Here is a 144,179-nt window from a genome sequence, read left to right as displayed (position 1 = left end):
CAAGCTTTGATATTAATAAGCAAACATACTAGATAACTAAAAAAAAAATGATAATAAATTAATGTGGGTTAAGTCATTTACGGAAAAATAACAGTAGGCCCCTTCATGTGTGCTGTGAAATTTAAAGTGGTTCTAAAAATAATATCAATTGTACACAAGTTATATTTTTCAACTAGTAATATGAAACATTTAGTTAATTTAAACATATGGTTTGAATTCAATAGACAGCAATAATGGAATAAAAGCATATTAGTAAAAATATCAATATATTGTATTAAATTGTATTATACAAATTTATTTTGTTTTTAATATAATTTTCGTACTCTAATCGGTAACTACCTTATCCCTTTTGTTCGGGCTGCCGATTATAAATATTATAATAAAATAATTTAAAATTCTTGAATTCAACACTTGCCTAGGGCCAAGTTGTATGTACACTAAACTCTGGCCAACCTACAAGAACACACTTGTCAAAGCACTTGGTCAAGCGTCCTCCACCAACTTCACATACAATACTTGAATACTTCGTGCAGCATTTCTACCTAAGTTCGACGCGGAAACCCAGTACTTATATAATTGTTTGTCACTTACTTTATGCATTTGTGTTGAGGAAACTCGCAGTGCAAACATGCAGCTTAATGTATATTAAAATTATTTACATTATATTACCATGTCTAATATCTAATGACTATATATCAAATCAAATGTTCATGATTTAACTTAAGATATTCGTTCTATTATTATTGTGATTTTAAATATATAGTAATTACGATATATTATATACGTACATTGAATATCTACGTGTGTGTATGTATAACATTTAAAAATGATGAGTATATCCGACCTGGGAATGTGTGAATAGTCTTTTAATCGGCAAAGAAAATATATTTACCTAAATGTATAAAAATATTTGAACGTGCAACACAGTAAAGATATTTTTCGAATACATTTTAGATGTATAACCTCTTTTTGTGTAATTACGTAGTATATGTTCAAATTCTGTTTTCCGGGGTTATCAATATAAGTACTTAAAGACCATATTTAAAATTGCTGAGATTCTAGTACTACTAACTATAAACAAGACTTGTTGTTGAACTTAGTGTTCTGTGAATTAATGAAAACACTCTTTTTTTCCAGTATTTTAATACCTAACTCTTTATATGACGTGATACAGCTTTACAACATTCAAAAATCGTATGAGACGAGTGTCAAGACGTCAGTAAGGATAAAATAAAAATAATACACAAAATATAAATGAGATAGAGTAATAGTTCAATATTCATGCAATAATAAAAATAATGGTATAAATGCATAAGCACAATTTGTGGGGGCTTGTGGGCTAAGCCCCCTCAAAATCAATCATAGCCCCCCACCCAAAATGGTGTGTACCTTTTCACCTTTACATAACTCAGGGAACATACACACAGTACATACTTGCAAATTATAATAGCCCCCCTCCCAAAAAAAAAATAATTTAAAAGTCGTCTTTCATTATCTAATTCTGTAGAAGTTTTTACGTTACTACGTTCACAAGCCATATTACGTAATTTTCCATTCATTTGGTCTAATATTCGTGCATGATTTCAGATTACACATCAATAATGCAACGTGATAATATGAACAATTGAAATGAACGATTATAAAAACGAAGAAATAATGGCCAGATTGATTTAATTATAAAATACATTAATGGCGTTCAAAATATAATCAGTAAAAATAAAAATTTTTAAATAAATTCCAGATAGATCTAAATATTTATTATTAAAATTCCCAACGTTTAAATAACAAAATCTCTAATTTAAAAATAAAACTAATACTCAATTTTATATATTACTTATTTATTTTCACCAAAACTTAACTTACGGAAAATATTTCTACACCTGAACTGGAATTTTATGGATATGATTGATATGAAGTATATAGATATGATAGAAACTCATAAACTAAGACTAAGCATAGTTTATATTATTTCAAATTGATCTAATATATTAAGTGTTTTTGACGAATATTTTGATTTTGTAGAATTTGCATGTATACAACAACTATCCCAATCATGATATGTTATAACTGTATGATTACAATTTCCCTTTGGTCAATTGCTCTAATATAGAGTCATGCTTTAATGATAAATTATTTTGTTTTAATTTTGTTAAATATAATCATGTATCTAACTTAAAAAAAAATGTATTCATTAATTATGCGTTATATCTAATTCAATATCCATAAATGTAAAAAAAAAAAAAATACTTTCCTATTATTATTGTTTACCCCCTTCAACCTACAATTAGTGTAAATTAAAATTATTTATTTTCTACTGGTTTAAAATTCAATGATTATGTTTACAATTGGAATTCAAGTAATTATTTTGGTATTATTAATTATCTATAGGTTCTATTAATTGGTTCAATTCTTTAATTCTAATTATAATATTAATGAATAATGATTATATTGAATTTTTGTATTCTTAAATACTGCAATTATTAATAAGTTTGTTCTGAAACAACGTAGACATACATTATGTTATCCTACATAGTTTAGTAAATAATTAAAAACCTTAATCGAACAAAAACAAAATTTTTCATTTAACTTTTAAAACTTTAAATTCACCAGAACCATATTTCATTTTTTTTTCATCTTTGAACAAAATGTAAAAATATTATACATCGTAATTATAAATTACACGTTAACAAAACTCAATTAAAATGAACAAAATATTTTTGGAAATTTTATAATTCACAAAAATATTCATTGCAGATACCTGCAAGTTGCAATTATGTTATAGTTTCTTTAATTAAATCAATTTTTTCTATTGTCTATATAAACCCAATTTATTAATTAGTTATAATATTGACAATTTCATTAAATTTTGTAACTCTTTATTTTGTTTCAACTCTGTAAATATCATTAAAACGGATGTTTTTAATAAATTTTGGTCTATTAACCAAAATCAATAACCTGGTCCTATATATTTTTATTTTTATGTTTACATAATTATTTATATAATTTATTTATTATTTTTTATATCTATAGATCCATTTCTAAAATAATGTCATTATATTTTATTTTATGTAATTGGAATTTATTTCCGTAAATAAATAAATTATTATTATTACATTACAACGTCTATAATAGACTGATAATTGAATATGCGTGAACATTTGTATGAATTATTAATTTTTTTCTAAACTGTATGGAAAGAGAGTTAAACAATTCATGTATAAACATATACACTGAAATACGACTGCGGTTTTTAGCTGAATTTTAAGCATTTTTTTCCAAATCCTGAAGCGTATTTCGAATTAATATCAAAATATTGGATATTTTATACATAGATATCAGCACACTTGTGTAACACGACTTACGACAATGATAATTACATGATTGAATTATAATAATTCATGATCTATGTTATTCTGTGCTTTTTTAAAAAAAAAAAAAGAACACATACCTATTATTGGTAAAATCAATTCATTCATTGCTCCGCTCAGAATCTAAAATAACTTGAAAAATCATATGAGCTTACAAATACACGACTAGCGAATATTATATTGAGTTTTAATTTTGATAATTAATACTGCTCAATTAATTAAAAACAAAAATCAGTTTTTATAACCTACTAATAATAAAGTGCGTACCTATATTATATATATTAGTAAATTAAAACTCGGAAAACTTTCTCTGGTTGTAAAACGAAGTGGAATTTTTTTTTTATGAAATAAAATATATTTGAATAGTTCAGTGGATTGTGAAAATAACTGATTATTTTCGAATAAATTGCCAACAATACGAATGGAGTTCACGTAGTTTTAAGATAGTAAGTATTCGTTTATAGTGTTGGTGCGTTTACTTTAGTTTAATATGAAGAAAAAATGTCTTATCAACCTTAAATGGTATAGTAAATATATTTATATTTATATATATATATATATTAAAATCATTAATAATAATACTCTACTTTGTCAATACGTTTTGTAATTTGTATATAATATATATGTATATATGATATTTGCATATGATTTAAATAGTCTAAAATAATATATATTATTTTCACTCATTAATAAATAATAGCTATACTACGGTAGGTTTAGATATTATATAAATAACAATGGTTTACAATTTTTTCAGATGTAATATTACGTATCTTTCATAACATTTATTTATATAAACAAACAAAACTTATTTGTTAAACTTAAGTTGTTTTAAGGACTTAAAAAGAAAAAACTTACTGAATTATGAGCATACCATTAATGCTTGGCACAACTTAATCAATATTTTAAACAGACCTTATGCAAAAATTTAAATGAAAAAAAAAATAAAATCTATTTTGAATTTATTATATACTATTATCATATGATTATTATTACAATGAATGCTATTGTGCCGTATGATCGAAGTATAATATAATACTGTTGAGCGTATAATACGACGATATCTTATAAATGCATTATGTCGTGTGAGTATCTATTTGAAATACACCTTAAATTAAAAAAAAAAAATAATAGTGGACAGTTATAACAATACTCAGTATATATTTTGCTTCGCAACGAAATGACGTTTTTCTATTGTGATTTTAAATCACATTTTACTACGAAATAAACAAGTCACCATATTGATTACTATTGAAACGATTTCGTATAAAATATAAGACGCATTTAAAATGATAAATAAACGTTGGTTTTATAATACCGCGTTTAAAGTTGTACATCCGACCGATTTCTGGCGCGCGCGTATGCCTATATAGCCATAATATACAAATTAAATATTATAATATATTGTGCATTGATGTCGTTTTTAAAAGAGCCCATATCGTTATATATTGTTACCCGAGGAATTTTCTGCTTTCATATCGTTCACGTCGCGCGCAGCGAACATATTTCATGCATCCACTATAATAATGGATGCTCGGAAAAAATAATATAGCCGAAGAACGGGCGACGTTTATCATTTTTATTTATTTATTTATTTTTTTTTACAAAAGTCGAAAAACCATCGGGACAAATTAGCGTGGGAGAAAAATCACTGAATCGCCGTTGTGGTCAGTGGACGTCTTAGGTATATTATACCTGTGTGCCGTGAACATAATTCCGACAGTGAATGCATACGATATTATTATTATTATTATTATTATTATCTTCCATTAAGATGTACATGGTTATATTATTGTGGTGTTCGTTTATCGGTTTCGGGAGGGGACTGATGTTGTACACACACACACACATATATAATATATACACCCATACGTCGTAGGCCCCATTAGCACTCGTTTTAAAGTAACCCATACCAAACGGCAACATGTAAAATACATATTTTCACGACGTTAATCCCACCAAATGACGCGCGTTGTATATTATATATGCTTTTCGATCGGACTCCGGGACGCAGCTCGTATAATATAAAATATTACGTTAAGGACTCGTTAAGGTATTAGATTTATTTTGTAATATATTATATATTTGTCCGGCAGTAGTGAAGAGAATATCTTGTACTGTGCACGGGAATGTGGAGTTAGTTACATTTAAATATAAGGAAAGGTTGTATTTGGTTTCGAGTTTGACATTGCGATACGTTAACTGCACAATACGCTGAACTACAATAACTACTATATTATTTGGGTTTTAGTTATTGAAATTTGATGTGTTATAGTCGGTTAAACTGGTTATAGCTAGTTACAAATGTAATTGTTAGAGAGTATTGAATAATTTGAAAAATGTGATTGACATTATTGAAACACTGGGCACAGAGTAGAATTATTCTAAAGAATTTTTTTTTTTTGATTGTTGGAAAAAACTTAAATATTGAAAATGTATAAATTAATAATAATAAAAAAAAATCTAAAGGTGATGAATTTACACAGCGTCCACACATATCACTTTATCTTAGAGGCCTCAGACATACGGTGAAATAACTTTACTGAAAATGTTCTTAGACAATTTTAGAATTTGCAAACCCTTTGTTTTTGGAGAAAAAATTATCTTATAGTGGTAAAAAATGCACATATCAATGTTCGTATGTAAACCCAAGATTAACTGTAGATTTTTTTAATTTTATATTATTTTACATTTTTAAAAATTTATAAGTAAGGGACGTGACACAAAAAACAATAAAATAATACAACATTTTTATAAAGTTTCAAAAATGACTATAATTTTTTCTTTTAATATACACTTTTCATACGTTACAATTTTTATATTTTCTATCAGAGAAAACTAAAATATTTCCTTTTTTATGCGGGTATCTGATTAATGTCTATAAACAGTAGAAACATACCTAAGTATAAGTGAATCGTACAAAAAATAAATAAGTAGGTACATCTACAATATATCTGATTTTATTTTGTTACTAAATAATAAGAGGAGGATCAATAAGTTACTTCACTAAAAAAATACTTACCTAATGCAAACTAATATATTTTGATCACTAGGTATATTGGACCTCAACGAAGTTGTTTTATTTTTCGGGGTATGTGCAAAACAAAGTCATAGGTATTCATCCATCGAAATGTATTGTTATTATTTTGTAAGCTGAACAAGTTTTTTTTTTTTTTATTTAAAATAATTACAATCCATACAACAATTTAGTACAATAAGTAATTTAGATAAAGTATTTACATATCGAGAATAACAGATGGGGGAGGGCACTCAGTAGTGCCACCCGACAAGCTGAACAAGTTAAAAATTGAATTAAAAAAATTCAACACGTGACTTTTGAAATTCACTCCTGTAGCATATAATACAATTTTTACGACGATTGCATTGCAGACACATCGTGGCAGAGTCAAAAATAAAATAATGGAAAAATATTTGACTCAAATAAATACATTTAAATTAAATTCTAAATTTCTTTTATTATAATATTAGTGATTTTTAATGCTTAGTACTCTACCTAACAATTCTAATAAAGTAATAACCAAATAAATAATTTATAAAACTCACCTTAAGCCTAAGTATTTTGACTACAGCTTTGGGGGACGATGAAAAAAATCTAATACAAATAAAATTCAAGAATTTCAATGACTAAATTCTCTTCTATTTATTTTCATTTTCCAATCACACTATCCTAATCTCCTAATAAATTATATTTCAACTCTAATACTATCAGGCTATCCTAATCATTGGTTAAAAAGGAAATATAAAGAAATTAAATTCAAAATTTAAAATATAAAACAAAGAAAAATATATATAATTAATAAAGTTACAATGGTCGCTAATGGGCAACTTCTTAACCAATTTTTTTGTGTCTATACATACTCTTATTGTAAGTAAGTTTACTGCGCATGTCTTTTATGACTTTTTTTACGTTTAGGAAAGTTTCAATTTCATGTTATAGTGACAATACATTTTTTATCACCGATTTAAAAAAAAAATGATCTATCTTTCCCAGGATTCGTTTTAAAATAAAATTTAAAAAAAAAGAAAATGAAAGATATGCCTGACAAAAAGCTGCATTAACTTTTAGTGAAGTAGTTTTATTAAAATATAATTCAATTAACTTTTGTCCAAATTATTTTTTCTGTTGATTTTTCTCAAGCTGCATTGTTCTTATTATATATAGTGCAATATAATATGTATAGCCTATTATAAAATAATTATATACTTAAATGTATTTGCTCCGTTTAGGCCATTAACGTTATGTTTCCTTTGAATACGTTTTTACCGAACGAATAGTCCTAAAACAAATTAAATTTAATATTTTTACTATTTGTTTTACTTAAACGTCGACGAATTAAAACAGTCCTGACATCGTTTTAGTTTAATGTTTAATATTTTTGTCACTCTTTATATAGTCTATAAACTCACATAATATTCTAATATTATGGTATTTTCACGAATACGTTATTCATTTAAATAATGACATTACCATATAATATAATATACAATGGTGTACAATACTTACGATTAATTACCTATTAGCTATGTATACATATTAGTTATACGTATATAATATGCAAATCACATTCCATACATTTATTCGTTGTAGCTCTCAGTTAAGTATGCTAATGAAATCAATAGTGAAAATCAAATAAAACATAATGTATTCATTTCGAGATAATTAAAATGTTTTGTATAATGTTATAACATTAAAATACATGTTTTACGTCTGCGTACACTTTATCGTTTCAAAAACAATTTATGGTACTACGTTGAAACCGTTTTGCGGAACATTATAATATATGGTTTTAAATATCATTTCGTATTGATTGTTATAATAATTTAATCACGATTGTTATTGGCACTGATGACCAACGGTGATGCTATATTATTCATCGCAGTCCGTACCGCTCTATACACCATTGATTTTAAACGTACGGAAACACGACCACCGCCCGTGCTTTACCCGTCTTCTTCATATCGTATACCAGTGGTTCTCAATTGGTGGTCAGCGGACCCCCAAGGGTCCGCGTGTTGATGTTAGGGGGTCCTTGGTTGTTTAGTACTAAAGTGATATTTTTATTTTACTTTAGTGGAATTATTAAGCACGTATAGTAGTCATAGTATTTATAATATTTATATTATTACAAAGAGGGGTACTTATGTAAAATTAAAATAAATCTTATAATTTTTTTGTCATTTTTATAATTAAACAAAATCGAAAAGTAATTAATCACAAAAAAGGGGGGTCCCCCCTTCCCATTTTAGTTTTAGCTAGGGGTCCGTGGCTCAATGCTAATTGGGAACCACTGTCGTATACTATTGTAGGTAGGTATAGTAATACGCAATTATAATAAACGTCGCTCATTAAAGGGGCTTAACTTTGAGTTATACCGCTGGCCCCGGGGCCTATAACTGCAGAATGTCTGAACAGGTATCTAAAATGGACTGATGTACTTTAAGTTTGTGTATCCTATATACACACACTATATGTACAGTGTACTCTGAAACTAATACGGTGCTCGATCAAAGGGAAGATACTGTGTATATTAAGTATATATACAAGTATATAGTGCGACCCGAAAATATAAACGTTTTGTTAAATCGAGATGCTTAAATTTGGCACTACTCGTGGAGCAAAACCTTACTCGAATCGGTTGAATCGAATAATCAATGCGATGTTATACGTATTATACAAACACACGATGATATGTAATATTATATGTGGTTATAATAATGTCTACTGTATTATAATTATTTATTGCGTAGTTATACGTTGCAGTTTTTATTGCCACTGCCTGTTTCGCTGTATACCTGCTCATTACATGTCATGAAACTATAATACGATGTTCAAACCGAAACAATTAATACATTTTCCGGAATGAAATTTCGTCAATACGAACCACAATAATCAGCGCTACTGCAATTCCGGAATCGACGTCTTATACCGTCTCCATGACGCCGTGGAGAAATGTGAAAAAAAACTCAGTCACGTATTTCAAACACAGTGAGATTATACAGCAAAATGATTAGGTTAGCATCAGCCATCAGCTATTACCTAACCTCGAGAGAAAAACGGTAGAAATCTCAAGACAGATTTTTCGATATTTCATACTTCAGTAATAGCTATAATTTTGAGATACAACTTTTTCTACACTATTTAATTAATAAACGATAAGGTATAGCATGTATAGGACAGGGGTGGCCAACCCAAATGATCTCGCTGGCCACATATAAAATTATATTAGTATTTTGCCCCTAAAAAAAAAAAATTGGAGTAAAAATGTTAAATAGAATTAATTATTATTATGAAATAAGTTAGGTTGCGTTGTTAATACTACGGATTCTGCTAAAAATATTCTATTGGCACAGAAATACATTTTTTTTGTAAATGTTTGATAAATCTCGCGGGCCGCAAAACTTTACTAAACTGGCCACGGGTTAGCCATCCCCGGTATAGAGAAATATATGTATAGTACTTGTGGTCGTCTCTCAAAAGAGGAGACTTTTATAAAACATAACAATGGAAAAAATTCAAAAAAATGCTAAAAGACAAAAATAATAAATAATACTAAACCTTCGATTCGACGTAGGTATTTATTAGCGATTGCTATTTCGTCGCGCGCGTGAGACATGTATTAAAAAATTCAAATGAAAAAGTGATCACTTTTAAACCAAAATTAAATTGACATTGGTCTAGTACTGGACCAAAAATCTAAACATGACGTATACTCAGGTTTATAATTCCTCTCCGTATATCATATAATATACAATATATTAAACGTTGTTGGTATCTATAGTTCCGATGAGATTTCACAATAACATTATAATAATGGCAAACAAACAGACTCTGTACAAAATTGCTATTACAGAGCGCATAATTTGCCCGTCGAGTCTAAAGTATTACACGTAGTATTACACACATGATATTGTGTCGTGCGATTGGCGCGTTCCACTTCAGAGACTCGCACTCGACGTACGGCGCGATCCATTAATAATCCGCAATAATTTTTCGTTTTTAATCTCCAACGTTGTTTGAAAACGGAATCGCAAATCGGAGATAAATTTTAATTAAAATAACATCGACCGCTAAAGACCTAACGGCGGTGGCGCGTACAGTGTATAGTGTCCAATTATTTGAACTCGCAATCCCGCCGGCCAATCATACTTAACCTGCGATTTACACCAGTGGCAGGTATCGGGTTTTATGCCGAACACCGGGGAGTAATGTTTATTCAATTACAGTAAATATACGTCTGTTGCCAACGTGTGCGTATTAACTTTTCCTTGACAGTCCAAAGGCTTTTGTAAACCCACCTTTACGTCATTATTGTACACATATATATATATAGTGTATAACCGCTTTGACTGCAGCAGTTCTATTTCCACAGTAACCTCTCGGCGGTACCTACCCACACTATGTGTGTGTGTGTGTGTGTGTTTGATTGTGTGCTGTGTACCTATACGTATTTTGCGCAGCAATATAATAATTGATTGTTGACTATAGCTGTTTAATGACGGCTTAATGTCGTATTGATGTTATAACAACACCGATCAAGCCCTAAGCTAAAACGTAGTTGCAAACTCCAGTCATTATGTTATAGACTTTCTCGGTCTTAGTATCTATAATATAGTAGTCAATAATATGACCGGTAAATTTTCTCACGATTTCGATTATTACAGCAAACGCATTCCGATATTTAATAATAATTGTTTAAAAAAAAAAAATGTAAAAGACGTGTGTATTAGTAGATATAATTATGTCCACGAGTGAGGTATACATATTATATATATATATATATGGTTTTTTTTACTTGACTAAAAGTTGTAATCGTGCTGAATTAAAAAATAATAATTACTCCGTAGGTAATAGGTATTGAGTATTGACGTTTAAAAAAATTGTTATATACTTTTATATACTTAGTATATTATTATGAATTATAATATGCATTTTATTATATAGCAAACTAATAACTCATATTGTTTTTATGTAATATTGATGTATCATATTTTAATGTTAAGGAAACAAAATAAAAATAACACATTTGACTATAAGTATAGTTTATTAAGAGATTTTAAATATTATGAAATGTGTTATGTGATTTTGGTTTAGCAACATATAATTAATTCACACCTGATACCTGTAAGATTGAATAGTTTATTATTATATAAAATATTTTAAATAAACAGAATAGATATAATATAAACAATTTCAAAATTTAAATTAACATTAAGATATAATTATTGGTTATTAATTCGAATTCAGATTTATATTAATCAAAATATTCATAGATATTTTTTGTTTAATTATAGTATTGATAGAAAAACCTATGTTTCTCGTAAAATAACTTGTTTTGCTACAGTACGCTCTTTGAATTGCATTAAGTATTTAAAAACATAATCTGTAAACTATCTATAAATAGAAACATAAAAATTCTAAAGATCAGAACTTAAATAAATACATAGAGAAAGAAGATTTTTAGGGTAAAACATGTTCGGTGTATCAACCAGTTAGTAATAAGATCTACTTGTAATACGATGTACGAACAAAATATAATAATAACCAATAGTTATAATGCGTATTTTTTTTTAATAAATTCCGTTTAACGAGTCGCGTCAGCTCATGCGAATGAAAAACCAGAGGCGCGGGAACGATTTTTTTGCTGCGGGGGCAAAATATTTCAAGCTTTTTTCTAGAGGGCATAGGAGCAAAAATAAGGGTGTTTATTTTTTGGTGCTTCATCTCCACCCCCTCCCCAGTTTTTACAGCAACTATGCCAAGGAAATGTGTACATAGGTATAATTATATTTTTTTCTTACAAATATTTATTTAACCAATTCAAATCATGTAGCCATGTAGGTATAAAAATTGTAGGCAAAACAAAATTTATAGTTCTGGAATGAGAAATAATAAACAGTTAAAGTTCATATTATGTTAAAACGTTTTGTACGATGTATCTCAAATAGCACGTCGTTCTGCTCTCGACAAGCACGTGAAATGATAATACCCAACTAATAATAATAACAATGACCATGATCATAATATTATTATTACTGTAATAGCGTGATAAATATCGAGTCGAAACGAAGCGTAACTCCATCAATCAAAAGGTCAGTAAAATAATTAATGTATATACCTATTACCTATATACCTACTACCTATATAGCTTATATTATATTGTATTTAATTTATGACTTATGAGCGTATTCATTCACACACACACGCGCGTGCATACAAACCGTTAGCGGAAGTACGCGTTATTAAATAAAGGTATATTAGGCGTGTAATATTTTGAACTTTTATAATAATAACTATATACGATATATATATATATTATAGTACATAATAATATCTATTATACTTATTATAAGTACATCACATAGGTTGAACAAAAAAAAAAAAAAGAAACGAAAAATCGGTATTTAATTGGACCAGGTACTTGGGCATAACTATACGTCAAACGATCATACCAATATTAAATTATAAACCTCAGGCATGCCCGCAAAGCGTATAATTAAAATCGGTAAGAGATCCATTTTTTCACTTCGTTCGGTACAAATATTATTTTGGTTATCTCTTTTCGACCATGGTCAGCCCCACCAGCGTGATCGTTTCAAGCGTGTGCAGCCGCAACAGACACCGACCAATTATTATATTATTATTTATATAAATTAACGCTTTTCGTTTACACATTTTACGATAAAAACGTGGCGATGACTTTAAAAATATTATAAATACGGCAAAGACGTCGTCGTAATTGTGTCCTGTCTGGGAGCTAGATGAGCCGAGCATCCGGTCGAATCACGGCAGACGCTTTTACCGCGATTTATTGGATAGCCAACAGCGGCGAGGCCGCGTGTCCGCATCTAATAATAATTCATACTCTAATCCCGAGTTATTGCGGTCTGATACTTTCAGATTTAGCCGTAGATTTTTCTTCTGACGAAGTGTATGTCCAAATAAAATGCTTAAAATATCATACGGTTATAATTATAATTACAGCAGTGGACTGAAAAACCACGAATATGTCCCCCCCCCCTAATGGTTTTAAAACTCTTATAATGTAGAAAAAAAAAGATGCCGAGTACTTCTCGGTTACCGTTTGTTTTACGTACCTATACATAGACTAAATAATTACTTTTTACCCCGGAAAATGTTTAGTCGATCTCTTAATTTTGTTCATAATATTTATCTAAACTCAGGATGTACGAGTATGATGGTGGATTATAATAATGGCAAACAACAGTTGTGTACACAAAGAATTAAGGCGAAAACTGCTGTCGGATGCAATTAATTAACTAAATTATGTTATAACTTTTATTTTAAAATGTAATTACCTACTACGATTATTGTTAATCATATATTTTAAAAAATAATTGTGATGTTATAACGATAATTATTAACACGATATTAAATATTATTAACACTCGTAGAACGAGTTGTTTGATAGGTATATAGTTTGTTAGTTATTTTATCAGTTATTTCTGTTGTACTATTATGTATATTACGACTGTATAATAAATATGTTTTCATCGTGTTAAACAAAGTTACATTGTTGTAGTGTGTGCGTGTTTATGTGTAATGTGTTTGTATATGTGTTTATAATAAAATCGTTAAATTGTACCAGGCGAAAAAGTCTTATAGGCATTTTGTTGTATACGTACGGTCAGGGTTAGTCAGTAATTGAATTACAATATTGTAATTTCCAACTTTTAATTAATTACTATTATAAGTTATAAGTGTTGTAATTATAAATTGCATTAATTTGTTCGACTCTCTGGGGTCTGATTATATATATATATATATAATATTTCATTACATTACACATATTTTACTATAGAACACATTGTACCATTCCAATTTTGTAATTAATTTTACAATTTATAGTCTTATAGACTTAAACATTATATTTTATGAATTGCATCTCTGGTTACGATTATAATAACTGATTTATGCCGAATAGATAAATCAGCTTTTTTAAAAAAAAAAAAAAAAAAAAATATTAACTTACCTTATTTTTAGATAGGTAAAGTGGTGTTAGCGTTATTTTCCACTTGATAAACTCGATTTCTATCGACAGTAATAATTTTTACTCGATTTCGAATTTGAACACTAACGCTTACTTAAATTTATCCGAATATTATTTAATATTATTTTAATGACTCGGATACTCTATTCGATTACCGTAAATAGAATCCATATTTTTTTATATATAATATACCAAGAACATCACGCTCGGGATAATTTTTTTCTTTGTAATTGTTATGTGCCCCATAAAAGATTTTGATTTACCGATAAACTGCTTAATATAAATAAATATTTTTATGCGTATAATATAAACACATAACATAATTATAGTTTACCGAACGGTCATATTATGTTAGTTAGTTTTGCGTTTGACGGTTGTCGATGAATAATGTGTCTATGCCACAATAGGTAGTATTGCAAGTGATCTGATTGCATTAAAGCCGTCTCGTTCGATATAATATTTGTTTTCGTAACGACAGAGTTTGAAAAAATAAAAATAAAATAGAAACTCGCTATATTCTGACGAAACCGCAAAGAAATTAAGTCTGTGAAATTAAATTCGTTCAAGCTAAAAGCCGCTTAAATGAATTGAACATAAACTGTTTGTATTTGTTTCAATTTAAATTCGCCGACATTGTTTCCGGTGAATTTTTTAATTTAAAATATTTTACGCTCAATGTACACTGATGTGCAAGGAATGATAACCTATTTTGGATATCGCACGCACCGTAACCGCGTAGTATAACAGTGACTATATCGCTTATTACGGTTTCTAATTTTCTCCGGCAACATATTATATCAATCACCGCCGTTCATTAGTCATTAGCTTTTGATAAAACGTACATAATAAACAATGTCACCGAAACGTCAATAATTTTATTAATTAATTCTTAGCTTCTACTCGAGTAACTCAATGGGTATATAAAACAGCTGTAATAACGGGTAAGTACTGCCGTTATTTACTGTGAATAATAAATTATAATAATTGATCACGAGCAGCATTGGACGTGTCATTAATAATTTATTCAAACATTCGTTTAATCGAGAAGTTTACAACTTTTCCGCGATGACGGTACCTATTGACATATTTATTTATTTTTTAATAGATATTATTAATACCTATACATTTTGTATACAAACGTTTAGTGTACGCGTTTTCGTGCTTCGATCATTTTACACGGACAAACATTTAATTTATATATATATATTATTATTATTATTATAGATACCGCGGTGTCTATTTAATTATTATTGATTACCTGTTTATATATTTTTGTTTTAAACACACACGAAACGGTTAATTTTATTCAAAATTGTACGTTCAATTTGATAATTTCATTTTTGTTTTTATTAGAAAATATACATTCGAATATTACGATGTAGACATCATGCGTATACAGCTGTAATTTAACTATTATGATAATATATATTATATTACAATACTGTGATTATGATATGTTTTACTGGCAAATGATCGTTCAAACAATTTGATTTTGATCACTTCAAATATTATTTGCTTTCAATCATATCATGACGTATAATATATAATAACTATTATAATATATTGATTGCACGTGTTTCCAATTCGGTGTGTATTTGCGAGTAATTAATTAGCAGACACGTCATGACTATATACGGTCTGCGTTTCGTTATTTTCAGAATTTCAACAGACTGTTTTTTATAAGTGTGGTTTTTTTTTGAAAAACCTCTTTAAAATCACGGCTTCAACTATTTGTCGAACACGCGGCTTATTCATTGTAATATTCACACCATTAGTATGGTGTTGCGTTTAGTGGGTCGTCAAAAATATTCTTTGTCGTTTCTCAATATTTTATTTCTTCACTTGAAGTAGGTGGGTACTAAAGAGAGAAACCTTCGCAGTGTTTTTCAGAGCCAGAGATTCTTATCGTGTTCGCGAATAACGCTTGAGATAATAATCACATCCCTGACCCACATAAACAAACTCTTTATGATCACTTATGATCATTGATTTGTAAATTCAAATTGTCAATGTTTGTAATTTATGTATTTCCAGTTCTCGGCAATCGAATAGAAATAAGATAAGTAGACGTATATGCATATATGGTTATCGCATTTTCTCGAGTATCGAAAGATTACTTTGTGTAAAAATGTTTTGTTGACATCAAAGGGAGCGACCAATTTCGAACAGATTTCATATGCATACAATCAGTTAAGACAATTTGTAAAATTACACCGCTTTCCATTCCACATATAGACAACATATTAGGTAACCGCCGCCGATACACAACACAGTACTTCATATAAAAATGCACTCGTATAATATCATCATCTGGAGAAAATAAGTTTAATAGTCCAATAACATTTTAATTAATTGTTCATTAAAATATATCATTCTGTTGTCGTGTGTTATTATTGTTCAAAGAGTTAAAAATAAAATAATAGATGAATCAAAGTATATTGCCATTGTACTTTATATACGATTTTAAGTATCATTATAATATATGCGTATGTATTGTTTTTAAATAAGCATTTGCATTTAAGTTTAAGATACTTTAGTTGGTGTATAATTTTAAATAATGCGTAAGCTTCTAGAATAAAAAAAACAAGTTAAAATTACTTTAATATGTTGATGAAATAAAATTTAAAATCAATTTTGAGTGGAGACTGTATGTCAGCCTAATTACTAAGTATATATTTTTATTATATAAATTTATATTTATCTATTTTTTATTTATATTTTAAGAAATTAATGAGCTCATGTTTATAAGAGTATAAATTGTGTATATTGTTATTTTAGTTATGTATTTTACTTTTAGTAATTTGATAGGTTAAATTAATTTTTATCGAATTTCGAAATTGTACGTATTTTGTCATATCATAATGTATTAGATTAATTTTTGAGTCAATACCAATTTTGAACTCACTATAGAAAGGTGTGAATAGATTTGTGGTAAAAAATTACAATTGCTTAAAATTAATCTAATTAATATTTAATAAAATAAAAATTGTTTGTATAACAAAATTTAAATAATTTAAAAAAAACACATAATTGTAAAATCAATATATTCATAGTTACGCTCAGAATTTAAAAATAGTTATAAAATAAAAATACACACCATTATATAATTTTAATACAAATTACGTTTTTCTCTGAATTTAAAATAAAAAACACAAATTATAACTATTTTCAATCTTTAATTAGTTTTTATTAAGATATCAGTATAAAGTTTAAATGAACCAAACACTTTGTCTACAACACAATTACACTTGAACACATTTTATAATTTAACAATTTAAAAAAAACTTAATTTTGAATAATATATAACAAAAGTATATATATATATATATTATTTGTGTGTGTATCTCTTTCTCCATATAATTTAACATGAGTTTTGAAATCGAATAAAATTTCTTTGCATGGCACAAGTTGAGATCTCATATATCTATTTGTGTTTAAGATAAACATTTTATGTAACTAATTCAAATATAAATACTAATATAAATTTTAATTTTGTATTTCATTTTGCTTACATTATTTATAAAAGCAAGAACAGCTAATAAATTGTGTGGGATTCTGTCAGCGTCAGGTATAAAAACACGAACAGTTATTCCGACTTCCAACTCTGGATATTTTTTATTTAATTGTGTCATCATCCTTTTGGCTTGCGCTTTTATAAACATTTGATTGAAATATTATAATATCTTTTATTTTTGCATTTGTGATATTTTCTTGACGTTTGTTAATTAAAATAAAATTGTGTATTTAATACAATTTTAAAACGGTTGAATAAAATACAAATAATATTTTATGAACTGCAATGAAATAACTAAAATTATAATTTCGTAAAAACGCTAAAAATTATGCACAGAAAATATATTTTTAGCGACATTTCATGAAAAAAAAAATCTTTAGATAATATATAGGTACAAGAGCTCAGAATTTAAATCGATAAAAGTTATTTTTTCGTGTTCACGTGCAACGATCAAAATATTTTTACTGACTTAATTATTCTCTTTGTTCTCAGATTGTTGTATTATTTTTTAAATATATTTTTCCGTACTTAAATTACAAATTTAATTAACTAAAATGCCAATTTATGCTGACCAAATTTTTGCTTTGCGCCTAGACATTGCTATTATTATGTAGCATGCATTGGAGACCTTCCAAAACCATTAATTATTAAATTATTTATAAGAACAATTATTAAGTAATAATATTATAATACCTGATTACAATTTACAATGCATTGTTCTTTTCAGATGGTATACATTATCGAGGGGCAATTTATTTTGTTTCATCTCCGTTACTAGCAGCATAATATCTTCGACGTCCCGGTTAGCTATTTCTCTAGATCCTTGACTTTGGAGATTTGCCGGATAAAAATTGTACGTATAGAATGCAGCTTACTAATTATTAAATTAATAATTTATCAGCCAATGTCAAAATGTAGAATGGCCGGTGCCCCGAATTCGAATAAATGTCCATGCGCGATCTCTTCCGCACGTTTACTCGTTAAATCTCTGAGTAAGACTAATTCCGTAAGATGGTATAGATAGTGTAAAATAAATCGGATTCCATTAATATTTTGAGATTATTACATATCAATTAAGTCTATTTTGACTTTGAGTTGAAAACAGACTATAATATTGGTTTCGAAACTGAGCCTTTTCTAGGAATGGATGACTTTTTTTGGCAATGTGTACACAGATTTAAATAATATGCAATACTATACTAATATATCATTGAGATAACAACATTTTTCAATACGTATAGAAATTAACAATAATCAAATCCCAAAAATAATATATCACGATAATTTCTGGCTTTTTATCAGGTAACTATTGTTATTTTCTATAGGAAATAACGTTGTTTTGATGTATAACATAATTTACTGTAACATATATACCATATTTAATGCGAAGCTGACGTTTGGAGATATTAACAACCCACCAGATGATCGCTACACGGCTACACCGACCTAATGACCTTACGACTTACCTCCATGCACACAGTTATCTCGAGATCAAGATAATGACATAATCCTGGATAAAGTAAACGAGAGTAATCAAACTTAATAACTAAACTAAACCAACTTGAAGTATAATAAATCAAAAAACAATAACTTGAATAACTTAATAACTTTCCGAGATAAACAAAATTTATAATTTTGGAATATGAATTAATGATAAATTATTACTATTTTTACTATGTAATACTATAATATGTTTGATACTACTCTACTCTCTGGATGGCTATGGATTTAGTCGACATAAACGTGTCTACTTAAAGTTAATGAAAAAAAACTGAATCGGAAATCATATCTAAACGCCGTTCTTAATTAATATGATTTGAATCGCAGAGAAATATTTAAAAACAGCACCTCACAACAACACGGATTTAATGAAATAAAAATAATATGTGACTTTGTTCACTTTTTAATCAAAAATAAAAGAAGATGTTTTTCAATCAAAATCCAATGGTGCATTGGTGCTAACACACTGATGCACTGATTAAAGACCAGGTTTAAATTTTCAAAAAGTCAAAGAAGAAAAAGTCACGGTTCTGTTTGGTTAATGTTCTATCGACATGTTTATTTATTTTATATTTCTTTGTAGCATAACGTCATCATCTCAGCGCGACAACAAACGAGCAAGACATGCAGGTACCTCCTAAACCTTGATTGTATAATTTAATAATACTAATGCGTTTATATTATATTTCAATATTTGTAATTTATTATAAATAATTTTAATTTATTGATTTATTAAAGTAGACTATTTACAAATACAAATGCTTTGATAAAATAAGTTCAATGACTTATTGTAGGCAGTGCGCAGTTATTACAATTTATATTTAATTTCAAATTACTAAAATATTATCGTGTTATTTTGTACGATATTTTGGAACATTCTCTCTACCGATAATAAAGATTATTCATCGTCTCTACAGTTTATTATATTTTTATCTATAAAATATGAACATACCAATAGACATTTATATTATCTTGTTATTTGTTAAAAAAAAATAGTTGGTGAACGTTATTGTGTTAGGAAAAAAATTATTATATTGCGTTGTGCATTTTACGATACCTACGAGAAATTCATGTACCCACATTCTAATCGTGAAGATCGAACACTTTATTCAAATGCGTTCCAAAATACACGATAATATACTATTATCAATGCAATAATGCAACTTTCTCATTTTGATCATAAACACAACGCAAACTTATATCAATATTGTTACAACGTGACGTAGGTGCATTACATGTTTCTAGATTAATTATTATTTAGTATAGGCACACTGATATTATGTTTATGTACATATACATACAATGTACGTGGTTAACTTAATGACTATATTATATTATATTTTATGTAGTAGTAAATCATTTTTAGTTGTATTATATTGTACAGATAAACTAATTAAATATTTAACAACTACTCTTGATTCTAAACACAGTGTTTATTTTTTTTTTTTTTATGGTCTGTGCAATATAAACGTTAAAACGTCTGTGTAAATAATTGATCGTTATTACTAGGGCTATGATTTCTATGCAGTAGAAAATTGTACAATATGCAAAAACAATTTTTTTTTTTAAATATTAGTTGTTATTATTACATTAAATATTAGCTTACATTATTACATATTAGTTCAGTGATTCCCTACTTTTTTCATTCTACGCCTCCCTTGTAAATTAACTGAAATCTCATTCCCCCTCCTTAAATTAGTTTAGGCAATTTTTGTTTCGTGCGCGGTACAAATAAATCATACAAAAAACTACATATTAATTATTATACAATATACAACTACATATTTACTTTTATTATTTTCATAATTTTAAAAATGTATTATAAATCAACTTACAAAGTAATAATATTAAGTATAAGAAAAAATTATTGAATATAAAAACAAAAATATTCGTACGAATCAAGCTTTGTATCTATTAATATTAGATTAAATGCAAAAAGATCTATCTACTCTATCGTTATAATTTAGGTATGATTGTTATCAATGTCCGATAATCTGAAAACTAATATAGTGATTTCAATTTTACACATTGTAATTATTTTCGTAATTCCATCATCACTATATTCCCCCCGAGCAGATTCTAAATTCCCTCCTGGGGGGAATTCCCCCCCCACGATTAGGAACCGCTGTATTAGTTATTATTATGTTTTTTTTAAATTTTCTAATGTGAACGACCGGCGATTATAGATTGAAGAACAGATTTATATTGGCTGTAATATGAACATCTTTCTCTTCCGTTTCATATTCATCGTTTATAATGCTACAAATTTTTAGAAGTGTTTTGAATCCCTTATTCTTCTTTAGTATCAAGTGTCTGTTAAGTTTACATAGATAGTATATTTACGATAATTCGACAAATAACCCAATAATTATAGACGTTCATAAAATAAATACCATTTAAATTCAACAAAATTCTCAAAAATGTATATATATATGCAATTATATGCATTATGTTCAAAATATGCAAAAATATGCAAAAAAAAATATTTGTTTTATTTAATCGAGAATAAGCCAAATCGTGGACATATCTGACAACCAATCAATTTAGACTCAAGGAAAAAAAACATGCAAATGCACAAAAATATTAGTCCTAGTTATTATACTATTATATTAGAGTTATTATCATGGAACGCAATAAAAACATCGACAAATAATAAGGTATTAGTGATAGTACTAAGTAAATCTTACAAATTGTACAAAATTAAGTCTTAATATCTTGAAGGTATTTATCAGATAAAATTGCAGAATATCAATAATTTGGTATTAATTAAATATGATGTCAGTGTTTATGTCAAATTTTTATGTATAAGACAATCAAGGCAGTTGGACAATTTATTGTAATTATTAATGCATTGGTTGTCGTAATATATGTTAATTGGGTCGATATAATAAATTGTCACCAACGAAAAGCAAATTTTTGTCATTTATAATGATAATAGCAAAATTGTTAGTACTATAATATAATGAGAAACATCAACGATTTTAAATCTTCTGACATAAGGCGTTAGTAAAAATATACACAGCGGACATAATATTTGATTGTGAAATGGAACGCAATATTATTTAGATTACTGTTTCTTTATTTCTTCAAAATATCATTAAGATGATACAATTTTTGGTTATTTTTCATAATTTCATATATAATACGGTTAGATTCTACAAAATTTATGTACAAAATAGCAGAGAGGATATCATAAAATATTGGTAAAGTTACTTTTTCATTTCACATTAAATTTTCAAATGGAAACTCTTCCAGTACTAATGTTGCCTACCTATTCACAAAAAAAAAAACACGTTCATAGATCACACTACATTGTATATTCTTTACCACACATTTTATTTTGACCTCCACCTTTGTTGCGTTGCGTTGCGTATAATATTATATTATATAGTAGAAAGTGTTTTAAATCCCTTCAGATTTGAATGATAAATCTTTAATAATACTGCTATAAGTTATTATAATATTTTTATTTTTGCTTTTTCAGAACATTTTACATGAACATAAACGATTTATGTCTTTTTAGAAAAAATGTAAATTTTTGCATTTAAATATTCTTTAGTAAAAATGAAACTATTTTTTTTATTGCACTCGGATATTTATTTATTTAATTTTACTAAAGCTGTTTTTATATTTTAATCAAATGGTTTGGTATAAAAAGAGGTACAATATAGTCTCCTACGTCAGTTTATAAATTATCTTTATATTTTTTTTTTCCTAATGCGATTATAATATTGTATTTGTTATATTATTCTTCATTTCGTTTTTAATAACTCAGAATATTTGCCATTGTTTTTTGTTTCTGTTAGAGAGTATACGTCATAATTATTAATAATAATATGATAAACTGACACTATATATTTATGATCGCAATCTGTATTGAAACATTCTCTCATATATGTACACCATGCTTAATTGAGATTTCATGCACACCGCGCACTCGACCATAGAACAACGGTTGTTCAAAACAATAGATATACGTATCATGTTGATAGTGATTTTTAAGTTTTTTTTTTTGTTTTTCGTTTTGACGTCCGTCACCCGGTCAAAGCTCCTGTCGTTGGCCTGCGTCCATTTTACATTTGTTTCCGTTTTGTTCCCCCCGAAAAAACTTATTTTTACGTTCACCCGGTGCGGTGTAAGCCATCGTCAACAGCTGCGTTGTAAACGACTGAGACTGTCAAATAAAAAACAAATCTCGTTAAATCCACTAAACCCGAACTTCACTGCGAGGAGCATTATTTCATAAGCACGTGGCTGAATGTCTTATTCCACGCGGCATACGCACGTTCGCATGTGACACTCACACATGCTCGCGCGAACAAAATAAACAACTATATAGTTAAGCGCTAAAGATAAAATAAACTACAGTCCCCAGTACTTGATGGCCAAAAGCCTAGATCGTTAAAAACGAAATCGACATTTCACATAAGTCTTAAAAAAAACTACAGCATATATTATTATACTAACCGAAAATGTATATCATATAACTACCACAGACGTGATCATATCGTATATTATTGTAATATACGGAACAATAAATGTGTAATACTGCTGCACGGCTGCCTACGGTTAGGTTTGACGTTTAATTATTTCATAAAATTACGTAACAGTGTATTTAAAAAAAAAAAATTCTTCGTTGGTTACGCTAATTATTGGGACACTAGCTGCTGCTATATTATAACGATCGTTGTTCGTTTCATACGAAATCAATAATTAATATAATTAATATTATGGTACTATTTTCGCGCGTTTGTCGGCACATTCGCGTCATTTGTAGGTCACGCAACCCGTTACGGTCAATATTTCTTAAATTATTATCGCGGTGCGCGTTTATCGAATCATTTAGCAAATTTTTTATATTTTTTTTATTTTTTTTAATTAAACACCTATAAGTGCGTTTAGTCTTTAAACGCGCAACGAGAGGTCCGCGGGTTTTAATCATTTCCTTTCCGGGTCTCACGTTTCCGATGACGTTTCTCGATAGTCTGTATATATACCTAAAAAAACTTCTACAAGCGGCATCGGGTCTGAAGCTAAATAATAATAATAATAATAATACAACGCGTGAATTAAATATACGTTTTAGGAGTTGTACCCGCGGTGTATAATGTAATAGAAACGAGCAATTTAATAACATCATCAATGGGTGAAAATATGTAATTACGGTTTATGATACACATCATCGCGATTAAATGCTTCAATAATTTACCATGGATATTCGAGGTTCGAACACTTGTGGATTGTATATCCATGTAATTAAAATAAATTGCGTTTTCCACACAAACGGCGTGTATATTATAGTCATATCATCCGCGATAACGCCGCCGCGATTGCCATTACAATGCGGATGAGTCCAGCAGTATCATAATTCAGTACCTTTTCTAGTAATTTATTGTTAACACCTATATATAGTGTCTATACCAGGATCAGATCCTAAAATCCTTTTAAATTTCCACTCGATGTAGCAAAAATCAATGTAGCCGTCCTTGATTGATAAATAATGATTATAATAATTTGTATAGCAATCGACTTCATTAAAAATTACAATTATTTTTTTTTTTTTAATATTACATGATTATTTTGTGATTCGCCAAGCACGAATAACAGCAAAATAATACTATGTAAAATCGATAAAATTACATAAGAGTTAGTTTTTGGTAGTAAATATATTGTTTATTATTTTTGTTTTCAATTTTGTAACTTCAGCCTCACAAGTCACAAATGCTATCACCGTGAAAAAGTTTTGGTAAATCTTATCGTTTTTATAATTTTTTTTTTTTTTTTTGTTAATTTGTTAAATTCTGCCTTTATAATTTAATTTATTCAGCCATTAAGTCATTCTCTTTTTTCCGTGTTATTATTTTTATTTGATCGTCGCTGTTTTCTGTACACCGTGTAATTAATATAAATTGTTGTAGTGCGGTGTACTATGTACTGGATTTTGTACTTCGTGTGGAATAATTGGGCACAAAATAAGAGGTTATTCAAACGAGTTAAATAATAATTAATAATAATATCTAAAAAATATTACACGGAAAGAATATTTACTATTATTATGAGCGTATTGGAGTATTTTAGTATGGACTGAATTATAAAATTATTCACATTATCGTACTCTAGATCATGAGTCATTGTCTACCTTAGTTACTGTATACATATACATATATATATATATATATTTTTATATAAAACATTAGCTTTAACGACAGGGGCCATTAGCTTCACATAATATATTATTTTACATAATTACACAACAATTAGGTAATGATAAAAAGGAGGCTTATAAATAATATATTTGTTTATGTCATATGTATTTACAGCTATTTCGATGCCCTCGAGGAATAATGATATGACGTATTCTGATTGGCAGACGGGGATTCGATTATTTCGTAGAGACTCTCTGGTGTGTTGTGCTCTTTTCTTTTTTCTTCATATTGGATCTGCATTCCATCATTAAGTGTTTTACCATCAGGGCTACTCCACATGAGGTGCATTCTGTTGGTGATTGATTTTGTGTGAGGTGTCCATGTGTAGGATAGGCGTGGCCGATTCTCGGTCAGCTTATTATTATTTCTATTTTTCTGGGTGTTTTAGGTTATTACCAGGGATTTTTATTTTGTTTTATTTCTTTTGGTTAATTTAAAATTATATACTTTAATTATAATCATAATTACACGTACGTTCCCGACCTATCAAATCATACATTTATATTATACGTTTATACCTAGGTAGTAACCAACGAATTAGCTAGGTTACTGCAGGTTTTTCTGTAACAAAATTCTAATATTCTGATCGATGTACCTATATTGGTTAGTAATAGTGGTTACACTACCTCCTTATATTAATATCACGATAATGAATACCTAATAAGGATATATCTTCTAAGGCTGGGCATTAACGAGTTAAAAAGTTAAAGTTAAGTTACTTTTAACTAAGTTACTTAATGAGTTACTTTTATTTTCTTAAGTAACTTCTAACTTAATGAGTTCTTTTTTTGAAGTAACTTCTAACTTAACGAGAAACCCCAGAATGATTTTTACATATTAATTATTAAGCAATAAATTCTTCGTGTCGTCAACAATTATTATTTGTTCACAACATTTTGTTCGTATTACTTCCTGTGACCTTTCATATAAATAATTTTACACAAAAAAATAAAAGTCACTTATTTTTAACTAAAATAAGTTACTTTTTTCAAATTAACTTTTAACGAGTTAAATAACTAATAAAATTAACTGTTGACTTTAAACTTAACTTACATTTTTCTATATTAATTTAACTCTACGAATTAAAATAATTAGTTAACTTGCCCAGCCTTGTTCATTTTAAGGTATATAATATATTACTTTATATTTTAAAAGGAATTGAACAGAAATTATAAATTTAAAGATTTTTTCTAATTATTTAGAAAATTTTCCAGGAGTAAAGTCATATAATACTGAATATATATAATATATATATATAAAGGTAGACAAGTAGATACCGCTCTAAAGTACATTGGGTGTTGTGTGGGTTAGTATTATGGATATGTTAAATTTGATATATCATTATAAACGAAAAATAATTCTAAGCGGAAACGGTCTATCAACCTAAATTAATAAATATATTTCGTGATATGTTTTTTAATACAGCTAATTAAAGTCGTTTATATTACTTTTAATACCTATTACAGTAGAGTCAACCAACAAGTACTCTATTTCATAGAGTAAATATTATTTTAAAAAATCGGTAAATTTTTATGATCTACAATACAAATTCTGTATAGTAATTGGATAAATTTGTTTTCATTTTATAAAAGTTAGCAATATATTGTGGTGTATTTAAAAAACAAAACTCAATAAAAATATTTATATTTTTCAATGCATTGGAAACAAGTTAGACAATCGTTTATTGTCTTGTGAAAGGATATTGAAGATGATAGCTACATTTATTTTGTAGGTTACAGTTATTTACCAATCTTATGAATTTCTTGTATAATAATATGTTACAAGGTAATTGTAACTTCTGGCTGTAATGCATTAAATTCACTTGATTGAAAATACTATTTTTTATGGAGTTTTTTATTATTAAAGTTGTAAATAAGTATAAAGCGTTTATTCGATAGCAATTGGCAATAGGGATAAAACGCTATTTCATTTTAAATACAGTTTTTTTTTATAAATAAAAATAAAGTGTACACAACTATGCAAGACAGCAGTAGCTATTAAAAAAGAATATGATTAATTTCCCATTAGTAGGCATAAAATCAGTACGTAGATAAGTGCACATTTGAATAATACCTGTAACAATTTTATGACCTCGTGTTTAAAATAATTGACTACTTACTAGATAACATCTCTTTTGATGCCCATATCGATTCAATTGACCTACATATCTACTCTCAACGTGTCAGTAGGGCGAGTGTGATACATGTTTAATAATTAAAAATCGATTCTTAATATATCCTTTCTACCATTAAATCCGTAAATTAGCAGACAGTGATTTTTTTTTTATCAAAGCTATCATAACATTTTAGAATGTAATAACAATTAAAATAAATTGTTTTATATTTATTTTTTGAACTGTTATTTTTTTTTTAAAAAAACCCTATAGTTTACAAAATGTATTCGTTTGTTAATAGTGATAATGCTAATTTTCTAACTTATAATATGCTAATATATCATCACCTAAAAATCTTCAATATTAATAGTACACGATGAATGAATCATAACGATCATTAAATACGAAAACAGTCTATCAGGCATCAACATATTATATGACCAATTACAAAGCGATATGTTTGTTTGATATACCTATTAATGTAATTTATTTTAACTATATTATTATAGTAAGTTGACATAACTTTTTCCAAAAATATTGCATTTATTATATTATTAGTATAATTTTAATTATTACATATATTTAGCATATTATATCAACTGACATAACTTAAAATAATTTAATAACATATTTCCGTGAATATCTTGAAAATTGAAATAGTAAAAATAAATTCAAAGTAACTATAAATAAATAATATTTTAAAATAAACCAATTTTGTTGCATTAATGAAATTCATAATTATACAAAATATATAAAAATTTAAGTTCTAGCGAATAATGTTTTTTTAATAAAAATAAAATAATTAACATATTGTTATTTATCGTTTAAATAAGCGATTTCATCCAAATTTGAACTTAAAATATCTACAAAAAATAATTGCCTTTATAAATAAATATATTGTGTCACTATATTGGCTTCTTTTTGCACGTGTCGCATGCCAAATTAATGTATGTATATATTATATATATATGTATCAGAAATCAGCATACATGCTTATTGTAAATTTAAATTACAGATTGTTTGTTCTAATATTAAGTTTAAAAAAAGATTTTAGGGGTTCAGTATGAAAAATCTATTTTAAATTTTCAAAACTTAGATAAAAAAAAAAGGTTTTATGAATTTTTTACTACAAAATAGCTTGTGATTTTAAGTATCTAAACAGTAATTGGTTTTTGAAATACACTAAAAAAACATCTTTAAAGTACAATCTAAATACAATTGTATATCCAAAACCACTCTCATTTTTGAAAATCGAAGTTTTTTATCAATAACCTATCTTGTAGGTACTCATATATAAAAAAAATACACATCAATGTAAAATCAATACATTCTTCACTCAGCTCAGAATTAAAAAATGTTAGTTATTATAAGCTGAATTGCACGGCATTGCCCTTGAAAAATATCGTGAGTTCAACTTCTTTTGTATGTAACACCAGTATGAAAGCGAAGCCTTTTTGAGTGTAAGTTGTCCGTAATAATGGTTAAAATATTTTAATTATTTGATTCTCTATTAAACGTGAAATCGTTCAATAGAAAATACCGAGAAAATTATATTTAAATCGAATCTATATAATGAGCACGACGTTAAAAGAGTGGCTTTGGCTAAATATAAAATATGAGTCTCAAACACATTTTAACGAATGCAGAAAATTCGAACTTGGAACTACGTCAGAAGTATAAATTAACACACCATTTATCAGAAAATTTAAGTTTCGGTACCCCTAAAATACTCAAATTCCTAAAAGATACTAAACTATAGGTATACACAAATGAAGAATTCTATTAATATACAGTAAAACTTCCGTTAACGGTCCACTCTATGTAACAGTCATATTTTTTGGTCTCGTAAAGTGTTATGGAAAAAATACATCAATAACTCTACATAGCGGGCACTATAAACAACGGTAAAATTATAAGATAAAATAATAGAAAATATATACAAGTACGTGGTTTTTACCCAAATTATTTATGGTCGTTTATTACAGTTATCTAACATCTTATCGAACTTTAAAAAACTGTCTATATTTTTAATTTTAATATACATAAGCAACTACATGTTTATAATATACACAACTTTTAAATTTCAAATTGTACATTCATTACATATGAGCAAATAACATAAGTTATATATACATTTTTAATATGTGCATATTAGCGTGTACCTATGTATTTGGTTTATTTTATGTACTTTATATAGCGGTCATTTAGAAGAATTGCACTTCTATTAATGATCACGTCTGAAAGATGGCCCTAGTCACCGAAGAATTTGTTATTAATAATAAAAAAATACTAATCTAAAATGTATCCAATTATGATAACTATTTTATTTTCAGTAAATAATGTCTACCCTTTATAAACCGAATACTAATCGTTTTTCATGAGCCGACATATCTCCGTGTAAGCCCCTCTTTAAAATGCGAATTTTGCAAAACCCCTTCTCAGCTTACGTCTCCTTTGGCCTTCCTATAAACTACCTACTCGCCAAATTTCAGCTTCATAGGTTATGTAATGTTTAGTCAGTCAGCAAATGACTTTTCGATTTTATGTATATTGATGTGTGTATTTAAAAATAAATAATTCGATTGCTATGCAACTCATATAGAATCGGAAACAGTCTTAAAATAGGTAACACTGTTTTGAATGTTTTGATTAATATTCCGGTATTTCATATAGGACTTATGTTTTGTTTTGTTATTAATTTTAATAATAAAGTTATGATTATTATACGGCGTTATGAGTAGATTATTTAGGTACATAGCTGTCATGGTATCATTTATCGGTACCTGTCTAGAATAATAGTATAATGATAATATATATACCACATAAATCTAGAGACCGAATTGATAGTTATAACTTATAACATAGGTAATTAAATTAATTTATAGGCCTTTTCCTGCTGCCTTACAAAATTTAAAATCTTAATGTAACTTACCTTAATTTTATTTTAACTTTAACTTTATCGATTTTACAATGTAGTTTAACCTGTTTTAATGTCTAAAGTAGTCTAAACTCACTTATTACTATAAAAAAAACTCTGATCTACAATACATCAAGAGAGGGTTTTTGGCAGAAAATTTGTTTTAGTTTGGAATTTGAGAAGTCACAAACTCACAAGCAAAATAATTCGAATTTTCATAAAAATTATTATGGCGACAAAACCTGATCGATTTTATTTTAATTCATGAACATTAATTATCCTATAGAGACTTCAAATCTTCACAAAATATTTATTCATGCATTTTCTACATAATATGATACAATTTTAAAAATTTTATGAGTACTCGTATTTAAATTTCAAACGTTGAACAAATTGAAAATATACTCATAGATAACGATTTATCCACGTGGTATATAGTATTTCATTAAACACTATTTATAAAAAATTGAAATATTCTATAGTAACTTAATTATTTCTCTTATTATATAGTTAATACTTATTAGAATGCATGCATTTTGTCCCGTTTCACTGATTACTGCTACCTCATATTTTATTTTTATGTAACACCATTTGAAACTGACATCAGCACCACTAGTACACACACATATTTATACATAACAAAATAATTGATGATTATGAAATAATAACATGATACATAATTTTAATAAAATAATAGTGTTTACGTTTAAATATTAAATGTGGCAATCCGTGTTATGTTTAAAAATTATACATATAAGATAATACGGAGGTATCGTCGTACTGTTATTTTAAAAAATGTTTAGCGTAAAAACTTATCGTTTAAACACATATATATATATAAATAAAAAATAACATTTATTTGTGTGTGTGTGTGTGTGTGTGTGTGTGTGTGTGTGTGTGTGTGTGTGTGTGTGTGTGTGTGTGTGTGTGTGTGTGTGTAAGCGACTCACAACCAAATCTATTGCGCTCATTCCTGGGGGTGTCCTTATATACAAAAATTATCAAGATTTACCAAATTTACGTAAATTTTTCTCGGTAAATCACCCCAAAAAAATGTACGTAAATTTTACATCTCTAATTAAATCTATTAAAATAGTTGAACAGTAATTATACGTAATTATATTTAAGTATGATATTCTGTATATTTTAATGTGATTCGGAATTTAATATTGTCCAAAAAACGTATCAGCGTAAGTTTCAACCTAATCAACTTCCACATACATCTACGACTAATATAAGTGTACATGCGGAGTTATAACAAATTGTAAAGGTGGTACAAAGTTAAACAAATGTCATAAACAAAATACATATATTTTATATTTAAAAAAATCTCATATCACATAGTTAACAACAATATTTCAACAAGAATTTTACAATTAAATATTAAATGACAACGGTGAATACAATATTATACCATTTCCGTACTTGATAGAAACATTCATTATTTTTACGGACATGGGTGACGCACATGAAAACAATTACTAAAATCACAATACCGAGAACCTAATTATAGACCAATTAGTATAATATCTGTACCTACGTATGTTGTATCGTCGTCGTTGTCGTCGTCGTCGTCATCGTCGTCATCATTGTCAGAAAAACGATAGTTTAAAGACCCTTTGTAAATACTGTATTGTCTTCTTCGTATTGTGATTGTGTTTTCTTTTTACGTTTCGTCGAACATTTCATATTGAAATCAGAACTTTATCCTGAAAGTTATAAGTAGAAAAAAACGACTACGGCTTACTCCACTTTAGCTTGCTCGCAATACTTGAATAATATAATAATATGATATTATAATATTTCTACGCAAATTAATACGATAGGTTTATTATTTCCGTGCGTTGTGGATACACGTCGTAGTGTTTACGCATATTTCGACCGGATAGAATAATAATGACATCCCCTGTTTAACAACAATAATATTGTTTTTTGTGGTTCGCTAATAATTAAAAACATCAATTGATAAAAAGAAATGCATTTCATATTCCATTCGGACCCTAAACACACACAAACCCGTCCATGAGATACAAACAATATTTGATTTGATTTTTTGCATTAAGCGTTTTATACATTTTAACAATTTGATCAATACTCAATTCAAAATAATAACGTAAATATTTTAATATTTAAATTTAATAACATTATTTTCGTTCAAACAATACTGTAGTGTTGAAAACAACGTAACGACAAGTACAGCACATAATAATACAGAATTACTGCAGCTATTCATGAATAAGTCATATATTACTCGTATTTGAGCATTCGATAAGTACAATAATACAAACTAATTTTTATCGTTTCGATTTGGCAATAACAATATAATATAATGCACATAATAATTTCAAACTCAATAGATAATAATATACTCCTACGAACGAGTAGAGATTGCTGAGTTTGCGTTGTTTCTGTGTCGGATGATGTAAATGTACTCTTTTTATGTTTTTATCAAGCTCTCGTTGTACTAAAAACAGTAAAAACTATTATATGATATTGTTAAGAAAATTTAAACTAATATTTTCAATTTTGTCACCATTTTTTTTTTTTGAGATTTCTAAATGATAGAATGATTGAGTATAGTTAAAATAGCAAATAATTATAAAATGAATTTTATTTTTTAGCAATAATTTATAATTCGAATAAAATCAAACATTTCCAAAATATTTCATGTAGCCTAAGTAAAGTTTTTTGAAAATAATATTTAAATATATCTAAATAAAATTTCTGATTTAATTAATTAACAGAGGTCTTTGAATTTTTTTTTTAATCATATAATTATAACTCATCAAATATACATAATAAATTTTATAATTTGTTACAATTAAAAACACAAAATACTGTTTATAATGTATATAACGTGTATAATCTACATTATATTAAGTAAAAATAAAAGTGTAACATAATAGTAAAATAAACATGTATACAATACATAATAATACCAATATTTCTGTTTCTATATATATATATAATGTATATTATGGAGCAATTTAAATGTCAAAATCGGGTTAAAAAATAAACATCCAAACCATATCTTACATGATATATTTTATAGTTAATTTTGTTTATTAAATATGTATAAATATATCGTAAGCGTATAACGAGATTATTTTGCTCAAATGATATACATATGAAATTATGAAATCACGCAGACATAATAAATTCAGTTTATCAGTTATAATAATTATTATTATTATTTATTTTACAGCTTTAAATTAGTTTAATTTATAGATATTTCTAAATCGTAAAAATAGCCTAACATAAAAACTAATGGTAAGGATTGCATACATTTTTATTTCATTTTGAATTTTTTCTTTCCACAAATTCATTAATTGCTAAAATATTTCATTATTTAATGTAATAAATATTAAATGTTGTATATATTTTGTCGATACTTTATTAGCCGTTTACGTATTAGAAAAATTTATTATTTATTTTTATAAGAATATAACTGATAACAATGAGTTATTTCGGTATAAAATGTATTCGTTAAAATGTCAACAAATATCAACATCATAAATTTTATAAAATGTTCAAAATTTAAATTTTGTACGATATCAAGATGATGAAGATAATTTAAATACGTCACATGAAACTAAAGTATAAATTATGTATTTTGAACATGGTGTAATATTATGCTATTTACCATCAATTTAAAACCGGTTTTAATTATACAGCAACACAATTTGATTGCAAAAAAGGTTCGTTAATTTTTTTTTTTAAGTTTTATTTTTATTATCTGTATACCAAACAGCGTTGATGAGTAAAACGATTACGAATATGTAATCGAAATAATAATGTTCAGCGAGAGTCGATTAAGATAAGATTAAGTTAAGGTTGTAAAAATCATTATTACCATAAAATTAAAAAAAATAAAACACAGTTTCTCACAATGATAATGGCAATACTACAAAGTTTCCAATGTAACGAATAAAACATACAATAAATAAAATAAATTATACTTGTAGACTCAACAAACTTGAAAATAATTGATCCATAGCGGCAGTTTAAAACTTAAAATTTAACATGACAAAAATCCCGAATAAATATTTATTGTTTGTTTAGGACGGCATTATAATGCAGGTAGTAATGTTTATTAAATAGGTTTTTAAAAAAAATTGGTACATAATTCCAGTTATCAACATTCTTATTATAATGTACCACGAAAAAACGTTATAATATAATATTATGTATAACGAGTTTACATTTTCATTTATAATGGTATAATACGTAATATTATTTATTACGGACTATATAACCATAGTTTTATTATGGTTTTGCTATCTATAATGATATAATATAGTGTATTATTTTCTTCTCGAATCAATATATTTGCTTTATTGTTTAGTGTACCAATTTTATAGTGTATTCGTATTATTATGATTAATCAAAACACTAATTTTACATTACCGTGCGCCTATGGGTAATAATTTGTTTATCATGTTTATGGCCTATCAACTTAAAAAAGCACATTCCTTTCTCTTTTTAACAGTTCAATTATATCTGACATTCGGTCACATTATGTTATACGCATTAATCATACTCCATATAGTCCGTTGCGTACACAACGAATTGTTGGTACAAACATGTTTTGTTCCATTAAATTAAGAATCCTATTGTTTGGGTAACCGGGTTGAAATATTTTGATTTTAATATTTAGAGAAAAAAAAATGGTAACATATTAATCATATTAATATTGTTGTCTTGTCGAATCGTTGTTATTTTACCGTCATAACGAATACGTTTTGTTAACGGAATTCGAGACGTTAAAATGTCGAACGTATAAAATCATTTGTAATCACATCTTACAATCCGAGTGTCGGGTATGTCTGATAGGTATTATTCAGACATCACATTGTTTAATAGTATCAAAAAAAAAATAAACATATTAAACCGTATATATATAATGGGATTTAAGTATTTTACTATAGTAATAATTTTATAGTAATGAAAAAAAAAATGGCTAAATAATTGTTGAATATACTAAATAATAAAAACTATATACGGTTACGGCGGTATACGATACAATGTCTTAAGTTTATTGTTATGGAATTACTATTATGACTATACAAATAATAATAGTGATTGTATCATAAAATAGTAGTGATATAATAATATAGTGTGAACTTAAAAATGATTTGTATGTAATATTGTAATTGATAATAAATACTATATCAAAATATACTATAACCGATGGTAATGCAAATATACTATCATCACACACATAATAATTTTGATTCATATTACGTGACTGTGATCACAATTAAACGATTATTCGAATACAATTTTAAATTTTTTGACAACACTGCCATACTGCGAAACGTTCAATATTATAATATAACACGTGGTTTTAAATGTTTTAATATATTATACCTATAATTAGGTATTGAATGTATAAAAACAAACAACAATGTTTGCGTAAGAAGTATATAGTTGTATAAAATCATGCTATATACGAATACCCTGTGTTATAATAATATACAGTATATAATATCATGATGTACATTAAACACCTCAATGAGTGTTTGACCTTATACTATGGTTAAGTATATAATATATATATATATATATACGACGTGTATTTTGTTAACGCATAGCCATTTCCTGAGAGATAGGAAGAAAATAATTTATTTGAGTGGAGATAAAATCATTAGAAGAAAAAAAAAACGAGAAACTGAACAAATAAGGGTAAAAAACAAAAATTAAAAAAAAACCTATAGGTTCTGATGAACGAAAAAAAAAGTTTTTGAGTGAAAACTAATGCAATTATTGTTTTACAAGAATTGTATATACGTCACGCACGCAAACATTTTTAACGAACAACAGTGTAATAATAATGTGCCCGGAAATCTTTTGGAGTAAATCGCTTTTATTATTTATCAATCAATAAACGTAGTAGTAGGTACTACGTTTAATATGTGTCGGGCAATCCATTAGCTCCGTTTGTGGACTACCTTCCAATAGCGGACACTATATGATGTTATGTATTTCATTAGAAGAAATACAAGTATAAGCTTTTGTGTATGCAATAAAGTCATCTATTAGACTATAAGAATCCTAATGAATCGATGCAACATAACCGTTTATTTCTTTTCTGCTGTCTTATACGTACATATTAAATTTTAATAGAAAACATTTTTTATTATCAAACTCATTAAAAATGATTTCATTATTCAAGCTCTCATCATGTTGGTTATTTCCGATATTTTTATTTTAAAGTCAGTTATACATTTTTTAAATTATATTAATATTCTTAATTTGTATTTAAAGTTAAAATATAAAAAAAAAAAAAACTGACCAGAGATTACAACATTTGCCAATTAAAATATTTTATATTTTATACAAAAAATAATAAAATATTATACAATTTAAAAAATGTATAGGAGTCGTAGTAAAAAAGATGGTTATTATTTTTCTTTCTGTAGCTTGAAATAAAACAAACTACTTGATATTTTAAATTATGAACGAAGCGATGAATGTATTGATTTTTCAAAGATGTGTTTTTTTGTTTGTATACGAGTAAACGATAACTTTTGAATAAGATGCTCTAACTTTAAGGGTGATTTTGTATAGTAAAATTTGATCTATTTTGTACTTTAGAGAGGTCAAATTTAAATATCCCAGTATTTTTTTTTATATATATATAATCAGGATAAACAAACAAAACTTTAAGGAAAAACAGGGATTATTATTACAAACCAGTTTTTATTTAAATTGATTTCTTTTTTGTTATAATTCAAAAAAGAGCAACCGCAAAAACTTGAAATTTTCATCAATTGTTTAAATTATCATTTTATATATATTTTATAATTTTCAAAATATTTTAAACTGTTAAGCTATTTATAGATAAATTGAAATTTTCATTTTTTTATAGCTTTTTTAAATTTCGATAAACGATTTATAAATGGTTAAAAATGTAATACTAGGTTCCCAAGGTGGCTGATTTCCCAATTAAAAAAAAAAAAAACCTTGACAAAATTCGTCAAAATATCAAAATTACAAATTATTTTGTAGTTAGAAATTTGGATATATTAAGTAACTTCTTTTTTATTTATTAAAATAATTTTTAAAATGTGTATGGATTACAATAAGCAATATTGAATATTGATACTATATTATTATGTTACATCATTTTCATATTTACATTATTTAATATTTTCTCATAATGAGAAACCGTCCATTTAAAGCGCTCCAATGTTGGTTATTGTTAGTTATAGTTTGCAAGATGATCTCTAGGCCAGTTTCTTTTGAGCTATTTGAATAATCGGAAGTAGTTTTGGAAGTTATTGATGACAATAATGGATTTTTGTTGTTACTTGATTATTTGTAGCACTGGTGCCGTGAGCACTTAAAATTTATCGTTTAAAGATTGTTCCCTGTACGTATCGACACACTAATAATATTGATCAGATAAGATAATATAGGCTCAGCTCGGCGATAGTAGTGCGCGAGTTCGATAATCAATGTTAGTTAATACGTAAAATACGTAACAAAACTGAAAAAACTAAATTGAAAAAAAAACCGAAACTTTTAAATTACTCCGTTTGCCTTGAATATAGTAAATAAAAAAAATATATGTAAAAAATCTGAGAATATTAAACTAAATAGTTTGTGCCTGTCGAATGTATGATTATTCAGTTAATTGGTACTCGGGCTTAAAAATGATAGTTTATAAATTTATATCGAGATAAAAAAAGAATATATTTGCAGTTAAAAAGTTAAAGTATGTGAAGTCAATCGGGAAAATACAATTTCGTTATTTGCTCTAAAACTCAATAAAAGTGGTAAGTATTTGTCTTATCCTACGAATGTCTGTTATTTTAAGATATTTAGACACAATGTTTAACATTTTTTATCATTTTCCCACAGTAACTATTTTCGCGATAATTCAAGACGACAAGAACAATTGCACAGTCAGCTAGCACTTGATCGCTGATGCAGTAGTATAGGTATCCGCTGCCCAACCATCACGCGACAACAAATCATAACTTGATAACTTATCGTTTCGACATTTTTATCACGTCGCATGGACCAGATGTTTTTATTCAACTGAGACCTATCTCTTTAACCTATTTCGGCGTGAAACCAATACAGATTTATATACGGTAAAAGTGAGAGTTTCTGTACAGACAATTTTTTTTAACGTTGTCATACGCATATGACAGATGGTGCCATATACAAATCGATATACAAGCCAGATAGATGGCACTACAGGTGTAATCCTATTTCGCCGCCCAGTTTTTCCCAATTTTTGAAAAGCTAGAGTTGGTGTAGTCTCCATGTGCAACATTGAAAAAATATCTACAATACGTGAAAAACCTCATGTGAAATCGCGTCAGCATAGTTTCCAAGTTTCGTTATCGATCCATTATCTTACTCCAGTTAAAATAATGGATTATTTTTTTTTATATATTCTTATATACTGTACTATAGCTTTATTACTCGACTTCACACGAGTGTATCTCTGATTATGTATAACTTTATGACCAGTACATCGATTCGATTGTAATTCCGCCTTATACAATAAACAACTACATTTTGGAGCATAGTGTGTTGCTTATTATTTGGGCACAGTCACTAAATAGTGTGGCGGTCAAGCACCATCCAGAGTTGCTAGCTCTTGGATGAGCGATCATTCGGATTTTTAACGACAAAGTCGTGTCCCATATACAGTAACACGTTTTCCAAAAATCTACCGTACCATACCTTACTAGTAAAAAACATAAAAATACCATAGACTGAGTTGTCAAAACTAATTAAAAAAAAAAAAATAACAACAAAATAATATGTAGAGTACACAGAAAGTAAGTGATTAGGTTAAAATATTAGATTCCAGAGCGAAACTATAGCATATTCACACTGTTTTACATCAAAATAAAGTAATATTACTTAAAAAAATGTATGATTAGTATTGAAAATATCGATAAAATGGAAATTAGTAATATATTTGAAAAACTATTTTCTTCAGAATCAGATATTGTTGTCACTCTTGGTGTGTATATAATAAATTTATTTTAAATGTGGATAGTAACTTATAATATATTTGGAGTACCTTTAGTAAAATTTCTACGGCATAGTGGGTGGTCAAACATTATAGTAGGATATTTCTTTTATCGTGGTATCTTAATTGTTTCAAGTGATAACAATAAAAATAAATAACACAACTTGAAAATACTTAGTCAAAAGAAAATTAATTTTAAATAAAACATAATTCCCAATCTTCCATTTCTTTAGTTGTACCACTGTTGTATAGTTATGAAAAGCTAGTAAAATTCTTTGTTTTATAATAATAATTATAAGGACTTGTACAAAATGATATAAATATAGTTACCAATAATTATATCAATTATTTCTTATTGGAATTTATTGATTGGACGCACGAACGCGTAGCAGTATAAATTCACTATTTTATTCAATATCATAGTAATATATAGTTACTATATAGTAAATTAATATAACTATTGATTACATTGGCATAGTTATATTTTAATACTATCGTTGTTTACAAAATATATATTTAACATTTTTAATAATTTTAATATACAATTAAATTTTAATTTTAATAAATATAACATTGAAAATATGAAAATTGAGTTGAAAGTTATTATTTTCATTTAAAATTTTACGAAAATTGTGGGATTACGAGTAACGAATTTAATAGGTTTTTTATTAAATTAAATAATAAGAGCAATAATAATAAGTGCTCTGTTGTTATTAATATTTTATTAGACGTCAGTACCAAAACATAAATATAATAATAAGGCACTGACATATTATAATTTGTAACTATTACAAGTACATTGTATTTTAGCCAAATGGAAACAAAACATGCATTTTTAAGAGAAAAAAAATGGAAGAATAAGTCAACAATTATTGCAATCTACCATATTTTATGAGAATTTCGATTTTTTTTTTTTTATCGAATCAATGTAAGTACATCCATATAGATACGTCGAGTTGTTGTTAAGTCCACGGCCATCAATGGAAATAATTTCTTACATATCAATACACTAAAATAATATGCAAAAGAGTTTAAATTATAAAATTTATAATTTCAATATCTGCAAATTCAAATAACCGTAAATAAAATTTAGTTAAAATATAATATAATAAAGGTAATCATAATTACATGATGCCGATGATCACATAAGAAAATAATAATTAATAGTTACTTAAATATAATAGATATAATTTATTTATTTTTATTTTTTAATATTCTATTTTACGTAAATATAGTACCTAATTTAAAATCATCTACCTAAATGTACGTCAATTAAATTGATAAATTTTATATTTTACTACGTTATTTGTAACTCTTTTCCTTTTTCCCTATTTTCACTATAGTTTTCAATGCTCTTTCTACTAGATACATATTTTGTTACTAATAATCAGTACTACTTATATTTTAGTTATATAATAAAACTTGTATTGATGTATTGGAATGTTATCTACTATTCACTAGTAGCCAGTGATACTTTGATTTATTAATTTCCTTTTCCCCGCAATCCATTTTAGTATTTCACTACAATAAAAAATAAGACTGTTTTAAACTTATACACAAAATATAGAGTCCGGTTTTAGGGTATGCATAGCTATACAAGTGATTGATTAAACATAAATAATTGGTGTAACTACTTTTAATAATATTATATACTTATAATGTTATCTAAAAATTAAATTTTCTAACCCAGAAAAAATTGAAAAAGATAATTGCCATCAACTTAAAGCAGAATGATAACTATTTTTCATATTATCAGAATTCTTATCCATAAATTTTTGATAACTTAGCATAAGTTAATGCGTATAATGTTTCAATTGATTTGATATGAAAAGTATCCGCATGTACGAGAGGTACTCGTAATATTAAATATTACACTACTACGCGTCTTATTTGTGCTTAACAAGTGCTTAATGCTTAATGTCTGTACCGCTTTTGATTATTTAGGTTTTACCAACACAAATGTAGTTTCTCGACAACCCAATATTATTTACCAACTTCAAACGTTTTATTACATTAGAAGATAACTAATATATAATATTTTGAACCGGACTTTCCAAAATTCTGTTTCCATAATACATATAGTATAATAATCCATATTATAAAATGCATTTTTGGGTACCAATATTAAAAACAATTAATTTTAAATTTACATAATACAAATATAATATATCATATATTATTTTAATTAATTAATTTGTATTATATTACTATTTTAAAAAATGCTATCAATAGATCATTATGTATATAATCACTTGTAATATATTTACATGTAATTTTTGATAAAATATATTGATTAATTACTAAACTTAGCTTATGATATATCAGTAGAGATATCACAAACCAGTTAAGTAGATAAATTTAATGATCTAATGCCAATTTGTATTAAAAAAGTTAGGTATGTTTTATACTTATAAATAATAAAACATATTGCAAAAAAAAAATCATTTTGTTTTTTGTTTTTTTAAATTATATTATATTATTATTATAAAATATATTATACATATATTATTATTATTATATTATCGGCCCACATAAGCGCATTAAGAGGGGTGAAGGGGTGCAATCGCCACGGGCGCCAATTTGTAAATCTATTAAAGGGTCGCGACGCTAGAAGTTAAAGTTTTTTTAAGGGGAAAAAAAGGGCTCCAATATATTTTTGCATCTTGGACCCCAAATTTGTAAAAATGTTTCTGCTTATATTCATTTAAAACCACACTTACTTGCAACGACATATTAAAATACACTACATACAATTTTGTTCTTAATATACTTTGTAATAATGCGACTGTTGAATAAAAAATTAATAATAATAATAGTTATATTTATAGTATTTTATGTTGTAAATGATTTATGTACTTCAAATAAGAATACAAATATTTCAAACAATAATAATCTATTTAATATAAATTACAATATCACTGCGGAATAGTAATGTATTGATAAATAAAAATGGAACTTAAATGCTGTGTACAAGAATATTATTGTAATATGTTATTAATGTAACAATATGATAGGATATTTTTGATGACGCAATGCAATTATAAGTTTTATAAAAAAACTTATAGGTTATTGGTAGGTAGATATATATTTAACATGTTCAATTTCGATATTACCAATGCCATTACCATTACGGCTATCAGTAACATAATATTATATTTAATACATTTTATTAACTAATATTTATGTAATTTTTTAAATACCATGTAATAATATTGTTTAGTTATAATGTATAATTTTAAATGAGACTAAATTAGTATTAATGGAAAAACAAAAAATGGCAAAACGTGTAAACGTTTTTTACTGACGATTAATTTTTTCATAGAAAAATTGTATAACAATATAATAATATATATACCTACGTATTTTAACAAAACGAAATGGGTTCTAAAGAATTAAATTAATTTTATTTGGTATAATAATACGCCTCTAATAGCTTTAATATATTTTATACGTTTATTTGTAAATAAAAAGTAAGATTTAATTTCTTATAACGTATACCTAAGAAATCCATTTTAATTGATAAACGTTATACGTTATTATTGTGTTCGTACAACATACATAAACTATAACCAAACACTTATGTACAAACTATAAACATTAAAAGCTAATAACCGGATGTATTAAAATAATTGCAAGTTCTCGATGTCATTATCCCAAATGGATTTTCATTCGTACGGAAACATAAAAAACAACTTTCCTAGGTGCAAAGTAAAAAATTGAAATCAATTAAAATCCATTACAAAGTACGTTTCGGCATGAATAATAATAAAAACATGTATCAAGGTCTCAGATGATCGGATTATCTACGTTGTAAAACCTAAGGTTACCAAAATTGTTTTTAATGCTCAGGCCTTGTTTAGATAACGTTCGGAAACGCGCACACGATATAGTATATACGATAATAATATACTGTACGACTGTATAGTACGAGCCACGAAACATTGTGCGGACCAGACGACGGAGTTTGTTTCTCTTTTGACGGTATAGGTATACCCATTATATATATAATATTATGTATTATGCGTTTATATATAAATTATAGCGCGACAACTACCCCCTACACCACCGCCGCCGTCAATGTGATATAATACTGTTATAACCACTTAAAAAAAAAACAGCCGCTTACAATGTATGCACGCTCGTGTGTGTGTGTGTGTGTGTGTGTGTGCAAGAACAATAATGATTGAACGGAAATCTATATTGCGTGTGGTGAGTACGAATCAAAAAAAACGGTGATCGAGGATAATAAGTGTTTGGAAAAAACATTTTTTTTTTTTTATATATATTACGTGGCTTTTATTGAATTTTAAAATATTAGTCGTCAGAATCGCGCAGTGCGTACCTACTGTTAGGTGCACATGATGCGCGTGCAACTGTAATCATTATATCAAACAATAATACACGAGTATTATTATAATATTAGTGCGTACTGTTCGAGCACACTTATTATAATACTGCGACAGTGTACAGTATTGCCTATAATATTATGTTATTATTTTACCATTGGCTATAAATTCCACAGGTACAATAACAATATTGACGATACGCTTTTGGACTGTATATATACGGACGTATACCTACGTATTGCAGAATTTGTATATACTTACCTGTACGTGGTGTGCAGTGCGATTGTGTCTACGTACTATATATATTATATATAGTGTATGTGTGTGTGTGTGTGTAATACACTATTTAAGATTACCATACATATGTATTATACTCGTCTCTGTGTGCACTCACGTGTCCAAGGAATTTATAAATATATAATGTACGGATAAGTGATTTGGAAAAAGTGCACTGTTCTGTAGCGTGACGGGGAGGGGTGGGGAGAGAGGAATATCGTCAATCGCGTGTGTATATATATATATATATATATATTATATGACATATAAGCGGAATCTTGGGACACCGAGTCCCATGAACCACTTGCACTTCGCCCCACCGCCGACGTACATTAAAACATGGAATGCTTTGTTATAAATGGTGTGCTTTGGCAAAATTGGCTTCATTTATTTACATTATACACACACACACACACACACACACCCTCGAGTATATATATATATATGTATGTATGTGTATACATTCGTTGCAAATGTATAAGTATAACTCTGGTCGGGCTGTGGGGGATTGGCGTGTGTGTGTGCGCGCGAGCGATGGAATCGATGGTCGGTATATAGTTTGTGGTGGGCGAGTGTGGGCGACGGGGTGGTTACCGTGCGAGGGGGCTACCTATAATATTACACTACGCCACATACATAATGGAAGAGGTTTTCCTACCACCGCCACGGCCGCCGTTCCCGACAACAAAAGGCAGATGTCAGTCATTCCTTTCATTCATCGCCCGGCGGCGGCGGCGGCGGTAAAACTGGATTGACAACCGGCCGGCGCAGCAATATAATACTTATAGTAAAACGCGATCGCGGCGTTGTAGACTCTCGCGTGTGTTTATTCGGTTCCGACGATGATTGTCGGAGAGCAATGCATGAGACGCGCGCGGAAGAAAAAATAAATAAAATATAATATACATGATAATATGATATATCGAGAGTAAAAGAATAGTCGAGTTTTCGACGATAATTATTATAAAAATAAACATTATCGAACGAAAATCTCGACGCGCGCGCGCACACAACAACAATGATAATAATATTATATAATATTCCATTTGCGGCGATTACAATAAATACAGTACACCTATATAATAGTGGCCGTAGGTATAGGCGGTAGATCCGTATGTCGGACGTACGAGTAGGAGAAACATAATATAATGGTGTCGCGGCGGGTGTAGGCGGGCGGCGGCGGCGGCGACGAGGAGGTGTAGGGCCGAGTAAACACGGGACGGGAATGTTGCGCAGAGTCAATGGGATAACAAAAAATACACAATATATTATCGTATATTATATTGTATTTTATATTATAACGTCAGTGCATCATCATCGTGACTGTGGGGCGACGATGTCGGCGGCCGCGGTGACGTCTGCCTTCGTTAACCCGTTGTTATGATGATGATGATGATAATAATAATAATAATATTACATATTATATTCGAAGCGAATGGAAACGGATGGAAAAAAACGCGTATTTAACAATATCGTGTGATGTGCGCGTACCACAATGCCACCGCCGCCGCGGTCGCCACTCGACATCAGTGCTTTTCACGTTTCTATATATATATATAGTGTACGCGTCGCAGCCTCCGCGCGGTAAACACACGTCGTAATTCTTTTATATATTCTCCCGTCGTCGGACTTCGCGGTATATGTTATAATAATATTGTGACGCCGCGCGAAGACGGTTGGGTACCGCAGTCATCGCCGTCGTCGCAGTGGGCCTCGCGCGAACACAGCCGGTCGATCATACGAGTATTGTATGATCCGCGAGAAAGAGGTGCGCACATTTTCGCTTTTCGGACGATTTGAATGAAACGCGTTCCGTCGTCCGCCGAATTCAATTTCCGGCCATATCACAGTTAGAGGCGCACAAAAAGTATTAATATATATTGTTATAAAATCGACTCGTTGCAGCAGACGTGGCCGAATTCCCCGTAAAAAAAAAAAACTGCGACCCCCGAAAAAACTTCTCTATTTTTTTTTCCCGATGACAGCCGTAGTCCATACACGAGTGCCCGCAGTTTGATCGTGTCCCCGTCAGCCCGGTGAAAATGTATTATAGTCGTATACGCTTATTATAATACAACGCCGCAACAAATCTCGCAGTAGACGAGACGACGATCAAATAGTCTTGTCACTTGTTTGCGGCGCTATCCAAGTGAGTTTTGTATCGTCTCAGGACTGCAATAATATGAACTGGAAAGAAAACGGCCATCACGAAAATCTGGCTCTATAATACATCGCACTTTTAATTCAACTCCGCTCGTAGTGGGCATTAATGCGCTATAATGATAATATTATGTCATCGCTATAATATCGTTACTATTGTCGTCGTTCTTCATACGCGTATATTACACGACACATTGACGTTGGCGCTTTGGCGGTACACCTGCTGCTGTCGGTACGGCAGCGGCAGTTGCAGACGTTTCTTCTACTCGAGACGTCGCGCTGCAAGAAGAAAGTTTTCGATCGACGACAACTACCGTCGCGCCCGTTCGACGGTGTGTTCATGCAAACGACGCGACAGCGCCCAGTCCGGTTGCAGAGCGCACATCGGCAGAATATCGCAGTGCATAATAATATAATAATATGTACCTATAATAAATACGATAATAACGTTCGTGACAGTGCAGATGACGATGTTTCGCTAGACTACGGTTGTAAAAACAATGTTTTATGAACACGAGCAATAGAATAGTATTGTGATGCAACGACGAAACAGTCGTTATACGGCTATCTTCTAACGTGCAATTTTTTTCTAAACTGCAGTCTGTACTACCTTCTAATGGCTACACACACATATATACTATAGTTATATGCATAAGGTCTATGATTTTATGCCTAGATAAAATATAGTATGACAATTATAGTTTTTAACGTCGTCGATTAATTAGACATCGAGTTTTGACTATAAATTATAGTATTATAAAAAATCCAAGTTGGACTACTTATGCTTAATATACCGAAATTCAATCAAAAATGTTCTTGTTAGCTATGTTTCATATCATTTTATAATTTAGTATCAACATTTACACAAAATTAAATTGAATTCTTATTTGCTGAGTAAAAGAAGAAGTTCGCAATAAAAGACATGACAAGTGAATATAATATAGTATAATGATAAATACGTCACCAATTGAAAAGCAATGCTTTCAACTCTTAGGTTTATTTATATCAACTGTTAAGCGTTTATTAAACTTCATTAATTCAATCATTTGCAGCTTAATATCACATATACATAGCCTATAATAGAATTTTATACAAATTTATTTATTCATCAATTTAATTTTGCGGCTTATCGCATTGCTTATTATTAATAAGTTATTAGTTATTAAAATATGGCATTACAAATTGTCATTACCTATATATTGTACATAACTACATAAGAGACATAAAAGACAATTTACTTAAAGACAAAATTTTTAAAATATAATTAAATAGGTACAGTAGGTATAGTATTATAAACAATTATTGCATATTGTAAATTAAGGTTAGGTAGTTTTTTTAAGGTATTTAACTTTAAAATATTGATACCTTCTTCAGACTTATTAAGTTTGTATTTAAAAGTACACCAATTTGTTTATTAAATTTGATTATTGTCTTCATTTTTGATTATTATTCAATATGAATACCTGAATATGAATTTATATACAACTTATAAAAATTAGTTTGAAATCAATGTACATTGATTCATGTACCCAAACCTAGATAACTATATTTCTGAAAATTCTAAATTCTAAATTCCCTCCTCATGCTTGGTCTGAATGTTCAAATAGTATACAAAGAACAACAAATGCATGTGAAACTTTTCACTCGAAATTTAATTCATTATTTTACTCTAGTCATCCACATATTTTCCAATTCATTGACGTCTTAAAATCATTCCAGATTAATACATATGTCTTAATTAATAGCGTTAATACTAAAAAGGAAGATTATAGAAAAAAAAAACATTTAAAATTAGAATACTTAAATAAACAAATCGAAAGTTTAAAAAAAAACGAAATTTCACCATTCAATTTTATAATTAACGTTTCATTTAAATTTCAACCAATATAACGTATATCATGACATGACAATTTATTATTACTACATAGTACATATTATTATTAAAAGTTATTATCATAACATATGATTTTTATTATATTATAATATATTTGAATTGTATTATTATTATTATTATAAATTAAAATTGTATCATCCATGTACATTTTTATATCGATTATATCGATATTTCAGGACGCAATAAGGTCATAAAAAAAGGTATACCGGGACGCAAATAGGCTGGTCTTTTTGAATCTTATTTTTGCGGGACGCAACTCACCTACTGATAATAATTTCGGACGCAAGTAGCATACTCCCAAAAAAAGGTCTTACAACGCATCAGACAGATAAATCTAATTATTAACTTTTATTTATCTGAACAATTATATAATTGCCGTTTAATCGTATAATTAGTCTAAATACATTTTGTAAGTTATAAAGTTAAAAAAAAAAAAACATTTAAACGGCTCTTGAAAACTTAAGTAAGTTATGACTCTAATATAATGATAATTATTATATGTATTATCATTAACTTTACGAGTCAATTACAATATGCATGCTGTGCCATGTATAATATATATATATATATGTATAATATGTACACTATATAGATTGAAGAGTATGGCTATACAGTGACACATTAATGCATTTCAATGAAATCGATGTCCACCAGTTGGTGAAATTGAAACAACAATGGTTATTATATCGTTTGAGCTGGAAAAGTTTGTCGACTAGAACGTTCATGAAAACAGATGAAAGAAAAATACGAGAACGAATAGGGTATAATTGAAAAACACAATATTACATTTCTCGGTAAGTTACTAATAATAAGTTCGTACACGAGATTCGTTTGAAAATAATAGTGCTTACCTATTTTTGCCCGTTGTTATATTCTTAAATACATACAAAATGTATTCCCTTAAAATGTAAAATGATATTGTGTATTTATTATCATTATTTTTGTTTTATTATTCATATAAGTCTACTATTTCTATTACCTATATCTATGCGACCAAATTACATACGACATTCGGAAAAGGAACTATTTTTTTTTTTTTAACATAATAATACGTATATTCCTCAATAAACAAGCAATTCTATATTTATAATATTATACTATATATTCTAAGATTAATGTACGTGACCCTTAATTTTTATGCAAAATGTATGTGGGTCAGTAAATCCACCCTTTTGTTTATAACCACTGTATTCAAGCAATCGTTAAAATGATTCTTTTATACATAATTTCGGGACTATACACCATCGTTGTGCCATAACGTGTATCGAGTTTAGAATATCGTTCGTGTCATGTCAGATATTTTCCCATGATATTAGTTATTAGTGTGTCCGTACATAAATGATGTACACGCGTGTTCTTTATGGTCAAAGGTTGCCCGAATGCTTATCAATATATGCACAGCAGTTGTAAGGCACGCGTAACATGCACGTATAGAGGATGCGAGCAGAGGACCCGAGTCCGCTAAGAAAATTCAACTGTCCGAATTTTGGCTGTTCATTTAATTTTGGTCCTTTCAAATACCTATCCGTTACCTAATTTTATCGCGGTCGTAAATCTAAAACAATTAATCACGCGATACCGATCTCTGATCTTTGATATTATAATAATATACGTTCGGCTTCTGCAGAATAATGGTTTTTATTTCTAATGACTGCAATTATATACAAACTACTTGTTTTCCTATTCGTGTCGAACTGTTATGTATGTATAAATACTACAATGTTCATTCTGACTTTTGAAATTGTATTTATTTATTGTTGTGAATCTGTGTATATTACTTATATACGACTTGAAATTTAAAAAGAGATTGGAGATTAGTATTTAAAATATTGTAGTATAAAAATATTCTCTATTCATAGCTAAAAATATGTTGTAAGCATCTAACGCTCAAAAAAACAGTTAATTTTTTCTCAAAAAATAGGACATCATCTGGGTCGAAAAATCTGGGTTTGTGCCTTATAGCCGTTGTTTGAAATTTAGTATTTAGTTTGATCGAGTAGACCAAATTCGGCAGACCTCATAAATAATCGTATAATCGCTTATGGAAGCTCACCTCCTTTTTATTTATTTTTCATTGTTGGTATAATATTAGGATACAATAGTACATGGTGCATATACCACCCAGAACCGGTATAGTGGTATATACTAGCCTTTCAAGTCCTATCTTTGATGCCTTACCCACAAGACTTAATAATAATCGCATCCGTATTTCCGTAATTCCGTATCCGGAAGTTTAATAGTACACGCGCGGTGGTAAAAAGTTGTATTCTAGTTGAATAGTATATTATCAGCCACTGTTAATTGTTGTTATCAACAATACCACGTGCCCCCTCCCCACCCGAAATCTTTTTTTTTTTTGGTCGACCTTAGCTCATGGTACAGAATTTTTTTATAAGTTATACAATTATAAAACACGTTTATATAATTCTAGGTAAATCTATGATGATCAATTGTTTTTAATTTGTATTCATATACATATCAAACAGTAATAATAAGCACAAATATCTTATTTTTGTTGTGAACATTATTATAGTTTGATTATTATGTTTATTATTTAAGTTAACTTAGCTGCTTCGTCATATTATAATATCCTTTATTTTTTAACTATCCCATTTGTGTAAGGTCAGCGATCAGCTATGGCTTATTTTATATTAAATGTTTGATAAAAGTTAAAAGATCTCGTATTACTGCGGAAATTGCCAATGGTCATATTTTTTTAAAAACTTAGAGCGATTATGTATCACATATGTTTCATAAACCAATATATTAAATTTTAATAAAAAAAAATATATATCAATTATCAACAAATGTATTTTCTTTGAATAATCAAAGATTGTTTATTTTTATTATTATTGATCTAAAATAAGACATTCCTAACTGATTTTAAATAATATATCTACATAATAATATTATATCAATATTATTTTAAGTTTTAAAGATACTTATTAGTATGCATGGTGATGGTTTGATTACTAAAATACTGAAGACTTTCAAAATATCTGATGTCACATTTGTTGTTGATAATCGAAAACTTTTACAACAAAATTAAGATGGTTCGGAATTATTCTCACGTGTGGGAGAATGATTGATTGTAATGGTTATCGTCATCTATCATCGTCGCAAAGTATAATTTATTGTATTCAAATTATTCATATTATCAACTTGAGTAGACAAATCAATAAATTCGAATAAATATAATATTATTAATTACCAACCATAAACCCAACATTATTAATTATTACATTTATTTTTCAACACCAAACACAAATTATTTATTTTTGTAGTGGGTTTATTTATTATTGATTACCTTGGAATAAACACGATTTAATTTGTACTTGAATTTTGTGTCTTAGTAATGACTATAATGAGTTATAAATTATTAGTGAATAACGTTTAATTTATTTATATAAGTTGCAGTTAAATTATATTTATATATATTTTATAAATTGGTACTCAAGTACACAATATATTATAATATGTTATTGATTATTTGTAGCAAATGTAACTATTACGAAACAAATAATGATTATTTTTTTTTTATTAATTAAATTACTTATATTAATACGTACATTACACTGGTTTCCCTAAATTAACTTATTTAAAAAAATACTAAAATACTAGGTCACTAATTAGCATGCTATTAATATAAATTTGCACGACTATTTTTGAAATCTTCATGACCTATTTTTACGAGTAATTTATAAAAAAAACCAAGAGGATGATGGTATAACATTACCCTATCATCCTGCAAGTGAAATAATCACTTTTTTACAATTTTTTTTTTTTATCAAATATTAGCACGCCATTAGCATTAATTTTCACGACTGTCGTAAAAGTCGAAATTTCACGATTTTTCCAAGAAAATCCGGTTTTTACTTTTACCCATTACCTCAGCTCCTCACAAAAAAAAACCGGAAACTGAGTTCCATACCAATAAGAAAATATTTTTTAAATAAACTACTAGAAAATATTCGTATGAATTTACACTTTTAATTTTATTAAATTTTATTAAATTAATGGTTTCATGATGGCGATAGATACATTTTTCAATTTTTAGATAAATAATAATAAATATAATAAATTTACGAGCCTTTTGGAAAAATAAATTGTACAATATTAAAATCCACTCAAACACTATATAATGTAAATAAAAGTGAATTTTAACCCTATTTTCACGTTCGGGAGTTCCCATGTTAACAAGTATTTAGATTGCAAAAAATATACCTACCAATTTATAGTATGTATACAATATACATATACCTAATTACAGCTTTATGAAAATTTCCAAATAAAATTGAAACCTTAATACACTAAAATCAATTGTACTATGTAATACATATTTCTGTTGTGGATGATATCATATTATTAGGATTAAATACTACCGAATACCATAGTATATACTATATATATATATATATGTGTGTGTGTGTGTGTGTGTGTGTGTTGTATGGAAGCGTAGTGCTTATAATAAATAACAACAATAATAATAGACGTACGTAAAAATTAACACATCAGTATTTTGAACACAATTATTAGCGTTGAAAATAATAATTGTAACAGTTCATTTTCTAATCATAAGTTAATGTCAAGGCAAATCGAATATAGAATTCATACGACGATGGAGTAGGTAGGTACTTAGAAATCGATTAAATAGACTGGACAATAGGAAACGGGGCAACGAAGTCACGATCATCGCAGAACCGAATCGGTGAAAAAAGTTTTAGTAATTAATTTAAATTCTAATAATCTGCGATAACTTACTAACCCACTCACGGCTTATTTATTTGATTATTATAGTAGTTTAAAAAGGTGAAAACGATATTCTACATTTCTACTTATAAACAACTTATAAAATATACATTGAACTTATATTAAAATGAAACATTATAATTTAAATTATAAAATTATATAATTTTTAATTGATTTCGTACCAGTAATAATAGACTATGTACATTAATATAATGTTTTAGCTTCACAAAATATTACGGGTTACAAGTTACAACATATTAATCTTATCTCAAGTTATAATGATATAAGTATTTTATCTCGTTGGCTAAAAATATTGTCTAGAAAAATGTATTGGTTATATGTTTTAATAATCAAAGGAACTGAATAGCCATTACTTACGTGTCCACAAATTAAATAAAAGCATTCTTTACAATTGCATTAAATTTATTATATTATATGTTATATATTGTAAGAGTTAACATAATATTTTGTCCAATCACTGTTCGTAGCAGGTTTTTTTTTATATAGCTGTTGGTCATAAATTACGGAGTACTTCAAAAAATACCCATAAAATATATAAAAAAAAAAAAACTATGTAGGTGCCCGTTTCACATGCTGTATTTATTTATCGTTTTTGATATTTCACTATTTTATAGAATGTAAACAGTTGGTATTAAGTTTTTGATTATTGTACGATAAAAATTTCATTCGCAGAATCCACCTGAACATCTTAGACACAACTACACTATAATATGATTGGATAATTGAGATTATAATATATTTTCTTCATTTATTTATTTTTTTATTTTAAAAAAGTTTTAGACATTCTGTAGGCATCAGTCGACACAATAAACATATAGCCTATAAGAGTTAAAAAAAAAAATGAGTATATTTTGATGAAAAAAGCCATCCCACAGTGGTGACACTTTCAAAATAATAGAGAAATAGTACAGAAAATAGAATGAGAATACACATCTGTAACCTATTCGGAAATAAGAAGCGAAGCGAAATATAGCAGATTATTCTTGCAAACAAAAATGAAAATCTAATAAACGTTAAAATATGTGTAAAATGATTTTTCCGATTGTGATTTTTTTTTTTTTTTGCTTACATAGAACTGTTCTACAAAAAGTACCTGACATTAAATTTAGATTGTTTCATCCTAAAATATTTATGTCATTTGATTAATACCAATAATTAGTATAAATGCGTATACATACTCGTACACATAATTTGTAGGTAATGCGTACCTATTATACAAAGAATGCAAATCAAATAAAACAATTAATAAGAAATATATTGATTTTCCTTTATACCTCAAGACACATACAAATTAGACCATTAAATGATTTCAATCATGAATACGATATTCATAAAACCAATATTTAAAAGAATTAATTTATTATAATTTGTTTACATGCATATGCTTATATGGTTTATAATATATAATATATCTACATATTTGTTTAAACAAAATATAATCATATAAATAATTGCCTACTCGTTGCACAATATACATAGGTATAATATGACAATATTTGAAATGTTTTTTAAAACTTACGTTTTTATATGTAAGTATACGACTTGCAAACACATTAAGATGGCAATAACTCCTGGAGATATTATTGATATTAATAACCAGATTGTCCTCATTACTGATTAGTATTTAAAAATAAACCATATTTACTTACCTTTATCATTTTTCCGGGAAAACGTTCACATCAAATATACAAAATATAATATTCGTTGAATATTGTCATCTAATGTATTATTTTATGCATTTAAAATGTTTGAAGGCAATTACAAATACACTGTTATTTAAAATAAAGTTAATCAAATAGTAACTAGTAATTACTAGTGGTATTTGTGCCATTAATAAACATGAAGTCGTGAAGAACAAAAATGCAAAATGACGCAAAAAACGTTGGCAATGTAGCGGCGATTAAGCATTGTCTCTGATCGGAGTAAAATTATTATGGAAATGTACACATTACGACTCCGTGGGCCGATCCCGGGAATACACTGTATTAGTGAATGATAACGAATTTTGTGTACCATATTGTTTATTTAACACGGGTGGCTACAATACCTCACTGTTTACTTTGTGTGTGATCTAAAACCTGCAGTTAATTCAGTGGTTCCCAACCTTTTTAGTTTTGCGGAACACCAATTTTGTAAAAAAAATCTTTGAAGCCCACTAATGACTAATAGCACACCTATATACGAATATATAATTTTATTAGGTATATAATAAAAATATATAACAATATTATTTTAATATGTACGTTAGTTATGTTAATATTATATGGTCCACGGCCCTGTTCCTCGCTGCCCGTGGCCCACTCGTGGGTCGCGGCCAATGGGTTGAGAACCACTGAGTTAATTCATGGTTTTCAAAGATCAGACGAGGCTTAATAAATTGTAAAATTGTATTTAGTTGTTTTAGTCATAAGCCATAGCCTCTATTATGGAACCAAACATAAACCTGTCAGTTGATAGTGCTTTGTTTTCTGAAGTATAATAACTATAGTTGTACGTTGGAAATGATCGGCATATACACCCAACTTTGGCTTGTTACCTCACAGTTGGACTCTAACATTTAACTAAAAAAAAAAAACTGAAATCATAGAAAATTGTAACAGCAACAGTTAATAAAATAAGAGCTAAATTATCAAAATACTTAGAAGAAAATATATTTTTTTTAAATGATTATAGATAACTACTTAGTAAGATAAATGATACCTTAGATGAGTTGGAACAGCTTTATGAACAATTTACATTTGATACCGAAATTGAAACAATAGTTTCAATGTTATTAAAACATAGGTCCATTTAAGAAAATATTGATTTCTAACAATATTTAATACCTTGAAAATTTCAAGTATTTAATACTCCAATGCCTTTGTAATTTCATAAAAAAAATATATTAATTAAATATGGTGAAAAAGATATTTTATATTTTACTGAAGGGCATCTCCCCTTGTGTGTATACAAATGATCACAATTTATTGCTGTTTAGTCTATACAAATGTATGTTGTTTGAACTCATCATACCAGGTAAAGGCGATCTCGTAACAAGCAATTAATTATTTAAATCAAAATAATCTCAAAGGCGGATGGCACCGATGTGCATAGCCTAAATAATTACCACATAAGCGCAATTTTAAGGGTGCTTGGGGGAGGGAGCTAAGCCCCCAAAAATCAATCGTAGCCCCCTTAAAATGGTTTGTTTAAATCCCCTTCCACCTTTATATATCTCAAGGAGCATGTACACACAAATACACAATGCATACATGCAAATTATTATCGCCCCCCCCATAAAAAATGTAAAACTCAAATTGTGCCTATGAATTGCTATTGTCGCAATTACAGATGTGTCTTATACTAATAACACAATAAATACATATATAAATCATAATAAAAGTTTAATTCACCTATATAAGGTATATAAAATATGTAATATATACTATTATTGTTTTTTTAACTTTATTGTTCTAATTACCTTTTATTAAAAGTAACACAACTGCGTAATAAAAAGTATTTTTTCTATTTGTTATAACTGCGTAGAGTACTGCAGTATAAACACTATACTTTAGTGTTATTAAAATTTATAAAATATTCAAAGAAAATATGTTATAAAGTGATAAGCGATATTTTAATATCTTATTTATTAACTAACATAAAATGTTATCATTAAAAATGAATTCAGTCTTAAACAATGATATTATAGTTAGATACAAGGTGCAACATGGTCTAAGATTTCACCCTGTTATACGTAACAGTTATAAAATAAAATAATATTAGCCATGTATTGTACATTTTTCGAACTTCACTTTTAAATAAAAAAAAAACGTCCATATAAATGAAAGTAACGTTTACTAAATTGTATTCTTTCTATAAAGTTTTTGTAATAAACAAAAACAATTTTAGCCCCAAATAAAACTTTTGAATTACAGCAACTTAAAACAATTAAAGTACAAAAATACAATTCGAATTATTTCAGAATATATTATTAATTAAACATTAAAAAATATTATAATGATGTTGAAAAATAATAATTTTATATTGTAAGTTGTGCATTGTGCGTGGTACTGTAAGCGCTATCTAGTTTAAAATTGTATTAAAATATTTGTTTTATTTTTTATATTCCAAAAGGCCGCGGTAGTAGTTTTGATAATTTAAAAACGTATTGTCTTGTTCTACACATTGTATGTATTCAATTTTATTCATTTTTAAAATGTTGTTCAATAATTCTCTCCGGTTGAACTATGTTAAATTTACTTAATGCCAAAACTAACATAATATGTAAGGAATGAGAACGTTTTATGTGCTTAGTATGTCTATTAAATATAAAGTAAATATCTTAAATCTTAAACATAGAATACACGAAGAAAAATCTGTCAATCAATATTTTGATGAAAACAATCTAAGAACTGTTATGGCTGCTATGCATTTTAACTGTATACCCTATAAAGTTTTTCTGAATACGCGTTAAAATTTAATGATTTTTTATAACTACGCATACTTGTTATTAATAAATACAATATGATATTTTATTTCAAAAATAAATTATTGTTAAAACGACTCTCAGTGTAAACGGATTGAATTCTATTTTTAATAATAATATTAAAATCTTAATAAATGTTCATATTTATTTTATATCGTTTTTTAAATTGTACTGATCATTTTCAATTTTGACCTCTTATGATAACCACCTTCATCGAAGTTAATGACCAGACCATTTTTTTTACTAAAAAGTGTCGATAGAAATAAAAATAACACACAACAAAACATAAAATCAATACATTTAGTGACGGCTACGTTAATAATGTCGTTTATCTGTTAATAATATGGCGTAGCTTTAACATAATATTATCAAGTTTTAAGAGCAACTATTAAGTTAATACAAATATTTTTCAAATATTTATAATAATACCATATACAATTGAAGGATAAACTAAAAATCATTTTACTTTAAATGAATTATTATTTAGGTATAATATTAAAATATATTTTTTTACTATATCATACAACAAAAAATGTTATATATTATAATGAAATTTAATTGAAAATAAAATGTTATACTCATGTGAGTTTTAAAAATAATTACAATAATATATTATAGATAGTGTAATTTAATTATAATATTAAATTATAATGTAATATTAATTTTCCCATGTTGAATCATCGTCATCTTAATTACTCGATACATTTCTAGAATCAATAAAATTCTGTAACATAATGTAAAACACATATTATAATTTTAAACCATTTAGAATTTAGATTTTAAGAAATCATCTATTGATATTATTTTATAAATATAAAATTTATAATGTACGGCCATTGACCAATTCTGAAAGTTGATAATTAATAAAGAATAAGCATTTCAGATACTTATTTTATTTAACCGTACGATATGGTAGAGTAAAACATGAAAAATACGAAAAAATATAAGTACTAAGTAAGTTTGTAATGTAAAAACTAAATAAGTCACTATGCTGTGTAGATATTTTAAGTGTCGAATGTATCTACTCAATGAGTTTTTTTACCTACAAAACTTTATTATCGGACAATCGTCGATCTTTTCTTTTCGAAAATATTAAAATTAAATACACTTTGATAGTTCAATGTAACACATTTATTGTTTAAAAATATTTATATAACATTTAATCGTTTAAGTTATAAAAACATATTTAATATATAAAAATATTAGCATTGTTTAGATGAATAAAATAATAATTAATAAATAAATGATTTAAAAACGATAATTTATTATTAAAAAACGTAATTTTTGAAAATGTTATGATATGTTTTGGTATTTTAGGGTCATTTTTTGATGTTTTTAAGTCATTTTAATACTTTTTTGTGTGCATATTTTAAAGATTTTTTGGTCATCAAGTTCCAGGCCCTAATTATAAATATAATTTTATAACTATTATAAATAGATTAAATAGTACATTTGAAAAAATGTTTAGTAAGTTTTATTTTCTGTCAATATTGTAATTAAGTACGCAGTTATGGTATACCTATTATATGTTGTATTAAAACATTTTTTAGGTGTTAATTATTTGCATAAATGCTTCATTCGGTAGCTAGGGCTTCGCCCCCCCCCCCCCAAAAAAAATCTCAAACGCTATTTGCGCCTATGCTACTCATTAAGTAGATTCCGGTACTAGGAAAATGGGAAATGTGTCATTTTAATATTTAATCCATTGATAAATCATTGTAAGTGAATAACATTTTGATTAGATATAGTTCTCTCATTAAATTATTTAAAAATGATATTTTATCATATTACGTATATTAAAATTGCCAAGGCTGGGCAAGTTAACTAATTATTTTAAATCGTTAAGTTAAGTTAATACACAAAAATGTTAGTTAAGTTTAAAGTTAAAACTTAAAAAGTTACTTTCCTTATTTATTTAACTCGTTAAAAATTAATTTGAAAAAAAGTAACTTAACTTAGTTAAAAATAAATTACTTCTTTTTTCATGTAAAATTAATTACATGAAAAGTCACAGGAATCAATACGAATAAAATGTTATGAACAAAATAAAATAATTGTTGACAACACGACGAATTTATTGCTAAATAATGAATATTTTAAAATCATTCTTGAGTTAGAAGTTACTTATGAAAATAAAAGTAACTCGTCAAGTAACTTATATTAACATTAGCTTTTTAACTCATTAATGTCCCGCCTTGTAAATTGCTATTTAGTGATTAAAATTAAAATTAGTAATACGATAAGTTGAACAAATTGCAGTCAAAATGAATAATACTTATTATTTTATAACTAGCTGATCTGCACGGCATTGTGTTACCCGTGACAGATTAAATGTTTTTGGATTTACTCCCTCTTAAATTTTGTTAAATTTTATAATCAAAAACAGCTAAATTATAACAACTGAAGAGGCGAGATAATTTTTCTTGTGATACGCTCAAACTTCGATATAAACCTTAGTGCCATGTTTGTGCATCCCAAACGGCTCAGTAAAAAAAAATTAATGATTCGATAAAATCATTCAATAATACATTGAAAGAATGGTTTTATGCAACCCGTGGTATTAGAAATACAAACTAATAATTTATCATTTCCACTCTAATTTTTTTTATTCAATGGTTAGTATTTTATATATATACTATATACATGATATATGTCAATTGTAACATATCATACTTATTTTATTAATTATACCCTATATCAGGGGTGGGCAACTGGCGGCCCGCGAACCTCTTTTATTTGGCCCGTGCTACATTTTCAAATTACAATATTACATACTCTGGCCCGCTAAATTTTAATTTTCTAAAAATTGGCCCTCTAATAACTTTCAGTTGCCCATCTCTGCCCTATATTAATAATGATATCGATAAAAACAGTTTATAAATATTATTTGTAGTAGGTATATTCACTCTTCACAAATGATAAATAAATAAATAGTATTAATTTAACATACATTAGGTACCATAAATTATGACTCTTTAAGAATTAATAAAATGTAATTATTGTTTTCATTGCACCTTAATTATACGTTTTAATGCTGGTCAGGATCCTTCAGAAAATCGTTATATAAGGTATTAATATCTGTTACATTCGCCTAAAAAATATATAAGATATGCCTTAAAATATAACTTTAGTAATACATAAAACATATTTTTATTGTATATATCAGTGTATCTTAAAGTCTTTAACTTAATAACTAAAAATTGTTAAGTGTTGTGTTTAAGTTATCGACCTTATTACCATTTAAGAAAATTATTCGCTTAAGAGAATTCATCAACAAAGTAATATTTTTTTGGTAATTGGAAAATATATTATAACTAGAGTTAGGATGTTTATGAATTGCATTTTATTCCCTTTAATTCTATACAATGCTATTCTAGCTAATAATTTGATTCATACTCTATTGATGCAAAATATTCTATTTTTATTTTGCATTTTTCGGCATTTTTTAGATATAGGTAAATGCATTTTTTTTGTGTTTTAACGTCATTTTTTCATCTTTTAGATCATTTTTTGTAGCTTTTGTACAATGTGGGGCAATTTTAGATTTTAGAGCAAGTTTGGAAACAAATTTAATTTATTTTTAATAATTTTATATAATGCTTAAAATGTAAATATATACATTGTTTATTATTTTATTAATATTATCTAATAAAAATGTATTATTTATAAATACATTTTTTTCGCTTAATTAGTTTTTTAGACCATTTTTAAGGTAATTTTTTGTAGCTTTTATGGCATTTTTGTACTTTTTTTAAGGGCATTTTGTGTTTTTTTTTTAGGGCATTTTTGTGTGTTTTTAAGATCATCAACATCCTAACTCTAATTTTAACAATATGCAGTATTCAGAAATCATTAAATAAGTATAATTCATAAGTTTATTTACTTTTTTAATTGCGACTTCATTACGATCCATCAAAAACATAGTAAATAGTTCATGCGCTTCCAAATTTTTTATGCGGTCCTAAAATCAATAATTATAGAAGTGAATAAAAATAAAGATACTAAGAATTGATCAAATTAATATGAAAATATCAGTCAATTAATTAATTAATTAATCGTTAGATACATTTCTCTCTCTTTCTCTCTTTCTTTCTATTATACAGTTTATAAGTACCTAAACTATTTAAACTGTAGTACAGTAGACACTGAATAACATTTTATGCACTATAGCTTGTTTATTGTATGTAAGTAGTCAAACGACTAACTGTTATTTTTTATACTCAATGATATTTAAAAAAAAAATAAATTGTAAGTTATTTATTTTAACATATAAAATATTCGACCATTTATGATAAAAATATTAAAATTATTTATTATTGACAAGCTTATTCAAAATCTCGAAAATATGCAGATTATTTTGTTGCTAAAAATGATAAAATGTTCATTTTATGTATATGGCTTTAAAATGTAATATCATGTTTTTAAGAGGACGCCATACCCGTATGTGTTGTCTCTGTCTTACTAACGTACATCATAACAAATTTTCGTTCAGCAGAATGCATTTTGTGATGTTAGCTTTAATATTATTAGAGTAAATTTACCTATTATCAAATTTAAGAGTAAGAATATTATCTAGACAATGACATATGCTTTTAATGATATTATTATTTTAAAGTTGTTATATTTTACATAGCTGTAACTCACTTTAAAATAATATTATCATTAAAAGCATATGTCATTGTCTAGATAATATTCTTACTTTTAAATTTGATAATAGGTAAATTTATTCTAATATTAAAGCGAACATCACAAAATGTATTCTGCTGAACGAAAATTTGTTATGATGTACGTTAGTAAGACAGAAACAACGCATGCGGGTATGGCGTCCTTTTAATAAGTTATTCTAACTAAAACCCAATAATCGAATAACTAAAAAAGCATAATTTTCTTTCCTAGAAATTTGGAGTTTAAATTTTTATGCAATTGGATATTTAAATGAAGATACGTTAAACGTTTTATAACAATTTTGTTTCGGTCAATCATTAATACTTTTTTCGTTTAAATTGTCCATATTGTTAATTACTTGAGAAATTTTACAATTTATGGCTAGAATAGACAGCAACCGCGACTAATGATAATAATATACTATAATAATACTACAATCATAAGACATAATAAATTACAGTTAATAATATTATAAAATATTCATCTGCAGATTTAATGTCCATCAGTAATATTGTAAAAAAAGATTACTTTAATTATTAATGACAAAAATATTTCATAAAATGTGATCAAATTTGTGTACACAGATGATATATGGAGAAACCAAAGGTATATAATAATAAAATCGCACATAATATATACAGTATACCAATATACCAATATACCAATAAACTTAATAATATACCTATAATAAAATAAGTATAATTATAAGATGTACAATAGTGTTACGAGGTGTAATATAAACAAACAACTATTAATTGTCCTATTAAATCATTTTCCTTTATACCTATATATAAAATAACTGGACTTTTTTGCTCAAATTTTGTGACGACACCATTTAACTTTTTACCAACTTATTTTCACAGAGATGTTCCAAATACTCTTCTTAGTGTCACCACGTCACCCGATTTTTCATTTTTTTTTATGTCTAATAGGATAGAGAGGGGGGAGTTAAATTTTCAATTAAAGTTTATTTTGCAATGACAATAAACAAAGCACAAGGTCAGACTTTAACTTATTGTGGTGTAGATTTGAAAAATAACTGTTTCGCAAACGGACAATTAATGTAGCATTTTCTAGAACTGGAAGAAATGCCCATTTATATGTTTATGCTCCACAAAATAAAACTCTGAATGTGGTAAACAAAGAAGATTTAATTTATGTAATTTTAAATATTCATAAATAAAGTTAGATTATACAAATTATAATTGTTATTATAGAATCATTAGAATCATTTGTAACTATTTATCACTCGATTAATTATAAATATTGATAATACATATTTTTATTCTTTAAAACACAACTATGTGTATTGATGTAAGAATTTCATCTAGAGAAAGTAAAACTGCACACGGCCAGAACCGGGTAATTTAGTTAGTACAATATAATATGATCGATTTTCTATAGTATAAAAGATGTATACTTAACGTGTATATTTAATATTTTATTATACGAATCAAGACGACAGCCTCGGATAGGTTAAGTTTAATAAACATCCAATCTTAAATTATTTGCAGTAAACAACACAAGAATAAATACTTACGGTGAAGTCACATTAACAATTAATCTTAACCTTTGACGTTTCTTTTATATTAGCAGACATTGAAAAGTAAATCATAGGTACTGATTTTTTACATTAATTCAACCTATTAGTTGATATCTACAACCATAGATTAATTGGCAATATTATTAAATTATCAACAGTAGGTAGGTATACAATCAAATGCAGTTGTGTGTTCAATTATTAGAACGTAGTATTCTGACAATCATAATTTTGCAGACATTTTACGTGAGTTCCCTACAGTATCTATACCACAGACATATACATCTACAACCACGCATCAAACATTATATTTCATTGAAATTTGAAACATAGGGGCTTCCTGTATTTGAAAAACCTAGAAGACTAGCTATTTGCAGCTAAGAAACAATTCCAGAATATGGTGAATTTGGGAATTTGCAGTCCATCTAATAGTCCTTGGGCATCTCCACTACAAATGGCATAAAAGAGCAACCAAAAATGTAGATCTTGTGTGACTACTGACTATAGACGTTTAAATGATATTACTACACCAGTCTTCAACCACCTAATTGTTGGTAAGAAAATATTTTCTACATTAGATTTAAAGCGTGTTTATAACCAAATACCTATTAATGCTTATGAGTTATGACACATAAAATACAGCAATAAAAACAAATTTTGGCCTATTTGAGTTTGTACAAATGCCATTTTGACTAAAAAATGCAACTTGAATATTTCAACGTTTTGTGAACGACATGTATATAAATTTTGAATTCTATTTTGTGAAAGATGATATCCAGACAATATGGAACAACGTAAGGAACATTTATGCAAGGTATTCGGACAACTTTCTAAATTTAATTTAAATATTAATGTTCACAAAAACGTTTTTGGGCAAAATAAAGTGCGTTTTATAGGAATCGATATTACTATGGATGCCAGCAGCGGAAAGAGTAAAAACCGTTCAAGAATATGGTCTACCGAAGGACATCAAGGAGCTATGGCAATTTTCGGGTATGTTTTTTACTTGCAACACCAAAAAACCGGATGAATAACATTTAAAACAAAAATTTGAGCACATCAGACCTATAGAGGTCTCACATAAATTTACAAGGATCACCATAAGAGCTACCAAAGGTTAGATAAACTACCAGAAATATATATTTCTTATAAATTTAGTATTATTTTGATTTTTGAATGTAAATTATGTAAAAAATATTTTTTAAGTCTTAAATAGATTTGAAATAATGAGTGTGATTCGATATCGCTCGGACAAAATATGTAAAATTGTTTTTAAATTTGTTATAAACCGTTGGAATTTCATTAAAAACTATCAAATATTATTTAGGTATGTAAAAAATGTAGTTTTAAAAAAATAGATTTACCTCAGGTGTAATGACTATTTCATTAATAGCCTTTTTTATATATTCGTACATTTTATCATAATCATCTTGGTGATATTTCCTATGATATCTAAACATTAACGTATACAACTCTATCTTATTAATGTACAGACAGGTTTGGTCATAATTTGATTCTAAAAGCGTTAGTTTATCATGTATAAATTCGTTCCCGAAATTAAACTTGGCTTTAATATTTTCAAAAATATTCCTTGGTAGTTTCCAATCACCAGACCTATTAGAGGATTCCCAATCGTTACGGGGAATTAGAATCTGAAATAATAAATAAAGTAGAATAAGTAAATACATTTAATAAATTATTAAATAATAACATTGACGACTCTTCCATACTTAGACTTTTTAACTTTAAAGTCAATCCTCATGATACCCGTGACAGAGAAATATTTTATATCCCTTCCTTATAATAAAAACTACCTATATTGCTAGTCTTTAAATATGTTTATGTCTACAGGCAATAAACTCGCCAATGTAATATTCTATTTGTATAAATATTCTGTCTGTTAATCTCTTGTTATGTTGTTATCTTTTGTTAATTTTTGTGTTTTTATACGTCTTTATAGTCTATATTTTATATTTTAAACTGTTATTTAAAATAACTTATTTTTATCAATGTCACTTTATTGTAATTGGACACTATCCGTAATATTTAATAATAAATAAATAAATAAATTTAGAATACATTATACTTTTATTTGTTTATCAATACTACATTTAACTAATCAATTACTGTACAAATTACTTACACTTTAAAAATCTATTATAAATTTGATTAAACTTGTTGTTATAATACTTAAGAAAACTATCATAGTCTATATTCCTATAATTATTTGAAAAACTATTTTCCATGAAAAATAACTGCTCAGGCTATAACAATATTTATTGCTAAGAAACCAAATTAATATAACAATGCAGATGGGAACTTTGTTACTTTTGTAGTGTTTTTATTTTTATTCTTGTATTATTAAAATGAAAAAAAAGTTGTAAATATAACAGAGTATAAAACAAAAATAACGCTAAAACTTCAGAAATTTTTTTTTCTGGATCCATAAAAAATTTGTTTTGTGACTGTTGCCTAGTGATTTTTTTTCGTAAAATACGGTATTTTTCTATTTCATAATTTTATAATAACCTACAATGGTGCAGATAAATGAGTCATGGAAAAGTCATAGGTTACCATAAATTAGTAATATAATATAATATTTAAGATTTTAATTTAGGTATTATATTTCTATTGAATGTCGTGAACATTTATTGAATCAAACTCATGAAAAAAATGTGTGAATGTGTGCGCGGGGAATCTTTATTACTACTACAGTTTGTTTTAGAAAATGTATTACGTAGATATTGCTGAATTTGATATTCGAGTTATGATCCAAATTCCCAGGTCACATATTATTATAAAGTAATTCAAATAATATAACATTTCTAAATATTTTAGTGTTATGAAAAAATAAATTAAACATTTTAAGACTAATTACTTTGATCTGTTGTTTAGCTTGTAGATAATTAAAATGTTCATCTATGTTTAAATTTATATTATCGGAAACTGAATTATACTTCATTAAATTATTTGCATTTTTTATAGCATTTAATAAACCATTTTGATATTTATTAGATTTTGAATTATTACTAAGAACTCCATTCAGTTCTATTAACCATTTATAGGCAATAAAAAGATTATTGATTCTTTGAGCCGTTAAATATTTTGTTGTAGATTCCTCATCATAATTAATTTTTATGGATTCCTTTTTTTCAAGTTTTTCCTTGTCAGTTTCTTCAGTATTGTCCTCATCAGTTACTTTAGTTTTTTCGTCAATAGTTTCTTTAGGTTTTTCATTAGCCATTTCATTAGTTATTTCCAAATTCTCTTGTTCACACTTTTTTGTATTACTGAGGGTTTTTTTTTGACCTTTGACGTAACTATTAAGTAACCGGATTGCTTAAAAATAAAAACAATATATGTTTAAATTGAATATTATAAAGCTATATTTACAATACTTATATTAGGTTATGTAAAATTGTTTAGTATTAAATGTTTATTAAAATACATTGAATCGTTTATTATGAATGTATAAATAAAAAACAGCTAAAGCAAATTATGAATTAATATATATTCATGTTTTAAATTTAGTTTGCATATTTTAATGGACGTTACATGGTGATAGTGGGGAAAGAGGTACTAACTACTTAAGTATATCCGCAATTATATACAGTTATAGTCATAGTATATTAACTATTTAATTGTTTAATTCTAATATGAATCATTTAAATTGATAGCAATAATTGAATGATTAAGATAGTATAATATTGCAGTTGGTATACCAAGCTTAACATTTTCAATATTTGTTTCATAATTGTTTGATTTTGTGTCGATATCTATAGCCGCATTCATAATTAAATGTAATACGTCCTGTTGAATCATATAATTATCCTTATTTAATTCCTGAAAAAATGAAAAAAAAAAATAGTAATATATCATGACATTTGTGGCAGCAATAATACTATACTTCATCATAAACCAAAGTTTCTACATTTAACGCTTAAAGTAAATTATATTTTTATAAATCTTACTCTATAAAGGTCTTCTATAAATTTTTCTTTTGGTATATTTTGTAATTTATGTAGAATATGTAATTTGGGAATTATTTTTGACATTAAATCTGAAAATACATAGTAGGTCAATAATAAAGTAATTTAATTGAGTAGGTGAAGTATATAAAGAATAGCTATTGATTTAGTTATGCTGAATTTATGATACAGTTCAATAACTATGTATTGCATAAAAATAAGTTAAATTAATTAATATTTTACTACTGATTTTTACATTGACTTTGTATGAAACAAATGTTCTTAAATTAATATTAACAAATTCATCTTAAGATATTTTTCTTACATAATATATCAATCATAAAATTAGCAAACATAATATATTTACTTGTATTTTTTGTTTTATATTCATCAAATTGTTTACATATGTCAACATTTTTTGCCAATTCAGTTGAATCAATGCATAATCTAACAATATCTTTCGATATCAATTTAATTGCTTCATAGTTTAATAATCTATCCTAAAAAAATAATATTTTTATTATTATTTTAAGAAAAAAATTAATACTGACATAAATAGTTATCAAATTATGATCATCTGTTAATCTGTTAGATTCTATATGAAATAAATAACAAACGTATTTATCTTACAATGATGTGTACATATGTTTATTGTAATTTATTTATTTTAATCTTTAACATTGTGATTTTACTGATTTTAGTACGTTGTTCTAGTACCTACCTATTAATCTACTTAAAAAATTGGGTTGGCACTAGTCTAACTGAAATAGGTATGGGTAATTACTTTTACATGCACGTTTCTTCGAATACCTAAATAATTACTTTATACTACTGCTACTGCCTATAATTATCTTTACATTTTCAATCTTGAAAGTGAACTAAGATATTTTTTATTACATTTAGTAATAGAACTTTGTACCAATACAGAAGTTGTTTTATGGTTGGATAAATACGTATTGATGTATTTGAATAAGTACATAATATAATATATAAATATATTTTTTTTTACTCAAATCTACTTTTCCACAAAATCAATTTTGTATTTTGGTGTACTCTTATGTCTATATTTAGAATGTTTAAAAAATATATAAATGATATTTTTTTATACATAATACCTATTAACTCGTGTTGATTACTTTAAAGAATTTCTTATTTGATATAAGATTATGTTATACCATAAATCACGATAGCTAATGCAATATGTAGTGCTTATTATACAACTTGGGTAACAAATAAAAATTGTGTAGTTTAATATTTATTAGATTGATAATCTATATGAAAAAGCATGCTGTATGGTACTATAATAATCATATCATATGATATACTAATACTATATATACTAATAGCTAATAAGCAAGAATAATTTTGGCGTATAATTTATCTACCTTTATGTTTTGTACCCATTACTCATTGTAAAAAGAGGTAACCAAGAAAGATTTCATCAAATTTTTCATAGTACAAATTACAGTTTTTAGGATAACTAGCCAAAAAAGCAAAAAAAAAAAAATTTCAAATTGAAAAATTGCGAATTAAAAATATAGAAAATAAAAATAACGAAACTAAATTATAGCGAAAAATAATACATCAAATGTTTAGGGGAAAACTATATTTTTTATAGTAAATGGTTATAATAGAGAAAAAATATATTATATAATAATAAAGGTATGAGTTATAAGCTATAAGCTATAATTAGTTTTAAGATAGGTAGTATTTCTGAAAAATGGTCTGAATAGATTACATACAAATACAATATTTGAATGTAAAGTTTATTATACATATTTTATAATTTATATATATATATATATATATATTTAAATATAGTACATTATGTAATTGTTTTTTAGATTCTGAACGGACTGATGAATGTATTGATTTTACAATGATATGTGTTTTTTTTTTTTGTGTCTGTCATCATTTTTTGGAATAGTAATAATGCTTCGATTTTTGACTTCAGCCTTTCTTTGAAAAGTAAAATTCATCTAGTTGGTACTTTTGGGGGTCAAAAGTAAAAAATTTCCAATAGTTTTCAAAAGCGTCGGGAAAAACCCTGAAAAAATTACGGAAAAAACGGGAATTTTTATGCATAACCACTTTTTGACAAAATCGATTTTTTGATTTTTCTGTAACTCAAAAATGAATCATTGTAAATACTTGAAATTTTCACCAAATGTTTATATTAGCGTTATATATTTACGTTTAAATTTTTAAAATATTTAGAATTTTTTTAAGCTACTTATAGACAATTGAAATTTTTGACTTTTTTAAGTTTTTTTTTCTTAAAATTCCGATAAAAAAAATTTGGTTATCCAAAAAATCTTTAAATTTAATACAAGGTTTATTATAAGTTGAACTTATTGTAGTAAAAAAAAAAATCAAAAATCGTTAGTCACCATTTTTGTTTATAAGCATTTAAAGTTCAATATACAAATATATCAAAATCGCAAAAATTTACAAGGAATTTTGAAGTTGAAAATTCATACAATTTTTGTGATTTATACTTAAAGTAAAAATCCAATACAAGCTTATCCATAAGTTTTCCTTTAAGTATTGTAAAAAAAAATTCTAGCGTCGATAAAGAAAAAATTTTATGAGCTTAAGAAATTTAATTTTTTATGAAATCGCGTAAAATAACGATATATTACAATTTAAGTATAGGTAATAATATGATATATCCTGCTAATTACCATTTACTGACAAATCATCTCCGTTCAGAATCGTTTTTCGTATACAATGATATCAGTCGTTGCATTCAAATTTAACACATCCATTATAGTGACCTACTCTCCATCACTACTATACAGCAGAGCGATACCCACTTGCCCACTTTTTTTTTTATGTTATTATAATTTATAATAATGTTTTATTAATATGGTTATTGACATTATTTCATAAATTATTAATATAATTAATTTAGTATCAATATTTTATATTTTACGTACGCGTAAATTTAATAGTTTATACCTATCTACTTACCAATATCGACATAATGACATTGTTGACATGCATATTGAAATAGTGTATAGCTTACACATATACAATACACATTTTATTTGTATATTTAGTGATAGTAATATTTAAGTTTTTAAACATAAAATGCTACATTACAAGTTTATTATTTATACTTTTTCCGAAGGTTAAAATTACAAATGTACTTACTTCTGTGGATAAGACCGGCCTTTTAATCGCTTCAAATAAATTGCTTATCTTTTCATACTGATTTTGGCTTTTATGGTAAAATACTAAGAACTTGTACATAGAAATATAGTTTTTATACAAAGGATCGTCATCTATGGATAACCATAATTCATCATTCGTTAACCATTTTTTAAGTTTATTCTTTTCATTTTCATCAATGCTCTAAGGATGATGTAATAAAATAAATTATTCAAGTCAAAGAAGAAAATAAATATAATGTGATTATCGTTAAGTATGTTGAATATGGTAGGGACATCTCGAATGAAAATTGTTTACTTAATTTTAAATCAAACTAACCAATTGGCAATTATATTTTGATTTGTTAAGTCAAGAAGCTCAAACCAATATAGTGACTGGCCTCTGTAACTATACTACCTAAGTGATATCAGTAAGTACCAATTAAGTTAATAAAAACAAAAAGATTGCTTTAGAGTGAGTGGATCATGTCCACTGATCGTCACATGTATTACGGGAAAATATGGAAAGGTGCATACGATATTATTTATTATAATTAAATAATATAAATGACATGACCAAAATAACGCGCAAATGCGCAATCAAGTAGAAAATAATAATAAAATCACAGACTTGTTGCGTCGCCCGATTGCGGCTCAAGAAACATTTTTACCTTTTCACCTATCCCGATTGCAGCCCGTACATTGTAGGTAGGAAATACAATTTAAGTGGTCATCAAAACTAAATAAATATTGCGATTGAGTCCTATACGCTAGTGGTTTTCAACCTTTTTGGGTCCACGGCTCCTTTTGATTTTGGAATCAAATATACGTCTCACAAGATCACCAATATTCGGCGTGGTAATTTCCAATCAATTAAAGATAAAAAGAGGAGATAAACTATAAGATTACTAGGTTGAACATATATAGTAAGTTGTATATTGTGCTGTTAGTGTTGTTTGGTTTTTTGTTTTATATAAAGACTAAATGATAGAAATTCACGAAAATAAACAAATGTTAGTAACATTTAAATATAAATTTCTATTTCATTAGCAAATGAAATATAAAAATGGTGTTGCACGAATAATAGTTGTAAAAGTTTTGTTAAACGATACAATAAAGGAATACTGTAATAAGCCAAAGTAAATTTGACGTTAATAATCACAATCCTGAATCCAATACTGATTAGATATTAAAACGTCAACAAATATGTAATGGTATTCGAAGAAAGGCAATTGAAAATATTTGTGAGCGACCGTCAAAATTAATCCATGGTGGTTTAAAAGAAATTGGCGAGTTCATAATTTATAATTTCGCATACATACGTATTGTTAGTGACAACATTTTTCTTTTCGATTGTATTAATAGGAGCTGAGAATATCACAACAACAGATGTATATTGTTTTCGAAAAGGAATTCATTCAGCTAAATCCTTCCAGCTAAACCAACCAATATAAAATAAGTGCATAACGATTTAAGGTCCATTGATATCAAAACAAACGAAGGGAACAATTTTTACTTATCAACGATAATATTAAGAATTTTATTCTATTTTCATGTGAAAGTGACTTACGAAGTTTATCATTAGTTTCTGTCGGTGGGACATTCCGATGCTGTACTAAATATTTTTGTCAATTATTTACTATCCATGCATTGAATAATAATGGTCATTATTATCCTATTGTTTATTTTTTATTATCAGATAAAAAATTTGAAAGCTATCAAAATGCATTTAATGGACTTATAGAACAGTGTAATACATTTAATTTTAGTTTTAAGCCAGACGTAATATTCGTAGATTTCGAAACATCTATACACAAGACAATTCGTTTAACTTGGCCATTGCTACTATAAAAGGGTGTAGGTTCCATCTAGGTCAATCGCGGTGGTGAAAAATACAATCTTTAGGGTTAAGTACAGATTATAAAGACAAAGATAGCGAAATAGGCAAGTTTTTAACGTATATATTTGGATTACCATCTTTAGAACCTGAAATGGTAATAGATTGTTTTGCCATAGATTTAGTTTCTATACAGTCTTCAACGGTTAAAATACAATTATTATGTGATTATTTAGTAGAAACTTATATTGAAGATAATTCCGATTTTCAACCTAATGTATGGGATACTTGTAGTTCTAGTATGTACAATGTACTCGACAACAAACGTATGTGAAAGTTTCCATTCTAAATTTAATTAATTATTCTAAACATCACATCCAAGAAGGTATATATACATTTTTGGATAAATTAAAACAATGTCAAACCGATGCCAAAATTAAAATGCAATCTATAGTCTGTGTTCCTCGGGAAACAACTAAACAAATGAATAATAAAAAAAATATAGAAACCCAAATAAAAAAATAACTTGATTTTATAGGACTGATCTAATTCCAACTAAACAACGGGTACCTTAGATACTTATTTCATATTATGTACGAATATAGTTCTGAAATTTCATATTTAAGTATAAGTTTAGAATATAACTATATATATATTTATATATAACAGTCAACAGTTATTTAAATACATAGTTGAATTCAAAAACCACACAATTTCTTATTACTTAAAAATATATTATTTATTATTATAAATAAAAAATATAATTATAAAATATCGTTAATTTATTATTCATCACAAGAATTACAAGAATTCAATTTATATGTTAAGTTAAAAATGTCATCCTCTACGTAAAGATTGGTCATTTTTTGAATGGGAGGGTAATAAGACTATCACGATTTTAATACAATTTATACCTCTAATAAATTGTTCGGACTAGGTGAACGTTGTTTTTGACGTTGCAATAGGTCGATTAACTATATTGTTTTCTTTCCTTTTTTTCTTTTTATAGTCAAAATAATTAATTTTTTATTATTGAAATGCAGTTTTCATTAAATGTTATACATATTAGCGTTATCTATTTACGATTAAATTTTCAAAAAAATTTGACCTTTTTTAAGCTATTTATAGATAATTGAAATTTTCGATTTTTCAAAGTTTTTTTTGAAATGCCGATATAAAATATTTGCATTTCAAAAAGTCTTTAAAATTTAATAGATGGTTTATTATAAGTTGAACTTATCGTAGTAAAAAAAAAAAATCAAAAACCGTTTGTCACAATTTTTGTTTATAAGCATTTAAAGTTGAAAATTCGTAAAATTTTTGTGATATACTAAAGTTAAAAAACCCAATACAAGGTTCACCATAACTTTTTCTTTAAATAACCGTAAAAAAAGTTCCATCGTCAATATAGAAAAAAATGTATGAGCGTATAAAATGTATATTTAATTTATTTAATTTATTAAATTATTATATTAGATTCTATGGTTATGAGCACTTTGTCCTATTGTTAATTGATTGATTACTATTAGATTTCATTATTTAATTCTTCTAGTCCTCTAAATTGTTTAGTTTTTGGTTACATTAATATATTTTTTTAAAACTTTTGGTCAAATAATTTTCTGCTATAGGTACCTACTTTTAGATTCTGAATGAAGTGAGGAATGTATTTATTTTTTTTTTTTTGATTTTTGTGTCTGTCATCACGGCAACTTTTACACATAATCAGTTTTCGACAAAATCGATTTTTCTTCATGAAATTTATTTTTTTACGAAATCGAGTAAAATAACGATATATTATTATTACATTATTATATTATTACTAATAATATAATATATCCTACTAATTATCCTAGACGATCTAGACTAACAAATCATCTTTGTTCAGAATCGTTTTTCGTATTCAATGATACCTGTCACTGCATTCAAATTTAACACAGCTATTATAGTGACCTACTCATTTCCATCTTTACTATACAGCAGAGCGATATCCAATTACTCACCTTTTTTTATATATTGAATATACTTACATAGTCCAAAAAATAACTTCGAAATAATAATACTGCTGAACTGGGGAATCCGTAACCAGATTTATCAAATTCCTCTTCATTTTCTTTTAATAATTCATTAATTTCATTAATTTCATCTGTATTATGCTTATCTATACATTTCATTATATCTATTTTCAATCTTAGAAATAGTATATGCCATACTATTGCATGCTTTTTGTATTCTTCGTTTTTATCAAAAAATGTTTCAGAATTATAATCATAACTATTCAAACCTGACAACACAAATCTTATTTTTAATAACATTACATTTGTATTAAAAAAAAATATATTATATAGTAATAATAAGTCCCTTTTATCAGTAATTAAGATTTATAATGGAAGTTCTTATAATTATCTGGCTATTGGTTATTGGTATCCTTTCAATTGATCGCATGACAATTTTTTGAAAACTAAAAATTATGTTACTCATAAATATACATTAAAAAAATATGTCAAATAAAATTGCTAAATAAATAACAAGACGTATTAATAAAAATATGTAATGCAACATAATATAATGAACATTGCGGCACAGAATTATTAAGTAAATAGGATTAGAGATATGTACAGTCGTATTAATAATCTAAGAGGAAACTACAAAAAGAAAGAAAAATTTCTGAGACAAGAAGATGGTTCTCTGATAATAACTGACGACGATATAATCTAAAAATGGGGAAAATACTTTGGAGACTTGCTAAACTGTGAAGAACCAGAAGAAACCTTTCCTTTAAGATAGAAAATGGGGATGCACAAGATTGCGTCGAACCCACTGTAGATGAGGTAAAAAATAAAATAAACAATTTAGGATATTCATCCTCAGACAGCCATTCCAAAAAGCATGGTAGTTTGACAAACAGATACATGTTCTTTTCACTGACTTCAAGAAAACGTATGATAGTATCCACAGAACAATCATGATCAACTCTTTGAAAGAATTTAATTTACCACACAAACTAATAAGTTTAATTGAAATGAGTATTACAGAAACATTCGTTAAGATCAAAGTAGGAGCTGCAGAAACAGAACCAATACTAGTAAAATCTGGGCTAAGATATGGAGACTCCATATCACCAATCCTGTTTAACCTAATTCTAAAGAAAGTAATAAGAGAAATGAACATACAACCACAAGAAGGTTTTAAACTTCGGGAATCGGAAGTAGCTCTGTTGGCGTATGCGGACGATGTGGTAGTATTGAGCAATTCACATAATAATCTGAAATCACTGTTCATCCGATTAGAAGAAATAGCTAAGAAATTGGACTACAGGTGAATGAAGATAAAACTGAATACACGGTCATGGGGAGAAGAGATAGCGTTGCCACATTCTCGCACATGAAAGTTGGTAGTTATGAGTTCAGTAAGAGCCGAACAAGTCAACTACCTAGGTTCAATAGTAACAGAAAAAAATGTAACTGACAAAGATGTAGCGGCAATAATTGTATCAGAAAATAAATACTTTTATAGACTCTCAAAAATACTAGGATCACGATCCTTGTCGTTAGAAATGGAAAAAACAGTTATATACAACCTTAATACGCTCATTTGTTACTTATGGGGCAGAGACCTGGCCATTAAGAAAGAATGAGGAAAGAAAACCAATGATCTTTGAAAGGAAAATTCTAAGGAAAATTTTTGGACCAGTGAAAGACAGAAAAACGGGAGAGTTGAGAATAAGAAAGAATAATGAATTGGAAAGTCTATTTAAAAAATAAAACATAGTAAATACAATTAAAAACCGAAGACTTCAGTGGGCCGGACACGCTAGATGAAGCCAGAACAACATGATAAGGATGATTATGGGCGAGAACCCAGTTGGTAAACGACTGGGGAGACCTCGATTAAGGTGGGAAGATATGATAAAAATAAAGATGTGTTGGCACTGAATCGAGGACCGGATTGGAAAGTACGATCTTTGGATAGGGAAGTCTGGAGAATTGGATGTGTAACAGGATGGTCTTAATGGCCGATAAACTCCAAAGAAGAAGAAGGAGGAGAAGATGTTGTTATTAAATTGCATTTAAATAATTAAGTTAACTAAAACTGCTGAGATATTTATAAAATACGTATAATTAAAAGTTAAATTTGTAGTTAAAAATTATAGCTCATTCTACGTAGATAATCAATAATATTCAGAACATTATAATCAAGGTACATTTTTTTAACTCTATGTTGGTATTTTTTTCTGAGGTTTAGTGCCAAATATAAACTGCTCAATTTTGAGTCGATTTATGCTTTCTTTTTTCTTAAAAGCTTCAATAAAACGCCTCATTGATGGATGTTTTCTAATTATGATCGAAATAACACAGTTAAGCCTGCCATCAACGGAATTATCTGTTGTTGCTAAATCTTATTTTATTCTTAAAATAATGTTTGCGAGCAATTGTTTTTCGATCAAGTTTTCAAGCAATTTTCGTGTGATCAGTTGACATATATTATTATTATTTTTAAACTTTCTTGTTATACAATAATATGCGAGTATATCATTACATAATTGTGTGTATAAAATATAATAATATAAGTTAAAGTTCTATGTACCCACGTTTTTGAACCATAAGCAAATAATGAATATTATTATTTTTATAGTTAAAATATATAATTTCTTCCAAAAGTTAGTGTGCATATAACAATTAATTGTAAATATGTATTTATTATTTTTTTGATTTCAGTTACGCCGGAAATTTAATTAAAATTTCAAGACATACATAAAAATTGCGGTTATATCTACAATTTCGTGATTTTAAGAAATTTTATTTAAATTGTAATTTAATCAACTCATATAATACAAAAAATATTAATTTTATTTAATCGAGAATAACCAAGGAACTAATAGTAGTACTCCGATGACATTATTCAAAATCGAATAATTTTAATTACAACTTATCGTATAGGTACACATACACACTTCATTTTAAAATCAAAACATTTATCAAACCTACCTCATTTATTAGCAAGTTCAAAATCTGAGAAAGTAAATAACTATAATAATTCAATTGATTATTTTCTATTACTGATAGAAAATATCCATTTCCTCAATTTACACCTTAGAATATAATGATTGATCAGGTAAAACTATAATAGAATAATTTTTTTTTTGTTTAAAAATAATTTAGAGCATAAATAATATAAAATAATATCTTGAACAAGTAGAAAGAATAATATCCTATTTTCTACTATATAAATAAATATAACAATATAATGAATATTATTATTCATAGTTAATGTATGTAATTTTTTTCCAAATTTAACTGATTATATAACGGGTTATACCCATTACGACACAATAACAATCCTCCTTGGTTAGGACCGCACAATGACGAATAGTAAATAATAACGTAGTGAACAAAGCACATCTGGATATACCGATTTCTAAACGAAATTAAACAAAATCATACATCAGACAGGGAACACCACCAAAACTTAGGGATAAATCCAAATAAGACATAGATATCACCCTGTTCGAGATAAGTCAAAAAATGACTGAGATACCGCCAAAACCGTTCCGATAACCGAAAAATGACATGTTTTCTAGTCGGTACGGACAATAGTACAATATTCGGCGATATTCGTCTTATTCATCATTTAGCGTTCTTATCTCACTGATGTTTTTGCATCCTACAAATAATCTACTCTGGTAGTCCAAAATGGGTGGCCACCGAATTGATATGACTAGAAACTCCAAGAGGTGAAATATCTTTCTTATACCTCGGGAAACAAACCAGAATAAAGACCGCAAACAACGAAGTTTAGCTGCGAGTTCTCCGCCTATCGAGAAACCATTGCACGCTCATCAAACTTTGACTCGCCGTAATTGTTCAATTCAAACAAGAATATCTCGTCGACCCACTCCAAGTCCAACTTGGTAGACAGTAAGTACTTCAAAATCATCACCTGAACATAATAAAACTAAAAAACCTGTAATCCGTATTCCATTAATTATTGTTAATACTTTTAATTGGTCCAAAGTCGCTTTGGCCATTTTTAACGCTACCAATCACGTTATGTAATCTAAGATTACCTCCGATGGTTTTGTCCATGTACACGTTTATTCTTCTAACCACTCTCGACTGATTTTAAAAAAAAACTTCGCAATCAGTCTATAACTTTTCATACATTTACCCCTTCCTGAAGACCGTACACTGAAAACAGCAATAAAAGGAAAACCGACTGACTCGGTACTCTGAAGACGAAATAAAAAACGAACTTACTAACCTTGGCATCGAACCCATCATCAAATACCTAGGTGTAACTCTAGACTAAAATTTGTCATGACGTACATAATTCTTTAACTAATTAACCAGAAATGTGTACTCAAAATAAAAATAATAATAAATTACGTTTATAAATGAATACATTTTTACTTATATAAGTAATATGGTAATCATTCTTTTGTTTTTAAACTCTAATGTATGTTTACAATATTTACATACTAAGTCAATTAACATATTTTTTTTCCTTTATTGTAATCTTCACCAGTGTTGGGAATAGATGACACAAAATGTATCTAGATAAAGATGAAAGATATTAAATACATTTTTATCTAGATAAAAAAAAGATAACTAAAAATCTATCTAGATAAGTCCCATCACTGATCTCCACAAATATAACACTACATAATTTATTACTTAATGTAACAGCAGCTTATTATCAAAATTCTATATTTATTGCATATTATTATAATAATATAGTTAGCATAACTCTCTTATATTTTTTTTTGTATACTCAATAACATATTATTACAAATTATCAATCGAAATATAATCCTAAATAATACTAATTTTATTTGTAACAACTATAATAATGTTGAAACTTTAATTGGATCATAGAACAATAAAATAATTACAAGTTTAAAAAATATAAATCCACTAAACATATTAATATTAAATATTCGCAGTATAAATATAATTGTCGAAGAACTATGCATACATATTGACATTAAAAATTAAAAATTTGGCATGATAATACTAACAGAAGCATGGTTAGGACTTTAGGACATCGGCCCAGATAGTTTCAATAAACCTGATTTCAATACTCATTTTACATCACGCCCAAAAACCAAAATGACGGAGTATTTATATTTATTAAAAATACCATTAAAATTACCTTTATTAAAGAACTCAATCTCACGACTCACATCAATGACATGTCTACAAATTAGTTTCTCACTTGAAGTCCGTAAATTCATAAATTACGTTATATACAGATCACACAACTATAACATAGACAACTATCTTATCGAATTTATAAATGATAAAAAGAATTAATATAAAAAAATTTCCAATTTTGGTTTCGGATACCAGTATTTATTTTTTCCGATTTTGATTTCGGTTTTGATTAACGTAATTTATCGCCATTAATTTTAATATTTAACTATTTCACATTTTACGCCGCGTTTATCGAGAAGAGCAACTTCTCAGAGAACATTTTATGTCGAATTCAGTTTTTAAAGGAACATCAAGCGATATTCAAAACGATTTAATTTCCTGTATTACTAGTGTGTTAAAAACTAAAATTTCAAACGAATTACAAAAAGCAAAATTTATTTCTATTCAAGCTGATGAAACAACAGATGTATCGTGTAAATCTCAAATGAGCATTATATTTAGATATGTAGTCGATAACAAAATTGAAGAGAGGTTTATAGGATTTTTCGATGTATCAAAAGATAAATCTGCCTTTGGCCTATCTCAAATTTTATTAACAGAAATAAAAAATTGGAATATAGGTGATAAACTAGTGTGTCAAACATATGACGGAGCAGCTGTTATGGCAGGGCAAAAGAATGGAGTTCAAGCTATTATTAAACAGTCGTATCCAAAAGCAATGTTCATACATTGTTATGCTCACCAACTTAACCTAGTGTTTCTACACGGATCAAAATCGATAAAATTTGTGAAAATATTTATAAGTGATTTGACTATGTTTCATACATTTTTTAGTAGATCGCCAAAAAGAAGTCAGCTTTTAAGGGAAAAAGGGTTTAAACTTCCTCAAAGTTGTGAAACGAGGTGGAATTATCACTCCAGAGCTGCTGCAACTATTACTACCCATTTTATAGAATTGAAAAAAGCGATAACTTGTGTTACAGACGAAGACGACTGGGATCCAACAACTATAAATATGGCATATGGTTTATTGCATAAGCTAACAAATTTTAAATTTGTTTATTTACTTTGTTTGTTTAAAAAACTATTTTTATATTCAGATCATGTATTTTTAATACTACAGACTAAATGCACTGCTGATGTTCAATATTGTGTCAATCAAATAAAAATATTTTCTGATCAATTAATTGCAATGAGAAAAGAGGAGACTATATCAATATGTTGTAAATCGGCGATGGAGTTAAATAGCGAACTACAATATTCAGAAAAAAATATAATTGATCTCAAAACTCTAACTTATGAAATATTAGATTCTATAATAGTACAAATTGAAGTTCGATTTAAAGATTTCATAAATTTAAAATTTGTCGAGCTTACAAATAATACGTCGTTTAAGGATTACAAAAATAATTTCCCAATGGATAAACTAATGGAACTAAAAAATCATTTTCCAGACATATTTAACTTAGAACGATTACAAAATGAATTGGAAATAATTTATGACAGCCCTGATAAATATTTAACACCAAAAGATTTATTCAATTATTTATACAAAAGTAAGAATATAAAAAATTATAATGTACATTTTAATTTAAAATATTTATAATTAATTATTTTTATTTAATTTTAGACAATTTACTAGATGTATATCAAGAACTTTCAAAATTATTACAATTAGTATTATGCATCCCTGTAACAACTTCTTCTAGTGAGAGGAATATGAGTGCTTTGAAACGTATTAAAACGTTTTTAAGAAATTCTATGAACAATGACCGATTGTCAAATTTGTCATCACTGGCCATTGAAAAACAAATGTTGAACGAGTTATCCACAGATCCTACATTTATTGATGAAGTTATTCAAGTTATTGATTTATTTGCAAAAACAAAAAATAGAAAAATAGATTTAATCTATAAAATAATATAAAAAATTGTTACTGGTTAGTGCTATGAATAAAATAAATTTATTTGTGTATTTTTATTTAAATAATTTCTTTCTAAAAAATATTATTTTAAATTTGTTTACCCTAATCCCGAACCCAAGCTTCGCCACTGGTATCTACTATTTAAAACAGTATTACTCATTAACTTTAAAACACTTTAAATCAATAAACAACACGATGACTTGTTGTATAAAAAGGCCCCACAAAGTTTACAAAATAACATTCGGAATACCTAAAGATGAAGAAGAAAAAAATGGGAAGTAGCTTTAGGTGTAGTGTTTAAAAAATTAAATCGGGTTTGTTCAAATCACTTTTATAAAGAAGACATAAATAGTGCATGGACGTCAGGTTCCACAAACCTTTTAACAGTAAGCTATTATGTCTAATTTAAATATTTTTTTTTGTTTATAGGTACCTAATAAAATATCATTAAAGATTATGTTTATTCTATAATATAACCAAAATTCATTTTAATAATAAAACAATAAAAAATTGATATGGTTAATATTAGTTTCTTATTCTTAGGTTTGCTTGAAGAGATGGCAACTAAAAAAAGGGGCATTACCATTTATATATCCTATAAAAAAAATAGAAAGTGATAATATAGAGGTTTGTTAATTTGTAATGTAATAATTTTTAGTAGTACCTATGTAATATTATTTAATTGGGTATGTTTGGTGTATTGTTTATATAACAGGATGATCCAATTGATCCATATTTTAGTGATTTACCAATACAATTGTCAAAGAGACAAAAAGTATGTAAATTTCAAGCATATAGTAAAAACAATATAATATAAGCCAAATTGCAATATAATAAGATAGGTATCCATTTAAAATAAAAAATGTACCAAATGTTTCTTTAGATTGAACTCATTGATGATCACAAATCATTATTCCAACATATATTTCATAAAATATCTTCTGTGAAATTACCAAGTAATTGGTTTTCTAATATTGAAATTTTGAAAAATGAATATATGATATGTTTTCACACATTAAGTAATTTAAGATCAGATCTAACAAGATACATTAAAAAACAACTGTTTATATCAAATGGTTTGTTAATAGGTTTAGATACTCCAAAGTAATTTTATTTAAATGATTATTAAATTGTATTATATTTCTAGACTCTAATATTATTTTACTATTAAATGGAAAACAAATATCACCAAAGGTAGGTATTTTTAATAGGTAGGTACGTAATTATTTATTTAGGTAAGTATTGTATATTGTAGGAATGTATATATATATTATATTGTATATTATGTTTATTATTTAAATAAGTCTTGTGTCTTGTAAATTGGTTTTCTATAATCTATGGTAATATAGTAATATAATATTGGCCTATTAATTATTAAAATCTTTATTTTCTCAATTTCTTTTTAATATTACGTGATATTAATGACAAATAGTTCTTAAGTTCATCACCTAGATGGGGCTAGTAGGCAGTCAATAACATATCGCGGTTTCGTAGCCGTTTTCTGCCCATGCAAACCATAGGCCGTTGGGTAACCAGTATTATCTTTAATCGTGGTTTTACCGTATTTTCTGAAAAGTCGGACGACTCAACAGTTAGCCATCTGATAATAGAATTTGAAATAATTCAAATTGTATGTTTTATTAATCGATATTTATTTTTTTTGGATTTCGTTTTTGGTTTCGAATATCGGTATTTATTTTTTTCAAAAAACATTGTAATATATGTAGCCCATATAACAATTACTGATAATTATTCTATAATTTGAAATATTAATAATAATAAACTAAATCACAATATACTCGTAAACAAATTATCCATACAAAATTGAGAAAACGTAATCAATGAATCTGATATAAACACAGCTACAGATAATTTTATTAAACAAATTAATTATCTAATCAACGAATCCACTAGTAAATTAAGTATATCCACTAAAACATATAAAATTAAACATTGGGCTACTACAGAAATAATTATTTTAATTAAACGTAGAGATCATCTGCTCACACAGGTCCATAAACGGCGTAAAAATCCAGATAATACTAGACTCGAGAATTTGTATGATAAATTTAGAAATAATCTAACACATCTTATTAGAGAAACTAAAATAGTTTACTACCATAATGAAATTCTTAAAGCAAAAAATAATAACAAACAATGTTGGGAACTAATTAACAAATTCTCGCATCGTACTAAATAAAAACACATTTTATTTCATATCAAAGATATTAAATAGTCAATTTTTTTAATACCTAATCGTTTTATAGTAGTAGCACTTAAAATGTAAAACAAAATCAAAAATCACAACCAAATTCAACCCTAAGCTCCTGAAATATAAACACTCAAATACCTACACATTGGCATCATTGAACAGTTATGGTATAATAAATGATGCAACAATCATAAAAGTAATTTATTCACTAAAAAAACAACACAGAACCTGGTTTCGATAACATAACTTCAAAAATATTAATAGTAAACTCTCTTGCACTTCTGACACCACTTTCTCATATTATATTGAACTCTTCAATATATTAGGAAATATTCCCAACTATATTCAAAACTGCCTTAATCTCCCCTATTTTTATAAAATGGCATAAACTTGATGTGGACAATTATAGACTAATTTCTCTTATATCGAATGTAACAAATCTATTCGAAAAAATAATAAAATCAATTTTACAAAATCACCTTGAATATCACAATCTTCTATCTCTCAAACTATATTTAGATAAAAAAAAGCACCGATCAAGCAATTGCTAAAGTTACCGTCTCAATTTATACTGCACTAGCTTAAAATATAAAATGTGCTTCAGTATATTAAGACCTAGCAAAAGCCTTTGACACTGATGTACAATCTAAGATGGATAGAGCATATTAACATACTTACTACAAAAATAACGAAATTCTCTTATGCTTTTAAACAACTTTGGTCCATTGACCATTTCAAACCAAAATCAAATTAAAACTTAATACAAGGCACTAGTAGAATCAACACTATCCTACGACATAATTATAATTGCATTGGGAGCAGCAAATAAGAAGAATCTAAATAAACTACAAATAGCACAAAATAATATTCTAAGAATAATCTTAAATAAAACCAGAGATTTCCATGTTGATAATTTGTAAAAAAACTAAATATTCTAACATTAAAAAAAAATGTGTTGAAAAATATAATTTACTTCCATAATAAAAAAAAATCAATTTAAATCTATTTCCCATAATTTTAACACATTAAGTAAATTATATTATTACCCCTAATGTACGTAAATCCACCACACAATCTTCTTTCCTTTACGCGGGTTCAAATATTTATAATCTATCATATGAATTACGAGATTATTCTAACTATGTTTATGTTATATTAAAATAGAGTGGTTATTACAACAAGCTGCTGATTATTATAATATAATATTTATTGTAATTTTCTGTATTAAATTAATAATAATAATTATACTAAATGGCAAATATTGCAAACGTCGTGTATGTAAACATATCATATCAGTGTATACATTGTTTTTTTTTAAATAAATAAAAAAAAACTTTAACCAACATATCCAAAATCAAACCAAGAGAGCTACCGCAGTAAGAGGCATGCTCTACCTTGTAATAAATCACTGCAGCTCAGATCACCTACCTTCATGGCTTCATTTATACATGAATTCCTTTCTCACATACTTCGAATCCGCCTGGTGGGGTTCACTACTCTCTACCTCAAATTAGGAAAGAATCGAATCGGTACAAAATATCGGTTTACGAATGGTCACCAACTGGCTGTGGTTTATGACCAGCACAGTGATACTCAACTTCACTTGTACTTCCACGCTTAAAAACTAAATAAAGAAAAACAGTAGAACACTCTTCCGTAGAAATCAACTACCCCCTTCAGCATCATTGACACCGACATTCTACATAAGAACCACCCGGCTCTTTGATTGAGCACTATCATTAAATAAAAATATTAAACCATTAAAATCATACAACCAGTCATGCCTGATACTAATGTATAGATCAAACAAAGACTGTCATGCAAAGCAAAAGGAGAGTCATCATTCGATTCCATTTATTCACCAGTGTTCAATCAAAACACAACGAAAACCGAAAACCGAAGATTGAAGGAACCTCAAAAGCGGACCGGCCGAGCCAACAACCAACCATCAGATCCAACTGGTATGGCCCCGTATGCAACTCATCCGAGAATCGCCTTAAACGGTTTAACTAATGTCACCGAACCGCAGACTGTGAGAGCCGAATCAACGACCAACCACCAGTGTCAACCAGTTAAATGTCTGTAAAAAAATACAATAAAATGGGATTTTGTTTGAATTTCTAAAACAGTGAATAGTTTTTTATCAAAATTAAAAAAAAAAAAATTGAAGATTAATAATGTATATTAGTAGCTTGTCAAAATATTTTTAAATTATATTATCGATACAAAATATTATTTTTACTTTATTATAATATTATATTATTCCTTTGTATGTGGTAAGGTATTGTAATTTAATCATGCTAATCATATGATTTAAAATATTAAGTTTTATTTAATTGAGAATAATCAAAATATTTTATACACAACTTATCGTATATACACGCAACTCATTGTAAAATAAAAATCTTTATCACCAAGATAAGAATGTAAGATTATAAATAACTATACTAATAAACTATTGTACAATAATTTTTTTTTCATTTAAAAATAATTTAAATTAGTTTGACCAATTTTGATCAATAATGTCTTGAACAAGTAGAAATAATAATATCTTCTTTTATACTTTATATAATAAAATTATGTAATACAATTAACAATATTCATAAATATGCGTGTATTATGTTATTCACCAGAGTTGATCACGGCATGTGCTAATTCACATTCCTTATAAAAATAATAAGTACTCGCTGCATAATAGTATGATTGAAAAACCACCACATATCTTTCAGGTGTTAATACTTGATAACTCTAAAAGTATTATATTGGTAAATATTAGTAAATCTAAGAATCTATAATATAACTTATGTACCTACTAAAAAGTTATAGAAAATCTTAAATTTATCATATAATATAATATATAATAATCCTGCAAACTATTTTTTAATAAAGTTCTGTATTACCTAAATATATTTTATATGAACCTAATGTGATAATTGAAATAATAAAAAAAAATGGCGGTGAATCAACTCAAAGATATTAAAGTTAAAAAAATCCAACATTGCTGAATGAAGTAATAGTAGCGATGAGATAAGAGTATGAAATCGGGTGGTGAATACTTTGAAGGAGACTAATATTTTAAAATTTGTTCATTGAAATTTTTAATTAATAAAAATCTTGGTAATTTTTGGTAACACCTTGTATTATTAAAAATAAAATAATTTTTGTACTCATGTTTAAATTTTATGTTTTTATTCTTAGGCAGCTGTACAAATATATAGCATAGGTACCGAGAGAATTTTTTTTGATACTAGCTTAAGCTGGTATCATCTGATGATTGTGGTCAACTCACACGAAATTCAATTCAAAATATGACTAATAAAAATGTATTGAAGTATCTATTTAATTGTTTTGTAAAATATAATTCGAATTAGTTTTAAGTATTCCTTTTCCTCCATCTATTACTTTGTCATGCTAAGTTAAGATATATTTAAATAAAGTATATTGATGTATATTGGATTCTTTTAAATCGGCTGTTTATTCTTTTATCTATACCATAATATGATTTTTATTTTATATTCAATGGCATTATTAATTTAAAAAAGTTTCCACGGTATATCAATATTCAATATATCATATTTGGAATTTCCATTGCTACACATATGTTTTTTTATATAATAAATATCAATAATATAAATACTTACAGAATATACATGATAGTATAATAACATGTTATGAAACTTAATTAAATACGTATCCGTTCTTAATTTAAGAGCTTGATCTAAACGTTCTTGGATTGCTGAAAATAAAATGAAACACTAATTTATATAATTAAAAACAAAGCTTTAAGCAACACGAAATTTGCTTTTATTTTGGATATTTTGTTCTCAAAAATCATTAGTTGGCTGCTGGTGAATATTGTACGTTAAAAACACAGTTTCGTCGTGGTAGCTTTTATCAGATACTCAATGTAACTACGTTAATTTAATATATCATTATTAATATGATTTCGAAGAAAAAAATGAATTGATTTTTGATTTTTTTAAATATTTAATTCAAATAACTGTAAATTAAAGTTACTTAATTAAAATTACTAATATTTAAAATACAAAAAAAAAATAAAATAAATATTATAATTCATCTTGATTATCTCTCTGGAGGTTTCCTACTGTAGTACTCTTGCACCTCTTGAGAAGAGATTTAAAGTATTATGTTTAGTTTTTGTTGTATACCGCATAACGTAACACCGGAATCAACACATTATATGTTTCGCTCTCATAGTTCCGCGAAATAGTGCTGCCTAAATTATTATAATTTTTTTTTAGTGTTAACAATACGAGCCAGCCACAATATGTTGAACCGATAGTAGGGTCTGATAAACAAATATATTTTAAGTTAGACACACTCAAACTAACAGAAATGCACTATGTACGAAAATATGGATGTCGGGGTACAAATCCATCGCAAAATATAACAGTTGATGCTATTATTTGGACATAAATACAAAATGACAATGTGATCTTGAAAAATATGGTAACAAAATTGACTAAAGCAATGAGAAATTATTACTTCACATTTTTTAAATAAATGCTGAAAACTCTATATAGTTGAGCCCTTCTAAAAAAAAAATAATCAAATTGTCGAAAAAAGAGAACTTCTGTAAAAATCCACATATTACCTCCAATGGAGTAAGCAATTTTAATCAATTAATGATTAATTTAAAACTCGAAGAAACCAATTTACAAGCTCATCGAATATATATACAGTCAGAGTATCCCAAAAAGAACGCTTTTTTAAATCGGTTGCCACTTTTTTTGTTTTTATGTTTACAACATTGTTTTCGTAATTTTTTAATCTACTATCATTTCAGTTTGTTGTTATATAATCAGTTTTTAACAAGTACCACCATAGACTGAATGTCAATTGAAACTCGTGTGTTGGTTGTTAAGACCTTTTACCAATTTAACGAAAGTGGTGCAAAGACTGTGTGACGACTTCGTATCTTTCTCGGACAGTCGGACGGGACGTTACTCTCAAAGTGTCATCAATACAATAGAAAATTCGAAAGACTGGTTCAACTGTTAATTTAAAAAGCCCCGGTTAGGTTAAGGCATCCTCGTGAAACTCACCAGAGAGAACAGAGAGGAGGTTATTGTAAAATTTCTTGACCACACTTTCGCTAGTCAACATGCTAGTGGAGGACAATCGAAAAATATTATTTTTTACGTATAGATTTGATATTACACTGAAACTATACATATTATCCCTTTTTTGTAATTTTTTGAAAAATAAAATGTTTTTTTAGCTAATTTAAAAAAAAATTTTCTTTTTGGGACTGTACATGTGTATAGTTTTTATAGAACATCCAAGCAATCGCGTTTATGAAGAAACCGTAGCGATAGTAAATTAATAAATTAAACATTACGAACATGTTAAACATCCTCAAGAACAAGCAATTCAGTCCACATTAATGAAGGCCATAACAATTTAACTATCTCTGTAATATATATTATATATAAACACTCTGTAGTATATTAATTGCTGAAGGACATTATAGTGCCAAACACACCTTTTGAGGATCGATATTGATTACCACCAAACGGCGGGAATTGTTAAAATCTGCAAATACAGTTAGAGCACAATTCATCAAAACTAGAAAACTGAAATACTGATTTAAATAAATAAATTACTCTCATTAACTTGTACGTGATGAAGGGTATTTCATCAAATTATATAGAAGTTGATGAATTAATAGATCCAACGTCAGATTACATCCCTGTGCTTCTCTTACTAAGCTCCAACATAATAGCAAAACAAAATACAATTTTATTAACAAACAAAAAACAAGTTGGGTTCTATTCAGAAATACCCTCGAAAATACATAATTATTTTAACACAACTAAGAACAATTTAAATTGCAGTAAAAAAATTAACCGTTGACATTGTCAAAGCGTCAGAAATAGCAACTCAGGTAACTATCAATGGTAATTATCAGTTAAACTACACAATAAATATAAAAAAAAAAAAAACTAATCCATCAAAAACGTGTTGATAATATGATAACTAATATTTCGCGCACTGTTGTTGCTGTAGATAACAGGGTGGCAACAGGGTGGCTTACCGGTCCATAAGTGCACACAATTACGTCGATAATGGACAACGGTTTTCTACATAGCGGACAAATATACAAAAACCGGCACACGGTGCGTACAGCGGACGAACAGCTCGCAGCACTAGCGCAAAAGACGTTCGAATTTACGTTCGAAATCCAATAAATATAATTCACGGCGATCACGCACACAATATCAATATAAAAAAAACCACTGAGGTCATTGACGTGCGGCAATGACCAGGCGCGATAGAGTCGGGGGACCGGGGGTATCAGTGAATTTGCAAAACAAATATACAGTAGTCACTCGATAATTCGAACCTCGATAATTCGAAAAACTCCATAAATCGAACTAAACGCTAAGTCCCCTGAGAAAACCTCTATAATTAGAAAAAAATACATGTATTCCGGTCCCCTCGATAATTCGAAATGTCTGTCGGTGAGGCACACTCTACAATTCGAATTTTTTTTTCACGAATCTCTATAATTCGAATTTCTTTAAACACGATTATATGTACGTTCATATGTATAAGGATTATGATAGTTAAATATTATCGTAGTTTAATGTTATCGTATCTTACCTGCCTAATCTATACCAAAATAAACCTCTGCTATGGGTAAACCGTTATTGAAATTGAACAAACGTAATCAGTCGTAGCTAACGTAGTCAGTCGCAATATGGGTCCCGTAAAAGTGTACAAGTGTTTGTCGATAGCCGACAAACAAAAAGTGATCGCAGCAGTTGAAGCCGGTGAAAAAAAAAAAGATGTTGCTCTACGTTTTGGTATACCAGCTTCTACGCTTTCAACAATACTAAAACAAAAGGACCATCTTACAACATCAACACCTTATTCATCGCGGATCAGACAGAAAAAATGTGAGTACCCCGATCTGGAAGAATGTCTTATGGCTTGGTTTACTCAAAGTAGGCAAAATAATATTCCAATATCAGGACCTATTTTAAAAGAAAAATCTAAGTTGTTTGCTACCAACTTAGGTATCACAAATTTTCAAGCTAGTGAGGGTTGGTTAGAAAAATTTAAAAAACGTCATGATTTAACTTTCAAAAAAGTATGTGGAGAGAGTGCAAGTGTTGACCCGTGCATTTCACAAGATTGGAAAAATGAGTTAATCAATCTATTGGTTGATTATGATGCTAGGGATATTTTTAATGCCGATGAGACCGGACTTTTTTACAAATGTTTACCAGATCGCACTTTGACATTTAAAAACGAAAAATGTCATGGTGGTAAAAATAGTAAAGAACGGATAACAGTGATGTTAGCCGCGAACATGGATGGATCCCAGAAACTTAAGCCCTTAATGATCGGAAAATTTGCTAACCCACGCTGTTTCAAAAACGTAAAATCTTTCCCACTAATGTACCGGTCAAATAAAAAGGCGTGGATGACAGGTGTATTATTTACAGAGTGGTTGTCATGTATCGATGTAGATATGAAAAAGGCAAATCGAAAAATTTTGATGTTCGTTGACAACTGTACCGCACACAATAATATTCCTCATCTTGAAAATATAAAAATTCATTTTTTACCTCCCAACACTACATCAACTCTCCAACCACTAGACCAGGGAATAATAAAAAATTTTAAAACGATGTATCGGAAGGAAATTGTTCGAGAGGTGTTGGCGTGCATTGGTGAAGTTCCATGTAAAATTTCTATACTCACTGCTATGGAAATGGTACACAAAGCATGGGAAAATGTTAGTGCACAAACCATCGCGAATTGCTTCAGAACTTGTGGTTTTATTAAGGACGGACAGACAATTGGTGAAGGTATTCCTGTTCAATGTGAGGAAGTTGAAAGCACATGGAACAGACTAGAAGTTCCTGTATCATTTGAAGAATTTGTTCACTTTGACGATAATGTCGCAACTGCTGGTACTTTTACTGACGAGGAAATTATTCAATCTACTTTAGCCAATCAGCACAATTCTGACAATGATGACGAGGAAGAGGAGGCGGAGGCGGAGGCTCCTGTCATATCGTTAAAAGAAGCAAAATTTTTTATGTCAGGATTACGTAAATTTTTTGAGCAATCTGAAATGGACGAAAAAAGATGCGATACAATTTTCAATGCTATCAGTAAGTTAGACAATGCTATGGACCAGATTGTGACCAACAATTGTTCACAAAAAAAAATAACAGATTTCTTTAAAATGTAATAATATTAAAAATAAATGTAAAATATAATAATATGTATGTATAATAAATAAATATCTATTAATAGTTTTAAAATATACACTGTAATAATATTTATAATAAGTAAATGTAAAAATAAACGTAATACATACATACATTATCTACAATTTTCCACCTCTCTTTAATTCGAATTAATTTTTAAAATTTAAACTCGGTAAATCGAAAACCTCTATAAATCGAATTTTTAACTCGGTCCCCTGAATTTCGAATTATCGAGTGACTACTGTAAATAAGAATAACAAATGTTATGCAACGAACCAACGACCGACGGCGATATCTGATATAGATAATATAATATTAATAATTGGCCGCGGTATCGTTGCACATATATATGACACATAATATACAAATATGAAAATAGGTATACAAGAAAAATTATTTTGCTGTGTACAAGATATAATAATAATGATAATAATAATGAAATGCTTAGCTTTTCATATAACTACGTTTTATATAAATACATTTTTTTTTTATAGGTACCTACATATAAACTAACCTCTGCGTTAAATAAAAAAAAACATCTTTTATATTTGCATGCTTAACTACCTATTATAGATGTGCCTACATTTATAGCTGCTTTTTCGAAGTCAATATGAAAACTGTTTTTTTTTCCTTGCATTTTATTCATTTGCTTTTTTTCCCTAACCCCGTCCGGTATATCTACACGGATACGCTAATATTATGTTATCAGCAAAGGTGCCGACTACAGCTTCAAAAGTAAAAAATCTAAAATAACAATTATATTAAATTACTGTTGACGTACACGTCACTATACACGAATCTTAGATATAATATTATTATATACATTATAATATAATTATTATTTATTATTATACTATAACGATATATTATAAAAAAATATTAGATTTAAACAGTATTATCGTGCTGATATGAATATGATTACATATTTAGGTATTTTACACCTGGTGAACTTCGTACACAATTAGTATAAATTTTCACATCAGTTATTTTATCATTTAATCATATTATTATTATTATTATCGTAGTAAATACTTATAAACAAAGAAAACATTATTATAATAATGTTATTATTACCAACTTTGATAATGTATTAATACAATTAGTGTTTTTTTATTTGAACGTGCATAGTTCAAGGGAGTACTTAGGTATATCTAATTTCGGTTTAACTGTTGTGGTCGTACGTAACGTGAATTTATAATTCTAGAAACTAAATACACTTATATTTATAGGTATAAAATAAATAAAAAATTTCTTTATATTCTGGATTTTTTATAAATTATGTAATAAATAAAATAGATACTCACGAATATGGATATTATAAATTAAAGTTTTTCCTGTAAGCAAAAGCTATCATTTAATCATATTTAAACACATTACTTTCTTTTTTTGTATTTCTATATTATACCTTTACAAGGTAACATTAATTTAATATATTGTTCGATACCTAGTACCTACTCCCTTTAAGCAAAGCTTGGGATGGGAGCATAGACGCAATTTTAATTTTAAATTTGGGGGAAGGGTTATTATAATTTGCATATATGTACTGTGTATATACTCTCAGAGAGCAAAGTAGAAGGGGATATATACAAACTATTTTGGGGGCTTACCCCCCAACCCAAGCGACCAATTGCGCTTATGGATGGGAGCAGGGAGTTAACAATTTTTTTTGTTTCATAACTTATTAATCAAGAAATTAATGAATATTTGAAACTTTTGTCCTTTGTTATTGATTTTGTTTTTCCCAACAATACTCTCGTCAATTTTGATCTAGAACAAAATATGGACGCGGCCGTTTGGACGCAAATTCATTTAAATGCAGCTGTTTGGGCGCGAAGACAAAATTATAATTATTCAATTTTTTACTTTTACTTATACCTATGATAATAATATAGCAATATACATTTATAATATGTAACCTAACAATAATAAAAAAATAGTTATATTACACATATACATAAATTAAAAACATTGCTATAAAATATAATAATTTAAAATTTAATAGTTACTACTTATACATAAATATTTTTGACTATCCCTCTCAAAAATAATAAAATTCCACTTGGTTTATAATTTTTAACAATTTTTAAAATTCGTCTAGTAAGCATTCGGATAATAATTCCGTTCCTAAATTAATATCCTTGTAAAGTTGTTCGCTGTGCTCGGTACTACTTTCGATACGCGACTAATATTGTTAATCAAATATTGTCATTTGTCATACGTACAAAATAAAATAAAAGATAATGCTATAGTCGCGATTGAGTACGATAATACAATTGTCAATTTGAGCGCTAACGATGAATAAAAACACATAATATTTATTTACGGAACGAGTCACACTACCCCGTTTTCGCCGCGTTACGACGCTGGTCGCCGCTCCAAATGTCGCGGTTTGTCTGTTAAACCGCGTCCAATATTTTTAACCGCTTGTGATTATAACGTTTTGTTTTAAATAGTATCTACCACACTTCAGCGGTAAAGACGCGCGGTAGAAGAATTTTTAATTTTCTACATTTCTTTTAATTCATAAAAATTAATGTATTCGATAAACATGAAGACACGAGTGTTTATTGGAAATAAGTTACAATGATTATACAGACAGGCATGCAAAATTGAGAACATGGAATGATATTGGATGTGATTTATTTGATGAATGAGAAAGCTATGAGAATGAAAAAAGAATAAAAAGTAAGTACATTTTTTAAATTAATTAGTAATATTAAAGACACGATTATGACTTTTATTTTTAAACAATCAAGTATTAATTACTAGGGTAATAAGACGTATATTATAATATATTAAATTTAAACAATAGTTAATACCAAAATACTGTATGTCTATATGACAGATAAATAATATATGTAAAATTGTAATTTTAAGTATCATAATTATAGTGATAATGTAATAATTTCAATAGTTTAGTAAGAAAATCTCAATTAAAAGGGTACCGACCTAGCGCCCATAAAATAGTCTGCAAAATATTCGCATACTTGTGTAACTTCCAGATGAGCCAGACCTAACCTAACCTAACCGTCATTTCCAAAGTCCTCCGTGACATTAGAAAGAGTATCTTCAAATGTTTAATCATCGTACATAATTGTGAAGAATGCAACAAGCTTTTATTATGTCATAGACGTGTATAAATTCGTTTAGTTATGTATAAGCAAATACTAAAATATTGAAGCGAAAATTTTTAGAGTCTCTTTAAAAACTGGGAAATTTTGTTAATTGTAACTTTTGGCTCTTCCGTCACAAAAATTGGCTGATCCCTGCCCTAGTCTAAACGTAACAACTAAATCCTTGTTACACCGATAATTATATTGTATACAAATATAAATAATATTTATTTTTAAAATAAATTCAATAAAAGTTTAATTTTGTACTCACTAAATATCGTATAGTGATCTTCTTTTGCTGTCCATAATTAATATTAAATCATTATACAATTATATAAAACTATCTATAAAATGTAATTCATGCTATAATATTTTACTCAAAGAATTCATTAAGTTAATGACATTAACCATCATAAAAAAATCACTAATAATTATTGGTTAATATATTGAATCAAATTTCGTATATTGACTTTGAGAAGATAACCTTGATAGTTGGAATTATTAGTTTTTTCTATTTAGTAAATAACTTAATCTATTTTAAAATTTGAAATTTTCAATATTTTTCTAGTAAAATACTCTAGATTCGTAAAAAATCAATCTATTTTAATCAAAAACTGTTGGATACACATTTTAATATTTTAATTTGGTGTGGCGACATGTCCTGCGTCGTAAAGTTGCCACCCTGGCTATGTACAGCAGACACAGCTCCGTGTAAACTTTGTCCCTCCGGAGCGGGACCGTACCACCACGGTCTAGCCGATAACCGCTGATGCTGCCGTCCCCACCACCGTGTCCTTTGTCTTTTACTGTCCGTCTAGCGGAGCAGTCTTTTTTTTTCGTTGGTCATCGCAAAACCGTTGCGCCATCGCCGTATTCCGCCCTTTGTTTTACGCGCATCCGAGCTTTCGCGCTCATCGTCGTGCCGCACACGTCCCGTTATTTGTATTTTGTTCCGGCTTTTGCGTCAAACAAATAACCCCTTTCGCTTCGTGCCATCGCCCGTCCGAGTGCTCGCAGTGTGACCGAAGCAGATCGCAACAAGTGCTTCCGTTTGTTCTTGAAGTGCGAACACGGTTGATTATTGTTTTCGCTGTATTATACTATTAACACCGGAATACAGTCAATCGCAATTCAACTCCGTAAATCTTGTGTCCGCGATAAAAGGTTTGTTGTATATATACCGTCACAATGGCGTCATTTGGGGGGGGGGGCAACTAGGGTATTTGCCCTAGTCTAAAATTTACATCAACCTTAAAGGTCGGGACACACATGCCCGCAACGTACCCGCACCGTGTGTCGGCCGAGTGTTGATCGATGCACGGTTCGTCGTTCACGAACACACACTTGTCCGTAGCTCGTCCGTGCCGCCCATGCCGTTTTCCTACTAGCTTCAGCTGTTTCAGTTTGTTTCAGTATTTTACCAAGGGAGGACGCGAGAACTATGTTTAAAAGTTTTAAAAACAGTGAGTTAGCAATTATAGCGCTTGCGTTAGAAGAAGAAGACGAGAAATGGAGAAGTGAACATAAAAGGAAGAAAAAAATGTGGATACACAATGCATGGAAGTCAAGAACCATTGAGGGGGAATTTTTCACGTTGTTACCTCATCTAATGGATGATGAAACAAAGTTTTATGAGTATTTTAGAATGACCCAAACAACATTTTACGATCTTTTAATGGAGCTAGAAGAGAGGTTGAAAAAACAAGACACTTTTTGGAGGCTATCAATAACACCAAAACAACGTTTGGCTGTATTATTAAGGTAAATTTATATTATATATATATTGCGTATATAATATATTATATTAGTTTGTATTTATTTTAAAAAAGATTTTTTACTTAAACAAAAATACATAAATATTATTTTACTTAAAATTGTTTATTACTTAGTATTATTTTGATTAAAAAGTTAGTTCTACTCAAGCCTGTCCAGTTCAAACATCCCACTGTTAAAGTCGGATACTTGTGTATTCATACTTGCAACCGAATGAGGCGATGGATATGGTGTTGAGGTTGTTGAGTCAAACTGTGATGATGATGCTGTTGGAGATAGTTCATGTGTATGGTTTGGATTGATTGGAATACGTACATTTTGCTCATTGCTGTACATAAGCTGCTTCATCTCAAATTCCTGTGTTATAGAAAAAATAGCACTTTTAGCTTGATTTTGTAGTATAGGATTAAGTGCCTTAAGTGTAGGAGCTATTCCACTCAAAAAAGCATCAATTGGATGCTTAACTGTAGATTCGACTTCTTTTTTAGATTTTTTATTTTCTTCTTCCTTCTCAGCTAACATAAATGCCATTAGCTGGCTTGCTGGAGAATCTATAGATTTTCCTTCATGAATCATTTTTCGTTTGAGTGGAGGTCTAAATGCATTTTTCTTCACAGATGAACTAGATGCTTTGGCTAAAGTTTCTGTTGTAGATCTAAGAGTATCGTCTACAGAATCAGTGAAATTATTTTGAATTTCAGTTATTGATTTATTGCTTCTGTCTCTGTCATTCTGTGGCTTACATGTTTGTCCACTGAATTCTTCCGGAGCTTCACTATTAGTAATTTCCATTTCATTATTTTGATCCTCTTCAAAATTATCCACGTTGGATAATGTGTCGCGTTCTGAAATGTGTGGTAAAAGAAACTCAAGAATATCTTCATACTTATACTTTCGGTAATTCACTGCAGCCTGTCCAGATGCTGTCTTCCTTTTTTGTAGAGTTCTACGGAACTGATCTCTGACAGAAGACCGCTTTTTTTTACATTCTTCTATTCCACCTAAAACATTCAGTAATAGTTATTTTATTTTAAGATTATTTGATAAAAATGTATTTTTCAGGTTTCTTGCTACTGGAGATACTTTCAAGACTATTTCTTTTAACTACAGATTAGGAAAGTCAACAGTTGCTGCTATTGTTCATGATACCGGCAGAATAATTGTAGATGTTCTATTAATGAAAATGATGCCAGTACCAAACCAAGAAAAATGGAACGCTATAGCTACTGATTTTTGGGCTAGGTGGCAGTTTCCAAACTGTATCGGTGCTTTGGATGGTAAACACGTTGTAATACAAGCTCCAAAATTATCGGGATCTCTCTATTGGAACTACAAAAAAACGTATTCAATTGTGCTTCTTGCCCTGGTTGATCCTTGTTACAACTTTATTGTAGTTGATGTTGGTTCTTACGGGAAAAATTCTGATGGAGGAATTTTTTTGAATTCAAACTTTGGAAAAGCATTACAAAATGGCAAGCTCAATGTACCGGGAACAAAAAAAATCCCCCAAACTAATACTGAACTTCCAATGGTTATTGTAGCTGACAAAGCATTTCTACTCAAAACTTACATGATGAGACCCTATCCAGGAAAAGACCTGACGAATGAAAAAAGAATTTATAATTACCGTTTGAGCCGGGCGAGGAGGGTATCTGAAAATTGTTTTGGAATTTTGCAACAAAAATTTCGGATATTCACGAGAAGGCTTCAAGGGAATCCTGAAAACATAACAACCTTGGTGTTGGCCTCATGCGTTTTGTACAACTTTATCAGGAAAAATGAAGGCTGCAATGTTATTCAATACAACCAAATTCAAGAAAATGTCAACAACTCAGAAATGTTATCGAATCTACATCAGTTACCACACCAGCGTGGAAGATCTGCTGATGAAGCATTTGCTGTTCGAGAACAATTTAAAAATTTTCTTAATTCTGTAGAAGGTAGTGTAGAATGGCAAGAACATACATCACTAGCAATTTAATTTATAATTAATTTTAGAGTGTGCATTGCTATTGTTCAAATATTGATACTCTTATTTAAAATAGAGTAAATATAATTAACTGTTTTAAAAAATAATATTTAATTACGTATGTTTTTCTTTCTGTATTTTATATTTTTATGCACACTTTGATCTCCCTCCCTAAAAAAGATTTTTCTATTTATATTGAGAAAAGTGTATATTTATTAGGGCCTCAAGTCGTCTACAAAAAAAAATAGTTAGGACACTGACAATGCACAACATCAACGTTATCTACGGTGCGAGCGATTTATAAATAAATCTATTGATTACTTATGTATTAATGTAGGTACTATTAATAGTATAATAGATTTACCAAACTTAATAACAATAGATAACATCACATTAAAATATTAAATATTACATAATATTTAATAATAATATAATAATAATATTTATTACACGTGGTTACTAGTCATAAACTAATATAAAAAATATAAAAATACTAATATAAAAATGTACAGTAAAAATATTATGTAGAGACTTACCTTTGACTCCTAATGTTGTTGAGATATTAGTCCATACTCTATCTTTATACTCAGAATTTCGATATTTTTCGCTGGTTTGGTCGTAAAGGAACGGAAACTTTCGAACTTCTTCGATCAACTTTTCTACATCAACCATACTTGCTCCGTAAATACTAAATAGACTAAACTATATTATAAGCTTTGTTTACTGACTGCCGAATGCTGAGAGTGACGCCGAGCCCGCACCGTCAACGTCAATTAATTAAAATATTTTATCGTGTTCGGTCCTGTCTCGGTGCGGTAACAGCGCTCGGCCGTGATACGGTGATGTCTAAACTATTGTTATTTATACCATTGCACTATTCATTCACCGAGTGACGGTCAACACTCGGCCGACACACGGTGCGGGTACGTTGCGGGCATGTGTGTCCCGACCTTAAGTCAGCACATTTAAAAATTATAAGAAGTCTTATTTTTAACTACTAAAGGCCATTGTTGTAAATCATAAAATTGTATAATGGTATTTTATAAATAAAGATTTATTGTTAATTTTTTGTTGTATTTTTTAAAGAAGCATATTATATCAAGATGTTTAGTATTTACATCATGTGACTATAAATACAATTAACTACTTGTAAATCTGCAGTATTAAAAAGTACCTTTACCTATTTATTATTTATTTACACATTACTTAATTATTCTATGTTTGACAAAATTGTTTGAATTTAATACTTCAAAATCCTGTCTGTGACGTTCATATACCCGAAAATTTACCCCCTCACCAACTATGGCGCTATTCTATGTGAACTGTATGGAAAAAATGTTGAGTTGGCAAATCAGATTGTAGTTGTCCTAGTCAAACAAAAATTGAAATGACGCCACTGTATCGTCATAATATTATTTAGTAAGTTATGACATATTGACAAGATTAGATCGTTTGCAATTGTCTAGTTTAATACTATGATAACATTGTATAGTTAGAATGAAAAAATTTAATTGAAAAAGAAAATGTTGACTATGTATTTACTTACGTTTATGTAATATCAAGGCTTTAAAATAAGTTTTTTCGCTCTCAACTGTAGGATAAATAAAACAAGACTTTAAAGAAAATCAAACTAAAGTGTAGGATGATACTTGAAATATAATCTTGCTTTTAATGAAAATAAATTATTTTTGCTCAATTTAATAATTAATTACATAAGTCCCATGCAAACGAAATCATTTTAAAGAATTTTTCTTTGATTTTGTGCAATTATGGCTTATCTTTGTGATAGTTGTACGTTATCACTAGGGCTGGGATTTTGATGCAAAGGCATCTTTTTTTCTGGTGTTTTGAAACATTGGTCCGTAAGTATAAAATGTGTTTTGGGTGATACTGATTATTTTAAAGAATTTTTTATTTTGCATTTTTTGCATTTTTTGACAAAATTAACTCTTAAATGCATTTTTAGGACATTTTTTATGTTTTTAGTGCATTTTCTTGGTTTTTAGAGCATTTTTCATAATTTCTTCATAAAATGAACGAAAATTGTTGCGATTCACAAAAAACTTTCGGCAAACTGCTGACGGTACGCTAGGGTTTTCCCCGAAAATTATCACCGTTATATTATACCTATTATGAATTATTATTTTTATTACACCATACATACATACATAGGTACAAGTTATCGTCGATAACAATTTTATCATAGCTAGGCTTAGATAACTATTACTGAATTAGTAACCAATTAGTACGTCCGCCGTCGTAGTCTCGATAGCATTCGTTGTGTTTCGTCGTGTCGTGTTTTTTCGTGTGATTCATAAGTTCAATATGCCGAAAGTAAAAACGTCGAAATCAAATCGATTAACGAAATATGTAAATGAATTCGGTAAAGAATTTTTTTCTACAGACGGTGAAATATTATTTTGCAAAATATGTGAAATAAAAGTGGCTTCTGAAAAAAAATTTACCGTTGTACAACACATTTCCCGAGATAAACACGTTCAAGGATTACGTCGCCGAGAACTTAAATCGGACCAACAGGTATCCACAATGCAATTTATAAATGAAAATCAGCTATCTCCGTTTTCTTATGATTTGACTAATGCCTTTCTTTCGGCCAATATACCACTTAATAAACTTGAAAATCCAATATTAAAAGGTTTTTTAGAGAAGTATACCAATAAATCAATTCCTGATAGATCGTCAATTAGAAAAAATTATGTAAGTAAATGTTACAATAATACCATGAATAAAATAATTCAATATGCAGCAGATAAAAAAATTTGGGTTTCTTTGGACGAAACAACCGACGCAGAAGGACGTTTTGTTGCAAACTTCATCGTAGGTACGTTAGAAGTCGGTTGTCCTGGAAAAACATTTCTTTTAAACTGTGAGGTATTGGAAAAAGCGAACCATTCTACTGTTGCTAAAATGTTCAATAATTCTCTATCTTTATTGTGGCCTGGAGGTATTCAATATGACAACGTATTACTATTTGTAAGTGATGCAGCACCTTACATGGTGAAAGCTGGAAAGTCAATCCAGTCATTTTATTCAAAAATGATACATGTGACTTGTATTGCACATGCCCTGCATCGAGTCGCTGAAGAAATAAGAGGGAATTTTTCGAAAGTAGATAAATTAGTTTCAAATGGGAAAAAAATATTTTTGAAAGCACCTTCCCGCGTAGAGAAATTTAGAGAAATAGCAAAAGGTATACCTTTACCGCCGCAACCAGTTATAACTCGTTGGGGAACGTGGTTAAACGCTTCAATTTATTACTGCGAACATTTTGAATCTATCAAAGAAGTTGTCAATGCACTTGACAGTGAAGACGCTATTTCTATTAAAAAAGTGCAAACAGTAATTAAAAGTTCTAGCTTACACAGGAATTTAATTTATATAAAAGCGCATTTCGGTACATTGCCTGAATCGATTACTAAATTAGAAACTCGTGGACAGACTTTATCAGAATCTTTAAGAGTATTAGAAGATATAAGAGTTTTAATAAATGAAGCACCAAATGAAATTGGTACTGCAATAAATAAAAAAATGGAAAATGTTTTGAATAAAAATAAAGGGTTGAAAATACTACAAAATATTTCAAAAATTATAAATGGTGAAAAACCAGATGAAAACAACATACCGGAAGATATAACGACGGACGATATTTCACACTTTAAATATGCTCCAGTATCATCAGTCGAAGTCGAAAGAAGTTTTTCTACTTACAAAAGTATATTGTCCGACCAACGACGATCATTTTTATTTGAAAATATAAGACAGCATATCATTATTCAGTGCAATAGCGATTTTGTTCAGGTTAGTATTAATAACAACTAGCAAAAACAAATTAAAATGTTAAAATTTTTTTTTAAATTATTATTTTAGAATGAATGATTAAGAAAACAGAAGCATAAAAAAACTAAAGAAGCAACAACGTACAATAAACAAAAAAAAATACATTACTGTAGTATAATTTAAATTTTTTTCTAATTTTTAACCTATAATAAATATAATTTAAATGCATTTTTTTAGTGCATTTTTTGAGTTTTTTAAGTCATTTTTGCATTTTTTTAAGGGCATTTTTTGAGATTTTTTAGGGCATTAAAATCCCAGCCCTAGTTATCACTTTTCATTAATGCGTGTACCACTTGATCATTACTTTCATCAGCCAGATAAATTTCAATACGATACTTAGTATTTACAGATGTAATTTAATAAGTATAAATGAACATATTTATCTAGAACATTTGTCCAAATAATTTGAAACAATATTTGTTTTTTTTTTTTTTCGGAAGCAAAAATTTGTTATTACAAGACTCACACTTAAAATTTGAAACTTCATTTAAAAATAGAGCTAGATCATAATTTTTAACATGATAATTTTAAAAAATGTTCTTTATTTTTCTGAATAATGCTGTCGCTCTGTCAATTATGGACACCGTTATTGTAAGAAATCTATATCCCGAGAAACACTAACATATGTTTATTTTATTTTTGACCATAGAAAAATGAAAGTTCTGTATTTTTTTAGATAAGTAAAATAATTCATAAATTATATTTACCATGAGGATTTTCAAATTTAACTAAATACATAAAACACATTGAATGAAAATAATATTAACATAGGACAGGTATAATCTAACTTTTTTAAATTTATAAAAATTAAAATTAATAATATATAATTTGATTTAATCATGTACATTATATGTCTATTGAATAAAATTAAAATATTATTTATGTATTATATTTTTTACATTATACAGGTAATTTATTCATTGCTTATTGCTGAGTGGCTTGAGACGCTTCACTATTCGTGGAGCCCCAATGACAAACACTTTATATTTTAAGAAGGTCGCCAACCACGAACCGAGGCCCTATTGAGCCGGAATATTGTGGATTTATATATAAAAATGAGAAAATATAGGAGGAAATAATTCAAGACATTTTGTGGAGATATATAAAAGTTTAATTTTGTGCCGAGAAAGCCAAACGGCATAAAACTCGGACTTAAAGAAATTATTTGAATAATATTAGCGACATATACTGTTAATATAATAATAACAATAATATAATTTTATAGTATCTAAAAAAAAACCTCATGAGGGGGCCCCGACGCTCGTAGACGTCGAGGGTACACATTACTACCATAACTCATTATGTAAAATTTTTATTTTTATAAGATAGAAAGAATGTTGTACTCACATACCGGCCGGATATAAAAATACATATATTACTAACAAAACACAAACACCACGTCACTCATCGTTGTTGCCCACTCGGCATATCCGCCGGGGAAACGATCATGGGCGCTCTACTCCATAATGATGGTGTGGAAACCTATATTAGAAATTGAGGATCGTACTTGATGACCATCATGCGATTCTTTAGCTCTTCATTTCTACTAATGGTTGTGTAGATGGTAAGTCATCATTAGTTCTGCGCTCATATTCATTGGTTTCCTCATTCTTTTTGGAGTCAAATATTCGTCTTAGTACTTTCCTTTCAAATATTGCTAAATCAGTTTTTGTTGAAGGACATGCCACACATGCGTAAAACTTAATTTACTTAATAAATTGTTATTTTTGACTTTTTTTGAAAGGATTTTAGATTTAAAGAGCTATTTCATCATTCCAAAACATCTATTAGCTGCAGTTATTTTTCTTTGTACTTTATCATGTCTTTGATTGGTTGTGTCCAGTCCTACTCCTAGGTACTTAAGAGTGTCTACCATTTTAAATCTAATAATTTCTCCTACTACCAGTTTTGTTTGGTTGTGGAAACTAAATGTGCATTGTTTTAATTTCATTAATTATTAATCCCATACCTTAATTTTTCTCTATTAGGTTCAAAGTTATCGTTTTTATATTCAGCAAAAATTAAAATTTGAATTCTTGATTCATTCTTGCTTTTTTTCATTCTACATATGCAATTATAGTTATTTAAATATTTTCCTGAACTTAAACCCCTTATTAAGAACCGCTATTTCTTCATGCGAATGGTCTAAGGAATTTGCTAAATAAACCCTTTTAATCGGACTTTTTAACCAGCTCATATGCGAGGACACGCACACAAAAGGCAGGTGCCTTTTGGTAGCACTTTTTTATTACAATCTTAGGGCCGGTATTTCATATATGGCTTAAGCTATAGCTTTACTAAACTTAAGTGTAGTTCTTAAGTGCAGTTTAATTTGTATTCCGTGTATCAATTAGTTTAAGTGTTACCCTTAAAAAAGCTATACTTTTTCAATTTTCTTCCATGATTTTACATAGTTGTTACAAAAATAAATATTATCAAAATAGATTTTAAATAACTATTTGTATAAATATTATTTATATAACATTCATATTAATTTTTATCATTATTGTATAATATTACATTAAAAAACTAAAGTAGGTAATAGTTAAATTCCTGGAAATGTTCTAGGATTAATTATCGTGGTATAAAGTTTAATACTAGTAGTGAAAAGAATTTTTGAATGTACAAAGTTTCTTCGACTGGTAATTGACTCGCGTTCAAAAGTGATATCTGGTCCACGCGTTTAAATAGGTACTACGAATACGCAAACGATAAAGAATTAATTTCCCAGTCGTGGAATAATATTTTATAATTTTTTCTATCTAGTAATTTTCAAATTTTAATTAACCATTCAATCAATTTTATTCAAATAATGGCTAAAATGATTCCTAAAATAATATGAAAATAAAATAATAACTGTTTAATATAATATATGTAATTATTTATTTCATTTTAATTTTTTTAAATATGTAGAATGAAATTTTGAAAAAGAGAAGTTCAAACTTCACACATACTGAAGTTGATTTATTACAATCGCTTGTGACCAAGTATTGGGACCAATTAGAAAGTAAAAAGTCTAATACTCAAACTTGGAAACAAAAAAATGCATGCTGGGAAAAGTTAAGATATACCTAAATAAATTTTCCTTTCTATTAAGTTTTTAATTTCGATTAATTTTAGCATACCTGTTGGTAAGAGATTGCATTTTATCCACAATTAATGCCAATATTACATTCACAACACGTTTTGATAGACGAAACCGATTATAAAATTCAATCTCATCCCAAGTAGGTACTGAAATGATCTAATCGGTTTCTATAAATTCGCTTTTTCTTGGGCAATTCAATAGTTCAATAAAGTTAACAATGTCTTCATCGTCACTTGACAGTGATGAATCCGATAGGTATGTAAAGTATAATTTCATTCATTTTCAAAATTAAAACATACAAATACAACACAATTTAATTAATTTAACTTGAATAGCTACAAAGTATAGGTTTGAAACAATTTTTACTTATAAAATCACACAACACAATGATTATCATTGAGAAAATAAAACATAAATGACAGATAAACTTCACATTAGCTATGGTTTAGTTTAAGTAAAGCTTTTAGCACGTTAAGTGTTACTTAAGTGTTAAAAGTATAATGAAATTCGAATATATTATAGCTTAGCTTATGGTTAAGTTATAGCTTAAGTCGAATATGAAATACCAGCGCTTAATCTTTCATGTTAAATGGATATAATTTTGTTTCGTTATTTTTATTTGCTGCTAAGTGCGCGTCCATACTGTGTTCGATTTTAGCGCGGATCTTACTACATATTCTAGAGTCAGGGCCGGGCAGTATTTTCGATACAAGTATCTAAGATACGTATCTTAGATACAATTGTATCTTGTATCTCGTATCACGATACATTTTTAGTCATTGTATCGAGAATTCATAAAATAATTTTATTGAAAAATACTCGATACTTTGAAAAATTAATTTTATGAATTATATAAAGGGATAGCGCATCAACCTGTCTTAATCTAGTTTCTAAGTAAATTTCGTTCGACATTTATTTGTTGTATCTTACATATTTTTGAATTTATAGTGCAGATTCTTATTAAAAATAAATATTTACTCCAGAATTTGAAATATTATCAACACAGATGTTAGCGACGCGTCAATGATCCACTATCGCTGTTGTCTAATCGCCGCGTGACAACACCTTTCCTAATCTCATCTCCTGTCTCCCCCGCACACCGCTCAGTCCTTTTTGTTTAATTGTTTAATTATTATAATATTGTAACTGTTTATATTTATTCTCTATAATCAATTATTGGTTGGCCTTTTGACTCATATTTATTTTTTATTTATTTATTTATTCAAATATACGGACGTTACCTATTACAATTTCGAATATGTGCACATAAGATATTAACAAATTAGTAAACAAGAAAAAAAATATAACAAAAATTATACATAAAATTAATAGTATTTAAATGAATATAATAAGAAAACTATAAAGTGCATTAAGGTATATAATAAAGATAAGAGACAATAAGTTCTATAAATTCAAAGGGGTAAGTGTTACCGGCTACCACGAGGAGATTAGCAGGGGAATTTAAAATATAATTTTTATTTGAAAATTGAGGGTAAAATGGTTTTGGATCGCTGGTATTAAGGTTATTTATTTTAAAATTAATAAATGATAACAATTCCGGACAATCAATAAGGCCTAATAATAATTTATTAAGACATTTGGAAAGTAGAAGTATTCGACGTTCATTAAGTGGTAAAAGATATAGAAAATGTAATACGTTATTATAAGAACCACGGGGAGGCCTGTATATATTAAATTTAAAGGAAATTAAACGTAGAAAATTATTTTGAACAGATTCTAGGGAAGAATTTTGTTTTGAGGAATTATTTATCCAAATAAGAGGGCAGTATTCTAGATAGGAACGAACAAGGGAGCAATATAGAATTTTCAAGGGAATAGAATCTATGAATAAGCCACAGGTGCGCTTAATAAAACCCATGTTACGCATAGCCTTATTCTTTATCATTTCAGTGTTTGGGGAAAAATTTAATTTAGAGTCAAAAATAATGCTTAAATCCTTAGACTGAGATACAAACTCAATATTTGAAGCGGAAATAGAATAATTATAGTTAATTGGATTTTTTATTAGATAAAAGTGCATAAATTTACATTTATCAACGTTCAAAGATAAGTGATTCCTATTACACCATGAACGTAAGTTATTGATGTCAAATTGTAAATAAATCGCATCTTGTTCAATTTTAATTATTTTTATTAATTTAGCATCGTTAGCAAACATAATGATATTAGAATTGGTTATGACATTAGGGAGGTCATTAATAAAAATATTAAAAAGAAGTGTAGATAAGTGGTCACCTTGAGGAACGCCAGAAGGAACTGGGAAACACGTAAATTTAAAATCAAGGTATTTAACAATTTGAAATCGGTCTAAAAGAAAAGATTGAAACCAATTAAGAAGGAACCCAGAAAAACCAAATGATTGTAGTTTTTTAATAAGAATTAAATGATTAACTTGATCAAAGGCTTTGGAAAAATCAGTGTAGATTATATCAGTTTGTGCATTAGATTCAAACGAGTGAAGTATTATGTTTTTTGTTAGGGCCAAGTTATTGCAAGCAGAACGTTTTGGCATAAAACCAAAATATGCTTTATTACCAAACAAATCACAAAAAACATATGTAAGTACAGCTCCTTAATCAATTAAAAAAAATTAAATCAACTTTATCACCAAAATTAATTATGTAAGATTTTGAAATGGCATCAATTAATGCATTTAAAGAAGTAAAGTATTTCCAAATTTAAAACAAAAAGGATGCCATTTCCATTTTTCCCAATGTATTTGGCGTAAAATACAACAAATTCAATATATGGCCCAAAAATATATGTCAGATTCGACATTTGCATTACAGATACATTATTAGCATTAACATATGTACCAGAAAATCTTGTGATAGATGCGTTTGAAGAAATAATAGATTAACAATACTACACAGATAACAAAAACATTTTACAAACACTTATTAACTACTTTGAAGACACCTGGGTAGGCCGCCCAATGGGTCGAAGAAAAGGTCGTAGATTACCAAAGTATTCAATAAGTTTATTTAACTGTTATCAATCGGCAAGTACTTTATTGCCAAGGACTAACAATGCAGTAGAGTGTTGGCATAGAGGTTTCAGTTCATTACTTGGTTAGTTTTTTAAAATATATTGTTAAAATTTAAAAATATTTTATTAAATTTATAATTTAATTCAATATAATGTATAATGTAATATTACAATTTTAAGGTGCATATCATCCAACATTATGGACATTTATCGATGTGTTGAAAGATCATAACATTTAGAGTAGATTAAACAGAAACAGTTCATTGCTAGTGCAAAAAACATCAAAAAAAAAAAAAAAAATATAAAGATTGTTCAGAAAAAATACGTAATTTAACCTTATCTTACAATACTAACGACGACATTAATTATTTAAAAGGTATCGCTTATAACTTAACCCTTCAAATGTAACTGATTTTGTGAATATTTTTTTATATTATATTTTTATACTTGTACTTATTATAAAATATTTTTTCACTATTTTTGATTTCGTAATTATATAAACTTCGCTTTTATTTTTTTATTTTCGCCTTTATTTTTTTGTTATTTTGGCCTATAATCAGGAGTGAGGGGGCACTATAAGACAACGTTAATAGATAACAGATGAATAAAATCTAGCGGTTCATACCGATATGCAATGATATATGTATAATGTTGAGCATAAAGTAAATTTTCTATTTTAGATTGATTCTAAAAACCCTTATCAAATTTATCAATATTACCGCATTTTTTGTTATCAAAAGTAAAAATGTCAGCAGACACTTTTTTTTCTATCGCATAATTTTTTTTAAAAATACGTATTGTTTTATATTGACTAGAAGAAAAAAATACATATTTTGAGATTTATTACACATACGAAACTTTGCGTTAAGGTTATTCTTTTAAATATTAAACTTAAAACGTGTGGAGCACTATGAGACACGTAGGGAACACGGAGCAAAACAGATACTGGGGTAAAACCGATATAGCTTATTACGCATTATTGTCTGGATGAAAATTATCAGTTTTAAATTTTTATTATTCCTTATCCTGAAAAATGTTGGTATCACTGTTAACATCTACTGCAATGTTGTTATTTGAATTATTATTTAAAGGTGATCATTTTGAAGGTAATTATTACTATATTTATATATTTTGAATATAAGATTTAACTATGATACAGCTGTACTACAAGTATCGTACACATTTAGTATGAATCTACAACTTGTAAAGATTGTTTTGCACTCAATAAACTATTTTTATCTACAAGATTGTATCAGTAAACAACAATTTTATAAATAAAACGCTTTGGGGCAAAACCGATGGAGCAAAATCGATTGTTTATTAGTATTACTTTATTTCTACTTATTAATATCAATTTAGTTTATGTTTGGTTATAGATGAACCTATTTAATTAATTACAAATAAATACAGCTTGAAAATATTACTTTCGTATTTTAATTAACTAATACTTTTATTAATATAACTTTTAATAATGGTTCGAAATTATATTAGAAAAAATACTCGGCAAAATTGATGTGTGGATAATTTAAGAAGTGCTGTTCAAGATGTTCTTCATAATAATGTTAGTTATTCGAGAGCTGTTGAAATATATGAAGTAAATTAGAAAAAAAGCTTTTTATTTTATTTATTTTTTATAATTATTTTAATACCTATTACCCATGCATCGGTATTGCCCCGCTATCGGGGCAAAATCGATAAAATGATAAAAAAAAGTTAATGGCTTATTAAAAAATAAATATAATCGATATTCAGTGTATTACAACTAAATATTGTAAACAAGAAGTTACTTGATACAACTGTACAAATAGAGATAAGTATATATTAAAATCCTGAATAATTATGAAGGTTTTCGTTTTTTCAGTCGGTTTTACCCCGTGTTCCCTACGTTTTTGTTTATTTAATATATACCAAACATTTTTAAGACTGAAAATATAATTTTATTAAAAAAAAAAACAGATTTATAACTTACTATTACATTGTTATATTATATCTTGTTTATCTATTTAATAAATTACTGTCTCATTATAAACTACCCTAAGTCTTGTGGTGCCCCATCACTGGGGTACAATGAGACATTTTGGTTTTTTTTTTAAAATGATTATAAAATAAACAAATATAAAAACACAACATTATACTAAAAAGTAAATTTGTTTAAGAACAAAACAAAATAAGAATTACTTTTATATAATTAAAATTGATTGAGATATGTCGATTTGAAAATTGAGTGTATCATTGTGCCCCCCTCTCCACTACTTCAAAAGTATTGTATTACATTATGAACGGTTACAGTTATATAGTAAGCCACATGATATACATTATCTTTCTTCGTACTTTAATCGTAACTTATAAATAATTTAAAATTGAATTTTAATTCATATTGTATAATATGGTTGATTTAAATAAATATTTGTAAAATTATAATGATATATTAAGTATTGTTTTCATACTTACAATATGGTTTATCGATTTCTTCAAACTTATTATCTGTAGTACGTAAAAATAATAACAATATTAGGTATTACATTTTTAACATCTAAAATAAATAACAAATAATTATACGCTTCTTTAAAAAGATAAATGAATAAATGATCATAATTATTATCTTTCAACTAAGTATTCATAATTATTTTATAATTATTTAAAAATTAATTAAACAATTGTGTACTGTTATTTTCGACATATCCTTTAATTTTATTATAACCAATATTTTTTTTCTACAATCTCTTACAATGATATTTGTTCTGAAAATTTAATGGCTAAAATAAATCATTTAAACACTTACTTTCGTTTTTATCTAAAGAACACAAAAAAATATTTTTTAAATAGTAGATTTTGCAATATAAATTAAAAATAAATAAAATGTTTAACACTTTAAAAACGTGATATAAACATGAAATCAATTATATAATTTAAATATACATTAAAATTAATTTAATTTTTAATAAAAAAAAAAAAAGTATAAGAATTAATAAAATGAGTTAGCGTCCAAAGAGATTAACTTTTTTTCAAAAGGTATAATATATAATTTAATTCATGTATACCCTACACGGCCACGCCCACGTTGTATAATTAAGGATAACAAAACAAATTAAAATAAAAAATAATAAACTTTTATAAAAACCAAAAAAAAAATATAAACTTCGTAGTTCTCAAATGAATCTTAAAATGACTTAATGACTTGGGATACTTTTTAATGGATAATTTACTCAGCTTTAATTAAGTATATAGGTATATAGGTACTTTGACCCACGCGTATGTCATAACACGACATCTATACCTCTCAAAAAAATAAATTTCAAAATCTAAATTTCAAAAACAAAAACAAAAATAAACGGAAATTTCATTAAAATAACACAAGAGTTTTAAACATAGTCAACAAAGTAAACAACAATTCAGACAATAATGGTTCATAGAAAAACTTAAGAATCATACACCTTAACATAGAAGGTTTAACAAGCTCTATAGCAGAAATACTCAGTCAAACTTTTAACGATGCTGACGTACTAGCCCTACAGGAGACCCACATCCCAGATGGAGAGACAAGGCGCCTGAAAATACCTGGTTTCAGGTTGATTGACTACATTGGGCATCCAAGGCATGGCCTGGCTACTTATTTTAACCAAAAGGTGGAAGATCGCCATGTCAATCCAGATACTGGTAATTAATATAAGCTCCCTTTAACCAACTGATACCACTATGTACTTCCAACGCATCAATGCCCAACAGTGTACGTAGGTGATTTCAATTCACATAGCACCAATTGGGGCTATGCAACTGAAAATGAAGATGGAGGGTTATGTAGATGGACGACACTCCACCGCTTGCACCTACTATATGATGCCAAACAAGGTGGCACTTTCTCGTCTGGCAGATGGGGCACAGCAACAACCCCTGACCTTTGTTTTGTAACAACCGAATGCCATGATCAACCTCTAAGAGCTTCCCACACTATTTTACATAATTTTCTCAGAACACAACACAAACCAATAGCAATAGACATAAGCTTACACTTACAAAAAATAGATATACCCTCAATGCCTAAGTGGAATCTAATAAGGCAAATTGGGATGCCTACACAAATTATATGGAAAAGAACATCAACCGTATTCCTCCCCTGCCAGAGAATTATCCTAGGTTTGTCAAACTAGTTAAAAAAGCAACGTGCACCGCCATTCCAAAAGGCCACAGGCAAAATTATACTCCTTGTTGGAACATGGAGTGTACTTACCTACTAAAGGAATATGAACGTACAGGAAATGAGACCATCGCCAATCAACTAATAGAGTCATTAGACAACGAAAGAAGGAACAGATGGATTACGGCAATGAATAACAAGTATTTCACTCATTCAAGCAGAAAAAGCTGGGAACTCCTGAGAAAATTAGGGGCTGCCCAACTGTCAAGGAAAAACGGCAATGTCACAGCAAATGCCATATTTTAAGCATCATCTACTAGACATCAAATATTAAGCCGAATAAATTCGAAAAATTAGAGATAAAAAGAAAACTCAAGGAGGCTCTTGAAGAATGCGAAGATAAATCAGACCTGGCATCAGAATTTACTCCAGACGAGGTCCAAACCGCTTTAAAATCAGTAAAAAATGGGAAAGCTACAGGGGTGGATGGAATTCTCCCTGAGTTTCTCAAAAATATTGTTCCTAACTGCATCAACTGGATTGCAAAACTCGCCACTGAAATTGAGAATTCTGGTAAGTTACCGAAACTTATCGAATCTAAAGTAATTGCAAAACTGAAACCAAACTAAGACGCTTCCGACCCCAACAACTACATACCAATATCCTTATTGTCTACCATGTCTACCATGTATAAACTTTTTGAAAGACTACTTCTAGCTCGCCTGCAACCAATAGTACAGAAGTCCCTACCGCTGGAACAAGCCGGATTCAGAAAAAATAGAAACTGCTGCGACCAAGTTCTGGACTTACGACACACGTGGAAAACGGCTTCCAACAAAAAGCAAAATCGGGTGCAGTTTTTCTTGACTTATCATCGGCTTACGATACAGTCTGGACTAGAGGTCTCCTTCATAAAATGGCAAAGATCATAAGATGTAAAGCTACCCTACTACTTCTAGAGAAAATGATATCAAATCGAAAATTCAGTGTAACTCATGGAGAGAAAACGAGCCGATACAAAATCTTACATAATGGCCTTCCACAAGGAGCTGTTCTTTCCCCAACGCTTTTTAACAAATACACAGCAGACATGATTGACACAGTTTTGAGGAAATTCATATACGCGGATGACGTAGCACTAGTTACTCAAGCTACTTCCTTTGAGGAAATCGAAAGTGTACTGAATGCGTACGTAGCAAGATTAAAAAATGTCTTCCAAAAATGGCACCTTAAATGAACCCAAACAAATCTGTAACATGCACTATTCACTTAAACAACCGAGAAGCCAATAGAACACTAAGTAAAATTGCCGATAACCAAAAAATCACCACTCAAGGAGCACCTAAATACCTAGGGGTAAACAGAGCCCTAACTTTCAGACAGCACCTCGAAAGCATAAAAGAGAAAATAAAAACACGTAACAACATTATTGCCAAGCTAGCAGGCACAGGTTGGGGTTGTCGTGCAAATGTTTTAGCTCTAGTGTACAGTGTGGCAGAATACTGCATGCCTGTATGGGCCAGAAGTGCGCACTGCAAGAAGGTCGACGTATAGTTGAATGAAACTATGACAATAATAACAGGTACCGTGAGATCTATTCAACTAGATTGGTTGCCGGTCCTGTACAATATAGCCCCTCCAGATCTACGCAGATAAGTCCAGACTGAGTTAATGTTATCGAAACTGAGCAACTACCCAGACATACCAGTACAAATAGACATAGTAAACCATCCACCTAAGAGACTTATATCCATAAATCCTATATGGAGCATGTCACGGTAAAATAAATCAATAGAGGAGATGTGGGCAAACAGGTGGTCAAACGCTAACGTCCGAAACCATTTCTTAGTTAGCATCCCAGATAACAGAATCCCAGATTTCGAGCTAAATCGAGCACAATGGACGGCCCTGAACCGTATAAGAACTGGGCAAGGTAGGTGTAACTATCTATTACACCAATGGGACATTCTCCGTTGTGCGAGTGCGGCCTAACACAGACCATAAGCCATATCGTTGAGGAATGCCAAAGAACAAGATTTGAAGGAGGGGTAGCCACACTGCACGTCAGCGGACCAATGGCGATAAAGTGGTTAGAGGAACTTGATATTCGACTCTAACAGTTTTGATTGTTTGTTAGAAGAACATGTCCTATTAACATTTTTCTAGTCCGTTTTTTTTATTTTGTTTATTTTGTTTATTTTGTTTATTTTCTATATTTTATACAACTATTATTTTAGTTTGTTTTGTTTATTACTCCGTTATTATATCTTTTATCTTATATTCTATACACATACCAATTTTATTAGTTTTGTAATAATAGCTCATGCCGAGTGTCATATGCTTAAATAAAATAATTCTTACAAAATAACTTACCTATTTGTTTACTTAAACTAACTAAAATTTGAATAATATTTATAATTAGAAATAGTAATGTCACAGAATACATTGTCTGCAACGTAAAATAATTTCAAACTTCTAAATATTTATTTTTATAACAATAGCAACAATTCATATTATAACAAAATTATTACATTATCAATTTTCAGGAATACATTATTATTCTACGATAATAATATTATGTCTTCCCTGTTCTATCACCCTGTGTAAAATTACGGTAACAATTTTTTTTATTTAAATAAACAACCAACGTCTAAAACAAGATTATGAATCTAAGTTATGAATTAAGACATTTTGTCGTTGAGTTTTGACATGAAGTCATTTTGAAATAAATGTCTTAAACTGATTCAAAATTACTGAATTAAAATAATTTTAAAATTTACTTCAAAGTTTATGTTGATGCATTATTATTGTAATGAAATATTTTGTGCTCTATACCTTAAATAATATGTTAAAATATCTAATGGATGATGATGCATTGTATTTCTTAAACTATTTTTAGTAATATCTTATACGTGTCAATATATATTTAATCTTCTTTGGGAACATGTAGGACCTGATTCCAATTGAAATATATCTCTCCCTTCCAGCTTTAATCTTTTTTTAAACGTGTTACGAATAGTGAGGCGATAAGAGAATATTCTTAAAAGAATATTCTCAAGAACAAGAATATTTTTTTGCAAATTATTACCGGGTAATTATTGTTATAGTGGAACCTACTGTACTAGATAATATTTAGAATTTTACCACCGACAGTTGTATACCATAATGATTACTGATGTCTGATCTTGATGTCTATCTTAGAGAATATTCTTAAGAATATTTTTTCAAAAGATAATTATCGTAATTTTACATCACTAGTTACGAATGATCATTATGTAGGATGAACCATTCAAATTTTTACATTTATTCTTCGATTAGTAATTGAAGAATATCTATGTATACCATATTTCCATTTAAACTCGTTTATTTGAATTCCTAATTGATAGAATAAATCTAGTCTTTTTCTATTCGTGTTCATTTTACTAAAATACTCCACATAACTATATTTTAACCATTTAAACACAAGGTTCAAGTTCTTCTGGTAAATATGCATCTAAAGCATCGATTTCTGAATAAATATTTTTGATACAAACAAATGCAATTCAAATTAAAATTTGAAATATTTACTCTAAAGCGGTAGCATCTCAAAAACGTCTTATTTTGTTCTATTCAAATATTTAAAGGTATGGGATACTCCAAAATACTTGACTTAAAATACTTACATAGCCTTTTGCTTATTTATAATTATATTACTTACCTATATAGAATTTATGCAAGACACTTTCTGTAAAAAAGCAAAATCTCAGCATATATACGTAAGATCACCGAAAGTTACCTAAGCGATTATTCATTATCCTATTCATAAGTCGAAGCCACTAGTCCAGTGGCCTTGGTTAAAGGCAGGGGCGGACTGGCCCAGGGTGCTATATACCAAGTAGCACCCCGGGCCCCCATTTGTATTTATGATCCGGGCCCTCTTTAATTTAATTCTTATAGTAATGTAAAATAGAAAGATAAATTATAATAGAAATCTTCAATACTGTTATTATTATATTTATAATGTTAGATCGCAACGTGTCTACGTTATTAACAGGTTAAGCGCCAAGCCAAAAAATTGAGTTTTGGATAAAGCGCCACGTTGGGTCTATTAACCCGTCGATGTGACTTGTAAATAGCGCCACGTAGGGTTTTGAAGCCCGTCGTGCAGTACTTGTCTTTATCGCCACGTAGGGTCTGCAAAACCTTCATTTTACATGTTTTCTTATGGAATTCAAATAGAGCGTGGCCTGTAAGGCAAGTTTGTAAAATGGTTCATTGAAATACCCCGGCGTTTTAATTATATGGCCTAATGTATAAATAGAAAGTGTTTGGAAAATTTCCATCGTTATCGATTTGTAATCGCACAATTAGTTCGTCAGTTTTAATAATAATAATAATAATAATCTTTATTACTGTGATATAATAAGTGGTAAACCTATCGTAATATTACGATACAACACAGTCGGTCGAGGAACGTGTTTCGTGATTGACACATTTAAATTCTTGTTTGTTTTAAAATGGACGAACGCATAGTAAATTGGCTGAACAACAGTGATTTTGAATTTGATACAGATGAGAGTGAGGATGAAGTAAGAAATTATTATAATCATTGTACTGTTTAAAAATATAATAAAATAAAATAAAATATATTTATTTGTAAAATATAGGTCGATGATTCCGATATTGATCCAGATTATTTCCCAAACAACAATGTATTATTATTCATTATATCTGATGTATGAATGTGTATTTTATATCATAAGTTAAAAATTGTACTTTTACATAACACTAAAAATTGAATAAAGGATCTAATGACCCTACACTTGTCATTAACGCCACGTAGGGTTCTAAGATCCATCACATTTTTTATGTGTGCATTCAATTCAGGTAAGAAAGATAATCAATAGTTAATATGTGAACAAAAGTGATAATTGTCTTTCGTCTCGATGAAATATAAAAAAATGTTTAGACAAACCTACTGAATTTAATAAGAATCATTTTGAAAAGTCGAATGAAAGGTCAATAGATCCTACGTGGCGCTTAACCTGTTAAAACAAATGTAGATAAAATAACTGCATAGAAGTAAAAACTAAAAATATAATTGAATCACGCAATCACTGTACATGTTGATATTATTATGGTCCTCCTGCCGCTAAACGCTGTTATGATTGTAATTTGTAATCAATAAAATTTGTGGTTTATTTATATTTATATTTCTTTTTATGGTGGTTTTATTTATAATAATATGTTATAATTATATATTTTATATTAAACTAATTTATATTAAACTATTTAAACTTTTATACTAAATATGATAATGGATCATTTATCGCATTCGTTTCTTTGAGCTTAGACGTTTTGTATAATTGTATTCTTCAAGCTTTGCAATTAAAATTGGTAAGTAGGAAAACATTTAACATTACTTTATTATAATGCGTAGGTATGTATTGTGTAAATATAATAAAAAATTAGAATATTATTGAATATAGACATCTAGTACCATTTAATATTTTTAAATATTATTTTATTAAATAAAAATTTGATCTAGTTTAAGGTATTGATAATTTTAAGGTATGAACGAAATGGTATATAAAGGACAAAGGTTAATAATATTGATACATATTAACATATTCAAAAATAACAAGTACATTTCTAGCTATTTATTATATATAATTAGAGAACGGATTTAAATGCTCTAAAAAACAAGAAAAATGCCTTAACAAATACGATTTAATGCACTCGTTAAAATAGAAAAACCACAAAATGTTTCTGTTTCTCCAACTACTAACTTAAGTACTTCCGAGTCATCTTCAAAATCGCTCCCCTATTCTGAAACTAAACCTTCATCAAAATTATTACCACATATTACTACGTTAGATTCAACTTCAAAAAGTAACTCAACTTTTATTTCGTCACCAGCAAAGATGTTACCACCTCAAATTGACACATTAGAGCCATTGCCTAAAATAAAAGCATTTGATATAACTTTTCATACAGAGTCAACAATATTAACAGAATCCACCACAGCAGTTCCAATTTCAAATTCTTCTACTTTAAATTCACCTACAAAAAAACCTTCAACAACTAGTGAACTTTAGGATTTATCTCCTAAAAAAATATTAAGATCTACTGTAAACTCTACAAAATTAATAACTCCGATAAATTTGAACTTGCTTCTTTCACTAACACAAGTCAGCGATTTAGATGAAAATCAAAGAGAACCAAATAATGATAAAAATAGTAGTTCATTATCAGCAGATAGTCTTTTTATAGAGCCATCAAATACTAATACTATTCAATATAAACTAGCATTTTTAAGAAATCATTCAATTCAACCATTCAATAATACACATAAACTACCATTTGACGCATTTAAAAAATACAATAGAAAATTTCACAATTTTCACCATGATAAACCAAAAATAGAAACAAAAAAACGTCATTGGCTATCATATAATTTAGCTAATCAACATTTTTACTGTTATGCATGAAAACTTCAGATCAATCCAGGTCATGGGTCAAAGGAGTGTACTGTAATATTAAAAATGTTTATGAAAAATAAGCAAACATGGAAATTCATGTACACACAACATTTCAGTACAAACTTATATGCAAGCGTCGTCCAAAACTGGTATTCGAGATTTACTAAATACCGAGAGGCGTACAAATGTGGCAAAAAATCGGGATATAGTCAAAAGAGTAATTGACGTAATTTTATTTTTAGCAAAACAAAGCATTGCTTTTCGAGGAAAACGAAATGAAAGTTCCTTAAATTTTAACATGGAACATTTAAAAGATTTAGATATTACAACAGGAATAAACATTAATAGAGGAAATTTTATTGAACTTATAAGATTATTATCAAAATAAGACCCTGTCTTACAAAATCATCTGGAAAGTGCTGAGAAAAAAAGTAAAAAACAGAAATTAGAAAACAATTTTAAAACTGGAAGAGGAAGTCGTATAACGTTTTTATCAAAAAATACTGTAAACAAATTACTTATACTAATGAGTTCAAAAGTGAAAGAAACCATTTCGACTCAACTATCTTCAGTGAAACATTTTTCGCTGGAAATTGATTCTACTCAAGATGTAGCAGTGATAGATCAGTTATGTATTTGTTTGAGGTATGTATTTAACGGTAAAGCTGAGGAACATGTCTTAGCATTAATACCACTAGATTCAGAAACAGGTGTTCACCAATTCACAAAAATAAAGGAAGTGTTAGTAAATAATAATATTGATATTCAATATTTAATAAGTGTATCATTTGACGGAGCGGCTAATATGAGTGGCCACTATAATGGCGTGTTAGAGCATTTATCCAAGAAGAAATCCCACAAACAGTATACACACATTGTCATGCACATGCTTTAAATTTGGTGATATCAGATGCTTCTAAATGCTGTATCCAAGTACAAGATCTATTTTCCCTTTTAAAACTTACTACTGCATTCATAAGCCGGTCATATAAAAGAACAAATTTATGGAAAGGATTGTTATCTACTAAAATTGGACCAGAAAGATTTCGAAAATTGCAAAAAGTTGGAGATACCTGTTGGAATAGTAAAGATGCAGCTTTACAAGCAATATTCCATAGTTTTTATGAAGATCACAATAAAAGAGACAGATTTGCCATACTTCTTGAAGTTTTACACACACTGGGTTATGATACTTCAACTGACAGTGATACTCGATCGGAAGCCCGAGATTTGCTAGTTAAATGGTGTTATTTTGAAACTATTATGACAGTTTGGATATTCCTGAATATATTCTGTATTACAACGCCAATTTCCAAGTATCTTCAGTCAAAAGGTTTAAATTATTTGTCAGCTTGGAATCAAATTGTATCTTTTAAAAAAGAGTTGAAAAAGATATCGACAAATGAATATTTTCAGAATATTTTTACGGAGGTTAAAAAGTTTATCAATATTATAGTTAAAAAAACAAACCATTTAGAACACGTGTCGATTGAAGAAGATTTTAAAATAAAAAGAAAAAGAAAGATTAAAATGATGCCAGGAGAAAAACCAAGGACGAAACATCAAATTTTGACAGTAAAGATAAATATCATATAGAAGTGTTTCGAAATATTATGGATACAATTTTGATGGCCATAGATTTAAGATATACCGAAAAAAAAATCAAAACATTTTAATAGGGCTTTCTCTGATTTGTCCAGGACCTATCTATTTTGAAAACATACATAATCGTGACGAAACATTTGGAAACAATCTAGAAGTTTTTACATTAATGGCTAACGTTGAAGTTACTGAAATTTTAGAAGAACTAATAGCTTTTGCTACATCGTATAAGACCATGATACCTCTTTGTAATTTAAATGACAATATGTCAGTTGAAGAAAAACAAGAATTGAGTGAATATGAATCTGGAGATGATGACTACAGCATAGTAAATGAAGGTAAATTTCCAAGTTCTATATAATAAAAAACATAAATGTAATTTTTGTATTACATTTTTATTTCAGGTAACTGTAAAAATAATGGCTGGTGCATTCCATGCGCATTTTCTATATTATACAAATATTATTACATGGGATCCTCGCCTTCAGCATTCAAGAACCTATATAAAATATATGTAGTTGCTATGACATTAGCTTGCACACAAGTCAACTGCGAAAGGGCCTTCTCTAAATTAAAAATTATTAAAACCCGTTTAAGAGTATCTTGAAGCTTTAATGCTGTTATCCATTGAAAGTGATCTTATTCCAAGTAGCGATGAAACTATAAATTTATTGGGTGAAAGTTCTAATAAACTAAGTAGATTACTTTTATTTTAAAGTATTTAATTTTAATATTTAAAATATGATTATTATATTTGTATTATTTAATCATTCATTTAAATCTTTAGTAATTATATAAAGATACATTATAGTGGTAGGTTGTCGTTTTCACTTAAGTCAAGCCTGGTTTCGTCGTATAAAAAATGACAAAGTATTAAATAAACACTATGCAGGAAAAACAGTTGTATACCAGTGGCTTCAAAGTTTTTTCGGTCTAAGTTATTTACCTTCTAATGAAGTAAATGATGGTTTTATATCTCTCATGGCCAATGCACCACTCAATGTTGAACATTTTACGGATTATATTGTAGACACGTTTATTGATGAAAATAGTTTATTCCCACCTCATTTTTGGGCAGGTGAGCCATCTATGGATCCTAGGACAACAAACGGACCTGAAGCTTTTCATAGAGATTTTAACAGTCAATATTATACTTGCCATCCTAATTGTTTTGCAATAATAAATATTTTATTAGAAGTTCAAGAAGAATCGTACTTAAAAATAGGTAGCATTAAACGAAATGTACAAAACAAAAAAAGAAAAGAAGACATGGATAATATTACATATGTATTAAACAAATTTGAGGAATACAAAGTCGATAAAGATGTTGCAAAATATTTATCCCTAATTGATCCAATATTTACCGGTAAAAACATTATATAATTAATATACAAAGACTTAATAAATAAATAATAATGGTATAATAGTATATAATATAATAAATAATAATTTAAAAACTATGACAAGTAATTAAACATTAAACTAAAATATTTTTGGGAGACTAAATAGAGCCAACCTCCTCGTGGTGTCTCCTGGATAACGCTAATAGGCTCTAAAAATTTAAAATTAATGATTAAATATTAAAGTGTTATTTTTCTAGGTGTTTCTAAATGTTATATTAATATCTATGTCCTATGTACCCAAACGTGTTATTTTTTTAGAGATATGGTGTACCCAAACGGTGTATTCATTTGTACCCAAACGTGTTGCGTTTAGGGTCTACTGTACCCAAACGTGTTACGGCCTCTACAGGAGCTTATAAGTTACCTATTTTGTCATTTTGTCTTAATGAAAAATGATTCTTAGTTCTTTTATGGATTTATACGTGAATAGTCATAGTTCGTACTAGTAATCATTAATTACTTTAAAGAAATTTGGTAATATTAGAATAGAAACATGTCTTAGTGATGCATATAAACAAAGTATCGAAAAACATAATGAGTCTGTTAAAAATAATAGGTACGTCTTAAGTCGATTAATTGATGCAACATGTTTTTTGGCAAAATAAGAGCTCTCATTTCGTGGACATGACGAACAAGTTACATCTATCAACAGGGGAAATTATGTTGAGTTAATACACTTAATGGGTACACTCGATCCAAAATTAATTGGACATCTATCGACATCTACGGTTTTTTCTGGACTCTCTGGGGACATACAAAATGATCTCATTCAATCGATTTCTAATGTTTTATTAAAAACTATAAAAAACGAAATTGAACATACAAATTTTATTTCTATAATTATGGATGAAACAACAGATATTATGTCCAAATCTCAGTTATCTACAATTTTACGATATGTGACTAATGAAGGGGTAGAAGAAAGATTTTTGGGATTTGTAGATGTCAGTCATGATCGCTCTGCTAAGTGTTTAACTGAGCATGTTTTTCGTTTATTAAATGAATATCAATGCACAAATAAATTAGTTGCACAGACTTATGACGGGGCTGCCGTCATGTCGGGACAACATAACGGTTTACAGACATTAGTTCGCTCAAAATGTAAAAACGCGATATTTGTACATTGTTATGCTCATAAATTAAATTTAATATTAAAACAATCTGTTGATTATATAAAGGAATGTAAAATATTTTTCACCACGCTCTCTGGTCTTTCATCATTTTTTTCAAAATCAACAAAAATAATTCATGCACTTGATCAAGAAGTCAAAAAGAGATTTCCGTCTGTGGCTCCAACACGATGGAATTATAATAGTAGACTTATTGAAATGATGTCTGAGTACAGAGAAGAAGTTCTAAATCTCATGAACTCAATAGTAGAAAATGGTGAAAATGGGATAGTGAAACATTATTGTGCGCTAAAGGATTTTGTCAAACAATTCAAGATTTTTGATTTCAATTTTTTCTTTATAATATTTGGAAATATTTTACCTCAAGCAACAATACTTTTTAATATAATACAAACAAAAATATTTGATGTGACTTATTGTAATAAAAAAATATTTGATTTTTTAAACCATTTAAAAAATATGAAAAATGATTTTGATCGCGTTTGGTTGAAATCGGAACAGTATCATACATATTTACCGTTAAGATCGAAAAGGCAAAGAGTGGCTGAAGTATCTGTAGATAGAAAAACAAATTACCGAAGGCTCTATTTTGAAATCATCGATGTATTAATTTCAAAAACTAATGAAAGATTTACAGAGATAACTCAACTGACTTTTTTTACTTTATTAGATTTTTCAAAATTTCAACAAATTTCCTACAAATGCAATGGACTCGTTGAAAGATAAATATGGTGATTATTTTGATTTTGCAATTCTACGAAGTGAACTTTCTGTTATATACTCATCAACTGAATTTCATAAAGTAAACATTCATGAACTTTGGATGTATCTCAAATCTACTGGCTTATCAGATAGCCTACCACAGGTTACAAAATTAGCATCATTGATTGTAACCATTCCAGCAACAAGTGCAGGAGCTGAACGCTCATTTTCCTGTTTTAAAAGAATAAAAAGACATATCTCAGAAACTCCCAATCCCAAAATAGACTTTCAGATCTGTCTCTTTTGACAATTGAGAAGCAATTGTTGACCACAATTCAAAACCAAAATTCATTTTATGATAATGTAATTAATGATTTCACTAAAAAAACAAGAAGAATCGATTTGATATATAAATAAAATGTTTTTATTATTTATGTTGTTTTTTTTTTTAAATAAAATTGTAAAATGTATAACTAAATTAAATTGTAATTTTTATATATCAGTGTTTGTGTGTGTTTGTGGGGGGGGGATAATTATTATGTACCACTGCTTACACTCATTCATAACCCACGCCACGCCACTGACTGTATTAGATCATCTCAAAAATAATTTATGTGACTATATCCCAAATAGAGTTTTCAGTGACTTCGAACAGGCTATCCACACAGCAATTAAAGATGTATGGCCCACTACAAATTTGAAAGCATGCCGTTTTCACCTAGAGCAAGCATGGTTTCGCAAAATGCAGTCATTAGGTCTAGCAAAACCATATATGAAACCCGGTGAAATGTCCGAATATTTGAAACTTTTTTTCGGACTTCCGTTTCTACGACCAGATGAAGTTGACGATTGTTTTGTCACAGATATTATGGCTCTTCTTCCACCTAATAATTCAAAATTGACTGCATTTACAGACTATATTTTAGAAGTGTATGTAAGGGAAGATTCGAGATATCCACCGTCATTATGGGCTGAATTTTCGTCTTCCATAACACGAACAACCAATGCATGCGAAAGTTTTCATTCAAAGCTCAATAGCATGTTTTACCACTCTCACCCTAATATTTTTATATTTATTGACGCTTTAAATGAAATTCAAACGAATGGCTATTTAAAAATGAATTGTACAAAAACCAGTCGTGTTAATAAAATTTCAATAGAAAAAGAGCATTTTTTAGCGCAACAAATACAATATTATAAGGTGAAATAAATCGGCTTGAATATCTAAAGTCGATTTCCTTTAAATTTATACCTACAAAATTTTAAAATTTTAAATAATTATTATTATTATACTATTATATATTATATTTTGATACAAGTTTACTACTATATACTATATTTTGACACAAGTTTAACTACGTAATTTAGTATCAACATTTTTAACCATACCTACACAAAAAATAAAAGTGTAGACAGTCCTAAGTCTGTTATCTTTTCAATATAAATGGGAAGGAAAATGTTGATACAATTTTTCTAATTAAATAATATTATATTATTTAGTATACTTAGTTATTATTATTTGAGTGACCGCAACTAGTATGTAATTTTTGATTATGACCGCAACTAGTACACACCGATTTTTTTTAATATTAAAATTTTAAAATTTTTAATATAACTTTATCATTTTAGTCCTTATTGGTTTGATTTAGTTTTTATGAGTAATGACGAATTGAATATAAATGCAAAATGTAAATGATTTTTATTTATGTATAAATAATAATAATAATAATACATTTGATATTCATCATGCCATTGTTATTATGTTATAATAACAAATATTTAATCCTAAGAAATGATAACATTACAGCGCCACACTATGTCGTCCCTACCAACTCGATTTTAGTTATCCGTGTATTAGTTAAGTCTTAAGTAGTTAGAGGACGTCGCACCCACATGTGTTGTCTCCGTCTTACACAGTTACACACGTACGGCATAGTAAATTTTCGTTCACCAGTTTCAATAGAGTGCTTTTAGTTTTGATATTATAGAGTGAATTTACCTATTATTAAACTTTTAGGTAGGAACATTATCTGTGTTCTCTCGTTGGTTATTTACAATATTTTAATTTTTAAGTGAGTTATGAGTATGAAAAATATAAATATTTAAAAATGCTAATAATTGGTTTGTAACCGATCGTTTCGAGCGCTTTTATGTGACCGAACAGTATGTCAATAAACTGCCGCAACTTATAACTTATAACAAATAAAGCCATAATGCAGATGAAAGATACTTTCCAATAACATTGCTTAGTCGCTTTTATTTTATGTCCATCTTATATTCTGTACCGAAGATAGGCGATACTCGATGTAAAAACAAGTTTTGATACGCTATAAGCTTATAAAATCAGGCTAATCTAACATGCTAGCTTAAAGAAATAAGTTTGATCGTGGGGTCAGCTTTTTTTAATGTTAAAATAATTTATATTTATATAAAATAACGCCTGGTGTGTCCGTATGGTAACACAACAAAATCTATTTATAAATCAAACGTAAACAATATCTGTGGGTTTATTTTTATTATCTAATCATTGCAATAAATTCTCAGTATGTTTATCGATTTTATTAGCACTGTGGTTACCAACTAATGACAGTTTATTATATTTATAACGATTTTTCCGTTTTATTCAACTACAGATTTTTCTAAATACTCGCATATGAGACCGGTTGAAATATTTGAACTTTTTTTTTACGATAAACTTATTTCATATTTAATAGAGCAATCCAAATTATATGCTCTTTTCAAAAAAGTTAATGATTTCGATGTCACTAATGATAAAATTAAATGCTTTATTGGTTTATTGATACTAAGTGGATATAATGGACTTCCTGGAAAATGGTTTTATTAGGACTCATCAGATGATGTAGGGAATTCATTAGTCAAAGATTCAATGCGCAGAGATTGCTTTATTTCAATTATGCGTTTTATACATTGTGCTAATAATAATGAAATTAATGTAAACGACAAAGTTTGGAAACTGAGGCCAGTAATGGATATGTTAAAAGATAAATTTTAATACATTTCGCACCCTCTCAAAATTTAAATTACGATGAACCATTGGTTAAATACTTCGGAAAACATAGTTGCAAGCAATTTATACGTGGCAAACCAATCCGATTTGGATATAAAATTTGATGTTTGAACTCTCCAGACGGGTATCTCATAAATTTTGATTTTTACTAAGGAATTAGTCCGAAAAGAAAAGTATTGTACGAAAACATGTTTGGGAAATGCACAGCTTCATTTATAAAAATGCTTGAAGAATTTCTTAAGGAAAAGAAATATTCACCATACAGATTTTATTTTGACAACCTTTTTACTGGCCTCAACTTACTCAAGTTTTTAAAAATAAATAGTTATCATGGTACTGGGACTATAAGAGAAAATAGATTGCCCAAAAACTGTCCCATGCCAAATCAAAAAATTATACAAAAGAAAGAAAGAGGAGAATCAGAATCAGCAATTGAAAAAAATAGTGGAGTGTTTTTTGCAAGATGGAAAGACAATGGGGTAGTCACCATTGGTTCAACAGTACACGGGGTAACCCCACAAAGTAAGACCAAAAGGTACTCTAAAGCACATAAGAAAACTGTGCAAGTTGATATGCCAAATTGTGTTTTTATGTACAATAAAAACATGGGTGGAACAGATCAAATGGATGAAAACATAGCTCACCATAGAATTGGAATTCGAGGTAAAAAGTGGTGGTGGTCTTTATTTACATGGCTGATTGATGATGCTATAACCAGTTCATGGAAACTTTATGTTAATTCTGGTCATAAAGTTACTCAGTTAGAATTTAGACGAAATATTGTTCAGGAATATCTAACACGTTTCAAAAACGCACCAAAAAGAAAAGGCCGACCCAGTAGCACATCATCAAGAGTGCCAGAGGGTATTCGTTTTGATCGCCTTGACCATCATGTCATACCAACAATTGATGGTAAAAGAAAAAGATGTGCTGGAACAATGTGCACTTCTTCAGTTAGAAAAATGTGTTATAAGTGCGATCTTGGACTTTGAGTTGACTGTTTTAAAACATTTCATACCAAATAATTTTATTTTTTATTTTTTAAATTACTTATATATTATAACTAAAAATTAATAATTAATAGCACTTGACATTGCCATTAACTTATACTTATATTTCTATATTAAATAAAACAACGGATGAGTACTACGAAATTATGAATATTTTTATTTTATTATTTTGTAAACATGATATTACTATTGAAGCTCATTATAGTCTAGTGTGACCATATGGTAACATCCGTTTTCTGGGAAATTGCCTAAGTAAAAAATTTTAAAGCATTTTATTTGTATTCCAGTAATCTAACAGACTCTGAAATTGCATAATATAAGTAAAAAAAATTTTCAAAAAAAAAATCAGGCTTTTGAGGGTTAAATATTCGTCTATTATTGACATTATCAAATATGTAGGTATCGAAGTATTTATAAACAGTAAATAAAATAAATGTTCCAAAATTTTAGATTTAATTAGATAAGCATCTCTTATATAAATAAATAGATGTAATTTTAATACAGTATATTTTCTTGCATATTATTAAGCTCTTTTTGGTAATGGTGCATTTTGTTTATAAAAATTTAACAGATTAATTTAAATTATACTTATTTTTTAGGTGTGCATAGTATTATAATTTTGATTTTTTTTTTAAAAAATAGATTCTTTAATATATTACCTTCAATTAAGTTGTTGCAGAGTCCCTCATCAGTTAATCCACCTAAATAAATTATTTTTTATTATAATTAATTTCAAAAACTTTAGTAAAAAATAAATAAATATTGATTGTATTTGGAATATTGAATAATCATTTAAAATACTTTAACAGTGTTTGATTAAAAAAAAAAAACAATAGATTTTTATTGTAATATAAATTAATTATCTTATAGTATAATATATTTTTATTTTGATTACTGAACTATTTAAACAATATTTAAATTTTTTTAACATACAGTCCTATAATAAATTTAATTACCAATTGGACATTGAATTACTTCTCCGTAAATTATTTTGAAACCTAACCATAGAAGTCCCAATGAAACATGGAAAATGTGATACATGGTGTCAATAAAATAACAATTTATTTTATTTAATAACTGAATTAATAAAATAGAGAAATAATTGTGACTTATTTTAAATAATGAAATCAATCGAAACGAAAGCTGTGAGTGTGACACACAAATGCAACAATAATTAATGTTTCAATGTGGAATAATAACATTTTTATTTTGTAAAATAACACTTGTATAATATGTAATACAGATGTGATGTATTTACTTTTAAGTTATTATGTGCAGTATTATTTAACTTGAGTAATTTATACACTCTTATAATATTTTGTATGAAATAAAAATTGTAAATTTCAACTGTAAACGCTTTACATTTAAAATTGTTTTTAACATCATACTCATAATTCAAATATCTAATTTCTTTTTTATAAAAAAGGTAGATTTTATAAATTACTTATAAAACTTATTTTTTGATTATGAATGGAGGATATATTTAATGATATGTTTAGTGTAAAGCTTTCACTGTGTAATCCAAATTTAAAACAAGGCATCCCAAAAACTGTTGTTATAGCTACATACAAAATTTAAATACACATTTGTCCAAAAGTATTTTTTTATAAACATCTTTTATGAATTAGAATTTTGTTAAAACTACATAAATAAGTAAGCTATGTTCTATAGTCATAATTGCGCCACTGGTCATAAACTAATAAATTATTAAATTTGTTTAGCTGAAGTTTAATATATTTATTGAAAATTATATGTATTTGACGGTTATTCGTTTTTGAAAAAACTATGGTTTTTTATTTTAATTTTTTTAATGTATTAATTATTAATTTATTTATTCAGTTTCCTATCATAAACTACCTTCAAAAGTGATGATTCTTCATTTTACAACTTACAATGTCCAAGAACATTAAACAAAAATGATTGAAATTAAAAACTCGTTTATTGATCATCTGATTACTGGTTAAAGTGACAGATTATAATATATTTTATAATAGTATCGGGAATTTTATAAAACGTTATAATTATTACGCAAGTAAAGTAACTTGTTGGATTTGAAGAAAAAAAATTATTTATTTATAAAATAAAAAACGCGACGCACTCAGGATATCCCACCTGTTATGTACGTGTTAATACGGAATATGAGATGTATGTAAAGTTACTTAAGTAATTCGAAAAATATGCCAATATTTTGCAAAAAAAAAGCTGATTATAAATTGAGTTTTAATGATATTTTATAAAAATACTTACTAATATTCATGTGTTTTTTTTTTTTACTTGAAAAAGGTGATTTTCTAGTGTTTCTGGAAAAAAGGTAGATATACGCATATATAATAATAAAAAAAACATAATAAATTTAGCTTAAAAATTACCGTTTTTCTGATGACAATGACAAAAAAAACACATAATTTATAAGTAAGTATTTATATAAAATTATAAAATATCATTAAAATTTAATTTATAATCAGCTCACCAAGTATAAATTTATGATTTGTGCTTACAAATTGCGCAGGACAAGTTTGCACAGTCAACGTTCAATTCAAAAAGCTCAACGAAGCACGGCGGCTGCATACGAATTGCGTCCCCGATATAAAAATTGCGATTTGTATCATACTAATTGCGTCCCGATTATCTGATATCAGAATATACCTTTGATAATCTAAATCAATAATCGATACGACTATATGAGTATTTCTGAAAGATATGTAATCGGTTAGTATGTCTTTCGATTCCGTTTCGTTGAAAATTGTGCGCTGTTCTATTTCTATTTAAAAATATGAGTTTAATTGTGAGTGACATTATGATTAATGAAAAAAAAAAAACATTTATTTTTATAAATGAATTTAAATTTTGTTTTCATAAACTATTGAAAAATGATATACAACGTTGGAAATGTTTCAAAAAAAACATGTAAGTCATATGCTAAATTAAATGATAAAAATTGAATATTGGAACGTCCTACTGAACATAATCGTGAAAACGATTCTGTAGAAATATTAAACAGACAAAATTAAGCAATAATTTAAAACGAAAGGCAATAGACGATCTCTATGATAAGCCCTCAAAACTCATTCATAGGGAATTGTCAATGACGTATTGACATTGACCAGTTATGATTTAACTTTAATTTCCAAAAATATGCATCACGCCCGAGCATCTGTAATTCCCAAGCTGCCAAATAATATATTAGATTTACATAATTCATTGAAAGAAGAAAACATTAAAAGTAACCAAGATGAAAAGTTTCTATTAGTTAACGACTATGAAAATAATATAGGTACTAGTTTTTTCAACAATAACTAATTTGAAGTTCTTAGGTCAAGTTGACACAATATTTGTTGATGGAACTTTTAAAAGTTGTTTACACAATTATTCACAATTCGCGGTTTATCAAATGGAAATTACATACCATTAGTTTTTGTTTTATTAATTGACAAAAATGTAGAGACTTACAAGAAAGCATTTCTTCATCTAAATCCAGAATGTATAAAAAATAATATTAATTTTTTACCGAAAAGGTTATTTGCTGATTTCGAAAAAGCAATTCACTCGGCCGCATTATTTGTTTGGCCATCTGTCGAATTAAAAGGATGCCGATTCCATTTAGGCCAGAGTTGGTGGAGAAAAATTCAAGCTCTAGGTTTAAGTAATGAATATAATCTAAATTCAGAAATAAGCAATTACCTAAAAATATTTTTTGGTCTCCCTTTTTTGAAACCTGAAGATGTAGAAAACTGTTTTACCGATGATATAGTATCAATTTTACCACAGAATAAAAAAATAGAAACATTTACAGATTATATTTTAAACACATATATAACCCCCGATTGTGACTTTCCTCCTTCTTTATGGGCAATGTATTCAGGATCAATTACGCGGACAACAAATAGCTGTGAAGCTTTCCATTCAAAATTTAACGGTATGCTTTATTCTGCTCATCCAAATATCTACAAATTTATTGATGTACTTAAAAACGTACAAAAAGATACTTACATAAAAATTCGCAGCAGTAGTCAAAGAAAGAAAATAAGACGTGAAATATGTGAAAAACAAGAATTTTTAAGAAAACAAATGATTAAATACGACGTGAAGGAAATTACACGTTTTGATTATGTTAAAACTGTATCGTTCAAATTTTTACCAAGCCATAAATAATATTATAACATATAACTTGCATATACCTACATATAACTTTTTTTTTTGAAATTTTTTTACTTATTCTTTTATTTTTATATTTAACGACGAAAACAATATTTTTGATATACATAATTACGAAACGATAAAAAACAATATTTTTAACCTACCTATAATATAATATTTAATGTTGCTATTGACAGTCCTAAGTCTGTAATAAATGGGAAGGAAAATAATGTATTTATATCGGACGTAATTAGTATAGTTGTTAAATATCATGGGGACGCAATTCGTTTGCTGCGAGCACGGCCAACTTCTTTTTGGGGATAAATAGTGGAGGGGACTACTTACAAATTTTTAATTCGTGCTTAAAAATACTTATAAATTATTGATACAATATGGAGAAAAACTTTTCACTTTGGGCGGCCAACTTCATGAAGCCCATAAAACCGTCGCACTTAGAATAAAACTAATACAATTCACCAGAAAAAAAATAGATTTGCAAATTCTGAAAACCAATTTGCGATTATTTGCAATTAATTTGCAAAATATTGGCATATTTTTCGTATCGATGGTACAAAATCGGGGGGCTACGTGAAGTTGTAATGGTTTTTAGCTTATAATATTTTGATGATTTATTTGCAAATTCTAAAAATTAATTTGCAATTAATTTGCAAAATATGCCATATTTTTCGAATCGATCAAAAAAAGTCGGAAGTCATCTTCACATACATAATAATGAGATAACCATTGTTCGTTTATATTCTCCTAATAGTCCTAATTAAATAAAAAGTAAGCACTTCTGATATGTTTGCCATGTTTGGCCTTGTCATTTATCCTATGTTTTAATTATATTAATAATACTTCGTATTTTGACATATTACAGATTCTACTCAGTATTTCCTTTTTGAATATACTATTATCGTTTAATAAAATGTATTTAAATTTATCTTGTAGAATGGAGTACAGTGATTTATTATGCTAATTAATACTATTAATTTCAAGTTCAAAATATTAAATTATAATAAAAAAAAAATCTAAAATAATAGTATACACCAATAATACTTTTTCCATGTTTCTTGTATGAATTATTATTACTAAATACATTAATTTACTGTACACTTACTAATCATTAATGTAAATATAAAGTGTATTATATAAGTGTTTGAAATTTTGTCATTTACTAAATATCAATGTAAACGATTTTATCAATGTAATGTGATTTAAAAAATAAGTAAAACATTTAGATTTATCAAGTTAGTTATTTGTGTCTCATGTTTGTATATATTAGATTAAGAATTTTTTGTTAATTATGTGAACACTTCTTTTACAATTAGTTTATTCTATTTAGTAAATTAATATAATTAATATTCAATATTTACCCATTGTGAAAATTCTTTGAATAGTATAAGAATTGTGTGTCCAGCACAAGCTTAGCTCATAGGGGGTGCTGAAATATTAACTAATACTTAGTAAAATAACGTATCTATATATATATAATTCATGTGTTACAATAAATAGTATCTATCTTACTATCTAAAAAAAATGTATAATAAATTTATGTAAAAAAAAAGCTCGGCTGTAAAAATATATAAAATAAAATAAATAAAATTACCAAAATTGTATTTCCGTTTGGATATTATGACGATTTGTATGCACTTAACACGTTGACCGCCATACAGCCGCCGGCGGCCGTACTGTTGTTTATTATTACAACGCCATCGGCCTATTTTATGGGAATTACGAAAACGTTCGATGTGTTATCTCTTGAACAAATAGGTCTAAAAATACGAACTAAACACCAAAATATTTATTTTTATACATAGATTATTCATTTTCAACAATAATTGTACGGCCGCCGGCGGCAATTCGGCACCTCGATAATACGATTCACTATCAGACGCCATACAGCCGCCGGCGGTCTAACTTATTTATTGTGACAATTTTTGAATTTTATCTTTTAAAAATGAATTCACGGGCAAAAAGGTTCAAGATTGGTGATGAAAATGTTGTTAGAGGGTTATTGGAAGAGTCTGAGTCTGATTTAAGTTCGTTTAGTGAATTTGATGACACGGATGAGGACGATACATACATGCCTCCAAACTCGTCAGGTGATAATCAAAGTTTCAATGGTAAGTACAACTATTATATTATATAATACTTTTATATTTAATAATACATATGTATTTAGTACAAAGAATGTGTAAAGTAAAATATAATATATTTTTTTCTAAAGAAAAATTTTAATTTTAAATAAATAAAAAACTAATAAAGCTAGATACAAAAAATAATTTAAATACCACCTTATCGCAGTATGGTTTTATTTTGTAAAATATAATTTTCTATACAACTTTTTTTTGTCTATTAAATATTTAAAAAATGGTGGTATTTTCAGATAGTAGTGATATTGATGAAAATACTTTAGAGGTAGTTAATAACCATCCAAAGACCTCTAAACAAACATGGAATGATATAACGAACCAAAACCAAAAAAATTTTTTGTTCGAAAAAAATCCCGGTCTAAAAATTGAAATACCGCACAATGCAACAATATGGACATACTTGAACTTATTTATAACTGACGAAATAATTAATTTAATGGTTGTCGAAACGAATAAGAATGCTGATCAGGTGTTATCTAAACATCGATTGACTAAAGCTAGTAGATTTTCTAAGTGGGTGCCTACCAATGATGTTGAAATTAAACAGTTCTTAGGTTTGCTTATGTGGATGGGGCTAGTCCAAATGCCAAGTTTAAAAGATTATTGGAGTGTGAAGATGTTATACAAAAATTGTGTAGCAAAAAATATCATGTCAAGAAATCGATTCGAGTTGATTCTCCGATTTTGGCATTTTGCCGATAACGACCAAGCTCCTGAAAGTGATAGAATTTTTAAAATTCGAAATCTGATTACAAAAATGGTTCATAACTTTCAAAATATAATGGAACCAGAAGAAATGATGGCTGTAGATGAAACAATGGTTCCATTTCGTGGGCGATTAAAATTCAAACAGTATATTCCTGGAAAGGCGCATAAGTACGGAATAAAATTATTTAAACTTTGTGGCGTTAACGGGTATACGTATAATATGGAAGTTTATGCAGGCAAAAGCCAAACTGATGGAAGAGGATTAGGTTGCAGAGTCGTTGTAGATTTAAGTTCCAGATATTTAAATTGCGGCAGAACTATTATAACAGATAATTTTTATACATCGCTTAATTTAGCCAATGAGCTATTAGAAAAAAATACGCATTTAATCGGTACATTAAGATCCAATCGAGTTAAACTACCAGATGTTACAAAAGCAAAGCTACAACCAGGACAAATAGTAGGAAAAGAAAATTCAAACGGTATTGTGGTTGCCAAATGGCGTGACAAAAGGGATGTCACCATGTTATCTACTCGCCATGACATTTCTATGATAGACACAGGTAAAAAAAATAGAAAAAACGAATCAATAGTGAAGCCAAAAATAATAATTGACTATAATGCTGGGAAGGCTGGCATTGATTTATCAGATCAGCTATCCAGCTATAGTAGCCCTGTACGAAAATCCATAAGGTGGTACCACAAAGTGGCAACCGAAGTCTTATTAGGAACTGCAGTAGTGAATGCATTGATAGTTTATAACTTGAATACGCCACAGAATAAACTAAAGATCACGCAATTTCGAGAATTATTAATTAATGAAATGCTTGGATTCATTGGATTTAATCAATCAGAACAGGACCAAACTTCACTTGTGTTACCGAAAACACGACGAGCAAAACACGTTTTTATACAAACTACATTAAAGTGCAACAGAAACCGAAAACTGCGAAAGAGATGTGCTCATTGTTATAACGAAAAGACAACTACTGTAGGATCAGTACAGGCTTGCAAAGATGTGAAAAGGGTTACAACTCTTTGCGAAACATGTGATGTTTACACGTGTGCTGATTGTTTTATCAAACATCATACAAAATAAAAATTAGGTACTATTAATATTGTAAATAAACATTTAAAATTTTTTAATTAGTTTTTAAATATGGAAATAAAATAAATTATTTTTAAAAGATGTTATAATAGTTCGATATTAAAAAAGATGTTTGTTTTATTTTATTTATTCATTTAAAAAATACTTAACAAGATACTTTACTTTATTTTAACAAGATTTTTTTATTTAAATAATACCATGACATTGTTATTGAATAAAATAAAGTGAGTAAATGAAAACTTGTCTTCTATATAGGTACTTATTTGAACCACAATATAACGATGAAAAAATATTGTAAAAAGATTAAAAATATATCAATCGAAGCAGAATTTTTAGCTCTACGTCACAAAATAATTATAAAAATCATTACTACAGCGCCAACAATTTTATCTCTATGTAAAAGAATATGAGAAATGCGGCAGCCGGCGGCCGCATGGCCTCGCAGGAATAAAATGTTACGGCAGCCGGCGGCCTAAAATTCTTAATTTGTAACAATATTTTTGTGGCCGCCGGCGGCCGTATGGCGGTCAACGTGTTAATATCTAACAAGGTAACTGAGTAGGTATCACCTTTTCACGCAAGCAATATGTTAATATACCTACTCGGTTTAGACGGTGATTACTGATTAGTGTAGAATTAATCGATCATAAACCACAAACTAAAACTATCGTCAAAATATAACAAACAACACCTAGTCATAATAAATTAGGGAACGGATTTTATTGTAAATACATATTTTTATTGGAATGAGATATTTTAAATCTGATAAAAAATGTATACGATTTAGATCATTCTAATTAAAATAAACCCAAATTTATTTTACATATTTGTGTATGTATAAATATATATTTTTACATATTTTGTACATAATATAGCACATTTTTCATTTTTTCATTGATTTTCGCCAACGTTTAACATCATCTGCTTCGTCTAAAACAACAAGATATGTCATTTTTGACAGATATTTTAATAGAAAAAATTCAGCAAGGATCTCTGGAAATTGAATACACTCCTTCTGATATAGTGAATAAGAATCATGCCCCTATCACATATGTTGATGTAAAACCGTCTTTTAGCCAATACAAAAGTATTCTTCGACCAAAAAGTCATATTTTTTATTTGCAAACCTACAACAATATGTTGTTTTCTCATTGCTTTGTTCCGGAATAATATTCAAACAGATCATTGGGCGAATCATTCAAAAATTAGATCATCGTTACCAAATGTATGATGATTTACTGTTTTATATTGACAAAGCAGGAAAATGTCGAGTAATGATACCAGCAATCATGGCTCCTGGCCTGGTAAAGGAAACTCACGAGCAATATGGACACTTTGGAGCAACCAAAATCTACCATCTTCTTCGGTTACAATATCAATTGAATCACATGTATCGGACCATCAAGAAAATAACCCAATCATGTGATATATGTCAGAAAAGTAAGATGAACAATCAATTGGCCAGGGGACCGTTAATTTCAAACATACCAAAAGGACCACGAGAACTAATATCATTGGACTTAATAGAACCATTGCCAAGGGGAGAATTAGGAGCCCGCTACATCCTAGTTCTACTTGACGTGTTTTCGAAATACGTGCAAATATATCCAATCAAGAAAGCCACGACCGATATTATTCTCAACTGAATAAAAAATCAATACATTCCAACTCGTGGAAAATTTAAAAGAATATTAACCGATAATGGAACTCAATTTCACAGTAAGAAATGGAGTGAACAATTAAAACTTTTAGACATTCAAATATCCGTCACCACAGCTTACCACCCAGAAGGAAATCCAGTGGAAAGAGCAAACAGAGAAATTGGACGGATACTCCGCACGTACTGCCACAACAAGCATACCAGTTGGGTAGGATATTTAAACAAGATTGAATACTGGTTGAACAACACTACACATACGACTACAGGATACACACCACAAGCACTTATAGGTCTATCCAGGAATCCATTGAGTCTAGAACACCTCATTAAATTCCCAAAAGATACGAAAACCGGAGAAACTACAGTTATGATTCAATTAGCGCACAAACGGATGAAAATAATGGTGGAGCAACGTATTAAAAACTTAGACAAAGAAAAGAAATTCCACACATATGCCGTACACCAGCAAGTAATAATTAAAGAACACAGATTGTCATCAGCCGAAGACCACGAAATTAAAAAATTATTTCTATTATATCGGGGACCATATACAGTACAAGAAGTGAGGCCCAACAACACATTAGTCGTCATGGAGGACGATGGCAAACTGACGACCCACAACATGAAAAACGTCAAACATTATGTCCCACCAGATCCTGGAGGATTTGGGGATAAACTCGTGTTTCAAGATTAAACAACTAACTATATGTTCTGTGTCTGGTGGTTGGTATATGTTAATAAATAAGTTTATTTGTGAAATATTATTTATTATCTACAGCCTGGCACAGGGTAAAGCAAAAGACCCAACCATGAATAGTTATAAGAGTAAGATAGTATCATTATTTGGAGAGGAACATTTGGAAAGTGACGAGGAGTTTTTAGAGGCAGAAAGGCAATTAAAACATAGGTTGAGAAGAGCATTTGGCAGTGTCAGCGAAGAAGATAACCCTGAGCGATGTTATGGAGTTATCTTGTAGCGACATAGAAGAGGAAGAAGAAACCACTAACATAGCCATCAACCGCATCACCGTACAACCTCAACCGGACGATTGTCTAGCGCATAGGAAAGCACTGGCACAGTATCAATGGCAAATGGCTGCCTGTGTGACTAAACAACCTGTAGAGAAACCCATCCAATTACCGCCGTACATCATCGCACAGAGGAAAGATGGAGAAAGACATGAGAAGCCCGGTTCAAGAAGACACCATTCTAAGCGAAGAAGAGCTGTTAAGAACCACTGAAAAAATGATTTATGGAAGAACCCTCCAACAAGTGACGGAAGAAATCCTATCCAAAGCCCATTGTCAACCCATCAAAACAGTATCTACCAGGATCCCACCCGTCAAACCACCAGTACAAGCAGCATCCACGGTCAACTCACACATCGCACCATCAGGAATTCAAAAGAGCAGGAAGGAAAAACGCATGGAAGCCAAAAGAAAATGGTTTCTTAAGAAAAAGATGAAAACTGTATCCTAATTTTTTTATTTTATTTAATATATTTAAATCGGCCATAAGCCAATATCTTTTTTTGTATTCAATTTTGAATAGACCATTACATTATATGTAATTAAATCTATTCAAAAAGGGGACTATGTAACGAACACAATATTACTGCTAATAGTGTGCCACTCACAATATTACGATCAGTTTACGACTAAATATAACAATAGAGCGCGCGCAAGGGCAACATGTTTTAGAAGATAGTCAATATACTCATCCGTTTGCTATCAATCAATATATCTTAATCAACCCACAATATAATTAAACAATACTAAACTATCTATAGTTCCTACGAGTATCATTTTTCCACCCGGATAGGACTATTATATCCATAAAAAACAGAAAAACTAAGTAGTACGCCCTTATGCATCTATTATAGATGCCCGTTGTCAGATATCGATATAAGACCCTTCGTTCGCATTCATAAGACACCTTCCCAACACTCTCCGATCGTGTTAGCATTGATTATAGAATAGACAGATAGCCCATACAATGTTAATATTTGGCGACTATACGTAGGATGCAGCCACTATGGAGCGCTAATGTAGTCGGGATGCAAGGTGGTGGTACCCCGATCATAGATTTGTAGCATGGATGTACAGGGGGAGGGAGGTAGCTTGTCGCGCGGTACCTATCTAAAAATAGAATAATAATAAGAAACTGAAATGCTAAAATCATTGGAAATAATAATTATTATCACTACTATCTTGTTAATCGTTCGCTGTGCACTAGCCCGCAACTCGCATTTTCTGGTTCTGTTTTCTGTAGTGTGTAGACTGTATAATTAAATTAATTACTAGTCCCAATAATTGTAAATTATTCACAAATTACGTATTTTAAAAAATATTAAAACATGTCTGGAAACAAGTGCCAATATTTAAATTGTGGCAAATCTAAAAAACAATTTCCAAATTTAAAAATGTATCGTTTTCCAAAAGATGAAAGAAAAGAAATATGGATAATAAATTCAGGTAAGGAAATAATTTTAAATTTTCATAAAGCATTAATTCGAATATTATTTTGTCGTTTCCTAATAAATAATTATTATTTTGATTTATTAAAAAGAAAATAGGTATCTATTATATGATAAGTGATTTATAAATTTTAAAATATATCATTTACCTACTTACAAATATTATTTGTTATTTTATTAACTTATTTTTGTAAATTTACACAGGAAACACAAGTTTGTTTTCTGTCGAACCAGATAAACTCCATAATAGGTACATTTGTCAAGAACATTTCTCACCTGAGAGCTTTATTCAAAATTTTACTCAAAATCGTTTAATAGATACTGCTATTCCCTATAATTATAAATCTGAGGCACAGCCATCTACTTCATTAGGCTTTGACCAAAATGACAAATCTGAACAGGAGTATAATATTTTAAAATCAACCCCAACTAAAACATATACACGCTCAAAATCAGACATGGTAGAGTTAGTTTTTCCAAGCCCCCCTTCAATGTTTTCTACTCCTCAAAAAATAAAAATAACAAATATAATAGACATGCCTAGTCCAAATTTAAAAAGGAAATCTGATTTGATTGAAATAGATACACCTAGAAAAATAAACCTAAGACAAAAATTAAAACTAAAAAACAAATTAATTCATAATAAAATATCTCACATTTCAAAATTAAAAAAAAGAGTTAATACTTTTAACACCCATAATAATGTTAAGAACTCAATAAATATGCATAACTTTCCATCAATTAATTCCAAGGCAATCGTAACAATGCAATTAAAAGATAGGCGTCGTCCATGGACATTTAATGAAAAAAATTTGGCTTTAAATTTATATTATAAATCGCCAACAGCATATAAATTTTTACGTACACAAAAAGTCAATTTACCCGGGCCATCAACTATTCGTCGTTGGATTGGTCAATCAAAATTCTTACCAGGTTTTAGTAAATTATTTTTCAGTCATATACAAAAAAGATTTGAGTCATCTGATTATAAAGAAAAAGTTTGCACTGTTTGTTTTGATGAGATGTATATAAAAGAATTTATAGAATATTCCAAAGAATTTGATTTTATTGAAGGTTTTGAAGACTTAGGTCATTATGGGAGGACCAATAAAAGTGCCAACTGTGTCTTAGTATTTATGGCTCGAGGTATTTATTCACCATGGAAATTTCCAATTGCATATTTTCTTGCTCATTCTGGAGTTAACAAAACCATTTTAAAAAATTTAATAGTTGATGTTTTAGAAAAGTTATTTGAGGTTGGATTGTGTCCAAAAACTATAGTTTGCGATCAAGGCACAAACAACCAAAGCGCTTTAAAATCATTAAATGTTTCAGAAGACAGTCCATTTTTTTTGCTCAACGACAATAAAATATTTTCTTTGTTTGATGTTCCACATTTAATTAAAAGTATTAGAAATAATTTAATTAATGCATGTTTTATAAAAGATGATAAAATAATCTCATTTGATGATATAAAAAAAACATACGAGTTGGATAAAGAAAATCATAAAAGTAGGTCTCTCGTCAAAATAACAGATGCACATATTTACCCAAGTTCTTTTCAAAAAATGCGTGTTAAATTAGCAGTACAATTATTAAGCAATTCTATGTCAGCAGCAATCCGAACTTGTATACAAACAGGACAACTTCAAAGTAATACTTCATCAAATACTGCAGATTTTATTGAGTTTATTAATAATTTATTCGATTGTCTTAATAGCAGGTCTTTGTATAGCAATAATCCATATCTCTGTGCGTTAACTGATGTAGGTACTGTAAAAACTTTTTTAATGGGAGCTTCACAATATTTCATAAATTTGGAAAAATTAAAAAAAGGAAAATTAACACAACCTCCCTGTTTTAAAGGTTTTACGCAGACCATTAATGGTATATTGCAATTTTTTGAAGCAGAGAAATCTAATAATATTGTATTTTTAATCACTAACCGTTTAAATCAGGATAAGTTAGAAAATCTTTTTAGTATTTTTCAACAAAATGGTGGTTATAACAAAAACCCAACAGCGAGAACGATTAGAACTTCAATAAGAAGTAATTGTATTTTTTCTTTATGTACATCTAAAGGGACAAATTGTGAGGTAACCCAAGAAGATGATAATCCAGTTATAATTGATCCAGTTAGACCACTAAATAAAATAAATTTTAACAGTTCAACATTATCTGCAGATTCAGATAAAGAATCTAATTCTAATTTATCTCTCTGTTTTTCATCATCTGATGAGGACTCAGTTAATAATATTGATAAAAATACTGATGTTACTTTAGAAGACTGCTCTGTTACATATTTTGCAGGATATTTGGGCTATAAATGTATGAAAAAATTTAATTGTAACCATTGTCAACTTGAATTATTCACAGATAAAAACTTAAACGATAAAAAACAATTACTTTTACTTAATAAAAATTATACTTCTATTTATAATGAAAGTGGACTTAAGGCACCATCAAATAATTTCAATAATGTCATAAATAAAGTTTTAAATATTTTTGAAAACAACTATGAAAACTATTTAAATAAAAAGAAAATTAGATTTCAATTAACCGAGCGGGTAAAAAATAATAAAACAGTTATAAAATGGTTAGAAGAATCAATAAAAAATTGTATAGAGCATAAAATGTATATAATTGATCAACTTTTAATTTGTAAAATATTTAATAAAACAAAAATGTTTTCAACCACATCAAAATTAGCTAAACTTTCAAAATTAAAAATATTAAACCACATTTAAATAATAATAATATTTTCATTAATTATTCTTGGTTCTGACAATGTACCTACCTATGAGAATTGCAGCCAGTGTCTACATGCTACAGGAGTCACTAGGAGACTCAAGATATATATTATATTGTAACCCTTGTTAAAATGTAAAAATTGAGCATTATAATTTATTATATAATATTTGACCCACCTCATTTATTAAAGGCAATTAGAAATAACTTATAGTAATTTCAGTATTATTAGCCAATTACATTTCACTAAAATTGTTCTTTTTAGGACTAACCTCTGGTCATGTAACAAATAATAAAATTGAATAGTCTTTTATTATATTGATTCAGAAAGCAAATACTTTACTTAACCAGTTCTTTTTAGGACTTAAACAGTTCTTTTTAGGACTATCCTCTGGTCATGTAACAAATAATAAAATTGAATAGTCTTTTATTATATTGATTCAGAAAGCGAATACTTTACTTAACCAGTTCTTTTTAGGACTTAAACAGTTCTTTTTAGGACTATCCTCTGGTCATGTAACAAATAATAAAATTGAATAGTCTTTTATTATATTGATTCAGAAAGCGAATACTTTACTTAAACAGTTCTTTTTAGGACTAACAACTGTGATCATATGAAAAATAATAAAATCGATGTATTCTTTTATTA

The 144,179-nt window shown here is 28.1% G+C and overlaps 5 protein-coding genes and 1 long non-coding RNA gene across 6 annotated transcripts; 3 read left to right on the top strand and 3 right to left on the bottom strand.

Moving 5' to 3' along the window:
• Nucleotides 1-57,868: 57,868 nt before the first annotated feature.
• LOC132927573 (uncharacterized) lies at nucleotides 57,869-105,349 on the bottom strand. The gene is made up of 16 exons (XM_060992123.1): nucleotides 103,676-105,349; nucleotides 100,657-100,701; nucleotides 95,640-95,666; nucleotides 93,560-93,589; nucleotides 87,648-87,742; nucleotides 86,637-86,754; nucleotides 74,747-75,000; nucleotides 70,887-71,087; nucleotides 68,098-68,230; nucleotides 67,734-67,822; nucleotides 67,485-67,605; nucleotides 66,641-67,101; nucleotides 65,127-65,414; nucleotides 61,441-61,518; nucleotides 60,572-60,648; nucleotides 57,869-58,281 (listed from the first exon to the last, which is right to left on the bottom strand). Exons 1-15 carry the CDS (start codon nucleotides 103,713-103,715, stop codon nucleotides 60,586-60,588), a joined length of 2,043 nt encoding a protein of 680 aa, XP_060848106.1. The 5' UTR covers nucleotides 103,716-105,349; the 3' UTR covers nucleotides 57,869-58,281; nucleotides 60,572-60,585.
• On the top strand, nucleotides 90,126-93,220 carry LOC132923897 (tigger transposable element-derived protein 6-like). Its single transcript, XM_060987888.1, has 2 exons — nucleotides 90,126-92,156; nucleotides 93,186-93,220. The coding sequence occupies exons 1-2, from the start codon at nucleotides 90,731-90,733 to the stop codon at nucleotides 93,218-93,220; spliced, it is 1,461 nt and encodes a 486-aa protein (XP_060843871.1). The 5' UTR covers nucleotides 90,126-90,730.
• LOC132923895 (transcription factor Adf-1-like) lies at nucleotides 96,620-99,782 on the bottom strand. The gene is made up of 3 exons (XM_060987885.1): nucleotides 99,647-99,782; nucleotides 97,575-98,142; nucleotides 96,620-96,785 (listed from the first exon to the last, which is right to left on the bottom strand). Exons 1-3 carry the CDS (start codon nucleotides 99,780-99,782, stop codon nucleotides 96,620-96,622), a joined length of 870 nt encoding a protein of 289 aa, XP_060843868.1.
• On the top strand, nucleotides 100,925-103,166 carry LOC132927459 (uncharacterized). Its single transcript, XM_060991997.1, has 2 exons — nucleotides 100,925-102,929; nucleotides 102,999-103,166. Exons 1-2 carry the CDS (start codon nucleotides 101,436-101,438, stop codon nucleotides 103,005-103,007), a joined length of 1,503 nt encoding a protein of 500 aa, XP_060847980.1. The 5' UTR covers nucleotides 100,925-101,435; the 3' UTR covers nucleotides 103,008-103,166.
• Nucleotides 105,350-115,569: 10,220 nt separating the features above from the next.
• LOC132927948 (uncharacterized) lies at nucleotides 115,570-129,684 on the bottom strand. Its single transcript, XR_009661910.1, has 4 exons — nucleotides 129,493-129,684; nucleotides 129,196-129,237; nucleotides 116,898-116,924; nucleotides 115,570-115,594 (listed from the first exon to the last, which is right to left on the bottom strand). It is a non-coding gene; the product is annotated as an uncharacterized LOC132927948 (long non-coding RNA).
• Nucleotides 129,685-134,633: 4,949 nt separating this feature from the next.
• Nucleotides 134,634-136,636, top strand: LOC132925743 (piggyBac transposable element-derived protein 4-like). Its single transcript, XM_060990111.1, has 2 exons — nucleotides 134,634-134,799; nucleotides 135,063-136,636. The coding sequence occupies exons 1-2, from the start codon at nucleotides 134,634-134,636 to the stop codon at nucleotides 136,634-136,636; spliced, it is 1,740 nt and encodes a 579-aa protein (XP_060846094.1).
• Nucleotides 136,637-144,179: the final 7,543 nt, after the last annotated feature.

Source organism: Rhopalosiphum padi, chromosome 3 (assembly GCF_020882245.1).
Source record: "Rhopalosiphum padi isolate XX-2018 chromosome 3, ASM2088224v1, whole genome shotgun sequence".
NCBI lineage: Eukaryota > Metazoa > Arthropoda > Insecta > Hemiptera > Aphididae > Rhopalosiphum > Rhopalosiphum padi.
Note: the sequence above shows the minus strand (reverse complement) of the source record. Positions and strands in the feature narration are given on the sequence as shown.

Excerpts from the sequence above, each read along its gene's own strand:
- LOC132923897 (XM_060987888.1), top strand. The coding sequence starts at position 90,731 with ATGGGTCCCGTAAAAGTGTACAAGTGTTTGTCGATAGCCGACAAACAA. Across the intron at positions 92,157-93,185 it reads TACAATTTTCAATGCTATCA|GTATTTTACACCTGGTGAAC; the intron begins GTAAGTTAGACA and ends TTACATATTTAG.
- LOC132927459 (XM_060991997.1), top strand. The coding sequence starts at position 101,436 with ATGCCGAAAGTAAAAACGTCGAAATCAAATCGATTAACGAAATATGTA.
- LOC132927573 (XM_060992123.1), bottom strand. The coding sequence starts at position 103,715 with ATGTGTTTTATGTATTTAGTTAAATTTGAAAATCCTCATG. Across the intron at positions 75,001-86,636 it reads ACATGCCGTGATCAACTCTG|GTTTGAATAGTTATGATTAT; the intron begins GTGAATAACATA and ends TTGTGTTGTCAG. Across the intron at positions 67,823-68,097 it reads ATATAAAACAAAAAATACAA|ATTTAATGTCAAAAATAATT; the intron begins GTAAATATATTA and ends ATGTATTTTCAG.
- LOC132923895 (XM_060987885.1), bottom strand. The coding sequence starts at position 99,782 with ATGGTTGATGTAGAAAAGTTGATCGAAGAAGTTCGAAAGTTTCCGTTC. Across the intron at positions 98,143-99,646 it reads AACAACATTAGGAGTCAAAG|GTGGAATAGAAGAATGTAAA; the intron begins GTAAGTCTCTAC and ends TGAATGTTTTAG. Across the intron at positions 96,786-97,574 it reads ATTGATGCTTTTTTGAGTGG|AATACTGAAACAAACTGAAA; the intron begins AATAGCTCCTAC and ends CTCCCTTGGTAA.
- LOC132925743 (XM_060990111.1), top strand. The coding sequence starts at position 134,634 with ATGAATTCACGGGCAAAAAGGTTCAAGATTGGTGATGAAAATGTTGTT. Across the intron at positions 134,800-135,062 it reads TGATAATCAAAGTTTCAATG|ATAGTAGTGATATTGATGAA; the intron begins GTAAGTACAACT and ends TGGTATTTTCAG.